The sequence below is a fragment of the Gobius niger genome (assembly GCF_951799975.1).
Source record: "Gobius niger genome assembly, chromosome: 1".
Classification (NCBI taxonomy): Eukaryota; Metazoa; Chordata; class Actinopteri; order Gobiiformes; family Gobiidae; genus Gobius; species Gobius niger.
In genome coordinates, this window is record NC_136852.1 from 53000033 (window position 1) to 53135262 (window position 135230).

The following is a 135230-nucleotide window of genomic DNA, read 5'->3' on the forward strand; positions in this document are numbered from 1 at the left end:
TAATCATTGGACTTACTCAATCTGGGTAAGTATTTTAGAATGTGCCAAATGAATCATCATACGAGGAGGGCCAAACATTAAACTTCAGCGACAAATTCAAATTCAAGTGACACTAAAATTCCAGCTTAGCCTGCAGCTTGTAGTTCAAAGTCCTACAACCTAACTCAATAGGCAGGTAATTAGCAGTGATCAGCTGAGAGTAGGGCCAACTCAGATGTGAGTTAGGTCGTTAGGACTGAGAACTACAGAGACTCATAACTTTACCCACATGTGAGAGTAGGTGTTAATAGAGGGGAGGGACTGAGCCAAGCTGAACTCCTCCCGGTGGTGTATATCTAGTCTGCGGGCTGAGCTGGAACTGTAGTGCGCTGACAAAGCCTTTTGGATGAGAGGCGAAACATTCGACACTTCAACTACAGAGTACAGAAGATGACTCAAGAACCTTCATTGAAGATAGCCTATTAGAGCCGAAAATCACCAAATGTTTGCTGTTGTTCCTGTCTACAGTGATATGTTCAGGAAGATGTTATCATATTCTCTCTCACCCTTTGTACTCATTGTTTACTCTGTTCTTCTCTCTGCACCAGTATTTTGCTGTGTACATGCCTTCAACCAAATTAATGCATCTGTCTGAGTGTTGTGAAAATGAAGATGAACAAATGTTACCTGACAATCCTTGTCTGTAAGGATCCTAAAAATGAAAAAGATTTTCTGCAGTACAAACACTGGTTAACCACAATGAGACTGCAGTTGATAAGGGGCACGTGACAGAACACATGTTGCTGTGTATCTGGGAACGGGACAGACTCGGCTCTTAACTGGGCCACTCCTCATCACCTCTCACTCTGTCATTTAGGTTTGAGCTAAATGACAGTGTGCAACATGCATCCCTCAGCAAACCCCAAGGTCATACGGATGGCTTGGCATGCAGCAGAGAGATCTTTTTTAAATATATCTATCAACGGCATCAGTGGTAAATCTTCATCACGGTTTATGGCGTCCTGGAGCTGAGGGGGGGAAAGTGGGAGGGAGGGGGGGAGGGGGGCAAGAATGTGTCCTGTTGACTCTGCTCTTTTCCTGCCTTGACAAGTGTGGGAACTCGGGACGACCTACCTCCAAGATATATCTCCTAAAACATCCAGGATAATCAGATTAACCGATCTATAGTGTTTTAACAGCCTCAAGCCCCCAGACACACAAGAATAGTCTGGTTCCTGTAAAGTCTATTAGAGTTTGATGTCAGTGAGCTGGAACAAATGAACATGCGAAAGTACTATCATTAGACCCATGGCATTAATGATAAAAGGTATGATAAATCACAGACAGAAAACAACTATGTCTAAATAAAATTTAATAAGACTGAGAATGTAATAAACCCCTCAATACTCATGCTTTTGATTTACATTCCTGCTACTCCCTTTTATTGTTATTTTAAAATATCGGAAAATTAGATGATAGATAAAAGCAAAATTCCTTGCTTTGCCGATCTTTATAATATCATATTATTATTTCCGATGGGATGGTGTAGCCCATTCATTTCATAAATGAAGCTATTTTCCTCTCCTCCATTCCTGTCCTCTCTGCATTTCGCTCTGGAAAGTGTGGGAATAGAAATGCTGCCTAAAATTCTCCTAAATGTCTCGGATTAGCAGTGGAACAGTGTTATCTAATGCTGTTTTTAAAAGGCTTAGACATATGAAGTTTCTTAGCTCTGAGGTTGGACCACCTCCGGAGATAAATGCTACCACTTCCCCTCTTTCCTAGCAGCACAACATGCCTGCGAGGATTTCACAGTAAATGCATATGAAGTCCTGGTAGTACAAGCAGACAGCCTGTTATAGCGTCGCTCATTAAGGCTCAATATGGCTGTCAGCCCATGTTGCACTAATGCCTCTCGGGGAAACTGGTGATTTAGAGTTAAGAAAATCATAGGGTTGATTCAAGAAGACAAAAAAGAGAGAGAAAAATGCTGAAATTGACAAAACGCAGCTTTGTGTTGTAAAAAATGTCAAATCTTTACCTGAGGCAAGTTTTGTTTTTGGAGGAAGCACTAACCTTTTGTAGCACCTTGCAATTAAGAATTTGATGGCTTCCTGACTTGAAAGAAAGATATAGCCCATTTCATACTTTTGTATGAAAAACTTGGCAAGTTTCTCAAAATAGAGTGTGTTGCCAGACTCATTCAGCAGTAAAAAGGCACATTATTCAGACTGCCAGGGAGGTCCACAGAAAACATTTGTAAACGATAAAATGTAAGTAATTGGAAGCACCACCTGCAGGTATGGTGCAATTAGCATGCTATGCTTTAATAGAAAACTGACATGAGGATTAGGGCTGAGGGTTGTCAGACCAATGCATGTGCACTGCATTGGTCTAAAGCTGCTGTGGTTTATTCGTGCACAGATCTGTTCAAGGCACTTGTGAGGGAACATAAAGCGTTCTCTATGTTGAAACAGTCACTCAGTAATGAAGCAGGTTATTACACTGTGCGCTCTCCTGTCAAAACAATGTAGCACAGTGTGCCAGGAATAAGCAATGTGGCAGAAAGAGAGAAGGAAATGGTGGCACCCTGGCATAGTGGTTTGGGTTAAAAATAAAAACATGCACCATATGTAGGCCTGCAACTAACCATTATTTTGGTAATCGATTAATCTACCAATTATTTCTACGATGAATTGATTAATTGCTTGGCTGTGAAAGGTGCATGACAATTGCATTTTTTCATATTGTTCCACCACATAAAGCTCAAGTGGCACCGCTTGAGGACATGTTGATGGAGTAAACTTAAAGTGAACGTTTGTAGGAGTCTCTCTGAGCTAATTTTGCTATAATATTTATGAAAGTTACAATGTACAAAACACTACAGACCCTCACTTTAAAAACAAAGTAGGTTCTCATGAAAAATACAAAATTGTCATGTCATTTTTGCTCTATTTGAGCCTGTGTTTACTAGAAAACGTTTAATCGATTACTAAAATAGTTGTAAACTGTTTCAATAATCGATTAGTTGTCAATTAATGGATTACTTGTTTCAGCCCGAACCATGTGCTAATCCTCCAGCCACAGGTAGTCCTCCTGATCTATAGAGACCTCTAGAGATAGGCCCCTTGGTGTTGCGCTGTAGTCTTCGCTCCTGACCGGCAGCCTAAGCAGCGATGATAGATGGATCAAATTAAATGCATTTGGAGACGAATAAATAAATAAATGTGGGAGTCAATATAGGAATGCACTTAAATAAGGTCTCCCATTCAAGTACCAACCAGGCCCTATTTGCTCGAGCATAGCAGTTTGCAAGGACCATTCGCTTTTTCACTCAGTGCAAACCGGTTTCCTAGACATAACAAATAATCTACAATCCTACTTTTAAGTAAGTTCTGTGGTATCAGCTGGTGTCAGGTATCAGTAGAAACTCAAGTCTCAAGCATCAGTTGAAGAAGTAAACAGTGCAGCTCCCGTGCTGACCCTCCTTAAACTACAGATACAATACAGCTAATTGGAGTTGGAACACTTCCATTTTTACATTCTTTATATATTTGCAGTATGTTATATTTCACTTTTTAGCGATCGTTGCAAAACAAGGAAATTAGGACAGGGTTCAAAAATGCAATTTCAAGTATGATGGTTTTATATGGAAATCATAACATGGTAAAACTTAACACTTTCCGCGACTATGGCACACATAATGAAACTCCAGTCGTCATGATATGACCACAACACAAAACAAGCCAGACTCCCACCGCAGCCATAAATCACCGCTCCTCCTCATCGCTCATACAAACACGACTGTCCCGTGCCAAAACGTGCACATTAAACTTATTAGACCCGGCTCTTCCAGTGTGAGGCCCCTATAGCGTGGCATTTAAAAAGTCGTTCCTAATCTGCCCCAACATAAAACTCCAGTCTGTGTTTTCAACTCCGCCCCGTCCCATTTTCTTTGCGGTATTTTGGCTTTTTCTGTGAAGGATGAAAGCGCGCTGTGAAAAAGGATCGGGGAAAATGGACCGTTTGGCTCGAGAAGCAGGAAAGAGAAGCACACCGATCCACTCCAATGGCACACTTGCTCTTGCCACATTTAAGGGTCTTTATTACAAACACATGCACAAATCTTATTCTAACTTTCTCCCTGTGTAGGGCAGAGGCTCCCAAACTGTGGCACGAGGTAGAGCTGGTGGTGGGCACGCTGGCTTTCTGTAGGCTTTTAATCGTACAATTCAACACAGTAGCTACAGTTGTTTGTTTCATTTACTGGGGAATAAATAAAGATACATTTATAGAGACCATACATTGGGTTAGTACAAAATCATGCTCATTTATATTCCTGGATTAATGTGACCTTTGCTTTACTTCTACGGAGCAGCATACTTTTTGGGTTAATAGCTGCTGCAGAAAAAACAATCTGGTGGTTACTAATGGAGTCTGCTCCTCACTCCTTTGCCCTGTTGTGTCTGTCAGGTTGCAGCTTTAACAGTGATGGACTGCAGACTTACTGAGCTGGGGGCCAACCCGGGTCAGAGCGGACCGTGCTGTGGTAAGCTCACGCTCTCACCCTCACATGTAAGCCCCTTTTATTCAGGGATATATCCTGCTATGAGACGAAACCACAGAACAACATCTCACAGTATCTGGACACTGTAACAAGCTTGTAAATGCGGGTCAATCCTAGTAACTTCACAAAGAAAATGATTAAGAGGTAAATAGACAACTGAAATTTAAGGAGAAATGCCAGCATATGTTACAAATTATGACATTTTAGTTTTGTGAAACCTGAGTTAGGGCGTACTTGTGATATTACACAAAGCAGGGGATGCACAAGACAAAAAAAAAGATTAAACTATCGTGCATGTTTTAAGTTAATGGGGAAAATTAGAGGAAACCCACCCAGACGCAAGAAGAATATGGAAACTCACACAAAGAAAATCCCACATAGTTTGGTAATCAAACCCTGCGAGGCAAGAGAAATAACCGGCAGTAACACCGAGGGATCAATCGTACAGCATGAAAAACCTACTTCACGCAACAATGAGACAAGTACGGTATTGTTTAAAAGCAAGTGAAGGTAGATCGTGTAAATCTGCTGACTGTGGATGAAAAGGCATCTTATTTCTCAATAACAAGTCGTGACAGGAGCTGTTGGTGTGGCTCCTCGAAAAACACCCGCTCTTCCACAGTGGCACTTTATCTTTGCAGGTATTTATGTTTTGGGTGTGCACTAACTACTCAAGATTATTCTAGTAAGTTATAAGACCTGGGGGAAGTGGTGCCTGCAAATAAACAAAACAAACACCAGAGCTTTTAGGGTATATTTCCAAATCAAATATCAAACTCCCTCTCTCTTGGTATGGTATGGTAGTTTTTTTGTAGCATTTGTAGTTTCTGTGTTCCACATTGTTTTACTGGATACTTGTATGCATCTTTGCTGAGTTTCTTTGAGATTCAGTGGATTTTTTTACTTCAGAGAGTCCGTGCTAGCCATGAAGGGCTCAGCTTTTTTAAAGGTAAACAAACAGCTAGCTTATGAGCTTAAGACATTTTAAACCTTTACATTTCTTCTTGTTAAACGCTGAAGAGGCCCCAAGAGTTCCCCACAGCTGCAGTACAGTGGAGGCGTCACAAGAGGCCCTACAGGAAACAAAAAAGGGACAAACGAGGAGGTATCCGGGCAAGACTTGCAGCTAAGCCACACAAATCATCTATCTCTACTATCGTTCTGACTAATGTTCGTTCACTGGAGAATTACGCGGATTATATACCTCCAAAAACATGCTGGTCTGGTTGGCCCACACTTACTATTCTAAAAAAGAAATGTTTATGACTCTGAAACATTTGAAAAGAAAAAACGAAGGAAGGATGGAAGGATTATTGAAAGTGAGTGGCATTTCAGAGTCTCTTCCGGATCTAATGATATTATTATGAAACTTTTCTGATCGATCTTTATTTGTGTTTAAGGTTTGGAAATCCCCTCTGCCATAAAAAGGAATTGGCAGAGATTCATAGCAGCTGCAGGCTTTAACTGTTGCATGGTTCCTCAGTGCTATAAAAGGGTTAAAATATGGGTTTATGGCACATTTAATACAATTGAAAAGCAGTATCTGTCAGTGGCAGGTCCCTAAACAAACACGGTGTTACAGGTTGAGACATGGGCATCTAAACACAAGCTGTTTACTGCAGCTGTGTTGAGCAACCTGAGCGAGCGTGTCACCAGACGACAGCCCCAGGCCCCGCCGCTAAAAACAAGTGTCAGCATTTGCCACTGAACTGCTAATACCGCACGGATCTGAATCATGGAGTCAAGTCCCAATCACGCAGTTCAAGTTTAGGCCTTTTGTATTTGGATAACATTTGAACTCATGCTGAACATGCAATAGGAAAAATGCTTGGAATTTACTTTGGATTATCAGCGGGACAGACACCTCCTAATCCTCACTATCAGGCTTCAAATGGGCTCTTCCTTTACTGGCAAGTGATGTGTCATGACCAAGACAAATAAAATACTGTTTTAGCTGGTTTCATGCTTGTAATTTATGTTTAAATCAATGTAGGGATTTGTATTTGAAACGTTTTTTTTTTTTAACTTTTTTAATTGGTTTTCTTTCATTTTAAAACTGTTTACATTGGACTGGACGTGTGGTTGGGTTTGTGTGAATTGATGTGTGGGTGGGAGTAATACCAGTGTTGATGGGATGATTGGGGGGTCTTTCATCTCCCCCCGGTGTCTCTGGCCAGAAAACCACAATTGCAACTTGACTGCCACCGGACCGGAGCCACCAATACACACTAATAGAATCACGAAGAAGACAGGCTAACGGGCAATGGAAAAAATATTTCCATTGTGTAATTGGATGTACAATATCCCTCTCTCCCTTTTCTATCAGCGTATTATTTACTCTCACTGACAATTAATAAGTTAAAAAAATCGCAACTTGCTACAACACCTGCAGTCGCGCTTATGGCCTCTAGGGGCAAGAGTTACTTAGTATTGCTTTAAATATATCGCTATATTATGTATAACTTTGGCACTGAATACGAGTTGCATAAACCTTAACAATAATAATAATAACTATTAACATTGTAGATTCTCACTGAAGGCATTAATTTATGAATGAACACTCCTGGAATGGTTTTAAAGTAAAAAAGTTTATTCTTCAAACTAGCTTTGCTTTGCACACTTTCATATTTTCCTCAAGGGGCCAGAAATGGCTTTGACCTCACACGACTGTTGAAAACCAATTCAGATGCAGTTGATTTTGACAATATATTTTAATCTAGTTTTAGTCTTAGTCTTTTGATGAAAGTGTAATATAGTTTTAGTCAAGATTTAGTCGAATAATTCTCTTCCAGCGTGATTTCCCATTTCGCTCAAGGGGAAAATTCTTTCCGTACAACAAGCACAAAGTGACCACTAATCAACTCGACATGGCAGAGAGGAGCAGGCACATCGATGGTTCTCAATCATAAATGTTTTGTTGCTACTGATGGATCTTCCAAACACGGCCGTCCACTTCATCTGACAGGCACGGGAAGTCATTGACAGAGGAAGGAAGTGTCACTCAAGAGAGTCTCTTCAAATGTCAAAGGTCAGAATTCTTTTGAAGGGCGCTTGCAATATGGAAAAAACAGAAGATGTGGCATCACTGAGTTAGTGTGACCACAAACTATCTGCACCACGTCACAAACAAGAGCCAGGTCATTTAATCTCGGACTTTCTGAGCAAAACGCACCATGTTTTGTGTTTGCAAATTTCTCACATTCTTCTGGAGAGACTTTTAGCCAGCGTGGCCCCTCCCTCCCAACCTCACCCGGGATGCTCGACAAGTTGGAAACACATGTGGGTCTTTGTCAGTGCAGGAACAAACACATACAAAAGTCTCGAGCTGAGGACGTGAGCGCGGATCAGCAGACACCTCGTATCAGCACTCAAAACATTTCCCCCGAGATACAGACGCACTTCACAACACAGCTGGGACGTCCCGCGATAAGAGGCCTGTGGGTTGTCAAATAAAACATGTACTTTATCAGCTCAGTTTTGTCCAAATTGAATGTTCAAAGGCATTTGTAAAAACCTCTAATGGGTTGCTCTCAAGTGACATTGCAACATTTGGAAGAGCTCAGTTAAAACTAAAAAAGTTTAGATTTGGAAACATTTTTGATGTTTTACATTCGCTCTGTTCATTTTGTTTACTGCAAAACATTCGAGGATACAGGTCGCCACTTCAAGAGAGCAACCAAAATGCTGAAAACATACACAGACAAACCAGAAAGACTGCTCAAGAAAGCATTTGGAAGAGGACCCAAGTTAAAAGCATCATCATTTTAATAGAGACGAGCTAAGTTATGAGTTATAAGGAGTCAAATTGAATGCTTCTTAATGCCACATAATCCATTTCTTCAGAGTTGCAAACAGTTCATCAAACAGAAGAAAGAGAACTGGACCAAATGGACAACTTTGGAGCAGTACATGTGGTCAATTCCAGCTAAAACTGCCTATGTTTTAGAGCATAATTTTGGTATAGACAGTAAAGATTGTTGAAAACAGCCATCATTTTCCCCAAAACATGAGATTTAATGCCACTTTGAATCCAATGTAATGCTTTTAAATGACTTTTAAGGCGGAGGAGACTTGTTGGGATAATAACGTACATTGTAACAGCACTTTCACTTATATAGAAATGCCAGTTGTCATGTATTTATATAAATCCATTTGAAAACACATTAAATGAATCTTCACCAAACTGTCTGCAAGCGTAAACTTGAACTTATCTCTGCTCCTTTCTTAAACCGGGGAAATTCCTTGATCAACACTGAGGTTGGAGCAGAGATGGGTGGTCCGCACTTGTCACTTTATCCCCACAGGCTGAAGGCAAACACAAAGCACCATGGGAAACATAAGCTAACGGCATGGAGGGCATTAGAGGAGCTGTCAGAGTGAAGGGGCACGAGCTTGAACTGAGGCGAGGATAAATCACAGACAGGGAGACAGAGAGCGCTGCCACAGAAAGATGGATTTGCTGGTGTCGCCTATGAATGGCTGCAGTCTTCTCTTTAAGTGTTTTTAAGTATTAGAGCTGCATGATGTGAGGGAAAATAATAACTGTCTTGAATATTGGGATATTATTGCAATATTTCACTCAACCAATTCAACACTGTAGGCTACTTAAATTCAAACAAAAAAACAGAAACAGAAAATCAGGAGCAAAAGGCCATAGCGGAAGGAAAGTCAGGACTAAAACTGTTTTTGTATAAAGGTAAAAATGTTTCAAAATATTTGTAAAAAAGGAACTTTTAACATTTGTAAATAAAATAATGGCATCTTTTCACGGGGAAATACTATTTTACAAGTACAACTTTGTTTTACAACTCTTCAAATCAGTACAGGTACAGCTCTATAAATAATACATTCAACACGGCAACATTCCTTGCACCAGATTTGTCTCTAAACGATTTGAACATGAAAACTGGAGAGTCGTAGTTGAAAAGAGCAGGGGGAGGGGCTGAAGTGGGACCACTGTTGCTGCGGTAACGAGTGCACCAATCAGAACACAGAGCCCGGGAAGATCAACTTCTGCTGCTTTAACATGGGACAAAACAATGGCACAAAACAACCACTACTACTATTATTAGTATAAGTACTACTACTTCTACTACTACTGCTACTACGACTACTGCTACTACTACTACTACTGCTACTGCTACTATTGCAGCTCTTTAAAGTTTATCATTACACAGCCTGACCTGGATATAACTAACTGTTATGATCCGGTGTTGCTGCTGTTGGTCAGGTCTAGGTTCAGCAACACTATGGGACCGATCTTCCGTCTGGCACAACAACAGCGTTGCTCAAGACGAAGTCGGTATCTTGCGTACAAACAACGGTGCGCCAGTGCTTTCGCCGGTAGCCTGAGGGTGTCGCTTAGAGAAAAAAGAGGTCGGCTGAGGCGTGGTGCGCTACAAACAACACTGGCTACAACAAGCGTTTGGTCTTCGCTCTCCTCTTATCAAAATGAACATTGCGTGCCATATATCGGTGGTCCTGGTCTAGTGCCAGTAGGCCATCTCCATGCCGCAGCAACTTGATCAAAACACCCGAACGTGCGCCCCCACACCCACAAGGTAAAGCCTGGGGAGAGACCACCGCTGTACATAACATCGCCAAAGGAGTCAGGTAAGAAGCTGGAGATTTCACAGAGTGCATCTCGTCTAAAAGTCTAGTCTACAGCCTGCATTTAGAAACAAATGACAACAGCTGACTACCTGAACATCCTGAAGGACCAGGTTATTCCATTATATATTTCTTCTTCCCTGACGGCACGGCTTATTCCAAGGTCAGCTGACAATGCCAGGATTCATCGGGCTCACATTGTGAAAGAGTGGTTAGTTTTCACACATGGATTGGCCACCACCGAGTCCAGATCTGAACCCCATTGCTGGTGATGTGCTGGAAAAGGCACATCATCAGTACAAGATTTTGGAGAAAAATGAATGCAAACAATGTCACAGCAAATGGATGATCATCAAAACTAAAGCCAGTTCAACGAAATATGAAAGAGTGGGACCTTTTTATGGTAAGGCATTGTATTTCCACATTATACTGATCGTAATTATAAAGCTACACTGCCTGCTTTTTCACATCTTAAAACCAACAACAGAAGAGGTAGAGTGAGTTTAAACTGGATGTTTCCATGTCATTAATTGAGGCTAAGCACAGCAACAACTCAAATGGTGTAGAAAACAAACCAATTTGCTTGCACAACAATGCATCAATGTTATATCTTTTGTGTCCAAACATGAAGATTTACAAAATATCAGCTCTTGTGTAAGTTTAGGTAGTCGCCAACATTATCTCAATAGCAACCAGGGACAAAAAGAGGGATAAACAAGCTGAAATAATCCCAGCAAATCAATATCACAATAATACATTCACTATGATGAAACTATGGCTAAAGTTACAAAGTTAATAGTTCATGTGTATTATGATTTCTGCCTGAGGTTACAGCTGCTCTGCTAACTCTCTCCTTACACCAGGTCTGAACAAACACACGGAGCAAACATAGAGGGGCTTGTTTATGCCTCAAACACACAGGCGGGGGTCAGAGGTCACGTCTTCTCTCTCAGTGAACAGATGAATGTTCCGATGAATGAGTGATTGGAGACGAATGGAGGAGAAACACAAACAGGCCTTATCTGTTTTCTCTGCCCCTCGGCCGACCCTGACATGTACCTGGACTTACTTTAATCTCCCAGGGCCCTCGGTCGATAAAAAACATTGACTTATGAATACAAAGTACACATTGTACTCATGTCAACATTTTAGCTCTACAATACATTTGATACAGTATCTCTTGCTTCCTGGAAAGTTTCTATTCAGGCCCAGGCAGTAACTAAACTAAAAATGTTTCAGCTGATGCCGTCAGGGAAGATCAAACCAAAAACAACTTCACTCAGCATCATTCAGGAGTGAATTATTGAACACGTCTGCAAACAATTTACTGTATATGGATTTTATGTTGCACTAAATTGTAGTGAACATGTGATTTGTTTTTGATGTGAAAATGACAAAGATCTAAGTAACCTTGAAGTAACACTTCAGTGTTATTGAACCATTTCAATAACACTCACTGAAACAGAATGGCATTTGGACAGTTTTATTGGACATGACTCATGATTGGGCTCAGACGCCGGCGAAAGACTAGTGGTGATAGAGGACCCAGTTGACAGAGGCCAGGTGGAGGAGGGGCGGAGGAGGGTTGTAGCACAGCTGGGAAAAGGCCGAGCGATGGACGAGGAAGCTTATGAAGGGGATCCTGAGCAATTAATGGCTGAAGCCGGAATGTGCAGCTGCGGTGATTGGCTGTCGCGAAGGTCCGGCTTCAGATGGGGCTATGATTGGATGATTGGCTGATTGGTGAAGAGCTGCCGGCGATGAGGCAATGAATGAGTGCTGCAGGTAGGTCTTTGCGCAGAAGCTTCATATTAATTAACCTTTTTTGGGGTGGATATCTCCAGGCCCTAAAGCCTGATTTAGGTTCCAAAAATGGTCAATTAGAATTGGTACTTTAATGCCAGAAAGGCTTTGGTATGGGACCTTTTTGCATTTTACTTATTTTACATTTTTACTATACTTAACAGGTAATACAAGCATGTTACAGCAGATTTGATCAAGAACTATACATTGAATTTAGCAAATGAGAGATCACTGCTATAGTGGAGGAAAATAATCTCCTGATTTTTTTTCAATGGCAGTTTGAATCTGTTGTAATTTTGCAAACAAACTTGAATTTAACCTGTTACCTACCGTCCCCCCTGATCTGGGGACTAATCAGGATATAATTAGGGTTAAACTTATGTAAGGTGACCTTGGGTGTTTTGAAAGACGCCGACAAATAAAATGTATTATTATTATTATTATTATTATTATTATTATTATTATTATTATTATTATTATTATTATTATTATTATTATTATTATTATTATTATTATTATTATTATTATTATTAAGAATGGTAAATGTAACGCAAGTTGTGTTTCAGAAGGTCTTGGCTTTCAAATGAGGTATCACAAATGAGGCATACAGGCTGTAAGCTCTCCAGTCAATACGTTTGAGATTTGGATGTAAATAATTGCTAACCCTAACCCTAAGGTGGCAGTTAAGTGGCTAAACACGAAGGCAAGATATTGCATTAAATATCGTTATTGTGAAGAGCACTGGCACTATCTCAAATGGAAAATATTTTGTTTCTACATTGAAACAATGGATCCTTTACTACATAGCAACGGGTGAGACCGCACCTGAAATCAAATGTTTACAACATTATCTCCCCACAATTCGTCTTTGTCCGCACAGCTATGGAGACATTGATCGAGGTTTATTTGCACAGATAAAAAGGAAAGTCAATAAAGCCGTTTAGAAACCCCTTTGTTAGACGTCACATGGAGCCCTATCTGCTGTTTACTATGGCGCGCTCACACAGACGGGAAGTGAGGAGACAGAGGAAGTGCAGGTGAATCACTGATTACAGACACACTGGATGAGCCGCTAACATGCGACGCCAACAGCTGCGGAGCCAGGGGGAAGCAATAAGCAGGTCATGAGAGCTGGACTGCAAAACATCAGCCCCAATGAAGACCTCAGACATCAGGTCAAACAAGGAAACTGTAAAAGCAGGTCACAACCGAGACCTGCACAACCTTATTTGGGGTTGTTTAAGTTCAGTTGTATTTTGGAGTAAATAGGTGATCCAAAGCACACTATAGAAATGTTGCTCTTTCTACAAATACTGAATGAGGTGACAATCTACCGTGGAAAAAAACAAAAACCACTAACATCTGACAAGAAACTCTACTACAGTGTACGCACTTTGCAGGGGGTACTTCGAAATATAGATCCAAAAAGAAGGCAAAACTGATCAGTATTTAAATATCATTTCAAAAGATAACTTCTTTTTTAAGATAACTTGCTGTAAAACCTTTTGAAACTTAGTGTTTCTGCTCACACAGAAGTGGAAGCAACTGAATCTTTTTTGCCAATAAAAATGGTCAATTACATCTAGATTCATGTAAAATGTATGGTTACAGAAAGATACCAGAAGCCTAGAAAACAGCATGTTATAATGCACTGTTGAAGCATTGGCGCTGAATCCTTATTTTATGCTTTTGGACCCTTGTGCACCAAAACGTCAGACTGGAGCACTGGGCTATACACCGCAGTAATAGATAATAATCAAATGTCTTTTGTAGCAGCCCTCTATCCTCAGCCAGGAATCTGAGGATGTGGCCCATTACCCGTTTCAAAGCAACACTGGAGGATTTATGGGCAGGTGCCTGGCCTGACTTTACAGGACGATTTAAGAGACATTTTTAGCAGGTGAGGCGTTTTATGGAGAATCATTAGGACGTGTTTTTGTAAGGGGGAACATGCTACAGTGATGTTGTGATTGGTGGCCATGTCCATCCACACGCGGCGCAGAGCAAAGGAGGAGAAGAGGCAGAGGTTCAGGGTGTGATCGTGTCCCGGGGTCTTCACTAAATAAAGCCAGATGTCCACACGCTCCAAAAAAGAGCTGTGCAGAATATACGGGACATTACAGAAGCTTTATGTGGGACAGACACCATAACCAGTGTTGTGACATTACATGAGCATAAAACAAACGTGTCAAGATTCATTCACTGAACCGAAAAGCCAAACTATCTCACAAGAAATATCTATACATGTGTTGGAGTTGGCATTTGTGTCTAAAGGGATGGTCCTATAATTAATTTTTTTTGTTGTCTGACATAATCTGCAACTTTATTTATCATTATTTAAATAGGAATGTAGATATCATAGGAAGAACAGCATCTACCGCACTTACAATTACAATGTCGTGATCTTACCTGGCAATGTTTTCAAAGTGCATGGCCCTCTGCATTAGTGCTATTCTTATTAGGTCCAGTGTTTTCACCACGAACAAGCGTCCCTGTGTTTATACACAGAGCACACTGGGGTTTCACCTCGCTGTGAGCTGCAGAGGATTCTCATAGTCAGAGTGTTGTGTGTATATGTGTAAACCGCAGTGACGTCCCCCAAAAGTCCTCCTTTGCACCAGCCCCTGTGTGTGTTTACTCTGAGAGCTATGCCAGACGCCACATGCGCCTAAAGGCAGAGAGCACAGGACGCATGCACTCGAAAACTCAAGGGGGTTTCTCTGTAGTTCTGCCTTGTGCTTATGATTGAATCAATGAATAAATGTCAAACACTGAAGAGTTTAATAAATAATCTTTAAAACCTTCTTAAAGCTTGATAGTTGGCCATTTCTATTCTCTCTCCACACTCAAGGCTACTTCAGTGGACACAGCGGCCCGAGGCTTCCTGACAGAGATGTGGCCACAGTCTGGCGCCAACAGTCTCTTCAGACACTACACTATCTATTTAGGGCTGGGGCAAAATATCGTCCGCAATACCAAGTATCGATACTTTATGAAGTATCACAATACTTTCAATACTTGTGCTTGGAGGCATCTTTTATCATGCACTCCTTTGTTTTCCAGTAACACAGCACTTTATTACATTTTACATTACACTTCAATGAATGTCAAATGGCATTTGCTTTATAAACTTTGGACTCCTGCCTTTTGAAACATTTTGAGGTAAACTTTACTGATCATAATTACTGTATCACAATATATATCGGTTCGGCCCCTGAGTATCGTGATACGTATCCGATCGTGACAATAGAGGATCGTCCCAGCCCTACTGTATATTCACAAAAGCAACATAAATAAGTCAGAAATGATTAGTAGTAATTATTCTGCTAAACAAACAACTCATTTGTTTTAAGACTATATTTTGCAATTTACAGCATACAGTGAAATAAAACTGCATTTTGCTCACTTCCTTTTCTGCAGTACAAACTAAAACACACCTGCTGCAGCAGAATCAACACCATGTGGCTTTGAGAGCATGGAGTACGTTTTTTGCGTAAACAAAATAGCAGGATATGAGCCATTGCCCTACGAGGGATACGAGATGAGCATGCACTTCACATATGAATCACCGGGAAGGACAGATCGGCATTGGCTTGTACTGACTGTCCTCCCCGGCCGCACGTCTGGATTGAAACTTGCACAAACCCGATCATGGCAGCCATTTTCAATCAACTCCCACACTGCGGTTTTGGCCAAAAGGTGAAAGTCTCTGTCTGGTCCATAATGTCCCGGTCCTGGCATTTGTAATGGAAAGGTCATATGTTTGATATCAAAGCAGCTTTATGCATAGAGTGAGTGGGATGGAGCAGGTATGTCAACAAGTGCACGCCAAAGCTACTGTGATTGATGGTGCGCAACACAAGGAGAAAACATTAACGGAGCAGCCGTTTGAGTCAAGACAGTTGAAATAAACAGGGATCGTACATGTATATGGATATAATGTGATTTGTACAGTTCTCACAGTACAGTATTTGCAACATTTCTACACATTGCATTTTGTTTTTACAATTTGGACCCTAATTGAAAAGGAACTAACGCTGTATCTGAGTAAAAAAAAAAAAAGACAATATAAAGGAAATTGGAACTGAATGAAAATTGTGAAAGAAAAATAGACGATGTTCGTAGTTGTTGCGTCAAAATACAGTGCATTTTCTTCTAGCCTAAACCTGAAAGTCAGAGGCTAAATTAGCACAGTGTTAGCGTTAGCGGTCCACCCTGTTCACGTCTCGACTCCCGAACTCCAACCAAGAGCTTCTAATTAACTCAAATGAACGATTCGGGATGTGCAGACGGGTCTGAGAGAGTTAGAAACTCATTTTAGGTAACAGCTGGTAGTGCCGCTTCGAGCTACGTTTTAGGCTGAGTTGGCAAAAACAAAATTGTAATTATCTGTGGCTCGTTGCTAAATTTAAACATTGAATCATCTAATATTGCAGGCACAATAGGCCTGGATGAATGAGAGTGTGTTTGAGAGTGCGAGTGTGGGACAACCATAGACTGTAGAAAATAATGGAAGTCTTCTGCTCACTCCTCCCCGTTTACCATAATGACCACGGTCGTGGGGGAATTCATGGAGGATTTACAGACTCCCCCTCCCCAGCTCTGACGATCATGTTCCTAAAAAGGACATACGGGCGGGATTTTCACTGTAGACTCGGCCCTTGCGTGACGTGTAGCTCGCGCTGCTCCAATGCTAACAGTCCGAGCCTCATTAAGTAAGAGATTTCAAAAATTCTTTTTACGAAAACCAGCCTGGTTTCATAAATTGTGACTAACCCAGCGTTATCTCAGGAGGAATATCTAGCCTAGTCTAGTGTTGAAAAGTTGAAACCAGGCGTTAAAGTTGTTTTTAAGGTGTCTAAACTCCAATGCTTTTCAATGGGGGCCTAGTGGCGATATGGAGGTACTACAGCAATGGCGGAGCAATGGCGGCCCCCAGTGTCGTGGTCATAAAGCAGAGCAGCCAGCGCCCATTGGGGACAACAGATGCCCATGGCTACAAACCGGTGTGGTGCGTTTACATGCATGAGACCCATGTATGTTCACTGTCCCAACCAAATAAACAAACGAATGTTAAAGAATAAAAATACTCGAGCAAAGGGAGCTTTTGAGCAGACTCCAAGACCTTAGACCTCCCTAAGAATCAAAACTGCATGTCATTAGCATAAAAAAAGGTTATGCTGCGTTTAAAATCTGAAAAATACTTCAGTGCATAAACACAACACTGTTGAGTAACCTATACTCGCCCTGTTATTATTGCAAAGCCATAATTAGCAACGAACGCCAACGAACAGCGACCAAAATTAGCAAGTATTATCTTAAACAGACATAATACATGACTAATTATTGCCATGGGTTTGGTAGACTGCTCAATATGTAGCTGTGTAAATATTTGCATACTAGTGTTATTCTTTCCAATAGACAAACTAAATCCCAATATGAGCCGCCTAATCCCTAAACTACTGTGGATTAAATTGATGTGTTCTTCATGACCAACTGAATACAACAAAAACACAGCTAAATTTGGGAACGTCGGCGCTTCCTTATTCTGGGTCCAAAGACTAACAGCGGGAGAGATTCCAACCGTGGACACACTTTAGCCCGTGCCTTTAGACAAACGACAAAGTTATCTCGAAACATGACGCTCTGTAGTAATCATGAAGAACTGCTGGACCATCACAGATCCAATCAAACACTTAAGGCCTTATGCCATGCCCTGATTTCAGTTTTGGCAAAGCGCTGTGTGTAAGTCATACAGTGGGAACTAACAACAACGATCCTATTCTTCTGCCCAGGCCTGCTGTTGCTGCTGCTGCTGCTGGGATGGGTGTTGACTTATTTAGGAGCTTGTGGATGCACGGAGCTCCCGCCCATCTCCACCCAATCCTGAAATACACGAGCACGACCGTTGCAAATGTATTTATAAACACACAAGCATTATGAAAAATAGCTGCAGTAATCCTTTAATAACCCTGTCAGCGGCTAAACACGTTCTCTATTAAAAGAAATCAAAACAAAACAGCTGTGAAGTTATTTTTCAGGACTTTAGTTCACTGGAAGTGTACAGACTTTAAACAATGTAGGCTAATATGATAACTAAAAGTAAATCAATATTGTAGTCAGTTTGGGATTAGTTTGATGGCTCACATTACTGATGCCTTTTCCTTTTGTTCTGAATAGACTGAACACAATCTGCCAGCATTTGGGCCAATATAGTGAAGTCTCAGGACAAAACTCAGGTGATTTTCTTTTAAATATCATCTTGGCTACAATTTCTCCAGGGTTTGCCTAAGTCACATTTTACAAAAGTGTCTTTGAAGCATAACTTGCTCTCTGACGAGTTTTTTGTGCTAAAGGGGAGAAAGAAAAGGCTGTATACCCCAGTTCTCCTGCAGGCCGAAAGCCCATTTGTACTTTAAACCCTTAACTTCCGCCTTAACCGAGCACATTTTCCCCAGTTTTACCCAAAAGTAAATATGTAAAAAACTTGTTGACCTGAGAGCTTACAGCCTATAGGCCAATGTAACACCTCATTACACAATTAAAGCCTCCAAAAACAATTTAAGTCTCTTCTTTGTCAAAAACTTGGTGAAAACAACACCAAAAAAACACAAAAATGTGACAATCTAACATTAGATTAGTTTTGTGGGTCTTAGCTTTCAAATGAAGCATTACTCTGGCCTATAGGCTGTATAAGCTCTAGTCGAGAAGCTTTCAGATTTAGGTAAACAAATGCACTTGGTTAAGGTGGCGATTAAGGGGTTAACTTGAGTACACTGATAATATTTTTAGACGTATCCTTTTTTAACCTACAGTGGATATTGACATGGGCTGCATTGCTTCAAAGTTTAGCCTCTGTAGGCCACTGAACCGGTGGCTCAGTCAGTTTCCTCTTGTGGGAACTCTCAGTGGAGCCGCTCTGATCCCAGCGGGGGCAGAGGCGCAGAGGAACCGCGGGCGCTGCACACTCCCCTGGCGGCCGTGCGTGGAACTGTTCCAGCTCCTGAGGGCTGGACCGGCGCCAGCAGCAGAAAAAAGCCTGGCAGGATCATTAGGAGGGAGCTCTCCAGTGGAGACACACATACACCGTCCTGCACAGTCAAAGCCAGCGCAGAGCTGAGGAGCGCTCTGCCAGATCGCTGCCAGACGCGCGGGCCACTTTGTACTACGACTTTGCTGCGATTGAAGACATTTCTTTAATTCCTTTGAGGAGTTTTTGTGCGCTTTCTGGTTTGGATTATATTTAACTCAAGCGGACACGTCCCTTCGCTCAGGTAGTTCTTCAAAAACTTTGGAAAATAGTTGATCGCTCTCCGCGGAGTCCTGTCAACGTCAACAGCTTCACGTCCTGTCACTTTTCATTTTCACGAATCGACTTTTTTTTCCTTTGGATTTGCTTTTCTTCCACCTAAAGACAGACAGCTCTCAACTTGAAACTATCACTGGCTTTTTTTTTTCTTCTTTTTTTTTTTAAAACCCCCACTTTGCATTGAGCCTTTCCAGAAATGGTGGGGCATTTGCATTTACAAGCGATGGATGAAAGTCTCAAAGGAAAGAACCGGGAAGGGCTGCTCGACAGTCCAGATTCGGGCTTACCTCCGAGTCCCAGTCCGCCTTTCTGCTCCCTCTCACCCGGGCTCATCGAGTCTCGCTCCGGCAGCTGCACGACGCCCGACCACCAGCAGCACAATGCGTACAACAGAAAGGAGGGCAAACTGGTAAGATTTCGCCTACATCTCTACAAATCTATAGGTTGCGCTCTGAATTCATAAACTACAAAGTCCTCGACATCTGGAAGCTCTCACTCCGTTTCCCAGCATTCCGCAGAAGCGCACGTGAAAGACAATTTGACCCATTTATCAATTCATAATCGCAATAATAATAACTAGTCATTTGGGTGGAGGGGGGCCTAACGAGAGGTCAGTATGTCAATGACGCCCCCACTCTCCCGCTGGGGTTTCCAAACTGCGGTGTGGGGACTCCCAGGGGTCCGTGCCAGGAATCTGTCAGTGGCCAGTCTCAAGTGACTCCTGTGTGAATAACAATGCAGTAGCTCAGTTAGTATTATGCCACGCACGCCAGACGTGTCATGTGGAAAGGGTAAATCAGTATTTACCTTTTCCACATACAAATGGTTTAAAGTGTCATTTAAGAAACATGTTGACTCAACTTTTTCCATGTGATTCATTCAGCATCTTCTCTGTCGGGTGCCATGTCACGATTACTATATCGGCTTATCGTTCAATAAATAACAGATAAACTATACTTTAGATATTTATCGTCTGTACATTTATTAACATTACCCCCTATTATTTCTTTATAAAACTTAGATTTCTGACTGAAGCAAATTAAGTTACATTATATTTCATGTTTATTGCTGCTTGTGTGGTATTATAGGATATGACTGTGCACTTTTAGAACAAAGGTTGACAGTATCTAGTATCGATAGAGTCAATAATATTGTTTATCGCGATACTTTCCTGCCTCAATATATCGAACTTCAAATTTGTTATCATGACAGACCTAGGGGCCATCTTTCTGGTTAATGCTTTATCTCTCTGGAAGTCGCTTAAAGGAATAGGCCACCGTTTTTACATACTGAGATATGTTCTTACCTTAGCTTTGACAAGTTCTTTAGGACCTGTCTGATCGTCACCCTTGCCTTCAGTCACGTAAACACAGCGCAGACGGCGTTAGTTCGAAATCTTCACTTTACTGTGCGGATGCCAAATTACTCCTGGTATTATTACGCCTTACAATATAGTCCCCCCTGTTATCCGCTTAGAAAATCCACATTGTTTAATTTTGTGTAATTATACTTTGTAGTGTAGCACTTCACGAACCATATTTAAATAGGGAAAACGTGGAAGAGCTTGGTAGCTTCTATCTTGACCTGTTTTGGAGCTATAGTGGAGAGAGGGAGAGGCTAAATGCTAACGCCGTCTGCGCTGTGTTTACGTGACTGAAGGCACGGGTGACGATCAGACAGGTCCTAAAGAACTCGTCAAAGCTAAGGTAAGAACATATCTCAGTATGTAAAAACGGTGGCCTATTCCTTTAAAAGCTGGTTTTGCAATAGTCGAAACTCGTTTTGAAATGGGACCCAATGGCAGACATATTTCATAGACTCCTATATACTTACGCATGATAGATATGAATCATCATATGTCTAAAGACAAATTCAGGTCGCTCCTAGTTTTAGTTTAAGTGTCTTCATTTTACCAACAAGCCCACACAGGTTAGTGGTGGCTTTAAGGAGGCCTCAGAAATGCAGCAGTGCATCGTGGGAGTAGCGTGACATTGGATTTTGCTGACAGACAGAAAAAGGGAGAGAAAGAGACCCTGTAATCCAGCACAAGTTTCTCATCTGCACAGCTTCATCTCAGCTATGGAGGGAGTACTCCACAAAGGCTTTCAGTAAAGAAAAAGTAAATGATCATAGAGGAAATTAAGCTACTATCAATTTAAAAAAGCCTTTACCTGGATTATTGTTTTCCTAAACTAAGAGCATACATTATAAACTATTAGTTGTGGTCTAAACTAATTTCTAGCACTTTTTTTTAACATCTCAGTTCTTCTCAGGGATGAGTTTATGCACATTTCACAACTTTAAGGGGGCAATACTCTCATGTAAACAACAGCAACCAGCCTGCTCGTTTATTATTGCACTACTAAGTATCGTTACAGGGGAAACAATGCCACTATTACTCAAAATAACAGCAACTACTTTTGCTTGTGCTGCAACTAAGGTAGTTAATTAAGGAAAAAAAGTAAAATATCTAGTGCATTCTCCATTGATATGTAGGAAAACAAATTATATTGACCAACTACAAGCAAGAAAGTCTCCTTGTGGCACTAGTTGGATTTGAATGTAGCAAAAACATGTCGCTCCTTTTGCATAGGCCTGCTGTGTGCGTGTTTTCGTATGCCACCTTAGAACAATCCTCCCAGGTCTATTTCGAGCTGCGGGGCTCGTTAGAGTTGCAGCTCGTTGCATAAGTCGATCTGATGACCCCCTCACTTCTAAATGAAAGGCACGTAAACACTTGTCTTTTCACGCGGTGCATGTGACGTCTAAAGTGGCAGATCAAAAGGATTAACGATGATGGCAGGAAAAAATGTTGGAAAGATATTTGGGCAACTAATTATTTTTCAAAGAAGTGCAATCATGCTGATCTAGTTAGAGAAGTATATGGTGGCAAAGTGCGAGTGGCCCTTTTTGTGGTTCTCAAGAGGTACGACTTCTAGGGATGGGGTGAATATCTCCTGCCACTAGATTAGATTAAAGGTGCATTACGCAACTTTTTATGTGGTAAAAACAAAGTTGATATTCGTGCGTATTTGACCTTGTAAAGACCCAGTGGCTGTATGGGTATCAGTATAGTGCCTTTACTTTCCATCGCAGTGGCCTCTAGGACTCTACAGGATCAATTGATTGTAAGGTTTTCACTGCTGTCGGACCCTCTCGCCAGAAAACCCACAAAATAAGTGACCCTGGAGCATAACGGAGACCACCGTGATCGAAAGTAAGGGCGCCATGCTGACCACTCATACAGCTGCTGGGTCACTACAAGATCAAATACGCACAAACAGCAACTTTTTTTTCCGTATAAAAAGTAGCATAATATTAATATTGTATATTATATATTCATATTGTGGACTTTTTAAATATTAATTTTGCTGCGCTGCATCCAGTACACTCCTTAAAGGAACTTAAAGGAATGTTTAGTTAGTTACCCACTAATGTTATATAATATATTGGTTTGCACTTTTATATTGATTTGTCAAAATCTCGTCTCGTTCTCGCTTTTCGTCTCGTGGGATTTGCGTTGCAGCCAACCCCTAATGTTTTTGGGACACTAGGATGACAAACCGCGACTCAAATAAACATGTAATTATATATCGTATACAATTGAATAAGCAGTCGATTAGCCTTTAAGACTGAAATTATGATCAAAACAACCCAATAGCATTCATTTAAACAGACTCTGGTCTGTTTCATGCAGTTTCAGATGGAAAATATTGGAGAAAACAAAAGTTCCATGGAATAGGCTCGTGGCCCACTGAAAATGGTTCCGTGACCCACTTTTGAGTCCTGACCCACAATTTGAGAATCAGTGCTATAGAGTGTCGCAGACTACTTTGCCAAATGATGTATTGTGCAGCCATACTGTGTGTACTTTAGACCATACCACAACATCAAACCGTCAAACCAAACCAATGGCAGCCGGTAAAGCTGTGTACTATCCATGCTTCACTGTGGCCTGTTCACTTCAGTCTGGGGGATTATGGTCGAGTGTGTTGCTCAGCTGCAGCTCTGAGTTGAAATATGCTTCCAGGGGGTTCTTCAGGGGAATTTAACCCCCCTCCATTCACAACTGTTTGCTCTGCACAAGTTGCCAGAGCACTCAGCGAATAAATACTTGGAATGCTGTCCGTGCCGCAGTCAGATACATGGCGGCCACATTCATATTTTTTAGGACCATTAAACGGCAGTAACGGGAACACTCTCCCCCCCCACACCCCCCCCACACCCCTTAACATTTGTGCGCAAGTCAGAACTAGCAGCTGTGCGACTGCAGCCGGTTCCTCCCATCGGGACAGTGTGAAGATGATTGCAGGCTGCAGAAGGGAAGCCGAGCCCCACAGCGATCCTCCGTGCCTCCGTGCCCTTGGCCCGTCCAAACCGCAGCATGTGACGGCTCCGCTGTAACGTGAGAGGTGCCAGGCTGCTGTCCCGCTGCCAGTGGATTCACTTCGGGCAGATCAGGTCCCGTAGTGTACCATACAATGTACAGCTAAACCAGGGCTGGAGTCAGGATAGCCCAGAATGACCTGTGCTGCTAATCGCATCTGAGCGCTGGTTCCCACAGTTGAGGATGAGCACATGACTTGCAGTTTATGTCCTTGGCAAACTATACAAAAATATTATATCCAAGTGGGGTCTTCTGTAAAACCCTGTTGTTTAGGTCTCTACGCTAAGCATGTTCTGATCATGTTATTTGCTAATACAATCCAGCAGACAAGCAGATCTCTAGGAAAACCGACTCTAGAACGCGTCCTATATGGTGAATTTTCCTGAAATATATAAAAATCCTTTTTCTCTGAGGCTAACTGACTGCTGAACTATCTGTAGTTCACGGTTGTCTCTTTGTAGATTGTCTATGAGTGAGCTCCCCTTGCTTGTCTGTTGTTGTTTTTGTTTTTTCTTGAGGCTGCTGCTCTGATGGAGTTGCTCCATGTGGGATGACTAAATTCGCCTGAATCCGAATCGCAACTGCAATACTCATCACACAAAAACACCGTAATATGATATTTAGCCCAACACTGTTCAGCCGTAGTGTTTATAAGTTGGTTAAATATTTCACAAAAACAAAGTTGATGAAAAATGTTTGCCGTGGATCTCATCTGTAGCAGATTAGTGATTAGTGACCCATCCGCTCTGATAGATAAACAGATTCTCTTACCTATGTGTCACTGTGGTTAGACCAGCTTTTAGACCAGCTTAGCTCTGTATAAAAACGTCTGAACTGAAAACTTGTACAGAAGCTCCTTATATGTGAGTGGACCCAGCTGGAAAAGAGACTTGGGACTGTCTTACTAAATAACCTTGTTCAATCCCTGAAATATGGAGCTCTCCCTCTTCCTTACGCCGCCTCAGTTTTAGAACATAAATCATCTTTCCTGCAACTTTCCTACTTCAAAATCCAAAAATCCAACACTGTAAAACTATAATCCCATCAAACTAAGTCAGATTTAGGAAATAAAAGACAACCTGTCACATGTACTTTAAATATTTTTGCCACATACGTCTCAACAGAGAGTATAGATTTGTGTTCTTCTTCCGCCTCTGTCTGTGAGCCTAATATTTGCTCTGGCCCGTCCCTTGTTAGCCTTTCGCCCATGTTGTGTCCAGAGCTGCATATTTCTCATTTATGAGCTACTTTGGGCGCTACATCTGTTCGCTTGTATTCACCCACTCACTGCTCGGAGACAGCGTCTGGGTCACACATCTCTGTCAGTCTGAGCTGGAATAAGAAAAGGCTATGATTATAATACACCACCGACACTTCATTTGTAAGTACAATTATGTCGATTAAAATTAAAAACAGCGGTGCCTGACAGTCTGCCAAGGAGTCTATGGTCTAAAATTGTACTTGTAGTAAGTAATAGCTGTGCCAAGTCACATGGGTGGATCAAGGGGTGCATTTTTCTCGGTGCTTTTAACAGCGATTCCCTGAAACGGGTCAAATGGCTGTTGCTGTTTTTAATGCGTCTGTGTTTCCTGTCCGCAGCTGCCCTACCTGCTGCTCAACTCCACAGGCCCAGACCCCAGGACCCGGATGCACCCAGTGTTTTATGGAGAGAGCATTGAGGTCAACCCCACGTCAGAGCAGGAAATCAAGTAAGGACTCTATACGTGGGAAACTGCTGAATTATTGCAATATGCAGCATCGGTGAATAGACCCTGAAAGTAAAAAATAGAAGAAGAAATTAACACATCAGAAACCATCAAATAAACATGGCAACAAAGTAAGAGTTTTTATGCTGTTGAATCCATTCACATCATTAGATTAGATAAAATACATTTATTTCAAACACATTCCTTATGATATAGAAATAAAACATCAAAGTAAAGCTGTCCAAAGCTGTAAACACAGATGATGAACTAAGTGTAACCTTTAAAATTATTTATCTGATGTTCAGGATTGTCAGGATCAAACATTAGGCCAAGAGCTCCAGCTTTTTTACTCAACTGTTAATAATTAACAGTATGTTTTGTGGTTACCACTGCCTCCTAGTGGTCACATTCAAGGCCTCATACATCATCTTTGATTTTTCAGTACTTTTGGACACCTTAGCTTCTAAGAATTCAAAAGGTATATAATAACTACACAGTATTACACATTTGTAACACATTTGTTAAGCATCAGTGAAAGAAAATCTTCAATTGTAATGAAGGCTCATTTGTTATTCACCTGATAAAACAGTGATTCCAAACACCGGATGAAACAGTGATTCAAACCATTACAGATTCAGATTCTGAAAACTTTATTTATCCCAGGACGGCAACTAAGTTTGCAGCAGCCGGCGCTTTTTAAAAACAGAAGATAGAGAAAAGCATACAAATCCATAGCATGTCAATCAACAACCAAACAAGAACAATGTAGTTATCTATCAGTGCTCATAGTATCGGCAACAACAACACCAAGGACACAGTGAGGTGCATGACGCAGCAGAGAACAATAGTAATAACAAAAAATAACACCATTCAATCACTGCTTTCTCCTGAGTTTAGGAAGTCAATGGCAGTTAGAATAAATTAGTTTGTCTGTTTGTCTTTCTCGCTGGGGCCAGATAGCACCGCCTTAGGATGTGGTAAGAGTGAGCTACCATGTGTCTCACAAAGATCTGAAACTTTTAAAGCAATAACTTAAACTCTTGTTAGTGCATATTTTTATTTCTTACTTCTGGGAGACAATAGTTATTCTAGCGCCATCTTCTCTGACCTCTTCTTACCTGTCTCATCCCCAGGTGCACCTCAGAGGTAAAGTACGACTCGGACCGGCACTATCAGGATCATGTTTACTGCGCGCCCGTCCCGACCCCCACCTGCTTCAGCGAGACCGTGGTGGCCGTCCAAAACTGCACCTGGAGGAGCTACAAGTCCCAGGTTTATCTCGAGCCCCGGCAAAAGCCCCTGAGCTACCGGAGCACCACCATCATCTACCCCAAGCACGCCAAAAACACTTACCGCACCACGCTCAACTACAAGGCCTCCGGGTCCCGCCGCTGGTTCGTGTCCACGGTCCAACTGGAGTCCAGCGAAGACTCCAGCCCCTGCATCATCTATACCGAGGACTTATAGGCGCCTGTGTGGACGGCAAGAAGAAACAGAGACTTTTAATTTGAAGGATGCAGATTCGAAAAGGTCGTCGTAAGGATTACTCTAAAGTGATAAGACTGGAGTCCTAATAACCTGTACATTTTCAATCAAGGGAATTGTATTTTTTTATGAATTTGTTTTTTTCTTCCTGACTTCCTATTACTTTTAAAGACACTTGCAGAGTTCACTTTTATGGTTCAACGTCTTATTTAAAGTGACAAATTGGTGACTTTTGGAGCAAACTGGTAGGTGTTACGGATTTGTTAGAACCAATGCGAGTCTGGCTCTTTTCTTGCACTTGTTTTATTTTTTTATTTTTTATTTTTATGGGAGTCTCCGTGGTGAACGTGCATTGCAGTTTGGGATTTTGATGACAATGAGAGCAATGGATAAAAAAACGGACCAAAGAAAGTTGGAGAGAAGTATGGCGGTTAGAAGCTAGCCACAGTTAGTTGCAGGTGAATCCTTTATTATCAACAAAATGTCCCGCCTTTTCCAATGAAATAAGGACTAAAACTTGATGTCCCTTTAGTTTTAGACCTCTACCATGTATCGAAATAATTCATCTTGTTCAATCAGGCTTTTATAGTTAAGAAGACATTTCGTAAAAAAAAAAGATTTATATTTAGGGAAGGTTCTGTAAATGTGTATCTTTAGTTCTAGTCTATGAAAACAAGCATGTACAATAAGTTATCCCTGAATGACAAAAGCATCCCAAAAAACCTCAAAGCTTCTGATATCTTTCATTCATTGCAATCGTGTTCTTTCTGTTTTTAATGAGGAGTCTTGGAAACTAGCGAACAGAATCAGGAAGTACGTTTTTTTGAATGGCACAGCAAGTTGCAAACACAGATATGTGAAAAGCCTTATTGTAATGGGATGTGTGACAAGTTAGCGTACGACACAGTGATCATAGGTGAGAATAGAAAGCTTTGTTATGTGCAGAAGGTCAGAGGAAGATGAGAGAAAGTTAGTGGATGTGGACATGTTTTTTTCCCCCTTCTAACACTTGATTTTGTTACTGTAAAATATTCTTCTGTTGTATATGTGGCAAATGAGGCACTTCGAAATTATCTTTTTATTTTTGTACATTGATTCTTGTTTCCGTTCTGATTTAAGAAAATTATTTAAAAAGATGTATATCCTAATGGAATAAAAAAAAAAATCTCATATTCTACTTCTGCTGCTTGGTGTCGATTTTTGCACAGATCCAATGAGAAGACATTGCCCACTGTCACTTGATTATGGTCTATGTTTCCAGATTGTGACTTTGTGCTAGTGTAAGATATCAAAGGAAATGTTAAATTATTTACATGTCCTTTTTAGGTAGTTTAGGTGACATTATATTACTCCATATGTGATGTAAGTTGTGTGTCTCACATATTTTTTTAGAAACTAGAAGGTCTTGGCTTTCAAATGAGGTATCATACTGGCAGCTTAAAGGTACACTGCGTAACATTTTGGACTATACTGTTGCCAGCGGTACAAAACATGCTCCCAATGAGCAGCTCGACCCAGGAAATGCTATTACTGCAGTGAGAAATCAAAGAATGGATTTGGATGGGAACCTAACCTGTTTAAATCTCAAATTCTGCTGCCTTTAGTCGACATCTCCATGGAAACGAGCTGGAGACGTACCCACTCCCGGTAAAGTTATGTCTTAGGAGAGCTGAGCCGCTCACAGCAAAATCACATGTTTGTTTGAGGCGTTTTTTCTTCATTTTTTTAATACTGTTTTTAGCAAATGTTAGTCTATGGAAATGTATGCTAACGTAACAGCTGCAAACATGGCGGATCTCCATGGTAACTGTGGATTTTCCTCAATTTCCTGAACTCCAGCGGCTACACCTAACCCTAAGGTAGCAGGTAACTAATGTTCTTTTATTTTGAGGCGACCACGGATGCGCCTGGGCCCGGTGTGTGTGTTTTTCTGAGGATTGTTGGCAGATCAACTCATGAGAGTGAATATTTTTCCTAGGATAGTTGGTAAACGGTGGACATTCATCATCCAATCAGAGACTAATTTAAGATTAGGCGCCAGCCTTAAAGAGGGGGTATTATCCTTTTTTCAATCACATAGCACCAGTCTATATCACACTACAATGATGACGAAACTTTCTGTTGGTCTGTAAATGCAGGAAATTAGAATAACTGCCTTGTATAAAATTGCTCTCTCACAATGGCTGTAGAGAATGTCTTGAAATAGGCCTCTGTCTCTTTAAGAACCTCTGACCCTTTCCGACACGCCCCCTCCACACGCTGTCTGTGGCATCAGTGGGGAGGGGGTTCTGCTGAGGAGCAGTGGTTGGTTACTCGGCTGGTGACGAAAGCTCGGAGGCGTCTCCAGGAGGTTCCTAGGAGGACTCAGGCAAACCTATCCCTAAAATGGCCGCCATCAGAGTTTTTACAGATTACTCAAAAATACGTGAATGTGCCAAGGCAACACTTCAGGCATGTTTTTAATGAGGGAATGACATAATAACATGATGTAAAGCTTGAAAAAGTCGATTTTGCATAATACCCCCCCCCCCCCCCCCCCCCTTTAAGGTTAGTGGCTAGGGCAGGGTCAGGGTTAAGCTGATTGGTTGATATATTTGTGACGTTTCACTCTCATGACTTGTGACTGGTTGATCTACCAACTATCATAGGAAAAATATATTCGCGCCCTGGCCACCCCTAGTGGATAGAATATATTGGTGCAAAAAATGTGACAAAAAGCGATGAAATTGTGGCAGAAAAAAAGACTCAACGCGAGGAAAAATATCAATTTAGATGAGTTTTGTAGGGCTTAGCTTTCAAATGAGACTGTGGATTGATGGATTTGGGCGAAGCCGAACTAGAGAAAATGCACTCGGTTAAGGCCAGGGATCAAGATTTGTCACACAAGACTGAACACATGTTTTTTTCATAATGTTTGAAAATTCTGTTTTTTATCATTGCTCCTTCACTCCGAGCCAAACATAGAAGCCGTTATCAAGAGAGCAGATGACATAAGTTACAATAATTAAATGTGCCTTACAAAACATCTGGGCTCCACAAAATAATAGTTGAAAAGTCCTGACTTAAATGTCGTACAGCTGCTAAAATAAGTGCAGTAGGTCTTGGCACTCATCGCTGGACCGGAGCCTCGCTGTTTCCACCAGGGTTTCTACAGCAGCCCTCATCCTTCAGCGCCTCGTCCATCGCACCCGCACGCCGACCGCGGCTCTAGTGCCCCCTGGCGGTGACGGAGCAGAGACGCTCATCTCTTCACTGTAGGGGTGACCAGGGCTTGTACAGTATATTGGTGGTTTAATTTTTATTTTGTTTTACTGATTAATGGATTATGGAAATTATTATACATTACTTGTTTCACTTAATAAGACACATACAGCTGTCAAGTTGTTGGATTGTCCCAAGGCAACAGAGAGAACAAAGATTGGGATGCACTGAATTAAAAAAAGAGGAAAACAGGAGCGCTTCCTGGACCCAAGGAGTAAAAACTAGAGGCTCTTTGGGGCAGGGAAAGTTGTTCATCCATTTGTCTGCCCTCATTAAATAAATACTTGGTGAAAGACTTGGTAAATACTGAGTAAAAAAAAAACTGTTCAGGCAAATGAGGCTGGAATGGTCAACCCCTTTAAGAAATATCCTGAGAGTTTGAACTTGTGGGGCAAAGTGTATGCTCTAAAAGTGGCAATGGATGATAGTGTGTGTGTGTGTGGGGGGGGAATCTCTGGAAAATCTCTGTGCTCGGCAAAATGAAATAAGAAAATGCAAAATAACAAGGCATGAATGGCAATAAGCTTTTTATTTAAACATTAAGGCAGTGTCTTTTGTTTTTCGTTTTTACACTGCTATCCACAAAGCTTGCTGGTGGGCATGTAGAATTAAACCATGTGAATATTTCTTTTCTGTAATACCAACCTTGAAGCAAGCCACATAAATATTTACATCTCTTCAGTTTTATGTACAATCCTTGCTATTATACAGTGGGTTATATTTAAAAAAAAAAAAAAAAGAAAGAAAGAAATATTTAAGCCTATGCATAAAATGGTTGAACATTGTACTGTTTTGACAATCCCCGTTCACCCACCCACTCACCGCTGGACAGTGTAGGGAACAACAATCGACTTATTTCATTTTTTTTTTTTTTACGCAAACAATGCAAAAATGTGGAAAAACAAACAAAGAAACAAAAAAGATGTGTTTAAAAAAAAATCATTGTAGTATGCATTTAAAAACTCTCTCCTGTCTGAAGGAATATGGATATGGCTTTTTAAGTTTGCCGTCACATTCGTAATATCTGGATACACGTAGCATACCGAAGCAGGCCGATATATACAAAGCCTGACTATATTTTTTTGCCAAACAAATTACACTTTTTTTTTTTTTTTTTTTCCATCAGTCCAACCAAAAAACAAAAGAGTTGAGATGTGGCATGCTTAAAACACCGCTGTCAACAGGTAGCACAAAGAAAGAGGGGGGAGAGGAGGTAGTCCATTAACAGTCGCGTGTTGTGAATCTCCACTGTGACCAGCACTACTCAGTAACCTGTTAAAAATACTGAGAGTAAAATAAATGTAATGCATTTGTGGTTACAAAAAAACGAGCGGAAAGCTTTTGCCTGCTTCCTCTATTCATTCTTCTGAAGTCTATCAAGTGGAGAGATGTTAACAGCTGTAATGATGGTCCTGTGATATAGAGCATCTTCAAATAGAAACTAAGGCTGATATATTTGAGAAAAAAAAGCACAAAAAAAGTGGTGTTTTTTTTTTCTTTGTTGTTTTTTTTTGTTTGAGTTTGCAAATATCCCTGTAAACCCTGCTATGGAGGGGGGGTTGAACCAGAGAGTTTGTGCGTCGCTTGGTAATTTCAGTACTTTATATGTAAAATAAATGGCACTTAACACCAAAAACATGAATGTAAAAACGTGAATGAAAAACAACAGAGTTCAGTTGTAGCTCCGCCTCCTCGAGACGATGACAGTCAGACAGCTGGAACCAGTTAGAAGTCGTGCAGGGTCAGGAAAGTAGATGGCTTTATGCGTCACCTTAAAAATCGCAAACTCCGTGACGTGTCGGCGGGGTTGGTTTTTTTGAGCAGCTTCGGGGTTGGCCTGCACTTGCCACGGGCGGCCTACTCATCGGTCAACAGTGTGATTGTCGCTTCGAGTGTGGGAGCGCTTGAAGGGATCAGTGGCAAAGACCAAGAACCGTCTAGGAGAGTTGCAGTTTTCTACTCTATTGTCAAATTCATTTGTCATCAGCCCAAGAAACGTGAATCATAAAGCAAGGTCACTGCGAGGAGACTAAGTGCTTAACATCCAAAAACAAACACAGACATGGTTAATATAAAACAGTGAGAAAGTGTCACTTGTGTCGGTGCCATTATCTTGCACGTTTGGAGGCCTGAGGTTTAACAGGCCTTTTCTCCCGAACAAGGACATCAGCAATAGCAATGTGTTTACCCTGTAAACCAATGATATGACCCGCCCACACGATCTGTACCCCAAACCCTCAAAAAACAAGATACATCACTGCAGATAACAGACTAAAAATGACACAATCAAAAGTTCACCATCAAAACATACTTAGGTTTCAGTTCAACGTCTACAGACCCAACGGAAGGAAAGAAAAGGAGAACACAAATAACCAAAGCCTCTGGACTCTCCCACAGCTCTCACACTACTGTAGTGGTAGCAGGCAGTCTGCAGGCAGTCTGCCACAGCATCAGTCTTCAGCCTCTGACCAAACCTACACCGTCCGCATCACAGTACAGCAGCCTGACGGCCCAGCTCAGTGAACCTGCTGCGATAAGGCCAGTGAAGACGTTTAAAAAGTGACAAATCCTTGGAGTGAGAGCAGGAGGCTGAAAGCACAAAGACACGAGGAGCACAAGTCCTGGTCCCGTGTTGCTTTGTGTCTCCGGTGTGAGGAGGAGCAGGTGAATCGGCTGAATGTGGACAGTGGAGGAATGGTGTGGCAGCTTTGAAAAGCACTAAACACCTGTGAGTATCAGGTGTCTGCAGCAGCACAGAGATGGAGACTGTAGTGATCACTCGCTGTCCGAAAGCGTCTCATACTGGGACATGAGCAGAGGCTTAGGCTCCTCCTCCCATCGCGCCTGTGGTCCGGGGCCTGGGGCGCCCTGTCCTGGAGAGGGCGAGGGTGCAGACACTGTCCCACTCGGGAAACGCATGGTCAGGGGGTTATAGGGATATGGGGTGGGAGTGGATCCTGCCGAAATAAAGTTGATAAATCACTTAAATTATTACGATAGTTCAGCGTATATGTTGTTAATTTATTAAAAAGAAATTGGAGCATTTCATACCTGTAGATGATGGCCTCTCCTCCAGTACCCGGTTGCTAAGTGGGGTCCTCCTATTGTAGTCTCCCTCTGAGTGGACAGAGGACACAGAAGAGGGACGTTCCCCTCCGGACAGGCCTGGTCCCGGGGATTTAGTTTTGCGACTGTTTGAGCGGCCATTACTCTTTGAAGACTTTCCTCCTGCCAAATACAGAATGAATAACATAAGCTCCATTGTCCTGCATCAAAGATTAGTGATTTTAGAAAACGCAGATTCCACCTTGAGCAAAACCATCCTCAACACGTCCATCCACTGCCGCCGAGCTGCTGGAGCTGGGGTTGGATGGGGAACGCTCCTCGGACTCGTCGTATTTTCCCATTAAAGCCTTTCGGATGATGGCCTCCAGCCCTATGGAGTTTCCAGGAGCCTCTGGGATAGGATGACTGCGCACGTTCACGGGTCCTACTATCAGACCAACCGTCACCAACACAGAACAAGCTAAATATGGACAAAACTTGAAGCAATATAAGCGCTGAGCTACCTGCAACTGTTGAAGCTGGCATATTGAAGATCTCTGTTCCAGGCTGACCAGCATCTGAAGTGAAAAAATATATAAGAGTAAAGCATTTGTTTTTAGAGCTTCCGGAATCTCTAGTAAAGGGTAAAATTTTTGCCATACTTACTGAAATCATTTTCATTTCCCACAACAGTCATCTTCTTGATCATTTCTTGCTTCTTTGACTTGACAATTGCGGAGGTGTTCTCTGTGAGCTTGCTGAAGAAAGCTGGTGGCTGGGAGGTATTGGGAGGCGACCGAGACCCCATGCTGTAAACAGGACATCAATCAAGGCTTTATAAGTAAAATGTGCTTGTGTAAGTTCTTAGGTGCTCACTCAAGATTTTCTAAAAGGATATGGACTAGGATGTGTAGTATTTAATGAATGGATGCCGACTTCTTCAGTTCTAAACAACCTAGTCCATCACTTATTTATCAATATATGGAAAGTCTTTGTAGACGTGTATCCTACCCTTGTTCTGCCTGCTCGTTGGGGTACGCAGCGCTCCCCTGAGCATCAGGATCAGAGTTGACTCCAGCAGGGGAAACTGGCTCGATGCCATCATTTGAAACGCTGACAGGAGATGATTTAGGTTGGGACGGGGACCTGTCAGATCAATTCAAATATTCAAGAGAAAAGTAAAGACAATTTCAAATTTTCTTTATTTGAATCTTGAAATAACGGTTATGATTCCTACCGGTCTCTGTTTCGTTCCCCTCCTAGGTTGTCTGAGTAACGCCCCCCTGGGACACTCTCTTGTGAACCTGTAGGGGGGTGTGAGGCACTGGGTGGACGGGTAAGATCCAGAACCGGAGAACCATGGTAGCTCTGCTGCTGCTGGCTCTGTCTTGTGTAATCTTTAGTAATAACCTCCTGTTTAAAAGACACTCATCAGCACTTCATGAACCATACAGTATGTATACCTTGTTAAGAGGTGAGGCAGGCTTACACTGATGTGCTGGGCCAGAGTCACAACTCTCTGGCTGCCTTTGACACACGGAGATGGCGGCTGTTGGCCTGGAGACATCCTCTCCACAGATGGAGGACGGTGCACACTGTGAGGCTCCATTTTCTGACCTGAGGTAATGCAAAAATTATGAATGTTTGGGTTAGATTTGTCATTAGGACACATCCGTACAGCTGCTCATCTAGATATTCATGATTATCTGTGAAAAGTGTGGCTCCAATAGTGGGAGGCAGTTTAACCTCTTAACCCCCACCTTAACCAAGTGCATTATCTCCAGTTACCCAAATCTCAAAGGCTCTTCCCTTATGTTGTCATTGTCATTTCAGTGTTTTTAGGTGCTTTATGTCACGCTTTAGTCGTTTTTTGTTGCTTTTCATCCTTTTTTTATCTTGCTTTCTGATCACTTTTTGTTGCCCATTTTGTAGCGTTTTTCTTTCTTTTTTTAATCACTTTTATGTCGCCTGTTTTGCTGCGTTTTTGACGCTTTTTTTGGCTGTCTTTTCAGTTCGTTTATGTCACTATTTGGATGGGTTTTTTTAAGAAGATTTTAGATTTGGGTAAAGTTGAACTGGTGCTCTGTTCCGGGGGGGTTAAGAGGTTAACTGCACAGGTATTAAGGTAATCTTTGTGCAGCAACGATATCCTGCATGGCTTCTTTTAAAGGAAAAGACACTTCGGACAGATACAACAAGGCATTTGGATATGATTGAATATTGTACGGTTTGTTCATCTGCCACATAGTTTATCTTTGCTTTGGATGATGCAAGTTGACTGAGAGTAAAAAACACTGGAATCCCAGGATGATTATGTAGCATGGGACCAGTATTGTTAATAGCCTGCGTCCCACTGGTCTACGGTCACATGCTCAGATCATACTAACATATGCATTAGCTTTCGTTTTATAATGGCCCGCAATATGCCATCCTACAGTTTCTTTTCCAATAAGACAAGACTTTCACATGGCAGTCGGTGCTCTAAAGAAACACATACAGGTACGATCATTCATACATAACAAGAAACATTAAATGACAAGTTTCCACAAGTTTGATTTTCGAGAGGTGTGTGGTGATCATGCATCACTAGAGGGGCAGAAGCTGCACTACCCCTCCCCCACGGACGGCTTCCCCACCCTCCTCTGGTGCTCTCTGCGACCCAGGGATTCAGTTTGGTGGTAGGGAGAACAAAGTAAGAATGTTTTGGTTTCATCTATTCAGTACAAGAGTCTAGTATATTGTGTATTTGTGAAATGTTTTAAGTCTGAATAAATAGAAACAGCAATAAAGTAGCACATTCACTGCATTTTAAAGCTGTTCAAATGGCCGCGTTTGAAAGGGGTTAAATGCCTTCTGCAGTCACATGCCGTTAGAGTCAAGAGTCGAAAATATTCCTGCCCACTTGCATGTGGTAAAATATTCAGTTTCAAACAGCCGAATGTGAGGGAGGAGGGGTACCACATGTTCAATTTAGTCACATCTAGAAAAAGAACACAAGCAGCATAGAATATCATGTATGCCACCGGAATTACCAACTTAAATGACCTTAAAGAATAAAAAATGTAAAATAGTGCTGCAACAAATGAGAAGCTTTGTATCTTTCATTGAAAAGGATTCAAGTGCAAACCCTTGGTGGACTTTAAGATTGTAATTAATTGGGGGGAAAAGCAAAAAGTATAGCACAAAAAGAATGTAAATGAATTGGACTGATTTGAAAATGCCAACCACCACAGCGTGCAATAGGCCACAGACTGACGGGGAGGGGCTGGTGATGAGGGGACCCTTGAATCCAGAGCGTCTTACCATCACTGGCGCTGCGGGCAACAAGCGAGCTCGTCTCTGGCATCCCCGTTTCACATGAAATTTGACGCATAATAATTGCGCTTATGAAGTTGGCCGCAGTCATGGTGGTCTTACCGAGTGATCGGAGCTCTTGTTCCTGAATGGACATCGGTTTGTTTTGAGTCTTTTCTCTATTTAGGGCAGCACTTTCTCCACGGCCCAAAGGGATATCCAATTGAGGATGCCTCTGCAGGCCTGATGCTGAGGCATAAGGAACAGGGTACAGTCCTGCTGGGCCAGGGCTCGGCAACTTGTGGTCAGATTTAGAGGGTCCGTGCTGCTCTGGCTGCTTGGGATTTCCTCTGCTTTTGCTGCCATCACGGCTCTGCTCTTTGGCAGAGTCCAGTCCAGAAGGGAAGGCCTCAGGTAGCATTCCTGGTCTCATATGGTAATTCTGGTAACGTACTGAGCCTGGAGGTAGGGATCTGGAACAGAAGGATAAACTGTTATCGGAAAGGAAACAAAAAAAACATTGGCATTTTCATACAAATAAGACCAACCGTAAAACAGATGAGCTGGCATGTTCGTTGACTGGCAGACTCTTGCCCCCCGTGTTGTGTAAGACACTTGGCCGCTGCTGCACGTTGTCCTGGTTTCGAGGAGACACTGGAGAGTGCTGGTGGCTGTAGGGCTGAGAGGACGGTCTGGATCCACCGCTGCTACTGCTCGCCAAGCTGTGCTCTGTACCTGCAAAATTCAAGAGACATGAAACTTTACATTGTGATGTTCATGTTACAATGAAGTAGATTCAAGAATCTTAAAACAATAATAATATATAATAATATAATTGAAAATCGTAAATACCAGGTCGCCAAATTGGTGCATGCTCCACAACTCCATGGGAGCTCTTCTCCCTGTCTCTGTCTCTGTCTCTGTCTCTGTCGCGTTCTCGGTCCCTCTCCCTTTCCCTCTCCCTTTCACGCTCTCTTTCTCTGTCCCGATCCCTCTCCCTTTCCCGCTCACGTTCAGAAGAGGAACTTGACATCTTGTTCATGTGGGATGAACCAACTGCAGAGGTAACAGACAACATTTAAAATGCTATGGCTGACTATGCAATTAGTCAAGGTTTTCTTAGAATATACCTGGTGAGATGGGAGAGGTGGTGTAAGGCCTGCCCGCGAATGAGGCACTAGTTCCAGGGAGGTATGTGATGCGCTCCATCGGGGAGCCTGCCGCGCCTGCAGGGGGAGGCACCAGCACAGGTAAGTGTGGGGTCACCTGAGACAGATCGAGGATCGCTGCAGAAAGGAAAAGGGAGCAATAAATATAATTCTGTGTAATCTGGATGAGACTTTTAACACACTTTAGATAAACAGAAACATTGTATGTAATTGTGATAATCTCGGCCTTACCACGCGGTGGTGTGGGGTAGGGTAATGACAGCTGGTCTCGTGGAGCAAGGCCTCTGAGGAGATCTGAGCGCTGTGCAGCCATAGCAGCCGCTGCAGGCCACTGGGGCATCTGCTGAGAGGTGATGTAGTCATTGAACAAAGTCTGACGATTCTCCAGAGCCGCAGTGTCAGGGAAGCCTCGGATGAGGTAGGGGTACGGGTGAGGATACGCTGGGTTTGGTGCAAGGTGGCGAGGCAAATAGTAGGCTGCTGTAAAGAAACAAATGCTCCATTTACAAAAAATGTAATAGTCAAAGGGCAAGTTGCTTACAATATAATAAATGTCAAATAAGTATCATATTGAACTATGACATAACGACCACTGAATTCACATCAAATGTAACCACCGACTGTTAGAATCTTTTGGGTATTACCGGGGTCAATGGGGATGCCCCGGGGGAGCGTTGCAGGGTCAAAAGGCAAAGGTATCTGACGGTACACCTCAGCTGCCCCAAGCCCCTGCAGCAGGCGCTCGTATGTCTGCTGATCTGGGACACCTGGGAGAGGAGACTTTGTTGCACTCATTTCTCTGGGAGTGGGTGTGGGCTTCCTCTCCTGAGAGGGATTTTTACTCGAACCTAGAGAAAGACAAAAAAATTGTTTAGTAAGGATAATCAAATAACATACTATTGATACTAACTTAAACAGACGTATCAAAGCAATATCATTAGCAGCTTTTTACCATTTGGAAAACATTGCTCAGATCAGAGGAGAGTAAGACTTTTTTTTCCACCATTTTTCCATACTGAGATATGTTCTTACCAGAGCTTAGATGAGTTGATGTGTACCTGTCTGGTCTTTGTGCGTGCACTCAGTCATGTAAAAGAATGGGGGTGAAGCTAGAGGCGATGTGTATAGTTTTGTGTAACTATACTTGGATCGTGTAACCGAATTTAAATAGAGAAAACGTGGAAGAGCTTTGTCGCTTCTAACTTCACCCCCATTTGACTTGATATGCTGGGAGAGGCTAAATGCTAACAACATCTTTGGTCTTTTTGCGTGACTGAACGCACACACAAAGACCAGACAGGTGAATTCTGCTCTACAAATAAACTGGCCTTGCCTTGATGAAAAATATGCAAAGCTGTTTTGTATGGTATGAGTTCTGCAGCAGCAAAACAATTAGCCTGGCATCCAGACTAATCTCCGATGTTAATTAATAAACAGGAGACTAGTCTGGCGACCCTGTCGTAGAAAAGCTACTGCTGGAGGCGGGACTAATGTGGGACAAGCGAAGCGCATAGCAGCCAATGAGAACATAGCAGATGTGATGACAGAAACAGCAACAAGAAAGTTGTCGTCATTTGGACATTAACAATGGCGCTCCTGCCACACGGAGTTCAGTAAATGACTTCTGTCGTTCATGTCAGAAAAACTTCAGAATACAAGCATACTGGAGCATTACGTGAAGTGGTTGCTTGTGTTGAAAAACTACAAAACAACGTGACGCCCGTTCAGGGAGCTGCTCTGATTGGTCGGTAGGCTCCATATCGCTGCGTCACTTCCTTTGAAAGTGCGCAATGGAGTGTTGCCAGACCCTCTTCTGTAAAGAAGCGGAGTCTGGTTGGCGAGACTACAAAACAATGAGAATGTAGAAAGAAGCTCTGAAATATTGACTCTATAAAAGGTGATGGCACCTCTCTTCTGTCAGTCGACCCCAAGGCAGCTGTGGCAACAACAGTGAACTGAACAGTGAATGAATAATGACTACAGTGTTACGCTTTGAGAAACTTGGTAATAGAGGCTCATAAAGCGCCAAACAAGTGTAAGCCATTGTCATTATCATTATCATTATTATTATTAGAGGATTCAGCAAATATTGCACATTGCTCTGATCAGTGCAAACACTGGCGTGCTTGGCAAGACACGTCACTTTCCTTTCCTCCAGGGTCAATGTACGATTCTTTATGAATGTGTTTATGAATGAGTCAATGAGTCAATGAGTGAACAGGACAAATTGAAATTGGCCCATGGACACTATCCCGCATGATCTGTATCTCATGTACTGTATTTTCTTCCCAACTTTCTGAGCTTTTATAGGAAACGCCTACCTTCATGCTGCCTCTGGCCCCCTTCTCTCAACAGTGGAGAGCCGCGGTGTGAAGGCCCAGGATAAGAGCCTCTTAACTGACCCTTCTCGTCATAGCCCACTGGACTGTGATGGGCTTTTCCTTGCTCTGCCCCCAGAGTGAGAGGAGATGATCGGGCCATGGTACTGGCAGTGCTGACCACTGCACTGGGACGGCCTTTTGGCGACTCTTCATAACGAGCCCTATCTCGGATGTCCATGTGTGGAGGAGGGTTATGGTAGGAGCGGGGAGAACTAGCAATGATGGAGCGAACATCATGGCCATGGCGTTTCCCTGATGAAGGAGAGTCTTGCTTCATTGGAGCCACCTGAAAAAGAAACACAGTGACATTTTCAATATGATTTCATGATATCACATTTCTTTGCAATTAAAAAATGCAGGAATGATACCTGAGATATGATGCCTTCCTTTGGAATAAGATGGATGGAGCGCCCCGGTTCTTTCACAGTTGGCACCATGGCGTCCCTGCCCTTTAATGGGTCAGACAGGGAACTGGGGCCACGAGAGGGGGAGCCCTCGCGCTTCATCTGTTTAGGCTCTCTCCTAAGGTACCCATCCTGAGAGTCCAAGTGACGAGGTATTCCTGAAGTCAAAGGCTTGTTTTATTCTCAAGTCATATGAATAATACATGACAACAGACAGCTTTATCCATAAAGATAAAATCTGTATGTATATTTTCAAAAGAGGTCTTTGTACAGGTCAAAGTCAAGGAATACTGGATGCTCATGCTCTTTATTTTCTTTGGAGTCTTTTGTAACTTACCTTGAGAAATGGATCCACGGCTGTGATGAGCATCCTTATAGGGAGTGTGGTGTGGGCTGTCCCTGTCATGGGGCAGAGCTCGTCCGATCAGACCTAAAGCAGAGATGATGAACATTAACGTGAAACATGAGACTAGGCTGAGCACAGACAGTTCATGAGGTAGAGGATTAGGTGGCACCGTCCTTTACCTTCGCAGTTGGCAGCGGACAGTGAATCCCTGATAGGCAGCCCTCTGGTAATGCCTCCCTCCATTACGTCATAGGGACGTTTGAGCCCTAGGACTTCAGCTGACTGCCCTGCTCCTCTGTTCTCATCTTTGGGAGGCTGAGAAGGTGGGCCTGGAATTTATAATTGATACAATTAATGTGTAAACTAACTAGCTTCAAAACAAAAATGTTTTAAAAGGTATGGGGGTATAGTATGCACACTACCGTTTCAAAATGGTATTACAAAAATGGATGCAAGAAACACAAATGTAGATTTATGGTGTCACATTTTTATATAATAAAAAAAAAAAAAAAAACGATATCAATGGAAACTACACACCAAAATGTGACAGCTTTAACCATTTTTAAATTACATTACAATCAATACTGATCTCTGATCATTTCCCCAAAGTACTCACGGTCATAAGTGAGAATGTGTCCGCTGATGCCTTCATAGAGCACCTGGCCTTTCGACAGCGCCTCATCCCGCTCCCTCTCAGCGCGGTTAACACTGTCCTCTGTGATCAGGCGAGTGATGGTACCTTTATACAGCACATCAGCTGGTGTGCCCTGTGGGGAGAGAGGGAAGTCGGAATAAGATGCATTTCACAGTGTGAATAACAACTTGCTTGTGTCACCAATCGGGGTGTTCGAGATTAATTGTAATTGATTAATCGGCATGATGATATTATACAGAAGAGAAAAACTAACAATAAAAAGCTACTGTTGCTGTGGCTGTGGCCATCAACATATTGCTAAAAAGTTGCGACCCAAAGAAAAATAATAATCCCTCATCATAACATATTTGTCTATGTTTATGTATACAAACTAACTATTTATGCAAATATTTGAAAAAGCAATCATTAAGTGATTACAATTTAGCAAAATGCTCATCCCGAGTCACCAAGTAGGTCATTACAACTAACTGGACTCTACAGTAAATACAGAGAAACCATGCTGTGCGTAAAATGGCTGTTTTATCTTTGACCTCTGTGGCAGATGGCGGTTATTGCAGTGGGCACATCAGTGCTTAGTGCACCGTGAGTAAATGGATAAAAACAGAACAGATGTGGTACAGTTTGTGCACGTTGCCATGGCGACGGGGATCGATACGAGCCACTGTTATGTCAGACAGAAGTGGGACACTGCTGACATAACCGGGACTTTGAAGAATTCACTGACACAGTGATAGACTGTGATGATGGCTATAGCAAATCACAGCAGTATCCACCAGAGGGACGTTTATGAGGAAGTGGAAGATAAAGAAGGGCAGCCTCAGAGGATTTGGTACAAGTACAGCTTGTGCTAGAAATTCCACATTGGTCAATGGCTTTTGCCCTTGGTCTGGGTGCCCACACCTTTGCATAGCACTGCGATTGAGCAGAGATGAAAAACAATAAACAAACCTTTGTGATGGACCCTCCTCGGTAGGAAATGGGCTCTGGATGCATTCTGGTCCCAGGGATACCCTTGGTAATACTGCCGCCCTGCACAGCTGCATGCGATGCTACAAGAGGGACAGGATTTTAAAAAAAATTGGAAATATGTCATAAAATACAAAAGTATCAAAGCAATCACCTCGCGCACTTTCATGGGGCGCCCCTTGAGTGGACTCTGCCTGAGATGAGCTGCGAGGAGACAGCTGTTCCTGCTTCACCACAGGATAAGCACCTGAAGTGTACAGAGAGGAGAGAGAGAGAGATTCATTTGTAGCCATGACTACATTGTGCGTCTACAAACATTTGTCTAAACATTTTACAAAGCCATGGTATTGGACTCACCAGCTTTTCTTGGATCAGCCCAAGCCATCTGTGAAGAAGGAGCTTTACTATGGTCCATCCCGTGAGCCGGACTGTGGAGCTGCACTGGTGTGCCCTGAATGCCCGAGTTGAAAGAAATATGTAAATCGGTGAATTTGTTTTTAAATGCGTGTGTAAATTAGAGGAGAGTGTTTACTCACCTCTGTGATCGAGCCTCCTGGCTTGTTCGAGGAAATAAGCGGCGGTGGCTCTGGCATTGACATGGGTCTAACTGCAGCTAACCTGCCACTTTCCTGGGGCAAACCAAGCACAGAGTGGCCAGATTGCTGAAAAGCTGTGAGAAGAGGTTCAAAGTTAGATGGAAGATGGAATCATATGACAAATGATATACAGGTAAAGGTGCCAACAGTTGTAGTGGAGCAGGTGCTGATCATGGCTGATCTTGGCCATGTCTCGAGGGGACATCGGGTACGGGGACATCACGGGACGGCCTAAACTGGATGTCCTGTGGTCATCGGGGCCAAGTGCTTGTTTCTTAGCTTCAGTGTGAGGAGAATAAGATCTGGATTTCTCTGCAAAACACACATACAGAATCTGGTCAAACAAGTACTCCACTAGTCCTGCCATATCTCATCTGAAGGGTGGGGAGGCATTATGCAACACTAACTTTTTAGAACTTTTCACCATATTACTGTCTGGAGTAGGGTTTGGAGCCACTCACGTATTTTCTTTCCTCACCTCTCAATCTCTCACAAAACTTACCCTTTCATCGCAGAGCAAAAACACTCACCATAGCTTCACTACAGCAGTCTATATTTTTAAATATAATTTTTGTCTTTATTGAAACATCTGAAAAGGAAAGGGGGTCAGAGGAGGGGGAAGCAAGGGCTTAGGCTGGATATTTTGTTTTAGATTAATATAGCAAGACATGTTTATATACCTACAAAAAGCCTAATACCCCTTTAAGTTGGGTTACACATTCCTGAGTCAAGAAAAAAAAAATGAAAGAACAAATCATTATGACAAACAGCTATTTAAAATATTGAGCCTAAAAACATCTAAATGATTGTTTTTTTTTATATATAATTCTATGTACTTCCTCAAGGCACAGATTTCAACTTAGCACACAAACTTGAATACAACTTCTTATGCAATGCACAACACAACATAAGCAGCCCTGAAATTCTCTATGAAAATAAATGGCTTACGTGGGCTAAGCTGAAAGTCTTAAAATGTGCTTTTAGGTATTCACATTCCAGTGGCTCAGAGTAAACTATTTTCCTTCTGGGTCAATAGCAATACCAGATCATTCATCAGCCGCCTCTACAGCAGTGTCCCAGAAACACCTGAACACAACACTCAAACACTGATTCAAGGTTAAAGTGAAAAAATGGGCTGGCTGAGTACAAGTAGATCATATGGTGCTAAATATACACTTTTACTGTTCATATTTATCTTTCTTATGTTAACGTTATGCAAACTGAAAAGATCCAATGAAATTTTTAGAATCTTTTTTGTCAGCTGAGTCCTAGTCAAAGAGGGGCCCTATTGTGCACGTTTTTGTGCTTGGAGAAACCCGCAGGAAACTAAAGGCAGATACGGGGAGGACATGTCACCTAACCGCTGTGCCATTGTCCCAACCACACAAATTCAAAATATTTCCAGTAACCCCCATTTTTCTTAACTCGACCCGTTAACTCAAAGCAAGGAGACGATTAGCTAAACCACCTCTTTATCCAACTACCTATGATCATTAGCGTCCACTCAATGACATGTTTAAGAGTTGCTAAACAAAGACACTTTCTTTTTTTGGGGGGGCAAAATACCCCATTCTTTGGCTTCTGAATAAGATTCACAGGTGTCCCGTAAGTAGTGATCAAAGTTTCATTTAGAACAATGTTGAAAACGCAAATGGCTTCAGGTCACAACAAGTTGAAAGGTAATATTTTAGCTGCTGGAATAATGTGTAATCGCTTCACACCACCAGGCAATGAAATATCCATTCAGAATTTAACTTTTCCTGTTAAACAACAACACACGATTCTAACTGTTGCCAGGAAAACATGGATGCATTTACAAACAGCCTCAAGCACAGTTTAAAATCCAATCCAGGTCATGGAGCATTGGTATGAGGCAGACTCAAAGCGGTTACTGGCCTCAGCAGAGTGGGTGTATTCTTACCATCCTTGTCGCTGCCGGAGGGGCTGCGTGGGCGGACACGAGGGCTGCTGTCTCGCTCGGCCTGTGGGGGGTACGGCTGGCCTTTGCCTGGGGCGCCCTGGAGCTGCTGCTGGGGTTTGGTCTCCTGCGAGGACTCCCCATGCGCCCGGGTGATCTGCCGCTGGAACAGTTCATAGGCGTGGGGAGGGAGAGCCGCCTTGCCTGCACCAATGCGCTGATTCCCCTGCACTGAAGCCTCCGGCATCTACAAACAGGACCGGAGTATTGTATAGAGTGTACACACAGACACACAGAGCACAAGAGCTGTCCAGCATTTGACATATGGTTAGCCACAAGCAGTGTCTGATCACGGTGATAGCTAAAACAGCTCTTGTTTCTAAGTAATCATCCTTACAGCGTGCTATCTCGTTACTTTACCACCAGGAAAATCAAGCCCCATCTGCTAGCATCTAACAATCTGAGTTCATAAGTTGATTAGCCATGTACAAGTACTCGAAGTTTAAATGAATTACTACTTAAGTGAAACTTTGGGTGCAAAGAAGTGTGACTCACAATGGGAGGGATAGCTGCGGCCCTCTGCTTAAGTTGCTTCAAGTCCATTGGCTTCTGTAGTGGTGACGATATGACCCCATCGTGAGTGTAGTTGAGTAGGCTTGGCCTTGGAGAGGTTATTCTGCAAGTATGGGAAAGGGGGGGAAGGGTTATATTTCCAATTCCTTGACACGATAACAGCAGTAATACAAAGATGGGTGGAGCGGTCATAAATTGTGCTCAATTATAACCACAAAAGATGAGTAAAAGGTAAAGGTCGAGTCATCCAATAAAACAGTGAGTCTGAAAAGTTTTGGAAAAATACCAAAAAGAGGTTTTTCTGGCAACTATACTGATCTCGATTAGATTGGCCATATGGGTTTTACAATTAAGATTTTGTTTGTAGTGAATATTTTTAACATGAGCATTAATGTTTAAGAGAAGCCTAAACAATGAACTGCTAAATTAATTCAAGAAATGTGTGCATTCCAGAACATAGAATTCAAAACTACAGGGTTAGGGTAGTTTTTGATACATATGACTCCATAGACAAAGGTAAATGTTGTAATTTTATTTACAGCGGATTCTTCACTCAAATTGCTAATTGCAACCAATCAATCAAGCAACCAATTTGATTTGATTATGATCAAATGGTGCCGCATTAAAAGTACCATATTCTCCGGACTATAAGTCACTCTGGAGTATAAGACGCACCAACCATAAAATGCATAATGAAGAAATAAACATCATATAAGTCGCACCATTGGCAACTACCTGTGCACTCAGGCGTAACTGAACCTTTGACAAGCCTCTCCTAGCAGCACATTGTTCAAGTTCCCACTTGCGTACTCGTTCCTCTTGCTGTGACCATTGAGCTTTTAGCAGTAGTAAGTATAACCTGCGCTTTTGGCCAGTCCCTCACAAGTTTCTTGCTCACTCCAGTTAGTAAGTTACAGTAAGTAAGAAAGCGCATTATTTGTCATTGTACAGCCGTACAGGAGCAGCAGATACTGGTACACAAGCCTAGAGCGCCCTCTAGCAGCTGTCAGTGTGAAAATAACAAACGTGAAATTATATACTTTGATATAAGTCGCACCCGAGTACAAGTCACACCCCCAGCCAAAAAGTGTGACTTATAGTCCGGAAAATACGGCAACTAAAAATGCCAAAACCAAAATGCAGCGCAAATATAATAATAATAATAATGCATTGGTTTTATATAGCGCTTTTCTGGACACTCAAAGACGCTTTACATTGCACTATTCGTTCACTCCATATCACGAGCCAGCGAAGTCAAATACTGATTTACAGCCCCAATAACAATGATGACACTAAATACGTGTGCGGATATGCTAAAGAGCCCCTGAATGTGGAAAGAGTGTTGCATGGCTCGCACATCTGTCACAGGAACACAGTATCACAGCTCCACTCAGATACACACTCACTGCCTTTGTTTGCTTTGGCAGAGGGGGCAGCTTTCCCTCAGCTCTGCCAGTACACGCAGTCTGCTGTCATGGAAAAAATCTAACAAATACCATGCAAACAAGACTAATCGCTCCTCCCACACCCTTTTAACACCCATTTAAAAAGACACAACCAGCCTAAATATGTAAAATGATACACAGTACACGCAGAAGTGGCGTGCTACATTTTCATCAGATGCTTTCCTCTTGCGTAACTACAGTTGTGGGTGACTAAACTGTACTTCTACTTGAGTAAAGTTATTTAAAGTAGCTTGAATAAATATTTTGGCTACTCTGCCCTCCTCTGAGTATATGATTTCATTAAAGTGGGGCAGATTATTTAAATATTAGTTGACGAAAAGGTACATTTACACATAAAACGCTCAAAATAAAGCAAGGATACTTTGATTATGAAATACTGACATTGCATTCTCATTTTCAAACTCACTTCCCATCTATAATCTGAAACTCCAAGAACCCTCTGCAATGTGCTTGCGTACCCCCGGTTGGGAAACACTGTATTACGCTCTTGGCAAACGCGGCTTCACTGCAATCTTCTGTCGCTAGGCAACAAAAACAAACCACCGGTACGTCAGCTGTGGTAGACCAGGCAAATAATAAACCACTATGAAACCGCAAGACCTTTGACACAGCAGTGAGCGCCATAAGAGTCACAGATGCAGTAAACAATGTGCAACATCTCTATCCACGGAGCTTAAAGCCTGCAGATTATTGACGGTAAAAAAAAGAAAGACGCAACAATTATATTTGGTCTTCATCCCCCCCGTGAGCTACTTTGAAATCATGTGAGAATACTTGAGTAACTATGGGAAGGCAGGCGGATTTACATTAACAAAACAAAAAACTAGAACAAATGCTGTTTCCTCTTAATAGAATCACTATGTTTACATGTTTCTAGACAAAGACAAAGTGTAAATGTGCTAAAGTCTTGAAAGGCGAGTACAAAATAAAGCAAAACCTCATATTGTAAAGTAGCTTATTTCTGAGATGCTAAAAAAACCTGCCAGCTCAGATCTTTTTGGTGTAGATGAGCAAAGAAGGAATCCGCTCACCTAACAAACAATGGGCCACAAATATATGCAGACATTCAAAAGGCCGTACCTGGGCTTCTCATTGCTATCCGTCTCCTCGACTTCGTCAGCGCTGCACGTGGCGCTGGAGTCGCTGTCCCCATGAGAGCCTGTCTTGGCGCTGTGGTCCTTCTTCGAGCTTTTGGTGGAGGGCTTGGCCTCCTCAGTCTCTGCGCTGAGAGGCTTCTTGTCCTGTGTGTCTCCGCTCCCCGCAGCTGGTGGCTCCTTGCTGCCTTCCCCAGCCTCAGTCTTTATCTCCTGCTTGACAGACCCATCAGTGTCTTCTTTAACGGCAGACTTCTCGTCCTCCGTCTGGGCCGTGTCTGACCCAGCCCTCTCCTTGTCCCCAGACACGGCGTTGGTCTTTGACTTGCTCGCACCTTCTTCCTTCGCCTTGCTGTCCTCTGATGAATGTGGAGAAGGCAAACTTTCTGTGTCAGAGCTATTGTTGGCTCCACCTGCAAAATATACATTTAGATTAGGGCACAAAGAGAAAGCATCACATTAATACAAAGCATTTTAAAGCTTTTGGAATCCACTTTCTGTGTTCGTTTTTGCTAAGCCATATTCTCCGTAGCGCCACTATTCCTGGTCAGGTTTCACCGTACAACAAAAAGGAACACAAAACCAATTGTGACGATGGATGCCTCCCCTCGGGGTTTAACTCTTTGTCAAGGTAAAGACAACACAATGTACGTCTTCCAACAGATGTACAGTATATTTAGGGCACCAAGATTGACACCGGGTAAGAGAGCCACTTCTACTTTCCTTCAGTCACTCTTGCATCTGGAACCATCCCTGGAGCAAATTATATCCACAATCTGCATTACTGTCATTTGATTAACAACATTTATTCCTTCGCCTCTTGATTTGGCAGCTGTCCGCCTGTTTCACAGCTCTTTGTGTGATTTGTACTCGTATACATTAGCGTTCATGTTTGTTTGGAAATGGAAATACAGTGCGTTTCTCTGATTGACTAAGGCCTGTCTGCTGAGGGACCCCAACAGTCCCGGGTCTCTATCTACCTGATTCCGTCTGGCTCACTTTTGCCTCTTTTTGCATTGGATCGGCACTTCCTTTGTATTGACACTTTTGGCAGAGCACGGAGTGTGTTCATTAAACAACGAACGAGGGAAAATTAGATTGTGTAAAATTTCCCATGTTCAATTGCACCAAAAAATCAACACTGCACTGTTTCTCTGCGCGGCCCACACGACTCGTCACCACCTGCTGCAGACGCTTATTTGGACATTACATTTGCTTGAATACTTCATTTGCCTGAACTTTACATTGACTTGTTTATGTTTGTACAGTCCTGTGAGGCAACTCCTGTTGTGATATTGGGCTATACAAAACAATTGATTGATTGATTAATCAACCTCTCAATCCCACCCATCAATACTCGGTGATTTTACAAAAACATGGAGTCTAGGATTTTTTAATGAGTAGAAAAGGTTTTTTTGGGCAACCAAGATTCAGGACGATACCACCAAAGAGAGGATTGTTAAGGTCTATGGGGAAGAGGAGGAACTTCTGATCAGTTACTCTGAGTTTAGTCAAAGTTTTACAAATTGACCATGTGTTATTATTTCAATCACGAGTCATACCTTCTCCATCCTCAGGCGCCTCCTCTTCGTTGCCACTGGCCCCTGAGCCCTCCATCTCCTCCTCTTCAGTCGCAAACTGAGCATTTGCTTCCTCGTTTTGAGAAGCCTTGCCCTTACGGCGCGCCTTCCGCTCTTTTTCCTGAATCAGAACAATACAATTTCAGTCTGAGCTCTCCGATGGCAATCAGAAATTGTGTTTTAGATCATGCATGTATTACAGTTCAAAAGTGATTTGCTCTTACCGATTTCATTTTATGCTGCTGGAGAATCTCATCCAATTTCTGCCTTTTCTTGTAGTTGAAATAGAAATTCTTGCACTGTGAGACAGTTTTTGATCCCACCATCTTGGCAATGGCGGACCAATTCCTACCATATTGGAGGAGGCCTGCAATAAAAAAAAGAGGACAAGAAATGAACATTACAAAAAACATTCATAGGAATATCAAAGCAATGCTCCGAAGAGCTTTTAGCTTAATCTAAACTGTAAATTAAAGGTTAAGTAGTAAACACAGCATTGCCTGGGGGTTGTCTGTCAGAGCAGTGACATCAGTGCCTCTAAGGTCGCTCAGTGTCATATTTGGACTGACTTTGATGTGACCCAGTTCCAAGAAGCCCTGGTGCTGTACCCAGCCGAGCACATGACTGTGGCTTACACAAGAGTCTGCATACGCCGCTGGGCCTGAGCTGTGATAGATCAACCTGTCACCGCGCGGTGTGTGTGCTAAAACAAGACATGTAGAGGGCACTCAGTGTGTATGTGCAAGTGCAAGTGCACTCTGGTGTTTCCCCTAGAGTCTGCTGTTAGCTAAAAGCAGCTCATTAACAGTGTGTGCTGTAAGAGGCTTAGCTTACACCACCCACTTGTTTCCTGTGCCAGCCTGACAGGTCCTGGCAGCAGGACAGCCTTTCACATAGTGTGTATACGTAGTAGTTGTTATTAAGAGGCACCGAGCCAACACTTCCAGGGACAACCTTGGACATGGGTTCAGAGGCCTGTGCACCTCATCACTTTATAGAGGTAGTGGGACAGCTATGTGTGGAGTAACAAACAAGCAAAGCAGTTTACGTCCTTGGCTCATCTCCTAACTCTAACTGGAATATGTTTACTTAATAAAGTATGTATGACAACTCAACAATAGAAGTGAAAAGTAATCATTAAACATCTGACAAAACACTCATTCTCTCCTCCTGGCTGACAAACGTGTTATTAAATGTAGCAAATCTAAAGCACCGACAAAGAAGGATGTAATAATGTCAATAAAAAAAAGTTCTATAGCAAAGATTACACATTCTCCTAGTCTGATCCTCTGTATCTTAACACTACTGCGCCCACATAAAACTTGTCAGGCCCTGAAGTGGAGAGCTTATGTCAGCTAAAATATTCATTGTTCCCACTGAGAGCTTCTAAGAAAGAAAAAAAAAAAAAAAAAAGTATTTTGCAATAGAAAGGAAGCATGACCTACAAGTGAAATGCACCAGCAGAGAAGGCAGCCATCTCAAAACAAAATCAGTTTGGGGAATTACAACATACAAAGGCATAATGCTCCACACATTCTAGAAACAAGCTCTGAACCCATTACACTGCATTCATATCCCAGAGCCAAAGGTTACTTTGCTATGACCTCTAACTATGCTCAGCTTATTCCATTGTAAGCGAGTACACACAGCATAATCCAAAGCAGCTCTAGTTTCCTTAGTTGCCCGAGAAACACACATGGGACATTCATCCAATCAAAAGCAACATTACTGAAGTCGGTTGTTCCTCAGAGCCAATAGGAGCAGCTCCCTGTTGTAGCTCCTCCCAGAGTAAGTCCAATAAACACCTAGTGCAGCGAGAACGTGGTTGTTCCTGTTTGTCACATGCCTGTCACAGCAGCCGTCGTCTCTGGCCTGTTTCTGGACTCCTCTATCAGACAGTGTGATCTCTGGAGGCCCAGGCGGGACACTCTTCAGGGCTGGGCCTTCCGATCCTCTCTGAGCTCTTCCTGCCAGCTGGCCTGATACTTGAGCTGGTGTCAAGTCGACATGCTTCTGGCCTCTCCCCTCCCGTCGCTCACTGCGGACTCTTAGTGTTTTGCCAGTGCTGCTCTGTTCTTCTGTGCCGCGTCTTTCCCCAATGGCGCTCGTCTGGGAAGACTTCCACAGGAAAGTGGGACTGCGGGGCGGCGATCTGTGCCTTGCTCTCCCCTCATCTGATCTCTCCTATCTCTCCTTTTCCCTCCTCCCTCCCTCCTCCCTCTCTCACTCGCTCAGCCGCTCTGTCCCTCCCCCAGCCTTAACTCTGCCAGCAGCACGCACACACACTCTAACCAGTGCACACACGAACGCATGAGTGAGTAGACACTCTGGTCTCTTGTTAATACTCCAGCACACAGACGCAAACAGAGTCTCAGGCAGTCCAAGAGTAAACAGAGGAGGGATACAGATCACAGGCACACAGACAATGGAGAGGATATAGAAGTGACGAGTAAGCAGAGAGCAAACGGCTGAACGAAAGAGCGCGGTGATGTTGATACCATGAGAAAGCATAAAGCCTCACTTTTTTTCTTTTTTTTTTTTCCTGACTGACCTGCTTTTCATCTTGAATGTGACCTCTCCCAAGTCCATAACAACACAGTGTGGGCAGTGAGAGAGTAAGTGGGGAAAAGAGGCGCTTGCCAAATCTTCTACCGCGTCTGCCAAACTGGGCCAAAGCCACATCCAACCCAAAAAGAAGCCAACAGGAGGAGAAAGAGCGATAGACTGAGACTAGCAGGAAGGGGAAAAGTCTGGCATTGTCTACCAGCTGCTTCTTAAAATGAATTCTTCTAGGAATCTAAGCAGGAGCATTGCCCAGTTGCTTGTATGCACTCCAGCGAGGCCTGACAGATTTTTGCACATACATAAATGCCGTACGAGAAGGAAGCACAAGTAAACATATCACTTAAGTGTTGGCTGTGCACACCAATCTTAGACACACACCAACACAAACAGATTTGGTTATCATAGGAGGCGATTTGCAAAGCCAAACCACCTGTTTTCATATACTACTTGGAACTTGAAGCTAATTTTCCTCCATCGCTGTTCATGCAAATGCACAGGCAGGAAAAATGCCACGAGTCAGTACTTTTAGAAAATTACAACAAAAGCACAATGGAAATGGCTGCAGTAACAATGTCAAACTCATTCTCTGGTGTGACAACATGTGGGTGGAGATTGTTTGGAAGGGAAATCCCTTTTGGCAGATTTGGGTGTAGTAGTTAAAAGTGATGAAATATGGCAAAAGCAGCTCTCTCGGTGCAGCCATTGGTACAGTAACTGGGGCTATGTGGTGGAGGTTACATAAGCCCTTTATAGAAGCCCTGCTCCTACCAAGCTGCCAGGCTAATCCTCTGGGATGGAGTGCCCCACTAATCCCGCTGCAGGAGAATGGAGCTGCAGACATTAACCGGGATTACTACGCAGCACCATGTTTGAGTTAGGCCAGTGACACTTATTGCAATATAACCCCTTAACACATATACTGCATGAGACGTCAACGTCAGAGCCATTTAATAACCTCTTTATTAACCTTCAAAAGTCACATGGACATTCGGCTGCAAATGTTGCACAAGGACTTAAATAATGTGGCTTGTTGGTGTAACGTATATAAATGACCATAAAGCACCTGGCTTACATTACAATGACTCACAAGAAGATTAAAAAAAGTCATACTTCCTGTTAGTGTAAGATAGTCTGAACAAAGGAAAAAGGAGGGGAATCCCTTTTCGGAAAGTATGACATGACAAACAGTGGGGGAAAGAACCTTAGTCAAGTGGACACTTGTGCTCTGCATGTAGAGAACACTAGTTGATCTGCAGCAATGAAACGTGAGCAGAAATCTCTGTAATCTCCATTGGAGACAATAAACAGACTGGGTTAATGACTGATAAAGAGGCAGACTTTACAACAGGCAAGATAAGAGAGAGGGCTGCCTTGACCCAGAGTGAATAGGAAACCGCTCCAAAGAGCAACAAGCCAAGTTGGAGCAGATTGACACACACATAAAACCTGCGGGAGTCTCATCCTACATGATCTCATTCCAAATTACACAAGTTTGGTTTTCTTTTTTCTTTAGCAAAATTGCATCCGTTGATAATCTGCAGTGAAAAGCAATGCATGTGTTTTTATCTTACCTTTTTTAGCAGTTTCCATTTCTTCCTCAGTCCATCGTGAGCTTTCATTCATCTCTAGATTAGCTAGAAAATAAAAACACAAATCATTCAGTTAGAAAACGTGACGGGTGGAGTTGAGGTTGTTAAAAAGTGTCTGACAAGTGAAAAATGTAAGATATTGGCCAATTAAACTGTGTGAGAAGGATGGAGGGGGAAGGGCAGAGAAGCACCGGGGAGTGTTTGTTTTACACAAGGAGGGAAGCAGGAAATCCAAGGAGAGAAGTCAGTTAATGATTATAGACATAACAACTGGCTTCTTTTCTCACTTGGGCCATAAGCCAGAGCCTGCCCCGTCTGCCAATCTACTGTTCAGTGTTCGTATACACGTCCTCTATGGGGACCGTGAAGGGCAAAGGGGGCGGGCTGCTGTCAGATAAGGGGCCTTTAGCTTGAGTCACCTGGGATTTTAGTGGCAGAGCAGCACAGCAGAAAAACTACAGCCTATTTGGCAAAACTGCTGAAACAGGAGAACAGGGCTGATTGCCTGCAGGGAGTCAATGTACATGTCTGGCCTGAGCGCAATGACACTATGACCTAACATGGGTCAGTAATGATCCGCAGTTGTATAAGTAAGGTCATTTTTATTACGGTAATCAACAGGCAGTAAAATTGATAACCACACACTAAATATTTGACAAAAAGATATCCCAGTCTGAGTCCGTCACGAATTGATCTTTGCCATTCTTTTATATTATCTATTTGCTGCATAAAAGGCACAATGCTGCTCTCTTGTGGTGTGACTGTAATCATTTTTGTGAGATCAATAACAATCAATTTGGTAACGTGGCTTTAAAATGTATTCCCACAGTGCTTGAAATACACTGTTTACATGCTTAGATATTCAAGTTTATTGGTCTATTGGAGAAGCTTGTTTGAGATACCATGACATCTGCCTTTGTGTTATGTTGCTGAGGTTTGACAAATCCGACTTTGAAAAGCAGCAGCCTAAACTGACCGAGTTCACTGTTGACAGGCGGTGCGGACGTCTCCTCCACCTCGCTGGCCATGGAGCGGGTGATGCGGCCCTTACGGTGGCCCCGGCTGTTGGCTGTACGACGACCCTTAACAGCCACAGTGGGCTCCTTGTCTTCAGCGTCCTCTCCAGAGGTGTCATCCCTGTGGATTGAACAGTTGCAAAGAGATTACTGAAGATGCACCCAAAAGATACATTTCTGAGACACTACAGGGGAAATGGGACTGCCCTCTACATTTGCACTTGCAGTTACAGGTAATTCATAATACACTGCGAGGCACTCAAAAACTCGCCAAATCGATTTTTCAAAACAAATAGGTAAGAGCCTATAATGTATGCAGCAGCGTTATGTGCTTGAAGGAAGTTGACAACTGGAGTACACTGAATGACCAGGTTACTCTTTCCACAACGACAATGCTTGGATTCATCATGTTTAAATTGTGAAAGAGAGCTTCAGGAAACATGAGACATTTGAAGATAACACTGCCGGCTGAAATCTTCCACATAAAGGCAAGGCAGTGTAGACACAGCTTTTGTTATTTTTGCTACAATTGATTGGCCGTTCTGCTGACTCCAAAGAAGGCCACTATAGTTGAACCCACTGCACCCCCATTCATCTTCTTACAGCTTCATTAATCTAACTGAGGGAAGCGCTGGTGGCACAATAAATGTAGGTGAGCCAGCTGTGCCAGGGATGACAGGACAACAGCAGCAGGGACTGGAGCCCTCAGTCTTTATAGTGTACCGCTAAAACTAAAGTGGTCATTACCGTGCATTTGCAAAGAGGACTACATGTCTTTCTCCTTTTTGAGGGAGGACAAAAATGCAGTACCAGATTCTATCATCAGCAGAAAAGTGAAATGTTTACTCTGTATCTTTACATATGACGCATCTTTCGAGGCAAATGTCAAGGTGTTTTTTTTTGTTTTTTTTCAGTATGTGCAGTACAGTACAGTCAGTGGGAGGTGCCCTTTCTACGCTTTTTATTACAGCACTATAACATCACAGCGCTCCTGGAACCTTCCACTGTACTTTCCAGCACTAGAATGGAAATGGCATGGTAACTATAAGTGTAATTATAGTAATTACAAGAGAGTCATTACTCATGGAAGCAGGACACACGACTTTATACTTGATTTGATGGCAATATCAGCGTTTCCCATTAATGTGGAGCGACAGTGGCACAGATGGTAGAGCGGGTCGTCTCATGATTGGAAGGTCGGGGGTTCGAATCCCGCCTCCAGAAGGTGTGTTCTTGGGCAAGACACTTCATCCACATTGCCCCCAGTGTCTGTGTACATTGGTGTATGAATGGGTGAGTGGATCCTTGCTGTAAAGCGCTTTGAGTGCCTAATGTAGGTGGAAAAGCGCTATATAAGTTGAGACCATTTACCAATGTAGAGATAACGATGCACCTGTGGGCACACTGGTAACACAAACAATCACAAACCTTACACTCACTAGCCCAATGTAGTAAACATAGTATTTTCTTTATGACAACATGGAAACAGGGCCGCATCATGTCATTTCCATCCTATTATCATGCTATCATTGCACTGAAAGATGTGTGACCAAAATGAGAACATGCTACACTTACTTCATTCCATCGTCTTTGTCCTCGGCCTCATTCTTCTCCTCCTCCCGCTCTGCCTCCTTTTCCTCCTGGTTGTTGCTGCTGCGGTTCACTTGTTGCTGCTGTTGCTGCTGCTGTCCGTGCTGCAGGAGGAGAGACATGCACTCTATTACAAAGATAATTGCAGGTAACAGGATATGCACAACCGACAACCAGTCCTCTGCGCTGACCTGTATACATCAACACACTTCGATGGGCACATAATTGACTGCGGTAAATTATTCAGGCGTTTATAGCACAATGGGGCAAAGAACAGTGGTCGAGTAGAAACAGGCAAAAAACACTGGCCGCCACAGAGTCCAGATCTGTACCCCACTGAGAATCTCTGGGATGTGGTGGAGGAGGCTTTGCGCATTGGTCACGCTATCCCATAGCCAATAAAAGAAAATGAATGCACCGAATCTTTTGACACTGCAGAAGCTCATTGAAACCATGCCACAGCAAATGTGTGATGTAATCCAGTGTTTCCCAAAAAGGAGTGCGGGAACCTCAGGGGGTACGCGAGCACTTAGCAAGAAGGAAATATTTCAGATCTAAAAAAAAGATGAAACTGAACAGTATTTCAATATTATAAAAACTAAATACCAATAAATCTGAGTTCAGCAAATAATTGGCTGCATCTTAAGAGTTTAGGGGTACTTTGAGTAGAAATGAAAGACTCAAGGGGTACGCGAGACAACAAAGGTCGGGAACCACTGCTGTAATCAATGCTAAAGGCGGTCCAACCAAATATTGTTTTTGTGCATAAAATATACAAGACTCACTGAAGTCATCCATCTGACTGAGATTGACAAAAACAAAAGTGAATGGTCACTTAAAACAGTACTAAGTAACTCTGCCACTGCAGGTGTCGTAGCATCTAGCATTTTTTTGCTCATTAATTGTCCGTGAGAGCAAATACTACGCTGACAGAAAAGCTGAAGGGAGAGAGGAATATTGCACATCCAATTACACGATGGAGATTTTTTTTTTTTCACTCAAACTTGGCTGTAAATACTATTTAAGTGGCGCTAGCCCGCCGTTAGCTTTGCCTGTTAGCCTGTTAGCCTCTTCTTCGTGATTCCATTAGTGTGTATTGGTCCCCGGAGACACCAGGGGGAGATGAAAGACCCCCCAATCATCCCATTAACACTTGTATTACCCTCAGAGGGACTACGAAAAGGATTTATTAAGGTAAACAAGTCACTCAGTACTGCTTTAAAATATGCTTAAGTTATGTTTTTGTCTTGATTTTCCCTGATATGTTTAATATTAGCTTTGATTTCGTCCTGATTTTGCTATTTTTAAATAAGGTCTTGAATGACAATTTGATGAAAAACATTTTAATCGAACATACCGTGTTGAAATGGTTTAGTCAATATTGCAATAATAAAGATTGCAATTTTTTTTGTCAACCGTGTTGCCTTACTCAGAACTGTCACGTTCACTAAGTTTTTCTATTCTTCAATAACCGGGTCTACCGGCGAAACATCCATTATTGCAGCATTTGTGAATTAGCCTATTAAACCTAATAGCAGACGTTCAGTGAGGTCTTGCGAGTCGATGGTTGGTCGTTTTCACAGAAAGCTTTAAGTGCTTGGCCGCCTTCCCATCAGGACAAACGTAGATTGCAATAGTTGCTGAGCGTTCCCACATAAACTTGTAGTAAAAATACAAATAAACATAAACTTTATAATATTGTGGTTGTTTTCTGCTGAATAACATTTGCACTTTCACCTCAATCACCCAGACAGGCAGGAAATTGGTAAGGAAGTGGTTATCCGAGCTTAGAGTTCAGCGTGGTACAGTCAAGGCAGACCCAATGAAGAGGTGAAATACTGTTTAAAACTTTGCCTCATTTATGGAACAAGCCTCTATTCCAAGAATCAAGATGAAGCAACAGTGAATCAGTCGTTATGTTTAAGAGTGAAAGAAGGAACAAATCTCCATACCTGGCTTCGTCCACGGCGCCTGTAGTTTCGCCGTACAATGTTTTTGTAGTTTTCATTCTTTTTGGTCAGATAGTAAAAGAGAACGCACTCCGCCACGGTCTGAAACACAAGACAGTATTTAACACAAAAAATACCATAAATGAGGGATGTCGGAAAAATGTTACAAAAGCATTTTACCTTTCGCTCTAGAAATGATGCGATCAGGCTGAAGTTTTTGGGGTGCTGGATGAATCTATGAACACAGAGAATTAGTTGACCAGTGGCTAAGTATCAGTGGCATTCGTAAAAAAAAAAAGTAATACAAAAGCAGATCACAGAACAATCCAAAGTGGAGTGCTGAGGAAATGTCTTTTCTGAGGTAAACACACACGCACTGCTCTGACACGCTACGAAGACACAGAGCAATTTCCTTTACATGCTCAAATCTCATATTTCCAGACTAGAAACTCGAGCTGTGCATTGTGTCTAAGTGGTAGACAGTTGTGTGGCTTTCAATGAGTCTGGCAGCTTTAAATGCCAGTCATTTCTCATGAAAGAGGAAGATCCACTTCCTCAATAAACGCATAGTACTGACCCTTGAAAAAAATGGGGGTGACTTACAAAACATGTTCCAATAAACACTTTCTGTGATAAACGGTTGATGGATGTGGAGTTAAATATAAAAAACAAAACGTATCTGGCAGGGATTGTGTTATGAAGCAGCACAAATAGTCCCACTAACTGAAAGCTCCAATTATTTAGAAAAGTTACTGTGCTAAAAATATGTAATAAAACCCATGTCCAAAACTAACCCTAACATGTTCATATCTCTCATGTGTTAATGCAACAGTCTTTATTCCACAACAAAAACCTATCCTAGACTTCATTCTTTTTGGTTGTTGTTTTCTCTGCAGCCCTCGTGTGTTACTTACTTCTCCCTAAAAGTGTCCTTCTCCTGCTCGCTCCACATGTTCATGACTTGCCGGTCTTTGTAAACCTTCATCGGGTCGGCCATCAGTCCGTTCATGTTGATAAACTTGATCCGCTGCTGTTCGGCATCAAACAGCATGGGAGGGATGACCGCCAACTGCCGCATCTGCTTCTCTGTGTTCTGAGTTCACACACGCCACACGAAAGACAACATCCTGAATTAAGTGGGCTGGTCTCTGACAGGAAACTGATTGTACAACACAGCCACATTGTTGTTTTGAATTAAAGAAGATCTAGATATGTGAATTAAAAGAATGGTATGTATATTGGTTTCTTCAACAAACGTAACTTTGAAGATTTAGCATAAAACACTGTATATTTCTCAAAGTCATACCTCATGTTCTGATATCCCATCAATGATCTCAGACACCTCATGTTCACTCCGCGCCGCTGATGCCAATCCACCGCCTCGCTGCCCAACACGGCTGCAAAACAAAAAAGCATCAAGTCAATGGAAGTAATAATCATAATGATCTTCAGCGTCAGGTGTTAAGCATAAAAACAGATGTGTAGTGCTGGGATCAGATACCTTTGCATGCGCTCCTGCATCTCCCTCTGCTTGCGGATCTCAGGGAACTGCTTCTCGTAATACTCGCGCACCTTGCTCTCTTTGGCCCGGCGGCGCGGGTTGTTTTCAATGCGCTCCACTTTCTTCTCCCAGGCCTCCATCAGCTGGTCATAGCGCTGGCAAAACTTTTGTTCCTAAGAAACCAATAGAGAGGCGATAAAACTAATCTGATGGACAGTGTTTTCTCATGCATTAGGCAAACCTTTCTTCTTTAACTTTCTCAAATGAGATGAGGTAAACTGGGGGGGGGGCAGTTACGTAGATAAAAGCCGTCCAATTTCCCAGCTTCCCCACAGACATGTTGTAACGCAGACTATTAACTCTGGTCCAGACACGGCTCTCCAAAGGCTTGTAAACAACAAGGTGATGTCCCCCAGCTCTGTCCATGCGAGCCTCTCTCCCCCACTAAAGCCAATACTACAAATGATAGCACTGCCTGTGCTTTACAAGGGTCACCGTACAATTACATGCTTTGTCGAGGTAAATTTATCTAGCTTGGCCGTCAGGAAGACAGACTAAATTAAACCACATGACTAAAAATGTAAGATTTTTCCATGAAAACTTGCATAGAAATATTGTTAGCTAAATAAAAAAGGTGTTGTTTCTTGTCTTACCCATTGCTTACGAGCATGATTTCTTCTCTTGAAATATAGGATGAGCTTTTTTCTCATGGCCTGGTTACTATAGAAGAACAAATAAAGAGATCATGAGATCAGATGGACAAATATACCAAAAATGTGAATTTGACACAGTCTTCAGAGTGACATGTACATTGTGTGTTAAAGCTCTCCAACTTTTAGCCTCTATAATAAATCTTCAACATAATTAAAAAAGGTTTGTCCTCAGATGACATCAGTCAAACTGGCTGCAGGACAGTGAGGCAGCCAAAGTTATAAAACTCGCTCAGTCTGGGAACAGCAATCAGCAGCACTTCAAATAAAGGTCAGGGCCAGTAATCTCCTTAGGCAGCCGCTCAGTTTGTCCCTTTCTTTGCTGCGAGATTTTATTTTGGACACTTAATCTGTCAGATGTAAGGTCACGTTCACTACTGATTTATGTAAGCTTATTCTACATGAGTCACTTCTGAGCTGTGGGGTCCCTCAGGTCAAGGACACTGAAGTGGGAAGTAGGCTAATGGCAGGTTTAAGTGGACAAACATGGACGAGGCACTTTCCTGTTTTCACAAGTAGATATGTTACATTAAGCACCAAGTTAAATTGTATTCAAGCATAAACCTCTAAAATACTGCAGCGCAGACACAGAAATGTAGAGACTGCAGGGGGAATATAATAGGGTCAAATTTGAGTGGCGCATAATGGGTCAGATCTGACTTGTTGCTGGCAAAGTCGCACTGACAGTTTAAGACAGAGATGGTATTGTGCGCTGGGCACCAGATGGCATTGGGAAAGATTAGTGGCCCTGAACCCAACTAAAGGTTTCCTTTGTGCTGCTGTAAGCCTGTGCCATTTCTGAGATATCAGAGTACACTCTAATTTAGCATAATATCTCCAAAAGCATGGAGCTGAAGGAGCTGCAATATTTTGGGAAGATACTTAAACCACATGGAGAGACTTTCTTAATGAAAACCGTGTACATGTAGGGTTTTATTTACAATTACAAGACACAAAAACAAACTCAAAATAACAAAAGTATGGGCTGTTTATCTGTGCACATATAAAAGTATAAATGGTCCCAGGCATTCATTAGAGTTGGCAAACAGTCACCTAAAATTCTGCTTAACAAGCAAAGCTGAAATGTGTGTAATCACAATAAAAGGACGGGAGCTTCAGAGAGATCGCTTTGCTTCTCTCCTACAGACAGAGTGTTATCATCAGTTATAAAAACAAAGAAGCCATTTGTGTTCTGATAGAGCGACACTGCTATTTAATAACTGCACCAGAGCTGGCGAGAGGGAGTTTTCAGTAACAGCTTTGAGGCAATAATACTGATCCAACAGAGAGGATCAAAAGGACTGAAGACAGAGCATGGTGGGACAGAGGGGCCAGACCTCAGTGCCAGACGGGACAGGGTTTATAAGCTGCCACTTGCTCTTTCATGGCAATCACACACAATAATCATTTTGGAATTAGAAATACTCATTAACTTGAGTCATAGTTAAACATTTAGCAAGCCTTCTAGAAAAAAATAAAAGTATTCTATTTGCCCTGTAGCCAGCGGTGCAAGTAGTGCTTTCTATTGATACATACTTGTTTGTCCGGGTAAATTGTGCTGATAGACAAATATCATTGAGGGATTGAGTAGGGTACAAATTAAGAATGAAATATGTGTAATTGAAACGAGATTAGCCAGTTATACTATATACGCCAACTGCATCAAACAGAGTCTTGTTTTGCGCAAAAAGGAAATGACGCAAAACCTTCAGACACAATGTAAAGAGGAGGATATGGCCAGACTTACATTTTAATGTTCTCATGGTACTGTTTGGTATCTGAGGGTTGATTGTACAGAGGCTAAAAGAAGGGAAGAAAACAAAACAACAAGTCCTTTAGCACAATCAGGTTTGAATAACAACATCATCATCTATCAAAAAAAAAAAAAAAAAAAAGAAAAGTCAGCTCCAGAAAAGAGAAGTCACTCACCAGTTCCACTCGGGGTCCCAGTCCCTCCAGGATCCTGTGAGCCTCTTCTGCCTTTTTCTGTGGAGCACAAACAGAAGCAGAGCATTAGAGTAGCACCTCTGCTGTCTCCACGGCAACAGGCAGTGCGCACACACACACACACACACACACACAGCCGGACCGGGAGCGTGTGGACCGGGATGTAAGGATGGATGAGAGCTGAACACTGTCTATTATTAGAGCTTTTAACTCAAGCTGAGCCACAGCTCTGGGCCCCCACTTTCTTGGTGCGCAGATTACTCACCTCCAGAGGTGCACTCACACAAGGAGTGGGCGAGAGAACAATACAGCACGGATCCCTGTGCGTTTGTCCAGATCCGTTTAATTTGTGCTGCACTGATGTGAATAACCTCTCGGCATTAGTCACCACCAATGCTTCACACAACACCTCCTCTGCTCTACTACAATGATATTCTCTAGTGCTGCCACAGAGCGCTCGGGGCCGTGTCGCCAGGAGCACTAAGAATTCTGGGACTGCCGGCACATTCCATAATAATTTGGATGCTACAGAGTGTTAGCTGTTGCATCACTACTAGTAAATACATCTAAGAAAGTTGTTCCGCAGCTCTTATTAATTATTCTTTTATTTAGTTTCAGGGAATGGAATCCTATTTGCTTTTCCTCCATTTCTCTCATTTGTTCAGTCAGTTGCAAAACTTTCTTGTTTTTCTTGCCAACAGTGGCTGACAGGCCCACAGGGGAGTCACAATAAAACAGTGTGGTGTAGAAAAATACGCAGGTACATTCAGAGGTGACCGCACAGACAGGAGCTGCCAGTTCCTGTCGACCTTTATCCATCAGCACTGACAGGTCACGCTGCTCCTCATCTTAGAAGCCGAGCAGAGACGCACCGGAGGGACACAGCGCAGTTAACACTTTAACTCACGCTTTAGTCTTATCACACCGAAAGATTAGCATTAGTAGTCCATGTTAACTGTGCCTTCAAGTTTTTCATTTTAACCAGATTGAAGACATGGTTTCTACAGGTGTCAGTCCAATTGTAAGACTCAATCATACAGCAGAATGTTTTTGATATTGTAGGTACATTTTTATTTTTATTCACAGCTATATTGGACCCAATAGGAAACCTTTGAGTAAACGTGTATAAAATGTCAGTCAAAACTGCAGCTCAGTTTGCTTTAGACCATAGTTTTTGTGTTTTTGATGAATGTCTGCAGGAAAAAATAGTTGAGCAATGTCATTGAGTGTGTTCCATCCCTAAGGAAAAAGGATATTTTCTAGGAAATTTAGAATTATCTGATTGCAATTTAATGCCTTTTGAATCAAATCTAATGTAACTTTTAAGGCCTTCATTTTGGCATAATTCATATATGACTTTTATTGCTTTTTAATGCCTCTCGGAAACCCCGGAAGTAGAAGAATATGCCGGTTGAGCATCTCTTATTAGAGCATGTTGGTAACTAACAAGTCCTGCATAGATCAGGAAATAAACATTGAACATTCATTTAATTGTGGATAAGTTACAATGAATTAGGCCTGTCACGATAACAACATTTGAAGTTCCATATCAGGAAAATATTGCGATAAACAATATTATTGAGGACCACGTGGCGCCACTGAGACGGACTCAATCACAGCAAAAATCTCAGTAATCTCTTTATTTCGCAACATATCCTTTATAACACGAGCTACAATTAAAATGAAAGTAAATAAAGTAAAGTGCTTTATTTGTCATACAATTGTACAACAAAATTGCGTAGATCAGACGGAGGAGAAACTCAATGAAACACAATTTACTTGAGTATAACTGTTCAAGTATTAATTATTGTGACAGGCCAACAAAGAATCAATTAAATTGTTGCAACAATAATCCAAAAAACAAAAGGCTCTATCATTATCATCATCATCAAAAAGCTACATCTCTGGAGGCCGTGGCCTCTCCTCTAGCAGCGCAAAATCCCTTCTATTCTGAAAGGCGCTATACAAACCCAAATATGCTATTGATTTTGTACATGCTTTCATACTAAGGAGCAAACACGGAGGCGTACATTTACACATTTGAAACAATCACACTGTAAATGTACCCCTTTAAATTCGCACAGCGAATACTACACTGTATCCTTAATCAGTGCGTAGGTGTAAGAGGCTGCAGACTATTGCCTCATTCAAAGCAGTTAATGAGCAGTAACTATGAAAAGCAACCTCTCATCCTCAGGGAGGGTCAAGGATTTCTCTCGTTTGCTGGCTTCGGGCGTAGAGCCAGGCTGAAAATGACAACATCTCTGAATTTGCCCTTGCAATAGACACTCGGCATGAATAATTAAAGTTTTGTATAAAATGGAGCGCATGGTTTAAAATCTGGTTCATAATAGACTGAAAATGAGCTCTGAGGACCCGCAAAGGCAAAACCACTGCCCTCTTGTGGTGACTGGCAGAGTACAGTGCTGTGCTTATGGTCGTGTTATTCTGGATTTCAGCGTATTTGCCTCCATTACCAATTTGAATCAAAAGACATGATTATTTCTGTATCAGTGTTGCCTTTGTAGTAGACAAAAAAAATCCCCTACTACAGGCAGTGTTTCAAGGCGCACCAGGCTACAGCACATCCTCAGAGCGAGAGGGGAATAGAAAGTGTAACAGAGGTCACGCTGCATTGTGGAGTAAGTCATGAGTCACTCTTAAACTTCCAGCTTTTGAATCTTGAGCAATCATTCAGAGCAGAAATCTCTGTGCAGAAGACCAACAATGAGAGCGGTGAAGAGAGGCCTTGAAGCACGCTGCGACTGAGAGGTTTTCATTAAAGAGCTGCTTTTTCCATCTGAACGGTTACCAAGGGCAATGTGTGCAGTTTGACAATACTGCAGTGATTAACCTTAAAAGCTCAATGGCGCTGAAGTAAAGTCTGTCTGTGGGTTGTTCGATTTTGTACGACAACAATTTATCACGGCATGTACGGCTGATGTCATGTTTAAAATAACCAGAATAGGGTTGAAAACATTATAAAATTGAGATTTGATTCTACAAATACAAATAAACATGAAGCTTTAGATAATGAACATTCTGCCTTGATTTAAGGGTTAATATGTATTATTATTAATCCCTCACATCATCATCCATTATGTCCAGCACCTTCCTCGGTTTCATTTATATCAGAGAGTTGGACTCACCCTGTTCTCGTCGTAGATGATCTGCACCAGGCTGCGATGCTTGGCCTCGCTCGGTGGTGGGGAGATGGGCCGCTCGGGCTCATGGGGCTTTGCTGCCTCTTCCTCCAGCTGTTGCTGCAACAATCAGCAATAAACATTTATTTCAACATCAATAATAATAGAATAGAATAAAATAATAATAGAATAGAATAGAATCAGAATAGGTGTTAATGCCATTGTTAGTGAACAGGTGCACAAAACAAGCAATTTTCTTCGGTTCAATTGTGCAACATGAAACATAAAACTTGGTAGATAAATAATAATTCCATAGAATAGAATAAGCTTTAGTGTCACTGCAACATTTGCAAACTTGGTGCATCATTCATAAATAAAGAACAAGACAAATACATAATTTTACAATCACACACACACTACACTGATCCGTGCACATTCTGCCTTCTTTTCATGGTCATTTACATTTGACAGCTTTCAGTGTGGCAACGGCCATTAAAAAATAATATAAAATCTGTTCTTCCATTTGTCTTGGTCTTAAAGCAGTACTAAGTAACTCGTGCCCCTGTTTTTTTTACTCTTTAATTGTCTGTGAGAGTAAATACTACACTGACATAAAAGACAAAGGGAGAGAGGGATAGTGTACATCCAATTACACAATGGAGATGGATTTTTTTTTCACTCAAACTTGGCTGTAAATACTGCTATGTGGCGCTAGCTTTTCCCATTAGCCTGTTAGCTTCTTCTTCGTTATTCCATTAATGTGTATTGTGGCTCCAACCCGGAGGCAGGAAAGTTGTATGGGTGGTTTTCTGGCCAGAGACACCAGGGGAGATGAAAGACCACCCAATCATCCCATTAACACTTGTATTACCCCAGAGAGACAACGCAAAGGATTTATTATGGGCAACAAGTTACTTAGTTCTTCTTTAATGGACCTCCAGCCTGAAGTCGACAGAATGATCAGGGGGCTACTTGTAAATTATTTTAATTCTTACTTCTAAAACTTCTTGAATAATAACATTTGAACAGAAAATGCTCTGGTTTGCCATGAAGAGCCTGTTGCTCATTATCAACTGTTGTGTGAAAGTGCTACATCCACCATTTCCCCACAACTCAGCTGGAAGCAGATGAACTGCACTATTAGCTGTTAATAGCCATTAGCCCCCTAAGGTCTAGTTAATCAAACGCTTACCACAACAGGCTGTAAACAAAGTCACTGCCAGCTGTGCGGCTGAATATTCAAGAAAACAAGAGGTGGAAAAATATACTGAGACAGGGCACTACAGCTGAGGTCAAGTCAGTTTACCACAACTGCCTTATTTAGGTTTTACTGTGAGGATGCTGCCACTGTTCTGTTTGGCTCCAAGCTCTCAGAGGCTTCCCACAAGAGCAGAGATACACCGCAGTGTGTTATTACCGGCCTGGATAAGTATCAGGTCAGGGATAACCAGTGTTTTCAGACCCTCGGCAATTCACAGTGCAACCACAACCCGTCAAATTAAATAAACCAAAGAGCCATTGTTATTCATCACAAACTGGGTCTGGAGAGAAATCCGTGCAAATCCCTGTAGGCAACTCGCCATAATTCCCATTTTATGTCAGTCGTATCAATATTCATTATGGAACCCTGTGTAATCATTTTAATAGAGGTGCAACATAATAGAAGTGCTACTATTATACATAAATACATCCACGGTCATCGACTCTGACTGCTTTAGAAACCTCCACCATAACTCCTTCCCAAGGGAAATTTTCATTTAAAGTTCTATATATTTTTAACTTACTTTCCATTGAAATAAAAAGGCAAAGACCAGACCAAAACAGCTGCACTGATACAGCTGGATTAGACATTAGGGCAGCAGTGAAAGGAAAATAACTTGCACTCTAAATGCAGCCATAACAAAGAGTGTGTCACTTTCCAGCTCTGATGCAACAAAGTAATAACATGGAGGATGATTTTAGTGGCATCTGTGGTAGTTGTAGTAGCAAATAGTAGTAGTAGCAGCAGCAGCAGCAGTAGTAGTTTTTATCCTAAATACACTGATTAACACCTACACATTTCAGTACATGACAAAATATTATTGAATGTATCAGTTCAAGAACATAAAAAATATTGGAAATTAAAATGGCACAGCTCATTATTAACTCTTCTTGAGATAATAGTGTGACAAACCTGCTTCTTCCGGAGCTTACAGATCTGCTGCTCCACCATGGTGATCTCTCGGTCCACGCGGTCCATGTTCTGAATCAGCTCCTCTTTGGAGAACCTTGCCGGCACCAGGTCCAGATCCGGGTCCATGGCTGGACTCACGGGAGAGATGGGCTCCAGCTTTCCCATGCCACTCCCACGCTCCTAAAGAGAAGGAACACAGGGCAAAATGCCACCATCAGACTGATGTAATGGGATTAAGTCACTGTGGTGCAGAGGTACAAGACTAAACTGACACAATGCAAGTCGTTTAAGTATTTCTATCTGTGCAATGCAATGAAGTATTCAGTCAATGCCAATGCTTGCTCAGTGTTTCGTGTGTGTGATCCCATTGATATTTTATGGCATTATTCATTCATAACTGGTTAGTTTGGTCTGTTTGAGTTCCCTAAGGATATATTTAGATCATCAGATTCTCTATGGAAAGAACATTTACAACTGAACTATTTCAATGGTTGTCCCAGGTCTAGGCCATTTTAATTGTGTTTTAGTGCTTCAAAACTAAAGCATTGCATAAAAGAATAAACTCTGGCTGAACTATGTTGAAGTAACTTATGCGATACGGTTGTGCAATATCGATAATAATAGTATCGCGATATTTCACTAAACCATTTCAACACGATATGTTCCATTCTAATTAAGCACAAACTACAACAAGACTAACATTGAACTAGATAAGGACGTGTTTAGCTGCAAAAAATGTGGCGAGCTGAGTCCAATGAAAACTTGAGTGATATCGTGATATATTGTGGCTTCTTGCGATACGGATATTGCACCACCTAACATCGCGATATGATATATTTTGTGATATATTGTGCAGCCCTAGCACAAACATTACACACAGCTCTATCCCAAGACCCTCTCGACCATTTGAACGTGTCTAGTGTTTGTCAACAGTTCAGCCTCTACACCTGTGGCACAGACAGAGGTAAACGCCCTGGAGTTAAGCCATCATCCCAGGGCAGCAAACAGCTTACGGTGCCCTCGACAACCCCAGCCACATTTAGAACATTCCTCAACGGGATGTCTATAAGGATACGCTGTTTTTATTAGCTCCGCTGTTGTACTGTGTCAATGCAAACACTTTCTATTTAAGGAGCGCCGACCGCAGCAGTGTGAGCGCACCAGACAAACAGAAGGAAGGAAATCGCTTTGTTGTTATAGCCATTCAACCAAAGATACAGCTTGAAAATAAGATAAGAACTGGGCTAAAGAGGAGGTCCCCTACTTGCTCTAAATCGTCAGACCAGGCAGTGTCTGACAGAGGTTGCATGTCAGCAAAACATTATGCAATAGTACTTAGCTTGGCAAACAACTCATCACATGGATTATACTATTATTAACAGCCCTATTGTGCAATAATTACTCTGTTTTTATGGGATATTACAAGGTAAGTGTGTAAGTACCGCAAACCACAAATAAAGTACATGCTTAACTGAAAATCCTCTAATGTCTTGATGAATAAACTTTCAACATTAAGCACATTTTCTGACCTACATCTGTTGTTCAATTTGCGTAAAAATGTAAAACATGCTACAACAGAAACTGCTCATATTCATTGGTTCTGGAAATCTCTATTTAAAGCAATACTAAGTAACTTGTTCATCTTAAAGGGGGGGTATTATGCAAAATCGACTTTTTCAAGCTTACATCATGTTATTATGTCATTCCCTCATTAAAAACATGCCTGAAGTGTTGCCTTGGCACATTCATATATTTTTGAGTAATCTGTAAAAACTCTGATGGCAGCCATCTTAGGGATAGGTTTGCCTGAGTCCTCCTAGGAACGCCCCCACCTCCTGGAGACGCCTCCGAGCTTTCGTCACCAGCCGAGTAACCAACCACTGCTCCTCAGCAGTAACCCCCTCCCCACTGATGCCACAGACAGCGTGTGGAGGGGGCGTGTCGGAAAGGGTCAGAGGTTCTTAAAGAGACAGAGGCCTATTTCAAGACATTCACTACAGCAAGAGACCAATTTTATACAAGGCAGTTATTTTAATTTACTGCATTTACAGACCAACAGAAGGTTTCGTCATCATTGTAGTGTGATATAGACTGGTGCTATGTGATTGAAAAAAGCACAAAACCCCCTCTTTAATAAGTCCTTTTCGTAGTCCCTCTGGGGGTAATACAGGTGTGAATGGGATGATTGGGGGGTCTTTCATCTCCCCCTGGTGTCTCTGGCCAGAAAACCACAATTGCAACTTGACTGCTTTGTGAGCAGAATATCTTATAGTGTATCAAACCCCCGCTAACCCCGTTTTAGAGCACTCTTCGTAGCTTCAGTCTTCTCCCAGAGGTTAATGCTTCTGTGCTGGTTTAAATTATGCACAGTGAGTCTATTGTAAAACATAGTAAATCAGTAATCTAATGACAATACTGTCAGAAAAATTTAAAAAAAAAAATCACCAAACCGTGCAGTTCCATGCACGTACAAAGTGACAAGGTTATAAAGATTACTGGAAAGCTGCATGATCGCAGAAACCTCATAAAAGTCATCAGATATTAAATCACACTGATTTAATAACGATCATGACTGCTGCATGAGTCAGGGCTCTTATCAGCAGCGCGCTTTCAGTATCTATTTGTTTCTTGTCACAAAGGTCGGCCAACGCACACAGACGGAATGGGATCAAAAAGCAATCAGTGTTTGACCAGCCTCACGTTTAAGTCGCAGATAGACGGCGTGCCCCGTTTCGAGAGCAAACAGTGCTGCGCGTCCACTGGGTTTTTGTGAATGCGCAGATTTGGCGTGTGCAAATGCGGCCGGTGAAGTGCGCTTTTGTTCTGGCCTGATTCACAGTGACTCATGCTTTGCCTACTACGAGCCGACTCCCTCTTTTCCTGGTAGCCTTTGTGTGTGGGTCCACCCCACGTCTCTTTATCTGTGCCACTCCATGCTGTTGCCCTCTGCCTCCTTTCAGCAGAGATGTGTAGAGCAGTGGCGTCTCAAACTGAGGTAAACGGCTTCCCCAGGTGATACTGCAATAGACTTTACTCGTTTTAATTAGAGATCGTTTCATTTCTGCTAGTTAGGTGTATTTCAGTTTCTTTACATGCAGTTTTGGCATAAATGGGTCCAATGTAGGTCTAATTTAGACCCTTCTTAGACCAGGTTAAGTCTTGAGCTGGGCCTGGTGGTACTTGGAAGGTTTAACATTTTATGAGGTGGAACTTGGGTGTAAAAAATTTGAGAACCACTGGGGTAGAGTACATAAAAAAATTGCACTCATGTAGGAAATTATTTTTTACTCGACTAGGGGTTTAAAGTAATGGTCAGTAAAAAATACTTTATTGTGTTTATTTACTTAATTATGTTTCAGCATTGATTGAATCCAAGATGCTCCCAAACCGGAGAAAAACAAAAAAACATTAACACTTCCTGATCGTATATGTGTGAAATTAAACTAAACCAAATAACTCCAAAGAGAAGGTGCAAGAAATCCTTCACACGACTAAACAGTGGGTGCTGTAGACGGCTATTCTCTGGCTCAGTCAGCAGTAGATTAGATTTTGGCAGATGAACAATTAAGGAGCGCCTCTATTTGCCGCGGGGGGAGTGAGTGGAGAAAGGGGGATGACGATTTATTATTGTGGCGGCTAACAACTGCAAGGTAGCGCAGTAATGAGCCGAGTAAAGTTCTTCGCAGTCAGAGATATTTTTGCTTCATTGTACTCTTGAAAGTACAATTTCTTTTAGCAAAAATACTTGAGAAAATACAACCCACCTCCTAGTCCAAACTTAGGTGAGTCATTGCATCTGACAACACTTATATAATTCTTGCTCTAGGGGGAAATTACTAGCATTCCTGAATATTATGGCGCTTCTTTAGACGTAATTTTGCGACATTATTGGGAAATCTGTTCACCATTCCTCAGCTGCCTGACTCTTCCGTCAGCTTCAGGCAATCTGTGTTATATCAGGAGCACCTCCCCAACAGCAGAGGCAGATCCACACAGCACAGCCAGGCATTTTGATCTGCAGTTCACACACTCGCATCCAGTCTTTTGAAATCTAGGTCAACTCCATTACTTATTAATTTATGTTTCACAGCTCTCTGCCGCTGCAGCTCACGAGATTCACTTGCCTTCAGTCGCTTCCTCCTCTGAAGGCTTTTATCAAACAATACCTTTCATGTAGCTTAGACGGGGACCTTGGAAAGAGTTTTATTCTTCCTTTTTTGTGGAAAGGACTCAATCTGTGACTCCTACCGTTTTTAACATCAGCTTTCAATCAGTGCAACTCAATACTAGAGGTTTGTAAGTCAATAAAGAGAACAGCACATACATTTAAGGAAATGCAATTTTAAAATAATTACAATGATTTGACATTTCTATTTCAAGTTGTGTCAAAATCAAACTAGAGGCTGAACAAGCACAAAGTAAGGTTAAACAGGGGCTCAATAAAAACAGAAAAAATTAGGACTACAATGACTTTTTAAATGTTTTAAGTCACAATACCGAAGACCTTTGAGTCATTTCGATTTGACCTTTCTTGCAAGATAGATGCAGTATTGCGTATTGCAGTATTGCAGTATTGCTGATATTGCAAAGAATGTTTGATGTGTGGGGACTTCCAACCTCACAAATGAGATACAGCGCCCAGACTCATTTACACTTTAGACTCAAGTTCAGTTCATTCAGCCACAAAATCCATCACAAACTCTTACTCTGACCACAAAGTCAAAGTTAAATGTGCACTTACGCATGCTAATATCAGACTTAGTTGATTACAACAGCGGCACAGCGGTTAACACTTGTACTTTACAACAAAAGCATCTAGGTTTGATCCCAAGGCAGGACGGGGTGTTTCTGTGTGGAGTTTACATGTTCTCTCCGTGCCCCTCTAGGTTTATATCAGATGCTCTGGTGTTGCCTACCACTAAAACATGTACAATAGAATAAGGCTGTGTTTCTGGGGTAGCCTTAGTAAACCTGCTTTAGTTTGTTTGTTATTATACATGAACTGTACAACGAAATTTGTCCTCTGCATTTGACCCATCCCTTGACGCCACTGGACAATCCGTAGGGAGCAGTGGGCAGCGGCAGCACTGCGCTCCGGGACCCATCACCAGATGAGGAGCCAGGCTGGTGGTCAGAAACACCTGCCTGGAGGATTCACCTATTGTACATGTTTTTTGTGGTAGGTCGAAACCGTCGAAACCGGAGGAAATCTAAGCAGAAACGGGGAGAGCATACAAACTCTACACAGAAAGGCCCCATCAAATCAAACCCAGGACCTTCTAGCTGTGAAGCACGAGCACTAACTGCTGTACTACTGTGCTGCCCAAGGCCCTCAAAGCGCTTTACATCAAGAAACCACTCACCCGTTCATACTCTCATTCACACACCAGTGTGCGCAGACACTGGAGGTGAGGTGGGTGAAGTGTCTTACCCAAGGACACGATGACACCTCCAGTCACAAGACGACCCATTCTTCTATCTGTGCCACTGCCGCCCTTGGCTACACAGTAACTTACCACAGCCTTGTGTTGCTAAAATAAAATCCCCTAACCAGTGTGAAGCTCTTTGTGTGACTTGTGTCATGTGTCAAGTGCTATACAAATCCATTCCACATTTTTTCCCCCCCATTATCAATGAATTGCTCAGTTGTTGCAGCTCCAGCCCTTTAACCAATGCTGGCCTTTCTTTGCATCTTTGATGTCATCATGTACAACTAAAGCAACAGTACCTTGTGCATGTCCTCAGCCCCTCCCAGAGGCAGCATTGGTCGGTGGGACGTGGGCCGGATTAGAGTCTCTGGAGCCATCTCTAACCGGGGCCGCTTGATCTCAGCGTAGTCCACCTCTGATTGGCCGCTGTGCTCAGGCAGGTAGATGTGCTCATAACGAATATGCTGCTCTTGTCCTCTGCAACACAAAAAGACAAACTCATTTAGAGACACTGGAGTAAGAGCCAGGGCTATTGCAGAGCATACGCTAAAAGGCTTGGCTCATTGACATTTGCAGCACCAATTTGGTATTCAGTGAGAAAGGGCAAACCTTGAATTTGAAAGCGGGCTAATTTTATGAAGATGTTATTATGCCTCAGATTGCAGTTTTCGTATTCACAAAGCACCACGCTCAGATCGAGATGGCACAGTGAAGAACTGTAGCTGTCAAATTAGAAAGCTTCTGAAAAGCCATGAAAATTTAAATACGCATCAAGCTCTTGGAAGATAACTAGGAATAAATCTCTCAATTATCCTGCGCTGAAGTGGCTTGTTTTGAAAGTATCCAAATCAGCCTTCGTTAGGGAATTAGAAACAACGCTATTAAAATCTCAATTAGCAAACAGCAAACACAATTATTCAGGTCTGTGTTTCTCAAACTTTTCACACCAAGAACCACCACGTCAAAATATTAGGCCTTTAAAGTAGCATAAAGCCAAGATCAAGATGAAACCGAGATTAAAATGGATCTCAATTGGCCTAAATTGTATCTAAATAATGTTAGAACCAGAAAAACACACCCTAACACAACCCAAATCAATTACAAAACATAAATCTAATGATCTCTAATTAAAATTTGGTTTCTGTAGTTGCAGATTAGACGCTCACAACGATCAGGATGAATTTTAGACCATTTCTCTTTACAAAACTGCTGCAGTTCAGCGAGATTCAGGGGGTGTACTCACTTATTCCTCCCTGTCTTGTGAATTGTGTTTACATGTTACGGTAAATAAAAAAATGATAAAATGTAAATGTTGTTTGGGTATTAATTTCAGCAGTTTAATCATTCTTGTGTTTTTAATACATATCAGACCACATTTTATGACCAATTTAGGCAGAAATGTAAGAAATTCCACACTTACTTTTTCCTCCCACTCAGTAGTTGATACCTCTGCAAACATGATCTGAATTGCAATGGAATCTTATATTAGTTTAGCAATTCATTTTTCACTCTTCTCTTAATTTTTAATCATTCCGAGGCGCTCTATAATGTATTTGTTGTTAACAATTAACTACATTTGTTTGCGGGGAAGGGAATCTTATTTGTATAGCGCTTTTCATATGACACAAGTCACACCCAAAGCGCTTCACATGAAAGGGAGGGGCGATTCACATGAAAGGGAGGGGGCCACAGCTTTCCCTGGGACAGACTGCTCACATCTGCGCCAATGGTCCCTCCGACCACCACAAACCACTCACAGGCATTGGGTGAAGTGTCTTGCCCAAGGACACAATGACAGTCTGCACCTGCAGGAGCCGGGATTTGAACCCCGAACCTTCCGATCATGAGACAACTCGCTCTACCATCTGCGCCACTGTCGACCACTGTGAACTAAATCTTTATTTCAAAAGACAAATTACAAATCCATTAATCGCAATAAGCTTGTCAGGAGGATAGCACGCACATTTATTTTTATTTTTTTAATCACCCCAAAATTGTGCCGCTTTAATCAAGGTTTTTCAGATACCAGACTTGGTAACAGATTGAAACATCATTAAAATTCTTATAGTGGATGACGAATTCCCGATAATCATAATACAGTCCTACAATCACCAATAAAAGGTGATCAAATTTGTTAGAAAATATGCAACAATTGTAAATCTACCTCTAATTTCTGGACACTTTTAGCCTCAACATAAAATATGTGCCCATCTCTCCATCGCAAATGAGATCTATTTGTGACATCAGAAGCACTGCCTTATTGAAGATTACAAATAATACAATGTTAACATGAAAGAGCAGAATGTGAGCCATGTGAATTTTCAGCGCTACAAAGCTGAGCTGCTACAAATAGGGGGGGATAAAGGTGACCTGGATTACTGTTACACTGAGCACCACTGTGGCCGTAACATGAGCTGCAGCGTTAACGTTAGCGTCAACCACATTCGGCACGTGCTCGTCACAATCATTGGGTCATTAGCCGAGAGGAGAAAAAAAACAGGCAAAGCGCGGACATGAGTGCCGCAGCCGTCTTGATGCGCCGTCAAACGACACCTTCGCTTTTCTGACGCGGCAAACCATGCTAGCCCAACATGGTGAATGGCCCTCTTTCCTTCCCAGGGGAACTGATTTCCTAAGTGTTCCTTTGAGACAAACGCAGAGTTGTCGGTAATGCCGCTGCCAGTGTTAAAATGGAAGTGGCTTGAGGGAAAAATGGGAGACACGACCACAATTGCTAGCTCAGAGCCACAAAGGCCTAGTGTGTGGTTCTTGTGAGTCTTCTCATGCGCAGCTAGATTGGCGTGGAGCCCAACACCAACATAATTCCTTTTACTCTATCAGACATGCGAAATACTGTGATACACCGGCACAATTCATTACAAATGAATCGGCCTTCCACTTAAATGACTTCAGCCCGCCTTACCCAAAGAAAGTCGCAAAAAGCCAATTTTTTATTTTATTTTAGAAACTGTATTTATTGTATTAAAGAAAATACAGTATAGGGGAATCCTTAGGGTCTTTCCCTGAATAATTTGAACAAATTGTCTCTCCCAGTCTTCATTCTGGCACAGATGTAGTCTAACACTACAGCAGCTTATCACTACGAGTTTACTTTTTTCCCCATCAAAGAGCCGCATGTGGCTCTAGAGATGGTGGTTGCCTACTCCGGTACAAAGCAAACCACAAAGAAAGAGAAATTATTTAGAGAGTGCAAAATAGTCTCAAACATGTTGTTTGTAAATGCACATGTAGGACATTTTTTCATGTTTTTATTTATTTTTCACCCGAAGGAAGCTGTGTTTAATTGTATTTCACGCTCATTGCAGGATATTTAAAGGGAATATACGGAAATCAAAAATGTTTGCATTTTCATCCCCCTACATGTTCCAGCACTGTCCTAATGTGTATCTGTGAGCTCAGACCTATTCACCACAATTGCCTCTAAAATCCTGCACTGTCACTCATAAAGTTGTTAATTCGGGTCCAAAGTAACCTGCAGTTACGCTTAAGACCTGAGGTGGCACTAGTGAGTGTAAAAATGACCAACTTGCATCATCGCTTTAAGAGAAAGTACTTTTCAAACACACTTTTTCTGTCATTTTTAAGCTTTAGAGCTCATGTCTGTGGCATTAAAAAGGTCTTCAATAATATCGTTTATCGCAACATTTTGCCTCGATATATTGAGCATCAGAGCTTGTTATCGTGAGAGGCCTATGCACGTCATTCTCTTGGTAGTGGTCTTCTACTGTCTTCTATTAGTAACTTTCAATATTTCTCTCAAAACCGTGCCACTCTAATTGGCGCAACCCCGCTTCTTTTCACCATCAAGCATTTAAACATTCTTCATGTCTCTTGAAATAATGTGCAGCTCTAGTATAAGGTAGTTCTAGTTTAATTTAAGTAATTGCTTGGAAAGAATACAGAAAAGTGGGCTGCGTGTAACTGCTGCTCTCAAAGCCTTTTCCTTCATTGATTCAGTTCACTTCCTCATCTTCACAGAGTGTTGGCGCTTACATAATCAACTACTACACCCCCTTCCCCTCCTCTCTCTTCCTCCCGCGCTCTCCCTCCCTCTCTCTCTCTCTCTCTCTCTCTCTGCGCTGAATAATCTCGTCTCCAGGGAGGATTTGTCTCGAGGATGTGCAATATGTGTGTAAAAGGGTGAAGCAACTAGGACAAGGGGAAACGTGCAATACCCCAGTCAAACTGCCAGTAGATTGTCACTGGCTTGAGCTCTAGACGAGAGAGTAGACTGCATGTGTGGTATAGCGCAGCATATCGTGAAAGAATTACGCTGGTGTGCCAGGCGAAAGACCTCAGGGACCAATAACACGGGGAGAAGCCAGGCGGAGCGCACCGCAGCTGGAGTGAATGGGACTGATGAGAGGAGGAACTGGAGACAGGCCAAAAATATCACTGACAATTTATACTGCACGCCTAGACTTCCCTTTATATGCCCGAGTGACAAGCAAAGCAAGAGGCAGAGCTGCACTGCACAGAGGCCGTCCACTATCAGCAACGGACTGCCTGTAAAACACTACAGTGTAAGTAGATTCGCTCACTGAAAGTGCACTGAGGTCACGTTGTGTAAAAAGCACGTCCTCTTCAAGAAAACACTTATATTTATCACAAAAATGAGTGCTCCATAGTGGTAGAGGTACAATATATCATATAAATGCCTATACTTAACTTTGGAATGGCTAAAATAGCATGATACAGATCCTTTAAATCAAAGAACTCGTATCGGTTTTAGAAAAAGTGGTGTTGGTGAATCCCTAGTTTGGACCCTTAGTTCCGGTGACAAGAACTGGACAATTCCACATTCTCAGCTTTGTGGGAACAGTCCGGGCTCCGTCCTGTTCCAACATGACTGTGCACCGGAGCACAAAGGTCCAAAAAGACACGGATGAAAGAGTTTGGTGTGGATGAACTTGACTGGCCAGAGCAGTGTCCTGACTTCAACTTGATCGAACACCTTTGGGATGAATTAGAGCAGGGACAGAGAGCCAAGCCTCGTCCAACATCAGTGAGTTCTCATAAACACAGTCCTAAACCTTGTGAGCAGCCTTCCAGAAGGGTTGGAGATATCTGCTATAGCTGCCAAGAGTGGACCAATGTCATTAAACCCTATGACTGAAGAATGCTTTGTCACATGCGAGTTACAGGCAATAAAGTGCAGGTCATCATTTAATTTAATTACCATCATTTGAAAAGACTGTAATCGCCGTTGTCATAATGAGTCCACAGGTTTTGGGTAATACTTAACAGCACAGAAATAACTTGGTATTAGGAAGGAAACAGCATGGTGTATGGCTGAACGATATTGAACTAACTAAACAATATTATATAACGGCTGCACAATCACGATAACGATATTATCACGATTTTTTTAAGTTACTAGTTTTTCAGCAAAGTGTGACAAAGGAAGACAAAGGAAGAAAGGGACTATACGGAGTTTAAAAATGCTAAAATTAAGTATTTCCCCCCCCCTACATGTTCCAGCCATGTCCTAATGTGTAGAATGAGCCCAGACCTGTTCACCACAACTGCCTCTAAAATTCTGCACTGTCACTCAAAAAGTGGTTACTTCGGGTCCGAATTGCCGTCATGCACGAGCTTAATATAGAAGGTGCAGCTACAAGTATGACCTGAGGTGGCAGTCGTGAGTATAAAATGGCCAACTTGCATCTTGCCCTTTTAAAAAAAAGACTAAAATTGAACTAAGTTAGTAAATGTTTAACTAAAACTGAACTTTTACACATTCACAAGTTCAATGCACTGTTGTTTTTAGGCTGAGTTTGCAAAAAAGTGTCGCCTCAGTCGGATGAAGACTTTAGTGATGTTGCGATATATTGTGGCTTCTCACGATACAGATGTTGCATCACCCAATACCGCGATACGATATTTCTAAAAATGTGCAGCCCTAGATTGTATAATAATTATAATAATAATTTGACAATAACAAGGTAATTATTACAGACGCAACTGCACACCTGAACACTGAACACTAAACTTACCATAACCCAGATGAAAAACTGATCAGAAAACATTCTCTTGGTGATAATGTGGAAATAGGGCTGCGAAACACATCACCCATCAAGTCAAATGTTATTCAAATCAGCATAAAATGTAAAGTGAAAGCAGATTTTGCACATGTTTCTAAGTACAACGGAAGAACTGTTCTTGTGACACTTTATGAATGATATCACAATTTCTAATGTACAGGACTATTTACACGGGAGATGCTTGAATCGGCCACAATGAACAAAGTTTGTAGAAAGTACATTTGACGATTCAAACTTTACAAAAGTGACTGATATTGCGTGGAGAAACGTTCCCAGTCGACGTGTGAAAGAACCCTGTTTACTAGTCCCTGCGTGTCTTGTTTTGCTTTGAAACTCTGTCTCTCTCTTTTCTGGAGTAGCCCTGGTGATTTCAGACAGATGGGAGAAGGCGGATATATTGGGAGTTTGCCTGGAGAAAGGAGGAGGAGGACGGGGCCAATAACTATAGCACAGTGGCCGAGCAGTGAATACACTGCTGTGGCTGTATAACCTTCAATTATACAGAATTTAATCTAGAGTAGACCATTTTCATCTTCTGACTCTTACAATGTAAATGAAAATACACAAACTTCCAAACGAGGGTCAATATTATAATTAAGAAAGAAGTACTTCATTTATAAAACATACCATTTAAAAAACATGCAGAACATGTGATACTTTAAGCAATAAAGCCCAACACATGCTGTAACAAAAATGAATACTATTGGGAGATAAATATAATTGTATTTCTAAAGCAAGACAAGTTAAACATTCAGTATCTACATTACTACACGATAAAGGAGGCAGAAAGGTCTTGCTAATCACTTTGTCACAGTTATACTCTCATTAACTCTGAATATCTCTCCAACTATACATTTCTACAGACACAGCTTGTGCAAGCAAGTGAAATGAGCAAATTGCAATAAATCAGGAGCATGTGGGCAGCCGTCAGCGACCCATGACCGACATTTCCCACACAGTGCATCGTTTCAATGTGATCTCCTACACTCAATGTAAAGCAATCTTTACAAATATGACGATCAGTGAAACCAATAAAGACCATCTGCCTTAGGCTTAGAGAAACGTCTCCTCTGAGCATCATACAAAATGCATGCCATATTTATAAAAGATTCATGAGTACTTATCAAGACCCATCCTTAAAAAAGAAGGGCTATATAAATAATAAACAGCTTGTGAAGGTACACGATCTGACTGAAAGTATAGGCACAGTGCACACAATATGTTGCTTCAGCTTCTTCAAATATCGAAAACTGCTCCTTTGGCCCACAAATCTTTTAAACCTAACATCACAGAGGGAAGGCTCAAAGACTTCAATTACATAAGGATTGCACTGAGGTTATCAGCAGAGGCTGTGTGAAATAAAGCTGCTGAGAAGGGCAACACTTTTAAGCTTTCATATAAGAATAGCCACAAAACAAAAAAATCAATTTAGAATAATGTTAAGTCTGCAAAGGAAGAAAAGAATAAGCGCCTACATTTCTATTTCTACACTTGAACTGTTATTGAAAAAATGAGTAGCTAATGGAAAAACAACCAGTTCGGCATCAACAAAACAGAACATTTCCAAGGGCGTACCTCTCAATCCCAGGCTGGAACTCGGACAGCAGAGAGGGCCGGCGGCGGTGAGGCTGCCCCAGGTGAGAGCTATAGTCCCGGGCATGATGGCCATGATAGTCCCCCAGTCCCACTTCCTGAAATGCAAACAACAAAAGTGTTAATTTCTCCCAAAGCTCACACTTGATAGTTACAAAATGCCTGCCTTATTTCTGCAGTGAGTCATTTCTTCCCTGTGGTAACTTTAGGATGTCATTCAAAGCAGCATGTCAAGCCTGCAGTGAGAGGAGGATTATGTAGAACTTTGGGAAACCTTGTATGTCCCACATGAAGATAAAAGAGAAAGACTGGAGGTCAATGGGGCAAACTGCTTCCAGCCCAGACAGCTCTGCCTCTGCTCAAAATGAACATAATCTTGATAATTAGGTGATATGGATGGAAACAATGGGAAAGCCTCAATATGGGATTCGACTGACAACTTGAACTTTCAACTTGAACATCTAATGAGCGGGAGCTGCTGTGTGCACAACACAATGACCGAGGAATATTTCTGTAGGGGCCCAGTGGGGGGTGGTGGGGTCAGGGGTCAGGAGTAATGCTATGTTTACGGAATACCACAGCAGACAGTGCCAGACTCCGGCAAGAGCTCCATTAACACATTGTGTGCCAGGTTTGTACGCAGTCAATTAAATCAACTGAACTCTGGACATTGTTTAAACACAGTTAATCAAAACACTATAGTTAAGACGCTGTTCCTCCTCAGATCTTACGTATACTATGCTCTCATGGTGTTGCAATACAGTGTTAGATAAAGACAAGGGAAATTCCAATCTGTGTTTCTGCAGGTGCTGGGAGATATGATACAGTATAATGGGATTCTGTGTTTTTTCTGTACGCTTTTCAGTACGCTTTTCCCCAAAAACTCCCCCCTGGAGTGAGTGACACGTCAACTTAACCAATCACAGTGAAGTATCAGAAGCAGATGGCTTTAGTTATTTCCTAAAGATATAAAGATACATTGCCTGTGAATTGTAATAAAATGATCTATATCAAAGGTCTTATGAATTTCTTTTTCATTGTTGTTGTTTTTTTATGTCTTTTTATCCAAGGCTGCTCAATTATAGGAAAAGTAAACACAATTATTTCAGTCATAATTTAAATCACGCATATTCAAACAATTATTTCTCACCTTAAACAAAGCTATAAATATAAAATATATTCCTTGGACTAAAGTAAGAATTATTTCAAACAAATCCAATATTTTAAATAAAAAATGTTTTTGCACTCACAACTGCACAAGCGCCTGATTACATCATCATTAAGCGCGGTTTATTTACACGTATGGATGTATGATGTTGTAGGGCTGCTCGATTATAGACAAAATAATAATCACGATTATTTTAGTAATAATTGAAATCACGATTATTCAAACGATTATTTGTTGCCTTAAAAAAAATCTTTATTTTATTTATTCATTTTTATTATTCTTTTAAAAAACAACTATGGACTACATTTTCTTTGGACAATACAAGCATTTTTTTTTTTTTTTTTTTAAATATGCTCATGTTTCTAAACTCATCCTATTCACCTTATTCCGCCCACTTATGCCACTTTTTGCGTTGTCTCGGCACTTCCGTTGTCCAGACACTTCCGGTCGAGCACGAAGCCCGTTCATTTTAACGGAGGACGAGGGAAAATATTCTCCGCTCAAATCTGATGTTTAGTCGATTGATTTGTGTAAAATGTCCAATGTTCATTTGCACCAACAAGTCAACACTGCACCGTTTCTCTGCGCGGCCGAACAACGGCTTTGTTTTCGTGTAGTGACTGATTTTATGTGGACTTCTCCAGTCCCATGTTAACACATAGGAGAAAAGGGGCGGGCACAATTCATGGCGGAGCCCACGCGAGGCTCCGGAATAAGGTGAATAGGGATACCTGCCCCTGCTTGCCAGCCCTCACACCTGTCCAACAGAGCCGCGCGGCCTGATGACATCATCACACAGCGCTAATGTTTTTATGTCAAACCAAAGCATGAGCCTTTAGCACGTGAAATGTGAAGGGAACAGAAACAATCATCTCAGTGGCATGAAATAATAAGAGTTTGTTTGAGCTCCGCTGAGATCTGCTCCTGAAGAAGAGTTTTAGACTTTTCTACTAAACAAAACCAGTGCCTGAGCAAAGGATGTCGAGGCTTCTAAAGCAGCTGTTCTCCTTTCAGCACAAGGTGAGCTCTTAACAGTGGCGTTATCTCAAGAGTTAGGTAGAAAAAATATGAGTACGATATTATTTACAGTTCGCTGCGCTGGTATTTCAGCTGATCAGACGCCTCACACAAACCGCGCAGGACGGACTTTTTGCGCTTTGGATGGACGAGTGGGAGAGCATCCTTAATAATCGTTTGTTCTCGATTAAGTTATTTTTGTGATCGTCTAGTGTAATAATCGAAATTGTAATCGAATTTCGAGTAATTGCACAGCCCTATGATGTTGGACTGTTTATTTGCTAAACTGCAACTTTCATGTAACGGCGAATTTACACCAGGAGCCATCACTAGAAGTGACATATGCAGCGCAGTATACATGCACATTTTCAAAAGTGCAAATTTACACATATGCTACGCTTGTGTTCGAGTGTCTCTGTTCTTCCCCAAATCACCAGTTTATCACATACACCCCACACAGATTTGAACTTCCTTCTAATTTAGGTGCATGCAAAAATATAATGTAATCATGAGAGGTTAAAATGGACAAAAGTCACGTGCGTCTGCTGCTCTTCTGCGCGTAATGCCTCTCGTGTAAAGTCTGTGTTTTTGGCATTTAGCTCGTCTTTGCACCAAGGGCTAATTCTAAATAATAATAATTGTCTTGTTGATTTTAACTGAATTATCTTGTAAAAAACCCATAAATATACGAGTGAGAGAGCTTAATAGTTTTGCCGTATCTCCTACCGTTAACGTAGAGTCGTCCAAATTGAGTGAAAAGTAAATGTAGATGATTCTCACCGTGTGTGCCCGCTGGAGTTGCAGTGGTAGAGTGGAGGGGTTGGGCAGGTGCCTGGTGTCCAGTGTCCTCCGGCTCGGTGGCACAGACTGGTGAGAGGACATGCTGGCCCAGCCGCTTCCTCTACAGACAGGAAGTGGGAGTGGCTTCAGAGCAGGTGCCGTACATTATCGGCAGGTTTTTTTAGCCAAACTGTGGAGGGAAAGACAATAGGTAAGGTGGAGTCAATTTTTCACATCTTAAAGACCAGCGGAGAAACAGCAACAAGAGGCCACAAACTAATTTGTACTGACAATTCAAAGGCAATTATGACAGAAGGCTGTATTAGGAGGGAATCCACTCCAGTGTTAAATCGATATGAGTGAATCAGAAGTTTATTAGAATTTTCCTTTATAGACTGCTTTAAACAACGGCTCTGAGTCAACGACTCTCTGAAAGAGAATCAGAATTTCTGTGCAACTGCTAAAACAAAATAAATGAGGACTTTCCAGGGGCCTCTGGCAAAACACAGCACAGTCTGAGACGGCTCAGGTTTCAGTGGTGCGAGCCATATGGGAGTTTAGCATGAAAATGCATCACAGAGAGTAACCAAGAATACTTTACCATGCATGAAAGGAGGGCAAAAACAGAATGAAAAAGAAGTACTGGGCACATTCTCTTTTTTATGCTGTAGGCATACAGACAGTAATCCACAAATGTAAATGAATTAACCCATATCCACGTCCATAAGTTACTAACTTTCAGAAAAAAAATGTATTAGAACAGAAGACCGATGCATTATTATGATCCAGGTAAAGCCTAAAGTGAAAAAATGAACCAGCGTTTTTATATGGGCTAATAACCATTGGAAACCAGTTTGATGAATGCAATAAAAAATGTGTAATAAATGGGAGCACAACTTAAAAAAGTCTCACAACTCACTCTCTCACTAAAACTGTTCGATGCATTGCTAGCATAGCACTTGAAAATTCCTTTTTGCACATGTTAAAGCAATAATAGCTGACTGGCACAAACAGTATTTTTATTTCCTCTGCCACGACCACAACCTGCCACTTGATATCACAGTTATGCAACGCCCACGTTACGAAAGTACCGTAGTGTAAAGTGTAAACATTTACAGAGAAATCCACCCCAACCCGCGGACTAAAGAAGAACTGGCTGGTGTTGGATATCAAGGACCTGCTAAAACCCTTCTTTTGGCCAGACATCCTTTAGCAGACCATACAATGATGTCATATTCACACTGTCTCGATCCAAAGGAGCAGCAAGACTAAGAATGAGCGATCGTCTTTGATAGAGTGTGTGTGTTCCGGGGGGAAGGGGAAAAACAAGTCTGAGGACCTGGTCAGGACAAAACCTGAATCGAGAGGAGAGCGCCAGCACAATGAGGCAGCTTTGACATGAACTGAGGGGCCTTAAACACATGCGCTGGCACTGCTACAGACACCCACAGGCTACATATGGCCCGCTGCCAACAATCCACAAACTCACTCACCCCTCTCTCTCTCTCTCTCTCTCTCTCCTCCGCAAGCTTATAGGGACGTCTCCAAAAGCAGGCCTCGGCTTCAGGCACTCAGGGCCAATATTTCATTCTCTAGAAGACCCCCACCCTTTCGCTCCATTTTAGGCAGGGCAGTGGAAATACTAGCAGAGCGGTGTACACACAGACGGAGAGCTCAGTGCACGCTAAAGAAGGGGAGCAGGACTTCAAACACCGGCTAAATTTGACTGAAATAAACATTCAACCTCAACCTTCTGTATCTGGTCTAATGCAGCATGTATGTTTGAAACTGTAAGAATTTAGCAAACAGTTCAATACGGTTTGCAATTTGCTTTTAAACCTTGGGCAAGTAGATGAAAATAATCAAACCCAGCGATTAATACGGATCGTGCTTTAATTATAAAGTACATCCAGGAGTCGTTTTGCTGGTTCACACACTTCTCTTTCATATGATTATAAAACAAACTCAAAACATAGCTTCTGATGTCATTTAAGTCTTTGAAAGTTGGCTAATAAACTTGCACATGCCACTGCAGCAAGAATTACAACCTAGAAGAAGAAAGTAAAGCGTACTTTAGGAAGTGGGGGGTGGTTTTCTGAAAACATAAAGGTTGACAGTTCAGAGTCAACAGTCACTGTATAATTCCTGGGCCAGACCCTTTAGTTCACCACCTGTGTGAACACAGTGCACATTGATTTGTAGTGTTAGGAGAGGATGTTGATGTCGATGAGCTGTCACGTCTCAGGGCAGCTGTGGTTACAGTAGTAGCTTTCTCTCCAGAGTGCGAAGTGAATATCATGAATAATGGCCTAATATAGAGCTTTGAAAGGCATGTCATAGTAAACAGAACTCTGCGCAGACAAAACTGATTCATAAAGTCCAATGTAAATCCAAGTCGAGACCACACTGGATATAAAAAGCAAACACTGACATGACCTCCCTATCTACAGTCGATGTCAGATCATGATTTAAATTTGAGAGGCTGTGTTCATTTTGAAAGTTTGATGACAGTTCCTCTGAAGCAGATGTGAAAAGGGCAGATGAGTAAACTTTGGCAATAGAAGAGTATAAAGTCGGACCAGAGGGAGGGAGCGGGGCTGCTAGGACTCAGGGCCGAGGAATGTGGCACCCTGTCAGCTCTCATAAGGATTTATCTCCCCAGGGCCTCATTATCCAAGGGCCCGGGACAAGGAGGGCCGAGTACCCAACTGCACACATACACAAAACACGGGGATATTTCACTCTTAATGGCTCAGTTCCTACATCACAGCAGGGTCGGACCCCAAAGTAACGTCTTGAGACAGAACTGGTGTAGTTATCAAGTATTTGGCATCAATACCTGATCCAGTATTGGGGTCACTGTGACTGCAGCCCTTGTACATCATGTTTCAAGCATATTCTCATGCACCATAACAAACAAGTCTTAATTTTAATTTAAAAAGCTTCTCGTTCATTTTTTTTCATCAAGTTCTATAGTAGGTCAATAATGTTGGTAATCAGGCTATTCATAGAGAACAACTTGAGCAAAAGTCTCAACATTTAACATCATCGAGGTTTCTCCTTCAAACTTAAATACAGCTAACCCAATAACTATTATATTGAGAAAAATGAATTAGCTTTTTACGTGCTGTAACTTCATGGGCGCTCATGACACTTGATGGGTCTGTTACAAGATAACGACTTTAAAGACCTGATGCAAAGCCCGGTCGTCAGTGTCATCAACTAATGTTATTACAGTCCAAGATAAGAACATTTTATGAGCAATACTCTGCAGTTCCAAGTAGGTCGTTTCTCACAATATGTAGATTTTGGTTTGAAAAAATTGCAGAGACGCCTATGCCAGTCAGCCACGTCTCACATGTGCAGGGCTTTGGGCATTTCTTGATTTCAACATTTGACTATGCAAACGCATGGGGCATGTGGCAAGAAATATACTAATATTTGTTTTCTTCCTCACAGAGATCAATCTCAATTTAAAAATAATCTCACAATAATAAAAAATGGCTTGTAATTTTCTCAAAGCGCCACACTGTAGTCATTACGTTGACCACCACAAACCACTCGCTCTCAGAATCAGAATCGTTTTTAATGCCATTGTTTGTAAACAGGTTCACAAACTAGGATTTGTTCTCAGAGTTGAGATAAAATAAGCTATAAAACTTTAAACTATAAGGCTTTAGAGGCATGCATTAAACATATTAAAATAAATAAGATGGAAAAAAATAAGAAGTAAAATATGGGTAAATGACAACAATTGACATAGAACAACAACAGGATTGGATGTATATATTGTGTAGGTGTATAAAGTGATAAAGGGATATAAAGTATGTATATCCAGATTACAGTCTGCACTGGGTTATTAGGTCTCTTTATCGTTAATGAGTCTGACGGCGGTGGGGAAAAAACTGTTCACGTGGTGGGATCTATGGGTCTTGATAGACTGTAGCCTCCTGCCTGAGGAGAGGGGGGTGAATAGTCCGTGTCCAGGGTGAGAAGGGTCAGCAGTGATCTGGCCTATTGTACAGGTTTTTAGTGAGAGGGGACCCCAGAGTATCCGACAGAAAGGCCCCATCCGGCCGGGGATTGAACCCGGGACCTTCTAGCTGTGAAGCACGAGTGGTAACCACATCTAGAACTAGATCTCACTCCAAAACCAATTCACACAAAAGCTTACAATGTAACCGCTAAGCATTATCTCAATGACCACAAACCGCTTTAATGATAAAAAGAGAAAACTTTGGAAAATATTCATGAGGTGTCGTGGAAGATTAGAAAATAAGTGCAGCGCCTGTATGCTGTAACAACAGTAAAAAATGGAAGAGATATTGAGCTGAAAATAACTCAAAATGTTTCTCTTTGAGCAGATGAGAAATCCAGCCGCAGCTCGTCTGTTGCATCAGCTCCAGCTCAGAGCCCCAGGCTGTTTTACACCAACAATAGTTTGTTCAAAGTTTAAGATCTGAGAAGACTTCCTTTTGGCGCAGCAGATTTTTACAGGCAACAAAAGCACCTATACACACAATCACATGCGTATTCAGCCTAAATCTATTAAAAATACTGAATACAAACAGCGGTGCAGCCGGTAGTCTGGTGGTAAATGCTGCAGCCATGTACACAGAATACTGTCCCACCCTCAGCATCCCAGCACCAACAAATGACTGTGTCTCCCTGCACTTCACTCCCTTTCACCCTGTGCTGTCCTATCAAATACACTAGGGAGACTAGCTGCAGACAATATTTCATGCAGTTGCAACAGTGTTTCCAAAAGGCTACATTGTGAAGAAAAAAATAAATCCAAGCCACCTTGGTGTCCCAAGGTGCTGAAAATTGTATTTCGCAGCTTTGTCGAGGGTTCAGAATGATGAAAGAATCCATCTATGACCAACAAGCAGTTCTATGAAGGGTGTTCCGAAAAAGGCAGAGTTGTCAGTCAAACGTCTCACACATCACAATAAGTAATAAACAAATAACTTGATACTCAATACAGATTTCGAGACAGTCCCTTGTCTTTTACCATCTGCATAGTATTGTCCTAATTGCAAAGAATTTATACCGCAATATTCAAAAATATAAGACAGATTTGCAATACCTGTTTACTCGGGTTAGGTGGTCAATATCAACGCCATTTAGAACAATTTCAGGAGAAAAGCATTTTTTAATTACATTTGAGACGAAAACTGACAGGAGAAGAGAGCACATTTTCTGACCAATGATGAAACTCGTCCCTAATGAGTAGGTATAACAGATGAATCCACCAGTATCCATTGTGTGGTTGTAAATAGTCAGGTAGGCGCCCCTCCCTCCAGATGTGGCGGCACAGATGGACAAATGCTCCAGAGTGAACCAGTGAGATTGGATTTCCTGCTCGCCTCAGCACCGACTGTGTGTGAAATGACATAAGAGCACCCCTCCCACGCTCCCCTGTCTGACTGTGGACTGCTTCAGCCAATAATCTCAAATACTCTCAGTCTCCTTGGAGGCACCTGCACCATCAAAACACTGCACACCTGGACACCAGAGACAGCAGAGCTGCCATCCAAATATTATATGAAGCAAATCTGTGTTCAGTATTCCAGTCTGTGATGGACAAATTGAACATCAGACACGAGCAACATTACGTAAATTTCCTTATATTCACCTCCAATTATCAATAACATTATAACAACAAACTTAAAGACCGAATGTGATCAGCCTACAACAGTCAGACTGATCATCACTAGAGCATAGATTACAATTTTATTTGACACATTTGTGCTTCTTCATCATCATGATAAAAAATGGTCAAAAATAATTTAAAAATTATATATATTTTTTTAAATGATATTTATCAGGGCTGACCACTCCAGGTGGACCGTGTGGTCATTGGACGTTCAGAGATATGAGAGGTTCTGATATGGTTCCTGCGGATCAGAGATGTTAATGTTGGCAAGTCTATTAAAACTGAACCAGTTTACAAACTTATTTGGACTCGCAACTACTCAAATATGCCAATTCATTTGGAAGCTTTTGGTAGAAGTGTGGCATATTATTCTGAAGTATATAGGCTATTATTCTAAATAGTCGATATAAGTTTAATCTATCAGGGTTCCTGCACAGTTTGCAATGAGAAATGTAAGGCCTTTTTAAGACCTACAACGATACTAGGGCTGGGACGATTCACTTTTGTCACGATCAGATACGTATCACGATACTCAGGAGCCGATCCGATACGTATTGCGATACAGTAAGTAAATATGATTTGTAATGTTTACCTAAAAATTTGTGAAAAAGAAAATTGTTATGAAGCCAATGCCATTTGACAGATTTTGAAGTGTTAAAGGAATAGGCCACCGTTTTTACATACTAAGATATGTTCTTAGCTCACTTTAGTCGAGTTAATATATCCCCGTCTGGTCTTTGTCCGCGCGCTCTGTCACGCAAACGGAGCACATACGCAGCCTCTCCCACATGTCACATAGCTCCGAAAAAGCTCACGATAGAAGCTACCAAGCTCTTCCACGTGTTCCCTATTTAAATAAAGTTACGTGAAGTGTTTTCATGCGAAGTATATTTACCCAGAAATGTAGCATGTCGATTTTATAAGCAAATAAAAAGGGGAACTATATTGTGAGGCATAATGATACGAGGAGCACAGCGTCCGCGTAGTAACTCCTAAAGACTTCCCCCGCTCACTTCCGTCAATAACCTTTAGGAGTTACTGCGCTGACGTTTTACTCCTCGTATCATTACGCCTCACAATATAGTCCCCCTTTTTATTTGCTTATAAAATCGACATGCTACATTTCTGGGTAAATATACTTCGCATGAAAACACTTCACGTAACTTTATTTAAATAGGGAACACGTGGAAGAGCTTGGTAGCTTCTATCGTGAGCTTTTTCGGAGCTATGTGACATGTGGGAGAGGCTGCGTATCTGCCCCGTTTGCGTGACAGAGCGCACGGACAAAAACCAGACGGGCATATATTAACACGTCTAAAGTGAGGTAAGAACATATCTTAGTATGTAAAAACGGTGGCCTATTCCTTTAAGATCAAAAAGTGCATGAACACAAAATGTAACAAAGAGCTGTTACTGGAAAATAAATGAGTTTATGATAAAAATGCCTCCAAACACAAGTATTGAAAGTATTGCAATACTAAGAAAAAGTATCGATACATGGTATTGTAGCACAAACTATTGCGATCCAAGCCCTATTAGATACTATTCTATCTGAAAAACAATAATTATTCTAAATGAACAGGCAACAAGTTCACTTCATGCAGTGTTCTCTACGGAATTAAACAAGAAAGTGGCGCAGATGATAGAGCGGGTTGTCTCATGGGTCGTCTCATGGGTCGTCTCATGATCGGAAGGTCAGGGGTTCGAATCCCACCTCCTGAAAGTGCACACTGTCGTTGTGTCCTTGGGCAAGACACTTCACCCACATTGCCCCCGGTGTCTGTGTACATTGGTGTATGAATGAGAGTATGAATGGGTGAGTGGATCTTTGCTGTAAAGCGCTTTGAGTGCCTAATATAGGTGGAAAAGCGCTATATAAGTTGAGACCATTTACCATTCACCATTTACCACGAAAGAATCCAGTGCATCAGACTCTCATGAATTAGCGACTGAGACAATTGTCTTTAACACCAGTTTGTCTCATGGCACGCACCGAGTTCACTAGGCTATCACTCCAGTTCACTCAAGTTAAAGCAATCTTTGTCAGAACGGTACCACTCTGGTGCAAAGGAAACGCAAAACAAGTCTGTGTCGCTGCAGAGCATCACCAAACACCACCGCACTTCACTTTGCGCCTCCCCCGTCCCTCGCTCAGAGCGCTCAAACTGTCCTGTGCAAAATGGGGACAGACACACAAACCACGCAACCTTTTTTTACAATCGGAATAACTTCTGTAAGCGAGCTGCATTATAACCCACATTTTCAGCAAATTTAAGACTTTTTAAGGCATTATTATTAAGGCCCCGTGGGAACCCTGTGTATATTTAAAAATCAAAAATGCAATAATATTTTTACCCATATATCTTTTTTTTACACTATATTCTGATGTACAGAACCTGATTTGGAATTTCACATTATGTACCAACCCCGTCTCTGTCCACTCTGTGATGAAACTGAAGCCACTAGAACCACAGTTCCAAAACAAAATGAAAGCCTACCAAGTTTAGTGTTGAATCAATATATTTATCAAGCGTATGTTCATTACAAAAAAGTTTGAGTTCATTAATCATAGTATCTACGCTTTCTGTTAAAAGAATTCCCGCAAACCACTGCTTTTTCACCATGTATGTTTTGCATGTTGTCTGCCCATAAAGACGTAAATACAGCATCCGTATCGGTCCAGTAACACATCGAAATACGCTGTAATACTTGATTCGTGCCCAGGCGAGCATATATATTGCAAACAACTGCACAAGAGAGTCATGCACATTAAACCTCAGATGTAATGAAACTGCTCTTTGGATGTGCATTCTCCACATGAAACACGGAGAGGTGGACTTTATGCTTGAGATGCTTCTGGAATATTGCAGTGATGTCGTCAGTGAGACACAAATGCACCGACACGAGGTGGAGCAGGTTATTTTCACAGTGGATCTGTGCTTCCCAGCATGTCAGTTGCTGCTCGCAGTCGAGTCAAAGCAGAGGATTTTGCAGTAAAAAGCCATAATGAGGTCGGCATACAGCTGTGAGGTAATCCTTTCAGAAAAGTTGCAGGCAGGTGTATTGTTTACAGGCCTTCGAAACACCTGCTGTATATGGATGATGTGTGTGTTTAATATAATATTGTGTTCGGGCCTGAGTCTTTAAACTACTTTTACGTAATGTAAATTAGGGCCACTCAATATTGAAGTAACTTGCGATAACGCTGTGCAATATCGTGATAATATTATTGCGATATTGCACTAAACCCTTTCATATGGTGGTAACATTTACATTAAAGCCCTTTGGCACTTTGTAAATAAGGAAATCCAACCCAGGCTAAATGTACAGTTGAGTTTAGGTGAAGCTGTAGATTTTGTAGAAAGTCCTGTGAACTTAGCCTTAAATGCTGATTTTGGCTCCTCCTGTTTTATACAGAACACAGACAGAGAACACCCAAGGGAAAGTGAAATAATGGTCGCCTACATCAATCTAATCATAGTATATTACATACTCAAACTCAAACACGACGATACATACAGTATATGCAGCCCTAATGTAAATAGTATAAAATGTCAGGTCACATGAGTTTGACTTCATACAAAGCAAAACAACAAAACACATTTCAAATAACTCTGCCTCAGCCGCTGGTGTTCACTGTAACCTTTCACTCACAGAGACGGCAGATAACATCAAAGGAAATCAGCCACCTGACACACAATATTTTTCTTGGAATAAAATCAACAGTTCCGGCTTCTTAGAATAGAACCGCACACCACCATTCAATGGCACACTTGTTTGCTAGGAAGGGGGTTTGACGGTTGCAGATTATACAAAGCACTGTCATGAAGGCTGTTCGTCTGACTCTAACTTAACCGCAAAAAAGGGGTTGTGCGTGCCAGGTGTAAAATAGTAACAGAAGTGTCAGAACTTTTGCTTCCGGTGAATCGCAAATGGTTTACAATGTGATGTGTTAAAGTTGTTAAAAAAAATAAACATTCTAGATCTGCAGTACTCCGCTGGGAAAAGAATAATAAAACAATATATTTGTAGAGTCTTGTGCACCGAATTGACCACACAGTGTGAACAGTGTAACGTTTTATTAAAGAGTCCAATCTCATTAAACTGCATCTTCAGACCAGAAGAAAGTGCCCAGAGATTCCCTTGTAAAGTCCTCTCCACCTGATCCTGAGCTGTGGTCTCAGAATGAAGCGTCCGGTCTTTTGGTCTGACCTACTTGTTCTTACTGCTCCTTAATTATTCAGCAGCTTTGAAATGTTCCTGTGTAAATGCGGCGTGCAACCCGAGTGTGTCAGCGGGGCCTCATGACAGGAGCCTCACAGGGCTTCAATTTATGGATGAGAGGACTCCAGTAAGAGTGAGTACAGTGCAGGAATGGACACCGTCAGATCTAGCATCACAATACACTACATATTACACCAAAGGATAAAAAAAAGCACAGCGTTGAGGAATGATCTTTGAAGCCTACCTCAACGAGCTTCTACGTGTGGGACGCTTTTCTGCTAGCTTTGTCATTTATGTCTAATATTAAAGAAATCTTTTTTTACTTAAATTGCATGCCTTAAAGGGCTGGGAAGATACACTTTCGTCACAATCCGATACATCACGATACTCAGGGGCCGATCAGATACATATTGCAATAAGATAAGATAAGATAAGATGATACTTTATTGATCTCACAGATGGAGAAATTGCATTCGATGAGAGAGCATCCGGCAGCAGCACCCATTCAGTTCGCACCACTCTTTTTCCACTCTTTTTTTTCTTTGGTGAAAGATCGTTGTGTCGCGGCCGCCATCTTCACTGTTTTGGTCACAGGAGGAGCACTGGTTGATGGGAAATCCGTAGACGATGACCACGGCGGTGGAGCTCTTGCGCTTGGCCCTGATGTTCTTGGCCACACAGGTGTAGTTGGCCGTGTGGGACAGACGCGCCTGCTTGATGATCAGGTTGTGTCCACGGTGATGTAGAAGTTCCTGTCCTCGGCCGGGTCGATGATCTCGTTGTCCTTCAGCCACTCCACCCGCATGACCTTGGAGGATGGAGAAACTGTAGCTGTAGCCTCTGTCTCCTCTGATCATTTGAAACGGTGCACCGCCTCCTGGGCTTGTCCCCGTCTCAGAGCGTGGTGTCCTGCACTGGTCAGCTCCACCTCGTCCTTGCTCTTCCTCCTGCACAGCTCCCTCCACAGTCTATCACCATCTCCTCGTTGGTCCCTTTTGTTGTTTCCTGTAGCTCCTCGTGACGCCTCCTCCGTGCTGCAGGTGTGGGGGCTCTTGGTGCCTCTTCACTGTTCAGTGTCTCAGAAGAAGACACTACAGTAAGTAATTATAATAAGAAATATGCTTACTTTAAAATGTGTAAAAAGAAGACATAGTGTGTGTCCAAAGTTTATAAACCAAATGCCATTTGACACTTATTGAAGTGTTAAAGCAGAACTAAGTAACTCACGCCGCTAGAGGCCATAAGCACCACTGCAGGTGTTGTAGTTTTTTTACTGATTAAATGATTAATTGATCAATTACGCAATGGAGATAATTTTTTCACTCAAACTTGGCTGTAAATATAATATATAAGTGGCGCTAGCCCACAGTTAGCTTTGCCCGTTAGCCTGCTAGCTTCTTCTTCATTATTCCATTAGTGTGTATTGGGCCTCCGACCCGTAGGCAGCGAAGTTACAATTGTGGTTTTCTGGCCAGAGACACCAGGGGGAGATGAAAGACCCCCCAATAATCCTATCAACACTTGTATTACCCCCAGAGGGACTGCGGAAAGGATTCATTAAGGTAAACAAGTTACTTAGTACTGCTTTAAGATTGAAAAGTGCATTAACACAAAATGCAACAAAGTGCTGTGTAACCGGTACTGGATAACACACATTGAAAGTATTGGGATACTTGATGACGTATGGAAACTTACTGATGATGACTTAATGATGCTTGCTTTTATTATGACGCCTTCCTTGAAATTGGGCATTAGCCGATGTGAATGTACAGCACAAGTCAGGACAGGAGCCCGGCCCTCTTATAACCTGCAATTACACTCACTTGTCGTACTTTTTACTTTTGTGTTGTACGATCATCCGCCTTGAGCCTTTGGCCCCAGAGCCGCAGCAGCAAACATGCGAAGCGCCAGATAAATACGACGCCACACGCACCGAGTAACGACCCCTAACATGCTGTCATCACTGTTGCGTAACGGGGCTGGAGTGAATCACAGAGCCAGTCCTAATCTGCGCAAATCCGCCGTTTGCCTCTCGTTCAGTAACCCTTAAATATGGGTTACCAACTGTTGTTTGGCAAATCTATTTTAGAGCCAGCCACAGCAAATTAGAAAGCACATCCAAATATTTGGTCTTTTTAAGCACTTGTCTCATCATTTGTCACAACATTGGCCTTACAGCAGAATACTAATGAAGCTTCGTAGTGACAACATTGAGAATATTTTAATGAGTTCAGAAATAGCCTAAGGAATTCAAATCAGAGTCCCAGTTCCTAATTTCACATAAATGAGAGGTCTAAGCCAAAAATACAAGGAAACACTGTATAATTATGCATCATTTTGCTACTGCAGTGCCAGGCAGGAGACATTTATGGAAACAACTGTATCTTCATCTTGCAATTCTTTTTTAGTTGAATTCAGTGGAATTTGTGCCTGGATATATGGATATTAAATGTTGTGTCGTTTGGTCTTGGTCCAATTCTATTTTATATGTGATTAACACAAAACAAAATATGCAAAAAGTGAGAATTCATTTATAAAGCAAATAAAAAAAGAAAACAATGTCAATGTTTTCTTTATCTATATTCTCTCAAGTCATCCTGTCACAAAGCTCAAGCTTTATAAAGTACTACAAGGCCTCATCTCCGCTCCAGACGCTCAGTGACTCCACACATAAAACTGTCCAGATGCAGTCCAGTGTGAGTAAGCAACAGTGGACAGCTGCTGTTACTCATTCACTCACTGGCTCCCATTTCTGCTGAAGTGCTTCAGTAGAGCAACTGCAAACAAAACTAGCAACTGTGGAGTAGGTTCATACTGGTCTTTCCAGGAACCTACAGGCATTTCATGTGACTACTGAAAAACACAGAGATCCCACTTCAGAGAGTAAAGAATTGTTGATGTTATTCAATACCTGGGTCCTGGATCTGTTTTCTAAGAAAAAAAACAATATTACAAGGAGTAATCCATGAAACTACACTGAATGAAGTACATGATAAAAAAATACCAAGGGCACAATGTCCAAAATTCATTCTAAAAGCCTGTATAAAGCATAACTCAAGACCTTCAACATGATGAGAAGCATGCAGATGTATCTTAAAGTTAAGTAATACGATGAACCATAAAAATAAAGTTTGTATTTTGACGCCCGTCATCAAAAAAAACAAAAAACATATCTGGGCCCTATTCCCTATTCACATAATCACAGCCAATATAAACACTTGTATTGATTTTGCTATTGACAAATAAATGGGGTTGCATGCTATTTGCACAGAGCACATCATCATATAAAATCGATCGTGAATAAGAGACCTTATTGATGATAAGGAAGCTCAATGGAGTCATTGCATGAACCTGGACCATAACAATATGATGGCATTGCAAAGATGAAAATGTATAAGTACATGTATAAGTAATGGAGCAGACTAACCTGACAAAAGCTATATATATATATATACCAGTGCAGTTAGCATTAGAGTAATGTCAATCTGGAATGGCTCCAGTTTGCCTTGTTGTTAAGCATTGCAAGTAAAGTACTTGTTTGTAAAAGCACAACGAGACATTGCAATAATGCCACAATCCACTATCAGCTTGAGCTTTTCAAGATGGATTTTCATGCGACTGAAAATTCAGGTCTTGTGATAATCCTGCTTGCAGCGCTAGGTAAAACGGGAGCACTCTTTCCTTAGCAAAGAAATCAATGCAACTTGGCACACAAATACAATTGGAAGCTAATTTTGCTCAAGTGTGGCAAAGTTCTACTGAAATCTGAATCTAATATATTATGATTTTTCTTGTCTTTGGAGCCCCCGTTTTCCACACTGAGTGTTTTGATGACAGTCCAGATTAAGTGTGGTAACTCTTCACAGATGGCCACATTAGTTTTGGCAGTGACACTGCCTTATATTATAACTGTTTGTTTTTACTTTTCTCACACACAGCTCAAGGACCAGGAGCCCTGTGTTTCATAACAATTGTATTTCATAATGAGAGCAGTGAAATGTTTCCCTGAGGCGCAGATTATCATTGCCTTCAGTATCAGGGGGAGATATCTCCACACTCTCCTTCAGCTCTACTCCATCCAGAGCCGCACTGACACTGCTCATAACTCAGTGCAGTCAAAAGCTTCAATGCTTAAACAGGGTAAGCGACCAAAAGACAACTGTTACCGATACAACAGCGTTATTTGACTCATGGCATTTTACCATGTACAAGCACTAGTTATTATCAGCCCTATCAATTATCCTACTTCAAGGTATTTCAAAAAGCACGAGAGTGTTTTTTAAGAACCAAAAATCACCCAATTCAAGCGAGGTCTAAAAGTCTGCCAAATGAGAGCTTAACAAGTACCCATAAACTCAGCATCACCTTTAACAAAATGTGTTAAGACACAGTGAAACGCTGGAATTCCTTGAAAGCTTAGTATGTTTTCCCTCCAAATTCAATAACATCCAGCTTTTTGAAGTCATGTTAGCTAACTCACCACATCAAATTGCTCTAAAACGGAGAAGCACCTCGTCTCACAATAATTTACACATAAAGACTGCCAACATAACAACGCAGTGAATCATGTCACTCAGCATCCATTTCCGTCAGGGACAAATGTCACAAATTACTACTGCACAAAATATTACGGCTGCTATTAAATACCATTAAGGTGTGCATTTAGAGCAGTAAATCAACACTGGTATCTTCAAATTAGTTACAGTAAAAACAGCACTGTTTGTCCAAAACAATTCAAAAACGAAAAGAGAAAATCTTAGAAAATCGACATTTATGTGACCAATTAATTTAAACAACTTCATTCATCAAGCTTCAGAGTCAATTTTAAAGGTGCTATATCATGTAAAATCAACTTTTTAACCATGTTGTAACCATAGACATAATAATAATAGACTCCGTCTCCTCACTCCTCTCCGTTTACCACAATGACCACGTTTGAAAGGGAAAGTGATTTACAGACTCCTCCTCCCCAGCTCTGACAGGGCATGTTCCTAAAAAGGGCATAAGGGCAGGATCATCACTGTAGACTCAGCCCTCGCGTAAAGTGTAGTTCGATCGTAACCACGCTCGCACCATTAGCGCTAATGCTAACGGCCTGTCAATCAAAGTCAGGCCCTCATTGATCAACGAGATTTCTAAAATGTTTCGTACAAAAACCAGCCCAGTTTCTTTATTTGTAACTAACCCAGCGTTATCACAGGAGCAATATCTAGCTGTAGAAAGTTCAAAAAAAATTAGAAACCAAGCTTTAAAGTTGCCTATGGAGGCACTGCAGCAATGGCGGGCAATAGCGGCCCCTAAGCATCGCGGTCATTAAGCAGTGCAACCAGCGGCCATTGGTTGTAACGCCATTTCCTTATCAAAAACACCCCCAGAGGTTTTTGGTTTTATTCATGCATGTCTGAGTAACACTCCTGAATCTTGCGCTCTGAGCAGCCTCTCTTGGGAAAGGAAAGGCTTTGACCATCTTACGTAATATTGTGAAACCCTCCCCTTGTCTGTAATGTAATGCAGAATGTAATGTAATGTGCTACTTGCCTTATGGCCTGATTTTAATTTGTAAAACAGCTTTTTCATAAGCACCCAAACAAAGTTGTGAAGAAGGGGGCTCCTTTCTAACCTACTCTGTAAAGGGACAACACCTCCTCACCACTTTCTTAATGTCTCGGCGAAAATGCGCGTTTGCCTGCGAGAGGTACAGGACTTTATTCAACCTTCCCAAAGAAGAGTCCAATCGCCAGAAATGGTTGGAATTTCTCTCCAGGCTCCTGCGACCAACCAGCCAGAATATGTTTGTCTGTGACCGTCACTTCACTGATGGCTGCTTGGTGAACCTTGGTCAGTACCAAAGTGGATTGTCCGAGAGATTAACTCTTATAACCGATGCAATTTCCACAATAAAAACATCCTATTGAGAGGCGAGGCCAGAGCAGTAATTAAATAAAAACGCGTGTTAGAGTGTGTGTCAGCCATTTATGAAGCTGTGTTGCGTATGTGCACGCCTTATAACTTCACTTATTGCTGCGACAATTAATATTTCTACTACTGCTCAGTCGGAGAGAAGTGGAGTTAACGGAATCCAAGCGTCTTCGTCTTCCGGGTTGGAAAAATACCCCCAGAAAATACTTATATTTCTCATAAACTCAATTGTTTTATTGTGATGTACTGGTTGCACTGACTTACTGAATTGTTTTATATGAATGGTTGTACTGTAGGAGTGACAGCTGCGGGCAATGAGCCCAAGACAAATTTCCTCATTGAGGACAATAAAGTTTATCCATCCATCCATCCATAAAAAGATGTACTCCATAGTGGTACAGGTATATAACACAATTGCCTATAGTTTACTTTGGAATGGCTAAAATTGCATGATATAGGCCCTTTAAAGGAATTATGAAATCACTATTTTGCTGAAAAGCCTTATGAAAACACATACTTCTGTTTTATTTCTACCAGCCAAATGATATCACACAAGCAAAATGCTCCAAAACATCGTGTAAAATGACTAGGCTAGCTGCTTAATAGTAAACCAACTTTGTAAACAGACCGGGGTGCAGGAGGCTAAAGTAAACATTTGTCTATGAGTGAGCTGGAATGACAACAATGACCTCAAAGACCCTTTACCGGTGATAAATAGGGTGTAGGGTGAACGCATAAAGGATAAGATGACTTTTACATATACATAATAAATTGGACAGATTGGTGCTTATTGATCATGAGTATAATCGAGCACCTTTATTCACACACAGACCAGATTGTTTACAAATTGATATGGTTGACACACCAGTATATGCAATGACACCCAAAGATACACTCACACAGTTTACTTAAATCCAAACTATGTCATTCAAAACATCGTAGTGCAGCAAGAAATTACGCCTTTGTGCATAGGTAGGCTGCTATGGCATTCATGAACATAAATCACACTAGAGCAGTGTCAGCAAAGCAGACTGTAACAGACATGGGTGGGTTTCGTGTGCTTTGATTTATCTCGAAGTAAAGCTAGCTATGAATAAAATCCACCAGCTTAAAGCAGAAAAAGGAGATGAGGTAGCCCTGTGCTCCGGGTCTGACAGCTAGCCAAGTTAGCAGCCCAGTTAGCGGTTAGCTTAGCCATTTAGCACGTGTTAGTGATTAAAATGATTAACTTACATTGGGCTAACGATAGACTGGTGTGTTGTGAAGTGGTGATCGAAAGTACCAGATGGCTGAAATGTTGTTTGGAGGAAGTTGCATTTCCTCACAGACTGCTACCCTTCGTTACTATGATACATAGCGTTGAAAAGGTCAATACTGCTGTGTTTCCTCAGATTAGCCAGACCCCAAAGTCAGTACCCGATTGGTGTCACTACCAGATTTGTTCCAAACGCGTTCTGCGCATGTGCGTGCCGGTCTGCCATGTCTGTTACGGCTACCCCACTTTGACAAACAACAGTCAATTTTAGTTTGTTGCCTATCGATTTGATATGCCGTTAAATCAATGTGTATTCAATAAAATACGATTGTGTTCGCTTTAAGCCCACGTTGTTCAGTTAAAGCACCCGATCAATATTTGGGATTCAGTCAAAACACGGTATATTTTTCAAGATACTGGAAAGATGTGTGTTCAGGCACATTCAATGAGGCTACACAAACGACCATCCTTGATAGTGACAGGTACTAAAATGCTACTACTGTATGTTGTATTCATATTTAAAGCAGTAAACGATGCTGACGTTGTTTGTCCAAGAGAGCAGCATGCCTGACGCATATCGGGTAGTGACACCCTGTCGTCCAACAACAGAGCCGACAAACCCCCACCCCACCACCCCCCACCCCTAAACAGCGGACAGCCAGCAGCAATGGAGGCTAACTAACCTCAGCGGCGGAGAAACCATTCGGTGGTTGTTATCGTGGAAAAGCTACAATCCAAATGTCCACCAGGTACTCAAAATCCAGCAATAGTCTTCCTACTTCGACTCAGCGGGTTGCCTCAAAATAAATCCACACGAAAGCGTAGTTTTGTTGTTCATCTGTTCGCTTCGCTGCTGTGCCGAGCTTGTTCCTGCAAACACAGTGGTCTGGTGCTACTCTGAGCCGCTGAGGCTGCGAGACCATAGCGGGGCTGAACCGCCTCTCTCTCAATAGGTCCGCATGTCACTCGCCCCTCCTCCTCTCTTACTCAAAGACTGCACATTTCCCACAACACAGTCACTGCATCACTGATGTAGTGATAAAGGGGCTCTTTTATTTAGGAAAATCTGGACGAGCGTATTACAGGGAAAATATAGTCTATTCTAGCACAGTTACATTATGATATGAGGTCCTTTATTATACATTCAGTGGCCTAAACTATAACTTGGGCCATTATAGGTATAGTTCACCGTTTTTCCATACTGAGATATGTTCTTACCAGGGGCGGACTGGCCATATGTCCATTCTGGAAGAGCACAGAAGGGCCACTGGCTCTAGGGCCACCAGTTTTCTCCTTAACCTCTTACCCCCTCCCGCCTTAACCAAGCTTTACCCAAATCTAAAAGCTCAAAAGAAAAGGATCAAAATAGCGACGAAAACGAGGATGAAAACGGAACAAAAATGTGCCAGGAAAAACAACAAGTGTGAAAAAAACGTGGTGAAAACATGACAAAAAGCAGTGAAAAACCAACAACAAACAAACGGACAAAAAACAACACAAAAGTGACAAAAATGTAACTAAAAGACAATGACAAAGCCCCCAAAAAAGTAATGAAAAAACAAGATCATGACAAAAAGTTACAATCACTTTTGTAGGCCTTAGCTTTCAAATGAGGCATTACACTGTTGCTCTCCAGTCGAGGAGCTTTTTTATTTGGGTAAAGCCAGACTGGTTGGTTAAAGCAGGTGGTAAAAGGTTAACATGTGTTTTTGTGCATGTGTGCATTTACGCTAATTTGGGCCAGGCTGGTCAGAGTCCAGGGCCGTTTTTAAGTCTCAGTCCGCTCCTGGTTCTTACCTGAGCTTAGACATGTTGATATGTACCTGTCTGGTCATTGTGCGTGTCCTCCGTCACGACCAAAGATGTTGTTAGCATTTGGCCTCTCCCAATGTATTACTATAGCTCCAAACGGGGGTGAAGTTGGAAGCTACCACGCTCTTCCCCGGGACCAGACAGGTACGTGTCAACTCGTCTAAGCTCAGGTAAGAACATATCACAGTATGCAAGAACTGTGTGCCTTCAGTCACGCAAAAAGATCAAAGATGTTTTTAGCATTGGCCTCTCCCAGTATATTCCTATAGCTCCCAACGGGGTGAAGTTAGAAGCGACCAAGCTAGGGCACGCACAGAGACCAGACAGATACAAATCAACTTGTCTAAGCTCAGGTATAAGAACATATCTCAGAATGGAAAAACGGTGAACTATTCCTTTAATTGTTTCCCAAACTGTCATTTCTTTTTTTTCTTTTTTTTTTATAATCTCTTCAATCTTCTCTCCACCTATTCACTGTTTTAGAACTGCCCAATATTGTAAAACTTGTTGTTAAACCCCAAAGTGTGGGTCCAATTGGTTTGGCTCTGATTTCCTCCGTCGCCTGCGGTCTTTCGGAGCGTCTCGTCAGGTGCTGCTTCTGTTCTTCACCTCTGTGATTCTCCGTGTCCTGCAGTAACTCTTTGTGGTACAGCTGTCTCTCTGTCACAGCCAAATCTGGACTGAGACACTTGATTGAAATCTGCTCAAAGATTGTAGGACAGCCCCTGGATGGACTGTACGAGGCCGCCTACCATAACAACACATAGCGGCTGGCTAAGAACATCACCTCCGACCCCAGCCATGTTCTGAACCCAGAATATGTGCTGTTGCACATATTCTGGGTACCGTGCGGTACCGTGTGCCACCCTTCAATAAGGTCAGATTGAAAAACTCCTTTGTTCATCAGTTCATCCTGAAACTAAATGAGGAACTTAAGTCATAAATCAAAGTGTGTTATGGCGTGTGGACAATTGTTTATAATGTCTTTGTGAATTGTCTCATGTCTTGTCTGTATTTTGTGTTGATACGGAGCAGCTGAACTGTAAAACAAATTTTAGATCTTTGCATCTGACAATAAAGTACTTATCTATCTATCTATCTATCTATCTATCTATCTATCTATCTATCTATCTATCTATCTATCTATCTATCTGTCTGTCTGTCTGTCTGTCTATCTATCTATCTATCTATCTGTCTATCTATCTATCTATCTATCTATCTATCTGTCTGTCTGTCTGTCTATCTATCTATCTATCTATCTGTCTATCTATCTATCTATCTATCTATCTATCTATCTATCTATCTGATGGCACTAGAAAAGTCAAATGTTACAGGCTATTTGGTGTTTTAGAGCTTCTGACTTGAAGGCACTGTATCTGATTTTATCCGAGTAGTGGAACAACATTTGTTTTGCTCTCCTTTTGTATGTCGTAAACCTCAGACGTTTGAAGGGAAAAACCAGCTTAGCCTTAGCCATCCGTAAAGTCCGGTCAATTATCATTTCCCTACATGTACGTCTGGGCTTGATCTCAGTGGCGGCGTTACATCGGTCGACTTTCTACCTATCATTCAGCGAGCGGGGGAGGCAAGTGTTGTAGGTGACGTCAAGCATTTGCGCCACATTTGCTGATTGTAGTTTGGCAATGGCGGCAGATACGAAAGTAAAGTCAATCCGTTCTGGCTCGGCTCACAAATACCAAAAAATTGAAATTGAAGCCTTGGAATGCACAAGGAATGCCCCCAAGAGTTATGATCGCTGCTTCACTCACTCGGGCGCATTACAAACATCACGACCAAACACTAGCAAAAATCAGATCCAATCATTTCAAAGGAGTTCACCCCTCCCATCTGATAACAGAACTCAATTGTGAAGTGCCAGACCCTTGTACGAAATGAGTACGAGGGTATGGTATGGACCAGGCTAGGAAAAACCCTATGCATCTAATTATAAAGCATTTGCATCAATTTCATAAACTTGTAGGTGGGGTTTCTGGCATAGCCTGCCAGTTGTGAAATGTGCCTATAAAGTTGTCCCAGTGAAGAATCGGGGTGCTACAAATGTGTTAGAAATGAGTTTTGACCACAAATGAGTGGTTCCTATTTCATTGTTGTTGTTCCTCTTGTTCATTGTTTCGTTTTTTTTTAAATCAGGTATAGGGCCTTTAGTTTAGCACACTGCCAATTCAGATTTAGTTTGAGATTCAAATGTAAACGTATATGAATAGTACAACTTTTAAGTTTATAACTAACCAGTAAAGGCTAAATAACATAGTCAAGAAAAACGTCCTGCTACAAGGACTCAAGCCAGTGCATGTCTATTGGTGCCTGCCCCAGGCCTGTAAAATTAGATCAAATCAGGTGTAGGGTATATACCTGATTTGCTGAAAACTGCTAATTAAACATTGCGTTAGTTTTAGACAAAAGTAGATTTCGGAAGTGTGTGTATTCATAGCACTAATGTTTTAGGTAAAGTAGCCAAGAAGGAAGTGACTGTGTTATTTAGATGTACATCTGGACTTTCAATGAACAGTAGCATAGATCTACAAAAACATGCTGCAAAGAGAGATCATTTCTCTTCCTTTTGTTCATTTGTTACTGTCTAAACCTCTGAAGTCCCAAACAGGGTCAGAGTGAGCTTCATCTCTCCAGGATGCCTCCATGTGTGCAGCTTGAATCCTGTGGAGAAGTGCAAGCTGTGAATACACTCTGAACATTGAAGGATAGTATCTGCCAGATCATAATAATGCATGCTGGGTCCAGTTGATGGCTCAGCTGAAGCTGGTCTTTTCCAAATGACTTGAAACCTCTGGTAGTCCACCACTTTCCATAACAACCACCCAGACCGCACTTTTACGAGTCACGGATGATGCATGATGTTAAAAGACTGTTTTGAACTTGTGTTTTTCTTTCTGCTTTTGTGATTTGGGAGAGCCCTGGCCATTAGTAACCACCATGTCTGCAATCAGCCGTGGCAGGAAGGAGCGTGTTTATCCGTGGACACACACATGTGTAGAACTAATCTATCCCATCGCTGCTATGCCCAATTTATCAGCTCACAGATAGAGCGCAAATGTTTCGCACTTGTCAGTTTCGATGCCAACAGCTGCATCTCATCTGCAGCAGGAGGACCCATATTGTCCATATAAACACAGACACTAGAGAAGAGCGACCGTGTCAGTGCAGTTCGAGAAAGGCAGGGGCTGGAGATTAACTTAAAAACATCGTGAAGAGACTCCTTTTTAATTAGTTTTAAAGCCTACTGAGATTTACTGACTTTATTCATTATTGTCCAATTCTGCAATAATAGCCAATTTAAGAAATAAGCTTAAGATGAGCATTGAATGTTTGAAAAGGAGTGAATTAATTATCAATTGCCACTGAAATAGTCCTAGTCAAAGTTAGTCTGACCAGCCAGACCCAATGGTACTCTCATGTTTACAATAAAAAGTGGAGAGTAGTCTAGCTCAGCAGGCTATATCAAAGTGGGTCATGGGGAAGTTTCAAGGTTTCATTTTAATAGTATTAAAGGATGATAAAGATATCGAACTGAACAGATTTAGATTCATGCAAGGATTGATACGGCATGACAGAACATGCACGCCACACAATATCAGTCAGTGAAATCATGTGTGCATCATCTCTTTGATATATTGCTTCCTGCAGTATAATATAGGTCTAATTACATGCCAGGCTCATCTTTTGAATATTTTTTACCCCAAACCATATTTCATACAACCTCTGCCAGCAGCCGGCATTAATTACAGTCAGAAATGAACAGTCTGGGAAATCATCTTTTATGTCAGTGTGAAGCTGCATCACGGAGCGAGCAGATCCTTTTAGCTCTCTATACAGCAACACTATTCTCCTGCTAATGTGTGCAAGGCATGACTTTAGCACGAGACAATTATAGTCAAACATTTGTTGATTCGTTTTGACTGTAGTCACACTTTTACTCTCCCTTTCCTTTTGGCCAAATTATTGCTAAAATATGTCTCGATTTGCAATTGTATCTAGAGTGTCTAGTTTACATACAGGCTACACTCATTTGGCTTCTGTTACCGTGCAGTTGCCGCTCAAAAATTAGGTCGTAATGTCACAAATTGAGGTCAGTAAAAACATTAAAGGAACAGGTCACCGTTTTACATACTGAGATATGTTCTTACCTCAGCTTAGATGACTTGATTTGTACCTGCACTCCCAGCAAAAGTATAGCTCCAAACTGGGGTGACGTTAGAAGCTACCAAGCTGCTCCACATTTTCCGTATTTAAATACAGTTATGCGAAACGTTACACGATCCAAGTCTCGTTACACAAAATTTAACATTTCATTTAACTGTATTTAAATAGGGAAAACGTGGAACAGCTTGGTAGCTTCTAACGTCACTCCAGTTTGGAGCTATACTTTTGCTGGGAGAGGCTAAATGCTAACAACATTTGCGTGACTGAGCCCACGCACAAAGACCAGACAGGTACGAATCAACTCGTCTAAGCTAAGGTAAGAACATATCATGGTATATAAAAACGGTGGCCTATTCCTTTAAATGGCCAGTGGGCAAAAATATGAATGTATTGTTAATATCAATGTGTGGCCTGTTTGTGACCACGGGATTTCACACAGCCACCTCCGCGCAACAACAAAGGCAGCAGTGAGAGTGCAAATGGCCGTATCTCACTGAAGGATCCGAACGACGAGCCGCATTGCTGGAATTCCGGCTTACCTTCCTGAGTCTGTCTGCACCTGGACGGCCGCCAACACACGCTCCTCTCCCTCTGTTCCCGCTCGCCTCCCTTTTATCAAGATCACATGTAGACTAAATTGTACGGGACAGACATAATACAGGCCTTTCCACTCATCCCCCTCTAATGTAATATCAATATTTGGTGCCGAGTGATTTTATCGCTGGTATTGTTTTCACTGTGTTTTTGAACCAAGTGGAAAATGCTCAGAAAGGGGATTTTGAGCCCTTTTCTTTCAACAAGCTCTGCCCTAATTCTAATTCACAGCACATTTCAGCACAGCACTCCACCTGGAACCTATATGTTGGGCACATTTTGTGAATCATTATTGGTTGTTGAATGTTTGTGTAAGTTCTGAGTGGTACAGGAGTTTACATCAAAGAAAAGGTTCTCGATCTATCGTCTATACTAATGTTCAATCATTATTATTTCAGAGATGCAACATGCCCTGTATTCATAGTAGCCGTCTCAAGTCAAGACCACAACAACAACAACGGCACTATCATTCAAATGAGTTTGAGACACACTTCACAACAACAGACAGCTAATGAGCAGCTAGCTCCGCATAAACAGAGTTGTTGTACCCACTTCAAGTTCAGAGTACATTTTTAGAATAAAGATGGGTGGAACCAGTATCAAGGTAAACCCCTACATTTTGATCAATATATATCCAATATCTTGTTAAAGGTTTGTTAATTGCTGACAAAGCCTTTTGAGATGAGAGGCAAAACATCCTCAATAATAAAACAACTCAGTGCAGATCATGGCCTGATGTACATGTACGTTGTATTTGAATGAATGTTCTAAGACTGATAAGAATAACTTCAAGGATGTTTTTATAAATTAAGGTTAAATCCACATATAGAATAGTATAAGTATAAGGAGAAAGAGTAGGCACAAAAAACTGAAAAATCCTAGGCACTCTGATACCTTAAAAGTCCTTTATTAAGTGGACATGCCAACTTGGATTTTTCAGTTTTTTGTGCCTACACTTCTCCTTTTTGATCCTTGACAACTCATTCCACCCACTGAAGCGATCACCTCGTACCTCTTCAAATATACAGTGAAGGAGTTGGATTAAAAGCCGCTATCTCCTTTTCATTTACAAGTTCCATTTGAATAGCTTTAACTACACATTTTGTGTTTTGCCTATTTATATTAGAGCTGTCAAGGTTAAAGCTTTAACTCACGATTAATCCCCAAAAAATTATTAGTGCATTTATAAGGAATTTATCGCTGATTAATCGCATCATATGTTTTGACCAGCCCGCTCTTCTGTATCTCGAACGTCCCTTGAAAGCATTACAAATTACAAATGGTAAGCAGTTGGGCTCTTCAAATATATTCATGAGATTGTTTTTAGTTCGTTAAATACGAGCAAATTTCTTCAAATTAGAGCATTTGAAGTCAACCTGGTATTGATAATGAATAAAATCATCACATTGAAATGAACAAAATTATTATTCAGGATTAATCAAATTTCAAAAGTGTGGATAATCGGATGTTAAAGATTAATCAATTGACAGCACTAATATTTAGTAGGCATGAGTGACAAGACATCAGTCAAATGGAAAAATGCAAATTTCAAAATGATTTCAACAAATAGCTGGAAATCAGTTATGTCTAAATGGTTCCATCTTTTTAACTTCTCAGTTTAATGATATTCCGCATTTTGGAAATAGTATATATCTGTGACTGTCACGGCTTAATTGCTTCCTTTTTGTATCAGCCTCAGGCAAATGAATATGCAAACCACTGCTGGCTCAGAGACAGGTTATCTGCTGTAGCAACCACAGACAGTGAGAAATCTATAGAAGATACAATGCAGCCTGTACAGGGATAGATATAGACAGAAGCCTCATGTATAGAAACATACTGTGATCATACTCACGCTCGGCCGTGGGTGTGACAGACTGACATATCTCGCTGGTACCAAAACCAAGCGTTCCCTGTATAAACCCTGGCAGTGCTCATCTCACTCCTCCATCTGTCCGCATTGATTCAAATAGAGTACACTGTAGTATAGCAGTGTGGACCTGGTATGGACATGTTCCAGTCGAATGGTCATGGCATCAATGATTACCATGAAATCGACCAAAAGAAGCCGATTCCTGGTTCTTTCTGATGTGAAATGGCAGAGCGGGGGACCGTGGCTCTCTGCGTGTTGTGACTAATCCATGTGTCAGGTTTTGAGTGAATACACAGACGGCACACATGCACAAGGGCAACATGTGAGCAATCACCTGGGACGGGATGTGTTTTAATTGCATAGCCCAATCGTACCATTACGCAGAACATGAAGCTTGTCGGAAAGCAGCGTAACAAGCTGTTCTACAAATGTCCTTTACATGTTTCTTAGAGTCTAAAAGATTGAAACTCGATATCTGTGTTCTGTGTCAACCTAAAACCGTATCTGGTCATTATTCAGGTTGTGCACTGCCTAAGGCCCATGGCAGCAACTAGAAACCCAAGACTATGAGCAGAAAAAAAATGTTCTTTACCCTCTCTTGTATAGAAATGTCCATCACAGGATCGTAGAGCGCGGTCATATTCACCATCAGCAAAGGCATTTGTCATGTCACACAGTTACAGTGTCAAGCATCAGACGTTTGACCGTGCGGTGAGGATAAAGGTCCAGCCACTTCATACAAGGACATCTGCTCTGCTCTCTTTTCAGGGACCAAACAGTTTTGACGGCTGATATGTGAGGGGGTTGAGTCCTGAGCTGACTACTTGTTCCTACTTATTTGTGGAAAATATAAAAACAATTTTTAAGACTATAAATCACAGCAGTTATTTGGTATAAGAATATGTCAACAATTAGATCAAAATCCTTAAACAACAGAGGGAAAATGACAACACATAGACGCATACGGTGCCCGACCAAAAATAAGTTACTCTAATTACTCTACAAATTCTTCCTTGAATCGCCTTTTGATGAAATAACCTGGTCATTCATGATGTTCAGCTGATTTAATTCTATGGGCTCATAGTGTTGCTGAACCTAGACCTGACCAACTGCAGCGAACCCAGGATTTGCCTCATGCAAAGCATATTGTGACCATGTAAAATAAAGTCATTTCCTTTCCAGATAGAGTTAGCTAAATCTAAGAGGCGACTTTCTTTTACTTGTATCTTTTTTTTCTCAGGCTGTGTAATTTGGACCGTAGACAGGTAATGAAGCATTTGCAATCAACTTGTCGTTTGTTTGTACTAACAGACAGAGAAAGAATAACAATGATCCTGGATCGCCATAGCCCTGAGAGCTTTGGGTCAGGGAGGGCATGCTCGTATAATGTGACAACCTCTAACTGGAAAAGCCAGAGAGATTTTATCTACTTAATTAAAACAATATTTGCCTTGGAAAAAACATAACATTATAGTCTTCTCAACTTCCCCGTGACCTAGATTTTGGGCGCGCCATCTATGAACCGGTGCCATAAGGTTGGGACCTGGAATATTTCAATAGTGTATTTTGCCTCCCAGCAATTGTTGTCTTGAGTTCACCCTAAGCTTTGGGTCAAACTTCTTCCGTATATATATTTTTCAAGCAAGTATCACCATATGTTTAATATTCGTAGCAATTCCTACTATTCCTACTACTCCCTATTATGACACTGTCTTCATAGTTCCTTTAATCATGTTTTATGTTCAAAATGGTCGGAGATGCAATACACGCTAATATAGAGTTCGGGAAATTCCACAGTTACCATGGAGATCCGCCATCTTTGCGGTTGTTTGCATACATTTCCATTGACCAACATTAGCTAAAAACACTCCACTAAAAAGTGGAGAAAATAGCCGTGGAACAACTCCGTCAGCTGCTGAGTTACTGCTGGTAAATACATCTAACACATCTAACAAGTGTTTTAATGTGAACAATAACTCCAGTATTCTAACTTTTAAAATCTGCATAAGTTTACAATTGCTGCTAATCCCATAATGCTTAGCAATATAACGTCACATTCCCGAACTCTATAATCATGAAGAAGAAGCCAACAGGCTAACGGGCAAAGCTAACTGCGGGCTAGCGCCACTTAAACAGTATTTACAGCCAAGTTTGAGTGAAAAAAAATGATCTCCATTGTGTAATTGGATGAACAATATCCCTCTCTCCCTTTGTCTTTTCTGCCAGCGTAGTATTTACTCTCATGGACAAGTAAAAAAAGTAAAAGTAAAAAAACGCAACATGCTACGACACCTGCAGTGGCGCTAATGGCCTCTAGGGGCATGAGTTACTTAGAACTGCTTTAAGAAACCAGATTTGACTTCAAAGATAAATTGATATTCAAATAGTCCTCAATCCTCCTTTTTTCATTGTAGATTTCAGAATGTGGCCTTCAATACAAAGAGAAGTGTCTATATAAGCATTAAAAGAAGTAGTTTCAGTTGCACATAAAGGAAATCATACGGTGTGTGGTTTGTTGCACCATTACATTCTGAAACCACATGACCAGCCCTTGAATGGGAGAAAGCTGCAGCTGATCTGTGAGCAAGGGAGGGACAGGAGTGTTTCCAGGAAAAAAAAAAGGGAGGATATAGAGCAGTGGTGGGTGTATGTGTGGGTTGCTATAGCACTATATAAGGGAGGAAGGAGAAGAAGAAGAAGAATAGTGGCATTTTCAGTGGGAGGACAGAAGGGGAGGGGTCCGGCCGAGTGCAGCACCCCCATAAATAAAGCTAATGAAATGGCAGTTGAGTCTGGAGAAAGCAGGGGATGGCTGGTTGGGTCTTAGCCACAGTCTGATTTATCCCCGGTGTCCCTGCGCGCACAGCAGGGAGATCCATTACCTCACCTCATCAATAACATCCCGTGGACAGCACAGTGGGGGGAAAGGCTCTGACACCCCACCCCAGGGACCTGCGAGCTCACAGGGTGCCCCCGCTGCATGATTGGAGGGGGGAGAGGGCTATAACGTAATGTAGCAGCTAACATACATATCAGAGTAGGGGGAGAGGGAGAGCACAGAAGTGTCTAGAGGATGTGAGGGATGGGGGAGGTGCAGGCAGGGGTACAGCTCAGCATATAGAGCAGAATATCGTCGTGCGTGTTGCGGAGCCATATGAATTTGATAAGGCGTGAAGGGGCCAATGGAGATCAAGCTGTTCCCTGTACGGATAGGGAGCCTTTTATCAGGTCAAAAAATGGCACAGTCTGATGATATGCGTTTATCATCAAAGACATTTTTTATCAAAGGGAGGCATATTATAATTCATGTTGGGTGCCCTCGGATATGTAGCAGACAGATCTCAAACACTGGTCTCGGACATGAAAATATGGGTCCCTTTTGACTCATTACCATTTGAATGAGCAATGAGCCACATAATAATGCATGCAACAGGTGGCAAACAAAAAACACATTCATGTTTGTCTTTCATGTTTGTTTGTTTGACCCAACTGTGTCAGCCTGTGTGTACACTAAGGTATATGAACCGCTTTTTGGTTTGTACTCAAAAACTGAAAGTTTAGCCATGTGAGAATTTCAAGTGCTGTGCTAAAACATGATGAGGTGAATGTTACTTGTGTCTGTGTTGTGTTGCCAGTGTGGTCTATTGACTGGTACAAGAATCGCTGGAACTGCAGTTTAGACCAGCGCTTCTCACATGTGTTTGTTATAGGATAATAACAGCTAAACAAGGTTCTAAACCAGATCTAAAATAGGACTTCATGTACTCATTGTTCTTCAAGCAATAACATTAAGAAACGTTAGGCTTCCCTTTACCCCCTCTTTAAGCAATTACGTCTGGCTTGGCTCGTTTCTTGCTCTGTTTTTCTTTTTACCACTGAATTCATGATTTTCTCAGAAAATAGCGCACTTTTTGCTTTCACAATGATGTGTATTTTGTTCTTGATTTATGCGGTTACGGGCTACGCACAGTTGCACCACCTTTTATCGTAATGGGGCAGTAAATCAGGAAGTAGTTGCGACAAAGCAAGGCCAAATTAGAGCAATCATGTGACAGAGATCCTCTTTTCACTGGAGAATGAGGTGAAATGTCGTTCGAGTTTATGGTCGAGAATAGAAGATAACGCTCTCGGTGATAAGAGTTGTGCAAACAGTGTGATTGAAGTCATCCAGCTTTACTTCTCTGTCCAAAGTGTATCTAGCTATATCTTTCATCTCTTTTAGATCTGCAGCAACAGGCGGCACTGGTGTCAGGGAAGAGTGAGGCGCCCACAGGGAAAAAGCCTTTTCACAGTGACACAGAATCAAATCCCTGTCAATCACGATAGACTTCTCTGAGTGCCGTTTTCACTGCGTGTCAGATAAGCACGGTGTTAGACTTTGATCCTGAAAGTGAAGGTTTCGCTGTTAGTAAATAGACAGGAAAGAGGCATGTTGTTGAACAGAGTAACACTGCTCTTTGGAAACAGCCCGACTTTGACGGCGTTCGGAAACGTTTCACACCAAGTACCACCTCATAAAACGTTTGACCTTCCAAGTAACTCCAGGCTTAGATAAAGGTCGAATAAGGACACAACCGGGTATTAAGAGGAGAGCCACCTTATCCAATGGTCTAGCAGGGGCTGGAGCCCAGGGGCCTACCATAGTCAAGGGCCTATCAGAATTAACGAAAAATTAAAAGAAAAGGTGAGTTGTGACTAACCGTATGCCATGATTGTGCTGCGCTTCTATGTGTGTATCTGGAGTAGGCCCACCCTACCTGGCCCAGAGAGATATATGTAGGAGTAGCAGGGTTAGGGTTTGTGTTTGATTTAGGGTTAGGGTTTGCGCTGAGGGTGGGGTGGGGGCCTACAATTCTGTTTAAGCCCCGGGGCCTATGGGTACATTAAGGTGGGCCTGATTAAGAGGGTCTACAAAGATCTAAATTTGACTAAAAGCACATTCTTTAAAGGCAATAAAGCGGAATCAATGTAAAGGAAATGAATAAAGTCTAAAATTGCAGATGACCCTGAGTACCAACTCTACTAAGCAATTCATGTTTATTTCCCTCAAACTTAGTGCGTTTTAGTAGGGCTGTGAAATTACTCAAAATTCAATTATGATTTTGATTATTATACTTAACGATTAAAAAAATAGCATTATACGTTGTTGTTTTTTTTTCAAAAAGACAAGCAAAGACAATTTCAACAGTTACAATACATCTGACAAACAAAGACAGGATTACAAAACAACACAAAATACAGTAGACAACAATCTTGACTAGACAGACAACACAGCACGATGCACGATGCATTCCAAAAATAAAAATATAGTAGTAGCTTTAGTAAATGTTTGGTTGATGATGAGGATGTTCATTCTTTTAACTTATTATAGAAAAAAACTATTATTAAGGATGCCCTCCTGCTTGTCCATCTTTGTTTGTTTGTGTGAGCACTGAACTACCAGCATTGCGTGAAGGAACGTTTGTATTTGTCACAGTAAAAAAAAAAAAAAAAATCATCTTTATAAATAGCTCTTGTGATAGTGCCACTGATAAGTGCTCACCTTCTGCTGAAAGGAGAAGAGTCCAACAAGAGCAACATAAGATTTGAAGCCTCTCAAATCCTTTGCCCAGGCGCTGGCTGTGTGCAGAAACTCTAACGGAGCAAAGCAAACTTGCATTATTTCATTTAAAAGAAACAGCGCTGTGTGATGATGTTCTCACTTCACTTGCGCAGGTGTGAGGGCCGGCCAGCAGGGTGCAGGTGTGAAACAGATACCTCTCCTCAATCAAGGCATACTTGAAATCATTTGTACTTGTTCAGAAAACAGAAAAAATTCAGCAAATAAAAACATTTTTTTTTTAAAGGCAACAAATAATCGTTTGAATAATCGTGATTTCAATTATGACTAAAATAATCGTGATTGTTATTTTTTCAATAATCGAGCCTACTTACCTACTTACCCTTCCTACCTAGACACTTAAATGCTCTTTACATTGCCAACTTGATTCATAAAAAGGCCATAATGTCACAGCAGGCAAAAAAATAAAGGGAGACATTAAGGACTTTACAACCCCAAAGCTGACTCAGTATTAGAATGTGAGTATTATTTCTCTGACTGGCATTTGATTAAGAACTACCCTCACCTGCTACACATATCTTTCTGTAAAAACTTTTTAAAAAGTATATATCATTTGAGTCTAAAGAACAAAGTCAAACATGGGTAAAAATAATAGGTTTTCAAAAAGTGAAACAGTATGAAGAGGTTGCAGGGACTTTGGGAGTTTGTACAATACACTGGTAGGTTGGGATGGAAAGATACATTTTGAGTTTGTGTGTAGCAACATGGAAAATATTTCTGTTGCTTTCTCTCAGGAGCTGATCACTCAGTCGTCCTTGGATATGAGGGAGTCTACGTTTGCCAACACATCTTCTGTGAATCACTGCAACTGTAGAAAACAGAGAGGGCTATTTTTAATCTGAATCACTTCTCCACACGTTCACTGCCGTCATCATTGTTGCTCCCAGAAGATTACAGTAATGCTCACAGCCGCTACACCCCGATGATGAATGATACAGACCAGCGTTTCTCATTCATTCAAATGCACCCAAACAAACAGCAAAGGCTACATTGTGATCCGTGTGAAGGAGGGAGATATCCTATTCAGCAGCTTGTGTCTGGCCGTGCTGACTCCAAGGTCACGCAGCACACGGGGAGAAGGGGCACAGTCCATCAGGCGGGCAGCGGAGCACGAGGCTGCCTCCTGAAAAGCATCGACACAGGGCTGTGTGGGTCCTCTGAGAATACAGGGCGCTCCGTAAGCATTTACTCACACTCACTATGCATCGGCTGAGCTGGCGTTATATCCACACATTGAGGGGGGGAAAGCAATGAAAAAGACATGTATTTACAGAGCTATTCAAGATGCTTCTTTAGGTTCTTCATATGAACCAAAGAAGTGCTTCATTGGCCATTTTGAGGATTGGTTAAAGTAGAGAAACAAACGAGACAAGTAATGTTTATGTCGGGATATTTGGTTTTGACATCAGAATCCAGCATTTCTGTGTTTTCTACTTGGCTTGCTGGGCTTTGTGTGTTAATAATAACAAAGAGTAGTATTTAATTACAACAAAAGTATTCAGATTCTTTTGACCTACTTTTTTCAGAACAAGAACGCAGGGCATTGTAGACGGGGCTGTTGTAAAGGAACAACAGTCAGTACTTATATAAACAAGGAACAATAAAGTAACATCAATTCAAACAGCACGGCTGTATTCCTGATTTCCTCCTCTTTGTACATTCAGCACCATTAGCCGCCTCTAACTCTCCATCTCCCAATCTTCTCCATCCCGTGTTTACGCAAGCATGAGCAGAGATCATCAATCACTCTCTCCTCTGCTATTTACAATATCTCTCTGGGTCTGTGAGTGTCAACTTTTCAATCATTTATTCATCTTTAGAGTACAAATCATTAGCAATACTAGATTTGAGTATGGAGAGCAAAGCAGGAGGGAGGGTTTGATGGCACCAATTGCAAGTCACACTTCTATCAGTTAACCTCATGGCAGCTGTGGCTACCACCACAAAGTGAGGGGAGTAGATGATTACAGTGTTGCACTATGAGACGCTTGTTAAGCTTGTAAATCAATACAATAATACAAATGTAAATGTATTATCCATGATGTAATAATTACCAGCTGCAGAAGTAGCTGTAGCCGTAATCAGTGTTGGGCAAGTTACTTAATTACTTAATAACATATTCTATATTAGTAGTTACAGCTCTAAAAATATAATATGTTTGTATTACATATTACTGTTTCAATAATATAGCTGAGATACACGACTTTGAGTTACTTTTGGCAAAATATAAACTGAATATAGTAATAATGCCATGGAGCAAAAGTGGAGAACATTAAATACATGCAACTTATACATCAGTGTCCAACTTGACTTGTTATGCTGCATTTTATTTGGGGGGAGTTTGGTATTTTTTTGTTCATGTATTTAAATGCTCTTGTAACTCAAGTTACTTGAAATGTAATGACTAAGATATTTTGTGTTAGTAATATGTTATATTCCTTAGTTACTGAAAAAAGTACTATATTTGTGTAACTCATTACTTTTGTAATACGTTACCGCCAACACTGGTCGTAATAACATAATATGTGAAATGTGTAGGCGTAGTATAAATCATTGTGGTACAATTAGGAGCAGTATTTCCACTTGAGTGGCATAACCAGCTAATCATTTGATTCAATAGCTTTACATGCAGTAGTACTTTCTACTTCAGCTATAATATTCTTGCATAATTACCTGCACTACTGGTAAACATTTTGAATTGCTCCTTTAAGGCCACATAATATACACTTCTACAGCTGTCATTGGTAATAACAGAGAAACTCTTTAGTGCGAGAGAATCAGATGCATTGAAGTGGTTTGGATGGAGCAGAAAGGTCGTCATAACGCACACTAAGAGAAGAGGAATGAAGGCTTGGACTGCCAAAGTCTGTGAGTCACGTCCGATCGCACAGATTCGTGTCAGATGTGGGGCTGTGGGAGGCGTGTGGGGGCTATAGAAATATGATACAGAAAAACTCCTCTCCAGCCTGCCAGCGCTTTCTCTACAAGACACTGAAACAAATCCGTCCTCCTTGGAAGGTCCTCCAGGCTTTTCACACCAGCTCTGCGACGTGTGATCCGCAGCCCTCATAATGTGCATGTGAATGTGCGTGTGCGTGTGTGTGTGTGTGTGTGTGTGTGTGTGTGCGTGTGCGTGTGCGTGCGTGCATATGGCTGAGTATGTGTGCGTATGTGTGTGTGTGGTCGGGACAGGCTTAAAAAGGTGCTAAAGCGAAACTTGACAGCATCAGCTACGGTTCCTGCCTCAGAGCCATGGTTTGTGCACCCAGTGACCTTTTAAAATAATTTCCATTATAGAAAGTGTTCACATCAATTCTTTTTTTATCCAAATCATCCAGGACGGGTTCATTTCCCTCAAATCTCCACTTTTGTGGGTAACAATTGGTATCAGGTGCAGTGATAGGCCAGCCAACCCGGAGAGCTTTCTACAGGTCTGAGCTGTGGGCTGTTGGTAAAGAGTGGGAAACATTCCACTCCCTGCACAAACCAAGGTCACCTCCGGTCCTCCCCTTGTTGACTCTTTTTCCCCCAGGATAACTCTGTCTACGAACTGCGTCATGTTGGTTATAATAACCGTATGAAATCAAAGCTAGACTTGAATGGTTAAAGCAAGACATTGCCTTGATTATTCTTGTCTCTGCTCATTGTAAATTAATATCCAGACTCACCTTTTCATTTACTCTCTCTCCATCTACATAAAGCACAATTTTTTCCTACTTTCAATCCGGGGGAAAACGGAGCTTGTTAATTTAAAATTGGTAGATGTGGATTTTTTTTTATTCCTAACTTTATTAGGGATAGGGACAGAACAAAAAGCATTGTTACAGCAACCGATGCCATGTTCATAGGCCATAGCTACAGTAACTGCAAATGTTTACAATCACATCGCCAACTATGGTTGTCATTGTACAGTTATAAGAGGAAAAACATTCATAATATGTAGGATTAGCATTGTGTTGACAAAGCCCTGATGAATATCAGTTTGCCTAAGGTTGAAACTGTTGGTGTCCTTGCTATTATTAAAGGACTTTTAAATGTTACTGTCAAAGTGCCACGGATCTGAGTTATTACCAAGCTTTTATGACTTTTGATTCATTTGCTGTGTATCCCATAGACATAATAATAATAGACTCTGTCTCCTCACTCCTCCTTGTTTGCCATAATAATTACGTTTGAGAGGGAAATCACAGCGGATTTACCGACTCCTCCTACCCTGCTCTGACCGGGCATGTTCCTAAATAGGGCATAAGGGCAGGATCTTCACAGTAGACTCGGCCCTCGCTGGGCGCGTAGTTCAGTCATAGCCACGCCCGCACCATTAGCTCTATTTCTAACGGCCTGTCAATCAAAGTCCGGCCCTCATTAGTATACGAGATTTCTGAAATGTTTCTTACGAAAACCAGCCTGGTTTCTTTAATTGTAACCAACTATTGCTCCAGCGTTATCACAGGAGCAATATCTAGCTGTAGAAAGTGCCAAAAAATTTGAAACCAGGCTTTACAGTTGCTTAAAACGTGTGTAAAGTGCAATGCCAGCTATTGGAAAACTAGCTTGTTTTGCCGCCCACCTATGGACGTACTGCAGCAATGGCGGGCAATGGCGGCCCCTAGCGTCGCATCTGATTGACACTAGTTTAGACTTATATTTGGATAGCACTCCCGTTCATCTGTCTCGTCTACAAGTTAGCATTGTGCCTGTTTCTAGTATTACTGTATATGAGTAGTTATGATTCAATCTCTTTCAAAGCGAACGGTGATAGTGAAGAGGATGAGCTGGCGAGGCTGAGGATGCTGGTGGTTTTCCTGCTGCGGTGGAGAGGTGGGGTGTTGCATTGCTCAAACAAATGGGATAGAGAGTACACTTATCAACCGGAAAGATTAGTTGAAAAGCAAAGGTTATCAGGCAGTAATGAACAGAAATACTTCATCACAGCCACTTCAGCTTCATTAGTAATTAGTAGTGATAGATAAAAGTCATTTTCGTTGCAGTGGTAGAAGATATGGAAATGGCATTCATTGCAGTTTTATTAGAGTATACGGATTTTGAGCAGCTCTTCCTAATTTTTTTTTTCAACACCTCTAATCCTGTAAGTGGTCTCCTCAGATGTCCCCTCCATGATGCTGGAAGTGACTGGTGTGCGTCCCGGTGCGAATAATGTGCCCATTGGAGTGTGTTTCCTTGAGCGGGTCAGGGCTGTGGGCTGATTAACACACAGGATGTGACCTTTCATTCACTCTGGGCTCGGCGCGGCATCTATCTCCTCGGCCCCCATTCAGCTCCAATAATGGCATGGGAATTAATGACGCTCCATAGAGGTGTCATCGTGTCATCACCGGTGGCTTTAAGTGCCGCTGGCGCCTCGCAAATGTTCTTGAAAAAAATGAAAAGATTTTACCATAAAATCCTGATCCAGTTTGATGTGTCTTTTGTGATGAAATGATGAGAAAAGGTTGAGCTTATAAGGAGGGAAATCATATTTGAATAGTATAGGAATTCAACACAATCACCATGGTGGGTGCAATATTGTCAATACAGCAGTCGTGGTAGTATTAAGATAAGGTAAATTGCATGAGCAGTGGACCATTGCAGTGCAGCGGATCTTAAGCAAAGGTTACCATGGAGCCCCTTGCTGAAGGATTAACGTATTGTATGTTTTGGGTTGATGAAGGAAACCGGTAAGTCAGAGCTGATATTACAGTGAAAGATTTTATTAGCCAACAAAATCAACCTAGTAAGGCTTCAGTTTGAATCATTCGGGAAGAGGACGGACTTTTGGGTGGATCTTTGCTGCTGATTGGATCACGCTGTTTTAGCCAATCACAGCTGACCTCAATAGGTATAGCAAAACAAACTACTAAAGCAATTAAACATTTAGTTTATGACAATGCTACTCGTGTTTGCAGCAGCATTCCTCATGCTTTCCGTCGTCGCCATGGTGTTAATTAGCATCAATACATTTCCGTGTGCAAGGTTTGGAAACTGGAGCACCCCGAGGATACTCACCCTAGATGCTGGGGAACGCGAAGAGTTTAATGGCAAAAACAGATATCTCTGTTTTCTGACTTTATAAAATCGTTTTATTTTCTATTTGTAGTCCTGGACTCGACAGGTGATCCAAGCGGGCCACCTGTTAGTCTTATCGATTAACAGCTGCTGGCGCTCTAGTGGGCCACACGCTCCGTAAAGGTATAATTAGCGAGAGTTCTCTTCTGGCCCAGTACTGGTTCATGAACTGCAATTCTAATGAAGTTGAGAATATGTTCTGCCCGGTACTGGTTCATACACTTCAAATCTAATGAAGTTTAGAATATGTTCTGGCCCAGTTCTGGTCCATGCACTCCAATTCTAATGAAATTATAAATTATGCTCATATACATATTCATTTCAATGCAGGCTTACGAACATGTCAACGTAGCTGTCTCTAAATGCAGAAGGAAATATCTAAAAACAACAACAATACAAACCAGCCAACAGGCCTACAAGTAAATTTAACTATAGTTAGCAGGTATAGTTGCACCGTTGTAGTATCAAAATCACCACTGTGTCCGGCAAATTTAAAGTAAACATTATTTGCTTAATGTGGAATCACTTGATTGGTTGCATTAAGGGTAGAATGGCCTTTTCATTGCCGTCATATTAGCCATTTATATCAGTAGCTGCACTGTTTGTTGAGAAGGAATAGTGATAGTCTTGTCTTATTACTTGTGTAGTAGAAACAACACTAACAACTTCAGTGGTGTCTTTCTAAGTGACTTGATCAGTAAATGTACCTTTGTTGAATAAGAAAACATTTGCATAGAGCATTTCGTCAGTGCTTGAAATGCTCTTTGCGTCACTGTAAGATTTATGGGCTTTGTCTTCAGACGTGCATACTTTGAATGCATGTTTTAGCAGGTAAATGTCAAGCACTGCTCTCTCCCTCGTCATGTTCAGCTACGCCCGTGCACCCAGAGGACCGCTTATGCATATTTAATCACATATTTACACTGTAGGCATGGTGTGCTTGGATGTTTGAGGAGAACAGCCTGCGTCGGAGTGGTGTGCAGAGGATGAGTCAGGCTGGATGGGGGAGAGAGAGGGGGGAGGGAGAGGGGGATATGGGGTGAGGGGTGCGGGGCCTGTCACTGTCTGGGAATGGTGACAGGATTTATGGAGATCCATGTCTTTGAGGGCAGCCAGGCTGGAGCAGAGAGCACCTCCCCCTGCACACATATCACACATACTGTATGCTCTTCCCGGGTTCCTGTGTTTGTAAATAAATAAGTGACTTTATATTAGATAAGAGTAAAGTCCTACTGCATATTGGATTACTTATGTTTTTAATGTTTTCACAACTTGTCGTAAAATGTGTGTTTTGTGACACTAGAGGAAGTGAAATCATTTGTTGCACCAGCAGTGGCTAGCTAGCGTGGGATTGTGTTTTTGCAATTCCTGACACATTCTAATTTAATGAGGTTTTATTGTTATATCCGGTGCTCTTGTTCGTATAAAAGCAATTGCACGCCATGTGTTTATGCATTTACCAGTAGCCTAGTGATCCACTGCTCATGGAGTTATTCCACAGCTCCTTTCTCTACATTTTAAAATGGTCTTTGGTCAATGTTAATCTATTGACATTGTTTGTGAGTCACTAGTAAAATGGCCGATTTCACCGGTACTTTAATTTATAACATTTGATTCCAAACTCTATTAGCAGTGAGCCAGTGTCGAGAATTGAAATGCATTACAAAAACATGAAGGTTTGATCCAGCAGTTGAACTTTACTGAAACACCATTTCCTCCTTGCTTAATCTATGTGGAGTGCAATATGTTCTCACGGGAAATACTGAATTGTGTCTATGCTTAGTATCAGAACCTATTACAATTTTCTACTGCGTGAGTCTACGATTTTTAAAGATTAATTCCCATTGCAAGATATATACAGCTAAAAAGGTAAAGGGCAAAAGAAAACCATGTACTGAAAATGTAATGGTTGTACATATAAGATAGAAGGGTGTTTAATAAGAGTGTGACCTAACAGTAGATGAAGCTTTTACCCCCTGGCTGAAAACTGAAAAAAGGTGTAATCCCAGTCTGGACCAAATATTTATCACTGCATGTAATACAGCATCAGTGGCTTTCCAGAAGTCTGGTATTAGAAAGAGACTGCCACCAGTTTGTGCTTAGAAGACTGACTTAACCCCGAAAATCTTGATGCAAACCATAAATGGACATCTTTGGAGTACATACATAAATCAGTGTTAGTCCCCCACATGTTCTTTGTCTTTTTTGATGTATGATAGCACAGCTTTGTACTGGAGTCTCTAACATAGATTTAGATGCAGGTGACACTCCTTCCTGCTTGTCTTAAATCACTCGTAGGTCGTGCAGTGACTAAAATCCCTTTAATTCATCCCTGCTCCTAGAATGAACCTTATTCATTCACTCTTTATGATTATTTTGTGGAAAACATAGTATTGAACAACTTGAACAACTCACATGAAAGCCTTAAGATCAACTAATTCAAACAAAGGAGACCTGAACACTACATGAAAAAATATGTTGACGCGCCGGAATCTATGCTCAAGGTGGAGCAAGACGCAATGATTCACATCATTCTGACTCAGTAAAACCTGTTACTATCTACTGGAAAAAGAAAAACAAAAGGCTGCACGAAAGAGTATGAAAGATATGTCGACCTTTGTCACAGTTGTAGTTTATTCACAGGGGTGGCCCAGCCAAACGGGGCCCATGCAGACATCGCACAGGGGCCGAACAAGTTTTCCTACAACATAGTCAACACAATTATATTTAAGATTTTGCAAAAAAAATTTACCCAGCTTTCTTTAGTTCAACCACTTTTCATGATGTTCACAGTTTCACTTCCGTATTGGACACTGACAGGAAGTGACATAGATAGAGGCAAACTATTTGAAACTGTTGCCGTGCCGACCATGTTATATCAACGAGAAATAGCTCAAACTGCGATGGAACTTTAACCGATGTCACTTCCTGTCAGTAGCTTAAAAATGAAAATGTCTGCAACATTTCTTCAGTAAATTGCTGCTTCACTGAAATAAATGTATAATTATTGCTTACAATTATCCATCTAAATAAGTCAGCATGCAAATCTGTCAAGCAAAATTTGATTTGAGAACTGAGCACAGTATTCTTGTACACAGTAGCGCGGTACCATTAATTGTTTTTTTGATACAAATATTTGTCATCAACAACCAGAAATGTTTAAAGGGATATTTCAGGATTTTTGACATAGGGCCTCATTTCCTAGTTATCCAGTTGTTGATTTCTGGAGACATTTTTTTTATTTTATTCATGCAGTCCTTAAATTTGAAGAGTTTAGTGGTGCTAGGCTAGCGCTGGTCTATGGTAACTAGAAACCTGCATTAGAAAATCTCTTCAAAATCATGGGGTAGTCCTCCAAACGTTGTCATAGCTTTCTGATTTGTAGAAAGCTCCTTTGTGAATTGCACGTGTAGTAATGCGGGTCGCAGGTAAACAAACTACTGTAGATCCGGTTACCTAGTAGATCACCCCGCCGCTGCGTAGCTTACAACAAGGAAGCTGATGCTGCTCATATAAGTTATTTTAAATGAAAAATGGTTGCATAAAAAAAAAATATTCAGGCAACACAGTCATTTATATCGGTAGTTTGGTGTTATAAGTGATTTGCCTCAGGTGCACTGTGCTTGGGTCAGACTGTTTTTAATGCAGGCTACTAGTTACCATAGACATGCACTAGCCTAGCACTAGCCCAGCACCACTAAACTCTTCAAATAAGGACTGCATGAATTCAAAAAAAAAATATCTCTTCAGAAATCAACAACACTCTGGATAACTCGGAAATGAAGAGCGTGTAGAAATGCAAGCGCTCGTTACTGGTTAGAGATCCCTGACATGGAGGCATGGCCATCTCCACATATTTAGGATATAGTACAGAATAAATGGAATAGTATACTGTATGTTTCAGTATGACCTACAGCATAGGTCAATCCAACTCAGTGCACTCTTTGTGTCAGTCCCATGCCTTGGCAAATCACATCCAAGGACATTTAAATTCCGGCTTGCGATAGGAGGCAGATGACCGGCTGTGACAACTACAGGATGGGCCTACAGGGCATAAGAATAGAACGAATATATATAGAGGATGTTCCAAATCCAGGGGGGCCCGGGTAAACAGAGCCTCGAACTAAAGCACCCAGAGGAAACCACGGCAGCGCTAAGTCTGGTACACGGTGTGTAGCAGAAAATCCCCAATAATAGTAAATCACCCGTCCCCCTTTCCTTCCTCGGTTCCTCTTCCTTCCTCCACTGTCTCCTTGACTCCTCTCCTCACTGCACTTTAATGTACGGACGAGGCCCCGTCCCAGATACCAGAGCCCCGTTGCTTGCGTGACATGGGCAGCCCTATGTGTGTATTTGATTTATGTGTCTTGTCCAGACCTAAAGGGGCTAACGCGACCCCCTACTACACCCCTACCCAACCCAGCCCCCCCAAAAAGCTCTCTAAAAGCCTAACAGGGAACAGGGGGGTGAAGGTGGTTCCCCAGGAAGAGGTGTGCTAAGAATGTCCTCTGCTCTATAGTGGGTTTAGGGTTATAGAGGTTGTGAAATACTTTGAAACTGTAATCTAATGGGGTGTTGGTCCTGTCACTGCACACTGAATGTTTGGATCAGGTGTCTGTCGCCCTCTGCTGGTAACAGTGGTAAGTAAAGCGCGCTAAATTGACGAAAGAGCAGCAAAGTTATTAGCAAACATGAAGTATATACATTATAATATGATGTGTAATAAAAGTACAGCAAAAACAAATGAGTCAAACACGTACATGTTTTGGGATTTTGTGACAAATTTTTCTTATTGGAGGCATTTTCGTATGAAGAGCTTCCATGTGGATACCTAAGTCTTCATCGTTTTACCTTACCACTCACATCTGAGCAGAATTAGCAGCCAGTGGAAGTACACCATTGCTCTTCTTGTGTTGTCAGCGGAGGCCCAGGCCAAAGCTAAAAGCATTGCCTTTTACAGTAACATGTATATTTTCATTTCTCATATCTGCACTGCTGTACACACAGAGCACTGTCTTCCATCCTGATTTTGGCGGTTTGCCGCAGAGACCAGCCACCTGAGAATGCACTTTTAGGCCTTAAATCTTACACACCGACATGAGCAAACACACCCAGGAGCATCACCTCTCCTCCCTGTTCCTCAGAAGTACATTTACTCTGGTACATTTATTTGACAAAGCTTCTGGCGGGAAAAAACATCATGAAATCCTGCCAATGGTTAAGAAGAGCTGGACTGAAGGACACCACAGAGGCACTTATCATGGCTGCACAGGAGCAGGCCTTGAGCACCACCAAAGCAATAGAGCCCCAGACCAGACAAGACTAAAGGTGTAGACTGTGTAAAGAGGCCCCTGAGACAGTCCAGCACATAACTGCAGGGTGTAAGATGCTGGCAGGGAAAGAAATGGAAGTGGTGAGCCAACCGGACAATGCGGTGGTGAGCAAACAGCAGAGGAAAGCTTAACTGCATGACATAGCAATACCAAGTGATGGCAACATCAGGAAGATAACAGGACTTCATTGATCTCACAATTGAGAAAAGTGTGTGTTACATAAGCTCCCAAAAACACTCAGGGGGTGCAAATAGTCAGGAAAATGTGCTATCAAAGAAGAACAGGATAATGTGCAAACAAGTAAGCATTAAACAACAAGGAGCCGTGTGCATTATACAGTTTTAAAGCACAACACGGAGTCAAGAATTCCTCTACAAACTGCAATAAAACTGTTTAATGCACGGCCGTGATGAGACAAAAGTCCTTAATTTTTCCGCTTTCAGTGATTTGAGGACAGAAAAGTATCATGCTAATGTCAACAAGTGCAGGATGATTGACACCCGCTCCAGCCAATGACGTACGTTCATAGTGGTCTCCACATAGTCTCCACATTTGATATTCTGAGATTATGAGTTATTACAAAGAAATGTCCAGTATAGTCCCTATAACCCGTCACTCAGTATGGCTGTTGACCCGCACTAAGTAGACCAACCCATTCCAAAAACTATGGCCACTACAAATGTTTAAAATAATAAATGCAAATTTCAAACAAACTGCAATTGGAGTGTTTGATGCACCCGTACTCCTTTCTTATAAACTACATCGACAATATCTTCGCTAAACTCAGGGAATAGAATTCAAGAGACAGTGGAATATTTATGGATAAATATTAGGGGTTCAGCTCTAACGGTTCAGTTCACAGTGCAGGACCCATGGTTTGGTGCATCACGATGCAAGTGCAATCTAAAAAATAATAAGTTGGTTTTGAAATGAAATAGCCTAATGATCATTATTAGACAGTATTTAGGTATAACCTTAGAATACAGTTGGCAATGCTTTCAAAGCTGCTTTATAAAATGTACCTCTGGGCTCACAATACGTGAAAGCACAATAGAAAACAAATGGTACAGCAGCAAAGGAAAAAAAGAAAAAAAAAGCAACGCTCAGTGGTAGTTTCATTTTCGTTTTCCGCACACGGAGGCTGAAGTAGTCTGAGCAGCGCGTTTCATTTGAAGCTTGTGTTTGGCCAGTTGTTGGGCAACTTTCTGCTTGTACTTTTTTTCGGAGACAAAGCTTTGGAGACGGAATATGGTCAGGATTGGATCTTACGCATATTTGTCTGCGCCTCTGACATTACGCAGCACTGGATCTATAATGAACCACAGCCTCGGTCACTGCAGGAGAGACTTAAACAGACACGCAGATGTCATGTGTTTTGGAGGATGTCACAGTACCGGTGCGGAGCGTCTACAGCTGCAGTTTAGCGGTGAGTCACACACATCGCCCTGTTTGGATGCGCGCGCACACGCACGGCAGTCAGATCTTGTTGTGACGCTGGGAAATAAACATGGCGGCGCCCTTATGGAGCTTAAGCCCCGCCCTACTCGCGATTGCGTTTTATAATAGGCTATTGGTCTCATTTTTTAATTTTTATTATTGCAATTTTGCTACTAAAATAAAGAACCATTTTATTGTGTGCTGTTTTTGCCTTTCAGTTTGTGCATGATCAATGAAAAATAAATAAATAAAAATATACTTTCATTTGAATACACAATTAACTTTGTGTTGTATTGCCTGCAATGTAAGAACTTTCAAAAGTCACCTTGCAGAGGAAAAATAAAGTGTATTACTATGGATAAATTACTAAAATAAGAATACATGGATAAAAATGAAAAATATTTCAGCCTCCACCTCTTGATGAGCTGATGAGAACAGACTGAAGAGGCTGTTATGAACGTATGGGTTGGAGTAAATGTCATTAATGGATTTTTATTTTTGTTTTTTTGATCAGTAGTATGGATTTTCAAGACACAACAATCTCCTTAAGATCCATTAGTGTAAAATTGAACAAGGAGGATACTTTAAAATGTTGTAGGCAGTCAGTTGAAGTGTAGATCAGGCTCTTTTTAAACAGATTAGCCTTTACTGTGTCTCCCAACAGGAGAAATTACAACAGTTAAAACAGTTACCGCCATGGAACCCTCCATCTCAATTGTAAACTATAGATACAGACGGCATCTCTGAAATCGCCCAATTGGGTGCGACTGGGTTGCAACCTTTAATTCCCTTATACCATAGTTCAATAAACTGAAACTGTTCATTTGGGCCTGTTTTTGTTTTCAACTCCTGAGCAGGAGTTATTTCACTTTTTAAGCTGTTTTACCTTCCAGCTCAATTGATGATCATTACTTTGGAAACAGCTGCAGTGGAGTGATATAGAATGTGATTTTACTTTTGGTTGGCAGCTGTTTGGAACGGTGCCTATTTTGATATAAATTAAAATGGAAACTCACATGAAAGGACTTGTCCAGTTATTTGAGGTTCCATTTGTAACAACTCTGTAGTGGTGGGCGGAGTTCAAAACAGCTGATTTACCAACCAAAATGACAGAGACTGAGAATGGTCTATACAAAAATAATGCACGCCAGTTAGCGTTAGAATTCACACGGGCCACGGTATAAGTGATAAACAGAGCTACTTTATGTACAATGAATAAAAAGGGACAAGGGAAACTACGGACATACCAGGGGCTCAGAGAGGGGCTGGGGAAGCGCTGGAGGGTGAAAGCATCAGTGGCTACAGCAGATGTCAGGAAAATGCAGTTCCAGGAACAGCAAAGACACTGCATCGAACCAAACTCCCAGGGCTCTGGTAGTGGACCCGAGCTTGGAAGGATGAGAAAATATTTTTCTACAAAGTATGTGTAGATCTGCTTTGTACTGAAGTATATACTCTTTCAATATGATTCCATTTCTTCTATATTGTTATTTAACGTATAGTTGAAACGAGGACTCTGACAAGAGCCTGCCCTGCATACCCACACGCCATTTGAGCTTAAGTGAGTGATAAGCAGCATGTACTCTGTCCTCTCTCTCTTTCCTCTCATTCTATCTCCTCCTCTCGCCTCCGCTCTGGTCTACAGGCTTTAAGTGATTTTGTCGGGGGCTGATGCTGTTATCGACACATTCCCCTTGAGCAGAGCAGTGGGCATCAAGCGTGTATCTGTAGTATAGGCTTAAGGCTTAGAGACAGACTCTGGATCTATACAGCACAGGACAAATGAACTGCACTGCAATAAATATTGAATGAAAAAGGAGAAAATAGCATTGCTCATGCATTTATGACCATGAGCTTTGTCTGATCTGCTGTGTACATGTGTAAAACAAGACTGTGAATTGATTTACCAGGATGGCAGAAGTAGAATTCATCAGACTTTTTTAAACATACGTATATGTAAGTATGTTAGTCAGTAAGTAGATAAATAAGTAAGCAAGAGTTTGAAATGGTTTAGGCCTCTTAAAGCAGCTGACTTGGATTATGTTGTATTTGGGGATTCTGTGACAGGGAATGCCATTATCTCCCACTGACCAAAAGCCTATCCCACACACATGGTTCCTATCAGGCCCAGGACGGTTCAGGTGCTGCCTCGCATTCCTCACAGGGAGAGGCAAAAAAGGAGGAGGAGGAACAGGGAGGGAGGGAGATACAGAAAGAGAATGAAAGAATGAATGGATGTCTGGATAAACATGTATAATAATGTACGTATTGCATCAAAGCCTAATATGGTCATTAAAGCGTCACAAACTGAACCTCACCTTTTACTGACACTTTGAACATAAAATGCGATTCAATTCAAATCTGCAGTGAATATCGGTGCTGATTTAACACAGTGCCAAAGAAGAGTAGACAGGACAATTGCAGCAGGAGGGGTGCATTAGGGTGCGGGGGTCCCAAGTCGAGCGTAGACTTGTGGGGGCGGAACCTGCCTAAGATCAATGGCAGTGACAGCGAGTGCACCCAGGAGCTTGAGATTCAAAGTAAGCCAATAAATAACATCCGAGAGACAACCACCGTCTACACCGACTCACGACCCCCTTGGCCCCCTGTCCCACGGATTGCGGGGCCCCCTTGATTACTTGTAGGGGGGCTAAGCGGCGGCCGTGGGACGTTCCGGCTGCACAATACAGCACTCATATGGAGCCCTCACTCACCTCTTGCCTCCATTTGTTGGACATTCGTCTTTCAGCATGTGTGCGAGTTTGTTTTGGGGGTAGGGGCCTCGGAGGTGCTGCTGGATGGGGCGTTGGTACAGGCTGGTGCAGACAGAGATGAGGAGATAGTAAAAACATGGAATACAATGTGGAGAAAAGATTACTCCAAAGTGTCGAAATGCGTCCGCAGGTTCTTGTGAGTGTGGAGGAGGGTTGGAAGTGTCATAATTGCCTGAAATGAGGAGATGATTTACGCAGCGCGCCGAGGCAGAGGATCAGTTTAATTACAGCAGATGACTCTTTTTTGGCAAACTGCCGGATTCACGCTAAACAGGAAGCAACAATTTACAGGAGTTTTTGTCTATTTTCATCGGAAAGATTAAAAATAAGAAAAAGAAAATACCACACCAGGGCAGGAATGTGAGAACAGTTTTGGACTAACTAATGTGTCATGCTCAATTAGTTTTATTCAAAAAGATGTGGTTGTCAGATGTTGGGCACACAAGAGGCTTCAGATAACTGCAGAGCAATGAGTAATATAGAGGAAAGTTCATTTCTGTTTGTGTCCTTTTTTTTTTAGGTTAGTCTTTGTTTAATCCAAGGGTGCTCAAAGTAGGACCAGTGGGTCACATGGGGTTGCATTTGAGATTAACCCCTGCCTTAAAGGGGCTAGATGCAAGTTATCCATTTTATACTCACTACTGCCACCTCAGGTCATATGTGTAACTGCAGCTTCTATATTGAGCTCGTGCATGACGGCAATTCGGACACGAAGTAACACCTTTTTGAGTGACAGTGCAGGATTTTAGAGGCAGTTGTGGTGAACAGGTCTGGGCTCATTCTACACATTAGGACATTGTTGGAATATTTAGGGGGATGAAATTAGATAATTTTGCCATTTTTAAACTCCGTATAGTCCCTTTAAAGGAACAGGCCACCGTTTTTCCATACGGAGATATGTTCTTACCTGAGCTTAGACGAGTTGATGAGTAACTATCTGGTCTTTACGTGTGCGCTCAGTCATGTTAGCATTTAGCCTCTCCTCCTCTCCCATGAACCCAAGTTAGAAGCGACCAAGCTCTTCCACGTTTCCCCTATTTAAATACGGTTACGTGAGCGTATAGTTTCTTTACTGTGCGGACGTCAAAGTTGTCGCGTTGTCGGGATTTTGTCACATATTTGAAACTTTTGTCGTGTTTTCATGTTTTTGTTGCTTTTCTCACTCTTTACTCACTTTTTTTGCTGTGTTATTGTTGCTTTTCTGACACCCTTTTGTCCCTTTTTTGTCGCTCTTTCACAGCTTTTTTCATCACTTTTTTTTGTTGCTTTTCTGTCGTGTTTTTGTCACTTTTTTGTCACATTTTTGTTGCGTTTTCATCCTTGTTATTTTGCCGTTTTTAGATTTACATGAAGCCAAACTGGAGAAAATGTCCTCGGTTCAGGTGGGGGTTAAGAGTGGTCATGGAGTGGTACATGATTTCATTAGGCTACTTGAGTAAAAGTACAGCTACCAATTGTTTTATTATGGCCCGATACCTTATACCTTTATTTCATAACAATGAAAGAGGAAGCCACAAAATTAAGATATTAGTTGTGGTTCAAACTAATTCCTAACTTACCTAACCTACTGCATTTTTGTAGCGTCCCAATTCTTAACAGGGAGGAGTTTATAGGCGCATTTCACAACTAACAGGGACACTTTTTAGCGTCACTTTCACAAAAATGCTAGAAAATTTGCCTGCAAGTTCATCAAATTGTTCCAAATCCAAATGTCCCCCCCCCCCCCCCCCCCCTCAAATGTATGAGTTTAAAATATACTAAAAGAGGAAACAGCAAATTTCGTTCCATTACTAGAAATAGTGATGTAATACTTGTTATGTGTTATGTTGTACAAATTACACCTGTACAGCAAAACAACAGGGACAAACCTTCTCCTGTGTTGTGAGTCACAACACAGGAGAAGGTCAAATGCCACTGACGCACAAGTTGTGAGTCAGTGGCATTTGACAGAACATCAGCACAGAGCCACCTGTTCATAGAGTGTGCATGACCGGGCTGGATGAACAAAACACGTGGCCAAATTTACTTTTTACAAATGTAGTGGACTAGAAAGTATTAGAGTAGAGTATTAGAGGATTAAAGTTACTCGTTACTAACCATTATTTATGATGATGAATCCTCTGATGCTTTGGAAAGAGAGAGAAAAAACTCTACTTGTCTGGACTACACTTTTGTACTTTATTGATTATGATTTATGACTGTGATGGACCACAGTAAACGTTGATGGTCTGTGTGGAGGCTCTAGTCCCAGAGTTATCCCAAAGGCACGGGGAGTCTCTTTGAGGTTTACTGCAGCTCACTCAAACACAACTGTCACACCTCATCTCGTTACTATGGCAGATCTGAGCGGCCCGGCGCAGTGAGCTGACGGAGGGAGCAGGGAAGAACAGGAGGAAGAAAGAGGAAATGTCCATAGAGAGAGAGAGAGAGAGTGGGTGGAGGAGAGTGTGGCAGACTTACAGTAGATCTCAGCGGTGCATTTTCAAAGTGCACAGTGACACTTCCGATCACGATGATGAGGGAAGTGGAGCATGTGAGCTGCGGTGCCCTCTCGCCCCGTCCTGCAATTACTGCTATACATCACCCCCCATGCCACCACTGCTGCCCCACTGTCTGCTGCTTACACAGGCAGGTTCACAAAGGTGTTCTTGTTCTCGTCCCAAGCCTGGGTAAATGTAGATGTGTGACAGTGTCAGGGTGTCCAGCGTAAAACCTCTACAAGGCTACTCTTGTAAATGTCATTCCAAACCATTATACTGCCACATTCAACCGAACCCTCAGATCTGACTCACCCGAGCAATGGTCTTGGTCTCGGTCTGAGGGACAGAGATGAGATAGAAATGTGTCACAAAGACATAATAGAAACGCTGTGAGTGTTTAGCCGTGTGAGAGGAGAGAGTTTGTGCTGGAGGAACAGCCCTCAGTCCCAGCAGAAGCCTATTTAAGGAGCATTGGATTCAGACTGTGTCTGAGCAGCTTTATTGCCAGTGTGTGCTACACAAACCATTGTTCACCCGCTCAGTGATTTTCACTGAAGGGGTCGCAGAGGGTTGCCATGGTAACCTTTCAGTATAGATGGCCTGTTTCTTCTCCAACAGCGGTGATCATGAGCATCATTGGAGCAGCATCATTAGCGGCAGCCCCTGGGGCTGTGATGGGAGCCAGGATGGGACATTAGAGTGTGTGGACACAGACAGGTGTGGTCTGTGTCAGGCTCATCTCTAAATACTGTTACCACAGACCTGTATCTGCTGCCTTCAGCTGGGCTCTGAGGCAACAACAAAGCCATCCAGGCTGATCCTCTGTGGTGTAAACACTGTGATTGTATCATCCTCTGTAAAGCCTGTCATTCACGCTCCTCTCTGCTTCTCTGAGCGCTTCATGGTTTTGTGCAAATGGAGGAAAACATAAGAGAAGCAGTCGCCCACGTCACGTATTTGACACACTTAAAGAGGCTTTGAAGACCCTCCTGAGGTAAAGCTCTCACTGAGAGAGGAGCTGAGGGTCCAAGCAAAAACACATTCCAGCAACATGTCTCTTCTGAATCTCATTTCTCCAATGAAAATATAGATACAGTATCAAACTACAAGCCCCTCTCGAAAGCTGTTCCGTGTGGGCTTTTCTAAACACTCAGCTGGTCAGGTCAGATCTGAGGTCTGTGTTTTTCACTGAGTTTCGAGGTGAGACATGAGCATGTTTATACTTGCCAGCGCCCTCAGACACGTGTTTGAGTGATCGCATGAATGACAGACTGAAATGATAAGTGTTTAGATTTTCTGTTCCCACTGCAGCTCTTACTTTAAATACACTCAGTGAAGTGTGAGGAGAGCGATGAGGCCTGAAGAGCTGCTTCAGTCTCTGACAGCAGCAATAAGTATGAGTGTGACAAGTAACATATCGACAATCTGATGTACAGGTATTGGGATACTTTATTTGGCGATACATCATCAGACTGTGGTATCGGTATCAATTCATATGTTTTGGAATATTTTACAAAACAACACTATCATTTTGCTGCTGAGAACAGTGGGTTTCAAGCTGTGGTGCTTCAGGTTGTGTTCACGCTTCTCTGTAGTTCTTGCATCATTTTATTAAGAGTTTGTTTTAATTTATGTTTATGTGCTGATCTTTCTTGTGTGTAACTGCTGTACTTTATTCATGGTTTGTCATAGATAAAGATAGATTTATTTTAACGCGAGGGATTTCCTTCACAACCGGTAATCTAACACAATAGCGCCCCTATGTGGAAAAAGAGTAACATTTTTTTCAGTAGTAGTAGTAGTTTTAAACATAGCCTATATTCTTCAATGTAATGTTTTCTAATCAGAAAAATTAAAATGTATAAAACAAAGAGCAGTAAATTGTCTTTGTTCTCGAAGGTCTATGTGTGTGTGACTTCCTGAGTTTAAGTATCAATCTGTCCGTGTCAGCATGCTGCCCAGACAGTGCTGAGCGGGTCTTTCTGGTCCCTAATGTCCTCTTGGAGCCAGAGGCAAGATCCATCAAATACAACGTCTGCTGCATGTCAAATCACCAGTCTACTGCTGCAGCCCTGGCAATCAATGCGGCTCTGAATGAAAGTGCAGGAATAGAAGTGTGCGAAAATAGCAGCGAGATAGTAATAAAGTATAGACCTACATTTCAGTGATGCCTAAGGTG

At 41.9% G+C, this 135230-nt stretch overlaps 2 protein-coding genes across 5 annotated transcripts; one reads left to right on the plus strand and one right to left on the minus strand.

Annotated features, from left to right (window-relative positions):
• Positions 1 to 18927: 18927 nt before the first annotated feature.
• Positions 18928 to 27621, plus strand: rflna (refilin A). The gene is made up of 3 exons (XM_079555817.1): positions 18928 to 19677; positions 25255 to 25364; positions 26495 to 27621. Exons 1-3 carry the CDS (start codon positions 19465 to 19467, stop codon positions 26826 to 26828), a joined length of 657 nt encoding a protein of 218 aa, XP_079411943.1. The 5' UTR covers positions 18928 to 19464; the 3' UTR covers positions 26829 to 27621.
• A 3212-nt stretch (positions 27622 to 30833) lies between these two features.
• On the minus strand, positions 30834 to 101810 carry ncor2 (nuclear receptor corepressor 2). Of its 4 annotated transcripts, none has more exons than XM_079557346.1 (46): positions 101570 to 101810; positions 83830 to 84019; positions 80847 to 80962; positions 73506 to 73683; positions 67778 to 67957; positions 65611 to 65724; positions 62444 to 62500; positions 62262 to 62314; positions 60458 to 60524; positions 59805 to 59977; positions 59610 to 59700; positions 59218 to 59396; positions 58484 to 58538; positions 58307 to 58405; positions 56340 to 56458; positions 54725 to 54885; positions 53731 to 53793; positions 49819 to 49961; positions 49577 to 49715; positions 48001 to 48427; positions 45437 to 45557; positions 44885 to 45128; positions 43111 to 43275; positions 42904 to 43037; positions 42725 to 42818; positions 42522 to 42614; positions 42350 to 42450; positions 41363 to 41513; positions 40926 to 41075; positions 40738 to 40830; positions 40365 to 40558; positions 39937 to 40282; positions 38260 to 38463; positions 37847 to 38095; positions 37577 to 37732; positions 37299 to 37502; positions 36995 to 37181; positions 36456 to 36919; positions 34642 to 34769; positions 34390 to 34565; positions 34164 to 34298; positions 33819 to 33961; positions 33677 to 33730; positions 33415 to 33597; positions 33159 to 33335; positions 30834 to 33064 (listed from the first exon to the last, which is right to left on the minus strand). In XM_079557346.1, the coding sequence occupies exons 2-46, from the start codon at positions 83929 to 83931 to the stop codon at positions 32883 to 32885; spliced, it is 7044 nt and encodes a 2347-aa protein (XP_079413472.1). In that variant the 5' UTR covers positions 83932 to 84019; positions 101570 to 101810; the 3' UTR covers positions 30834 to 32882. The 4 variants fall into 4 exon arrangements, with proteins under 4 accessions (XP_079413472.1, XP_079413471.1, XP_079413474.1 ...); XM_079557345.1 differs by having other exon boundaries at positions 33415 to 33600; XM_079557348.1 differs by having other exon boundaries at positions 36570 to 36919; positions 101570 to 101809.
• Positions 101811 to 135230: the final 33420 nt, after the last annotated feature.

Coding starts and splice junctions, on each gene's coding strand:
- rflna (XM_079555817.1), top strand. CDS start 19,465: ATGGTGGGGCATTTGCATTTACAAGCGATGGATGAAAGTCTCAAAGGA. Junction 19,678..25,254: donor ACAGAAAGGAGGGCAAACTG/GTAAGATTTCGC, acceptor TCCTGTCCGCAG/CTGCCCTACCTGCTGCTCAA. Junction 25,365..26,494: donor ACGTCAGAGCAGGAAATCAA/GTAAGGACTCTA, acceptor TCTCATCCCCAG/GTGCACCTCAGAGGTAAAGT.
- ncor2 (XM_079557345.1), bottom strand. CDS start 83,931: ATGTCCTCTCACCAGTCTGTGCCACCGAGCCGGAGGACACTGGACACC. Junction 59,701..59,804: donor ATGCAGGAGCGCATGCAAAG/GTATCTGATCCC, acceptor TTTGTTTTGCAG/CCGTGTTGGGCAGCGAGGCG. Junction 48,428..49,576: donor GGCGCCTGAGGATGGAGAAG/GTATGACTCGTG, acceptor TATATTTTGCAG/GTGGAGCCAACAATAGCTCT.